Source organism: Sardina pilchardus, chromosome 6 (assembly GCF_963854185.1).
Source record: "Sardina pilchardus chromosome 6, fSarPil1.1, whole genome shotgun sequence".
Lineage (NCBI taxonomy): Eukaryota > Metazoa > Chordata > Actinopteri > Clupeiformes > Clupeidae > Sardina > Sardina pilchardus.
In genome coordinates this window covers 12238881-12346380 of record NC_084999.1, presented here as the reverse complement: position 1 = coordinate 12346380, position 107500 = coordinate 12238881, and the positions used below count along the sequence as shown (strand labels likewise).

The 107500-nt window shown below is 43.2% G+C and overlaps 6 protein-coding genes across 8 annotated transcripts; 4 read left to right on the top strand and 2 right to left on the bottom strand.

The window, feature by feature from the left end:
- The first annotated feature begins 23566 nt into the window (after positions 1-23566).
- gbp (glycogen synthase kinase binding protein) lies at positions 23567-25091 on the top strand. The gene has a single exon (XM_062538481.1). The coding sequence runs from the start codon at positions 23643-23645 to the stop codon at positions 24126-24128; it is 486 nt and encodes a 161-aa protein (XP_062394465.1). The 5' UTR covers positions 23567-23642; the 3' UTR covers positions 24129-25091.
- An 11071-nt stretch (positions 25092-36162) lies between these two features.
- Positions 36163-43101, bottom strand: kcnv1 (potassium voltage-gated channel modifier subfamily V member 1). Its single transcript, XM_062537970.1, has 2 exons — positions 42159-43101; positions 36163-36680 (listed from the first exon to the last, which is right to left on the bottom strand). Exons 1-2 carry the CDS (start codon positions 43099-43101, stop codon positions 36169-36171), a joined length of 1455 nt encoding a protein of 484 aa, XP_062393954.1. The 3' UTR covers positions 36163-36168.
- Positions 43102-45546: 2445 nt separating this feature from the next.
- dek (DEK proto-oncogene) lies at positions 45547-50266 on the top strand. The gene is made up of 12 exons (XM_062538480.1): positions 45547-45607; positions 46357-46468; positions 46570-46674; positions 46802-46911; positions 47005-47099; positions 47194-47314; positions 47521-47835; positions 47926-48123; positions 48215-48323; positions 48458-48603; positions 48851-48919; positions 49921-50266. Exons 2-12 carry the CDS (start codon positions 46360-46362, stop codon positions 49930-49932), a joined length of 1389 nt encoding a protein of 462 aa, XP_062394464.1. The 5' UTR covers positions 45547-45607; positions 46357-46359; the 3' UTR covers positions 49933-50266.
- Positions 50267-51074: 808 nt separating this feature from the next.
- On the top strand, positions 51075-58625 carry aldh5a1 (aldehyde dehydrogenase 5 family, member A1 (succinate-semialdehyde dehydrogenase)). Its single transcript, XM_062538479.1, has 10 exons — positions 51075-51497; positions 52143-52226; positions 52856-53026; positions 54202-54318; positions 54417-54560; positions 54955-55098; positions 55743-55901; positions 56198-56361; positions 56790-56848; positions 57097-58625. The coding sequence occupies exons 1-10, from the start codon at positions 51210-51212 to the stop codon at positions 57306-57308; spliced, it is 1542 nt and encodes a 513-aa protein (XP_062394463.1). The 5' UTR covers positions 51075-51209; the 3' UTR covers positions 57309-58625.
- A 115-nt stretch (positions 58626-58740) lies between these two features.
- On the bottom strand, positions 58741-72697 carry kiaa0319 (KIAA0319 ortholog). Of its 2 annotated transcripts, XM_062537682.1 has the most exons (21): positions 72542-72693; positions 71245-71366; positions 69730-70526; positions 68884-69055; positions 68573-68671; positions 68196-68293; positions 67399-67486; positions 67223-67312; positions 66712-66847; positions 65993-66224; positions 65158-65281; positions 64630-64759; positions 64266-64414; positions 63834-63985; positions 63119-63257; positions 62030-62189; positions 61351-61487; positions 61084-61206; positions 60732-60822; positions 60523-60614; positions 58741-59757 (listed from the first exon to the last, which is right to left on the bottom strand). In XM_062537682.1, exons 2-21 carry the CDS (start codon positions 71294-71296, stop codon positions 59585-59587), a joined length of 3234 nt encoding a protein of 1077 aa, XP_062393666.1. In that variant the 5' UTR covers positions 71297-71366; positions 72542-72693; the 3' UTR covers positions 58741-59584. The 2 variants fall into 2 exon arrangements, 1 of the variants encoding a protein (XP_062393666.1); XR_009939552.1 differs by lacking the exons at positions 58741-59757; positions 60523-60614 and having other exon boundaries at positions 60737-60822; positions 61351-61482; positions 72542-72697.
- Positions 72698-74739: 2042 nt separating this feature from the next.
- LOC134082045 (tyrosyl-DNA phosphodiesterase 2) lies at positions 74740-79112 on the top strand. 2 transcript variants are annotated; one of them, XM_062537680.1, is made up of 7 exons: positions 74740-74847; positions 75937-75980; positions 76076-76576; positions 76695-76786; positions 76970-77088; positions 77376-77546; positions 77984-79112. In XM_062537680.1, the coding sequence occupies exons 2-7, from the start codon at positions 75949-75951 to the stop codon at positions 78272-78274; spliced, it is 1206 nt and encodes a 401-aa protein (XP_062393664.1). In that variant the 5' UTR covers positions 74740-74847; positions 75937-75948; the 3' UTR covers positions 78275-79112. The 2 variants fall into 2 exon arrangements, with proteins under 2 accessions (XP_062393664.1, XP_062393665.1); XM_062537681.1 differs by having other exon boundaries at positions 74748-74847; positions 76081-76576.
- Positions 79113-107500: the final 28388 nt, after the last annotated feature.

Below are 107500 nucleotides of genomic sequence, written 5' to 3'. Positions count from 1 at the left end.
GTCTGTCTCTCTCTCTCTGTCTCCCATTCTCTCTCTCCTTCTTTCCCCCTCTCTCTCTCTATCCCGCTCTTTCCCTCTCTCTCTCCCATTCTCTCTCTTTTTCTCTTTCCCTCTCTTTCCCCCGCTCTCTCCCATTCTCTCACTCTTTCTCTCCCTCTTTTTGCCCGGCCATGTCGTCCAGTTCAGCTGTGCAAGTTGCCATGGCCGCTTGTGTAGGTTACCATGGCCGCTTGTGTGTGTGTGTGTGTGTGTGTGTGTGTGTGTGTGTGTGTGTGTGTGTGTGATTGTTTTTAGTTGATGCAGTACATCCCTTCCTAGATAGATGATCATGACACAAAGGCCTTCTAGGGGCGTACTCACACTATGCTGTCCGTATCACACCCGAGTACGTTTGGACCCCAGGGTCCGTTTTGTTTACAGTTTTTCACAGTTGCTCAAACACTAAACCCCATTCTCTGAATCAAATTCTCAAATGCCTGAACACATTTGTTAAATTACTCCCTTTTTTGGCAAAACCATAGACTACTTTCACCCACTTTCACCCATTTTACCAAACTCATTAACCCTTTTTGCAAAACTGTGAACACATTGTGCATTCTGATGCACTTCTTAATTATATTGATAACCAAACAACGCAGAAGTTGAACACAATTAGTGCACAGTTGTCTCCATTTGAACACTACCACTCAAAATTGCCACTTCTGTCTAATGATGTGACAACCAATATAAGTCAGTTCAGAGTTGACAGAGACGCAGGGGACAACAAGTGTGTGTTACAGTAGAAGTGGGGTACAAGGAAGAGGAGGGTGCAGGTAGGAGGAAGAGGATGAAGAGAAAGAGAGAGTCCCAAGAGTTGCAATACTGTAAATGATGATATTTGGGCAACAATCATTGACCATGTTCTGGTTCATGGAATGCCAATGAGAGAAGCAGGACTTCATGGTCCAACCCAACATCAGTGGTTTCTCTGTGGCGTCAATAATCCAAAGATTCAGACTACAGAAGAGAAATAGCGTAAATGTCCAATACAGTACAGTAATCACTGAACATCCACTGTTACACACTTACTACCCTTTGAGCTCAACTCTGAGTGAGTGTGAGTGAAAGAGCTGAGCTATCAGTATGTCCAAGTAAGTCTAAATGTAGGCACAATACAATATTACAGTATTGCATACTTACAGTACTATCAGAGTCTGTGGCATCACAGTACAAATCATATTCAGTACAGTATTGGCCTGTCTTTCTGTTCACTTACAAAACTATTGATTTATATATAGGCTAGAGGATATGAGTAGAGAGAAGTCCTTATTCTTTATTTTCATTGTGATATTTTATTTTTCAAATTAGAATGAATACAATTCCTCCAGGAGCCATAAACCCTGCCCTGAAAACTGTGTCTTCCATTGTTTGGTGTATTGTCTTATCGCTGCTCTGCAGGAGTGTAATTTTGCCTGATGTGTTCAATGATTTGAGACCATTAGTTAGTTTTGAGCAAAGTTAAAAGTGTTTTGAGGTGATTGTTCAGTTTTGCAACAAGATTGAAGGGTTTCAAGAATGTAGTTTGAGAAATGAGTTTTGTGTTCACAGTTTTGAGAAAAAGGTAAAGAGTTCTGAAAAAGGTGTTCTAGCAATTGTGAAAAACTGTAATCGGTGTGATCACTCCGCACAGCCCGCATGAGGAGGTGGATTCGGCCACGGTACGGTTTGGCCCATGATCGCGCCTACGCAGAGATTTTAGAGCACAGCAGCTCAACCACCTGGGTATAGTTTGATAGTATGCACGGTGAGCACGGACCGAAAACGGAAGAGAACCACACTCCAGCACAGTATACAAGTCAACCATGCCCAGTGTGAATAATAGGCCCTTACAAGCGAGTTACACATATCTCTCTGTCACTCACAAATCTGCTGTTGCTTGTGTCACAATTCCCACTCGTCTGAAGCGACACTTTGTGACAACACAAAAGTCAGATGTCTCACTGATGAAAACGAATGACAATACACTCCATCTCTTTAAATGCTACAGCTTCTAATGACCGTGTGACGTTGTTGTTGTTGTTGTGTAACGAACCGACGCTCTCTCTGTAAACAAAGTGACCCGGTGTTGCACATTGTAAACTGCTCTAAAAGAACGAAACAAAGTTGCGTGGCATCAACTTGGCAAAGCTGATCAAAGACAAACGCGTTGTTTTGAAATCTGATGGAGCACAACACAATAGCAAGAGAGGCGGAACACCAAAAGGACCGAGAGAGCGAGAGGCAGACAGGTGGGGGGGGGGGGTGATGGTGGGGGGGGGGGGAGCGGTTTAATAATGCATCTACAATCGCGACGTCTCAAAGTTATGCCAGAGTCATCCTGAAATGTCCAATTAGTATAAAATATTCAAGCGAGCGCCCGCAAGCGCAAGCGCACTGCACTGCCAAACTGAGCAGCCATGAAGCCAGGGCAAGTGTGTGTGTGTGTGTGTGTGTGTGTGTGTTTTGATTGTGGAGGTGGCAGTCTCCATCAGGGTTGGTTACACCATACAAGTGCTCAGACATCCCTCAGGAGAATGATCATGAAAGCAAAAGCAGTTTGGAGATCTGTGCTGGCGTGTGTGTGTATGTGTGTGTGTGTGTGTGTGTGTGTGTGTGTGTGAGAGAGAGAGAGAGAGAGAGAGAGAGAGAGCGAGAGAGTGTGTGTGTGTGTGTGTCCATGTGAGTGTGTGTGTGTGTGTGTGTGTGCAATGCACGCGTGCATTGAGGGGTGGGCACTGATGGAGACCTGTGACAGATCCAGTGAGGGACATGACAAGACAGCTCACCCTCAGTGTCGGTCTCCAAGGACCATGTTCAAAGTGGTGCCAGATGAGCTTGCTCTCACATGACAAGCTCAAAGACACATTTTTCATGACACCATACTTTGCCTGACCTAGATCCAATGGAGAGGGCTTTCATCTGTAGATATTTGCATTGACCTATTGAGTTTATTGACTGTAGTTTCCTTTATGGCTTTACGGACATTTTACCAGCACAGTTGGAACATTCTACTGCACGGATCATTTTAAAGATTTCACAGCTAACTTTTTTTTAAAGCGCAAACACAGAAGTGTCAGCCAGACGACCAGGAGAAGCAATTTCTCTTAATTTCACGACAAGCGTGTATGGTATGGGATTAGTATCACTGGCTGAACCACTGACCCATGATGGTTTAGTACACATCTTAAACTCCATAATAGGGTTCGGGATCATGATGTGAAAACTTCACGGGCACAGCCATATTGGCAGCCTCACTCCTTAGTTTACTATGGATTACTATGGATTTACTCCCACCTATTAGTGTGTTCCTGTTACAGTTTTTGCCTTCTTGGTCGTATGTTGCTGTGTAGTGGGTTGTAACAGCAGAACCCATGATCGCCAGAGGAAAAGAATCGCTAATACTTTATTTCTGCTTCTTGTCTTCTGCATCTGAATGAATGGATATTACGTTCGGTGCGCTACCAACATGGCGGCAACATTCCTAGAATGCAAGGCGTGTGCCTTGCAGTTGTGCATTAAACTGCATTAACATGCTGTTCTCATAACAGAACAAACCATGGTGTTTGTCTTACATTTTGCACTGTACATATTTATTGCTGGTCACTAGAATGTAATCTTGCACTGTTGCACTGTTGGATTTACTTTGCTTACATTTTGTACTGTACATATTTATTGCTGGTCACTAGAATTTAATCTTGCACTGTTGCATTGTTGGATTTATTTGCACTACCAACTTGACACACACCTCATACTGTATCACAGTACCAATCCTCAGTACATTCGTGCACATCTTATCTATAGTATTTTACTGCTCCTATAGTCATGTTGATTTGTTGATTTGGTTTGTATTTTCCTGTTTACATTGTATTGTATGTTGTGTGTGGTGTCTTAAGCTGCTGGGACCTTGAATTTCCCCTTGGGGATCAATAAAGTATCTATCTATCTATCTAGTTTCTTCCTGTTTCTACAAAGAGCCACATATGCTAACAAAATGTTCAGTTTACCCTTTAAATTCTTTGAACTTCTGAAAGTGGCTGAAGCGAAAGTTGAAGGCTGAAACTCTGAAGGCATCTTCCATGGCAACGGCACCCTTCTATTCTAAAGAGCGCTCTCATAGCTAACTTTTCAAAATGGCACATAGGCCTACAGACGAGAGCACCTTGAGGTCCCCAGAGTTCAGACTGCTTTGAATCACACTCTTTATTCACAGCTAGTTCACCAGTATGCCTTTCTAGATGACAACCTTTTTACTCAGTGAATGCAGCACATTCTCCAGTGAGTGTCTTCCTTCCAAGGTCAGGGTTTTACAAACTCCCCGGTGAATCAAGTGCAACAGACCTGGGAGGCCGGAGGAGTGGCATGTCCTGATACTGCCTTCATGCCGCTCGTAAACTCAGAGGACCCGCCTTTAAAAAAAGTCTCTCGACCTCCGAAAAAAGTGTGTTCATGACATCAGTTCGAAAAATACATTTAGGAAACGCATTAATACGTTATTAGAACTGCTTACTATGGTTGAACAAGAGGGAAAATGTCTCAGGCGAGTTTTTCTATCTGTGTTGCTAATTTAGTGACAAATTACCTTGCCTATTTGTAATAACAGTGAAATTCACCTCTTGTGTTGTTGCAAGGGAGGCCGTCATGGTTGGAGAAGATGATGGTGACGTCAAGTCAGACACCTCAGGACACAAAACTTCCGCACGAGTCTTCAAGCAAAAGCTCCAACCCGACTTTGCGTTCAAGTCATTTTTCCGCTATCGGAGGTCAGAATTTCCGAAGGTCTGATGTGGCATGAAGGCACTATGAGAGCAGAGATGTGCCCAGATGAGGCCTACCATGAAGCATTAAATGCTGGAGCGTGTGTGTGTGTGTGTGTGTGTGTGTGTGTGTGGGTCTGTTATAGCAGAAGCAGAAACAGGATGTAGACTGAATGTGTTGAACTTTTTGTGCCCAAAAGCTTTTTTGATGCGTGTTGTGTGTGCAGACTTTTACTCGTTCTTAAATTACCTGCAAGAACAGCTTGTACATCAGAAGCCGAACCAATATGTGGAATTTCAAGAACCACTGATGTGAGCCGTTTTCTCCCCCCTTTGTGCTGTGGCCTGGGTCAAATCTTGTTGGAAGTCATGTTGTAGACGTTCTCATCTGTGCAACTACCACCCCATAATGCACCTGTGCCTGTAAACATCGTCGCCCATGATTACAATAGCTTTTTTTCTGAACCGAGACTTACCAGCACTGAGAGAGAGAAAGAGAGAGAGAGAAATAGAGAGAGAGAGAGAGAGAGTGAACGTGTGGGAAAGAGAAAACAGGCAATGAGAGAAAGAGGGGATGGAGAAAGGGGAGGAAAAGATGAAGAAATGGAGGGAAGGAGGGAGGGAAGGAGAGAGGGAGGGAGATCAGCATTCTGCTCACCCCACACGATTCACCGCGTTGGCCACGTCTGCTGGCAGTGACAAATTTTCTGCTGCTCGAGCAGAGCCAGTTCATTTTCTCCCGCTTGTTTCTCCCGTGCTCCCACCGAATTGTTTTTGAACCTCGACAGCAGAGTGCAGTGCGGAATATACATTTTCACACTCTATTGGCCCCCCCACAAACAGAGGTGAGCACCCGGCTCGTGAGGACACACCAGGGGGAGATGGTGGCGTATGCGTGCATGTGTGTGTGTGTGTGTGTGTGTGTGTGTGTGTGTGTGTGTGTGATATAGAAAGTGGGTGAATGTAGAGTGTTAAGAACTTGTGAAAGTTATGGGGAAATATGAGAAATTCAAGGAATGAAATAAAGCACATGAAAAAAAACCACACAGTAGGTGTGGAGAGGAGGCTTGATATGCATCCCTGTATGTGTGTCGTATGACATGCAGTAAGATGATTGAAGAGTCTTTTTCGAGAGGGGTTTTCTCTCAAGCTTCGGTGGAGGAAAGCTTCATCTGATGTGACTTATTTTTCCATAACCTCCCTCGCCTGAGATACGGGTTGTCAGGTGTGTTAAAAAGCTGTCACAGTGAATGGGAACTCGCTATCAGATGGAGCCGAGCACACAGCACACAGTCCCCGAGTTCCCTGCGCCTTTCCCCTTCCCTCCAAAAATTCTTTGGCTGCTGTTGACTGAATGATGTCACCCCCACTCAACTTCGCCCAAACCCTCCTCCCTTCACCCCCCCACCCCCAGACAGACCAGACCAGGCGCCCAGGACACGCTTCGCTCACTTTGATGGCCTCGGCGCTGGACGAGGACCCCCATCATTTCTGAGCAGGCATTTTAATGGCCCGAAATGTGCGTCACTCATTACCGGACGTGAGAGCCTGTTTGGCTCGCCCCGGCTCCTCTGCATCCCAGACCCCTCGAGCCAGACTGAGCTCACTAAGGCGTGACAGGTGCCGGCCCATCCCTCCCTCCCTCCATCTCTCCCTCCATCCCTCCCTTTACCCCCGGCTGGGCCACCGCACACCCCCCTTCCCTTATCCATCCACTTGTCTGCACCACCCCGTAATGTTCCCAAGCAGAAAGCCTTTTTGCGGGAACAGAAAAACAAAAACAAGGCATTAATTCTCCGTGGGGATATTCAGCATATTGTGCGTGAGGTTAAGCAGGGGCATTATCCCCCCTGCGCTCCAGACTGTAGTGCTGGTGTGGTGTGGTGTGGTGTGGTGTGGTGTGGTGTGTGTGTGTGTGTGTGTGTGTGTGTGTGTGTGTGTGTGTGTGTGTGTGTGGGGGGCCTTCAAGGTAAAGTGCTGACGTCCTCCTGCCGAGGCGCGAGCGCTCCCCGGGTTCCTGCTGTGTCATCAGGAAAAAACGGCGACCCAAATCTGCTCCGCTGTACAAACAGGGACCCGCCGGCTCACCTGCAGCCCCGCCGCGCCCCGCCGCCGCACAGCACCGCACCGTATCGCGCCGTGCCGCGAGGCACTGAGCAGCGGCCGACGAGCGAACGAACGAACAGGCGAACGAACGCTCGGCTGCAGGGGCACTCAGCTCAGGGCAGCCACCGCAGCAGTCACAGCAAAGTCACGGAGCACCACACCTCCAGAGACACACTCTGTGTGTGTGTGTGTGTGTGTGTGTGTGTGAGAGAGAGAGAGGCAGAGAGAATGTGTGTATGAGAGAGAGTGTGTGTGTGTGTGTGTGTGTGTGAGAGAGAGAGAGGCAGAGAGAATGTGTGTATGAGAGAGAGAGTGTGTGTGTGTGTGTGTGGGAGAGAGTTGTACCTAAGAGTGTATAGAGGAGGGGTTGGAGGTGATTTGGCATGAAGCTAGCCAAGGTCTGTGTTTGCTGATATTTGAGTGTATGTATCTATGATATACTATTCATGGTACTGCAGTCTGCAGTGTGTGTGTGTGTGTGTGTGTGTATACATGTGTGTGTTTGTGTGTGTTTGTGTGTATATTTGCTTGTGTGAGTGAGAGAGAGAGAAATAGGTAGAGAGAGAGAAAGAGAGAGAGAGAGTAGGTACTGACAGGCTAGAGGTGGCACAAAAGTCTGTTTATGTCTGTGTGTGTGCGTGTGTTGGGTGTGCTATGCTAGAGCAGATTAAGCTGTGCCATTAGGAGAGGTGAGCGCTAATGCAAGACGGGAACAGCTTCACCAGCGTAGCATCACAGCACAGCGCAGCGCAGCGCAGCAAGAAAGCCCAACCTGAGAGGATGATGAAAATCCCACCAATCTGACATGGGGAATTACCAGCGCCTCGCCAGCCTTGCTGAGAACGCCAAAATACAACTTCGCCACCAAGGAAATGTATGAGCTGCGCCTCAATGAGGTCGGCATACATTGGACTGTGTGTGTGTGTGTTTGTGTGTGTGTGTGTGTGTGTGCTTTTATTCATTGTACGGTAATAATGTAAGGTGATGTTTACATGTGTAATGGTGGCTAAGTACTTGCTATGTATTTTTCCTTGTGTTTTTGGTGAGTTTGTGAGTTTGTGAGAGAGAGAGAGCCTGCTTGTGTGTGTACTGTAGATTAGTAAATGTCAGAGAGTGTGTGCATGCATGCTTGTGTGTGTGTGTGTGTGTGTGTGTGTGTTGTGTGTGGGTGCAATGTAATCGCGTGTGTGCACGCTCTCCCCGCTCCCTGCCCTGGGCAAGGCGGATGGGGTGGCCACTCTGCAACACGAATCTGTAATTACAGAGAAAGAGAGCGCAGGGGGACGGTGGGGCGCGGCGGGAAAGGCACTGAGGAGGACAAGCAGGAGAGAGAGGGAGAGAGAGAGAAAGAGAGAGGGAGAGAGAGAGAGAAAGAGCGACAGAGAGAGAGAGAGACGGAGAGAGAGAGAGAGAAAGAAAGAGAGAGGATGAGAGGGTAGATGTCAGAAGACAGGGGACAGTGTGAGCGCCGGGTCTCGCCGTGGGACAAACACCCGGCAGCACGAGCCTCTGACTCCCCCTGCTGGTCGCACCGGTATCACCGCATCGCACGCTCTCGGTGCCCGACGGCTCCATAGCTCGACTGCGTGCGCCAGCAGCCTGCCTCAGCTCCTGTGGGACTACGCTGTCTCTGTGCAGGTGTGTGTTTACAGCCCTGGCGCTGAAAAATGGATGTAATTATTTTCCTCAAGGGTTTGCACTGGTGGGTTTTTTTTTTTCCGCTATTGTTTTTTTTGCTTTCCAAATGGTCAGGCGCTACATGATCCCACAGGCTGGTGCTTGTGCTGGGGCTGGGGCTGGGGTGTGGGCGGGAGCCAGCTGTGGAGGACTGGGGTCTGACTTTGAGGTGTCTGCCTTATTGACTGTAATGTGCTCATCAGTTTCCATCCCCCTAGGTTGAAGCCAAACGGTTTGTGTGTGTGTGTGTGTGTGTCTCTCTCTCTCTGTGTGTGTGTGTGTGTGTGTGTGTGTGTGTGTGTGTGGTTTGCATCCCTTACGGAAAAACCTGACCTTCGCTCCCCATTCTAGGTGGCCAATCACTGCAGGCCAATCACTCCTGGTGCATGACGCGTCCGCTTGGCCCCCGCCATGCTCCGGGGCGGATTGCTTGCCATCGTTTTATGGAGGCATAATTCACAGCTCCCCAGTCCCCTGCACAGGTTGGGCCGTGCTTATGGGATGTTTGCTTGGATGGGGTGAATGAGGCCGGCGTGGCTCTCGCCCAAATGATACAGACATTCAATGCAGCAGACACGGTTCAATATGGTGGAAATGGCAGATGGATGACTTTGGGATGGGAGAAAATATGGTGCGAATCTCATAGCTTTAGTGTGTTAATGACTTAGACCCTCGTCTGCACACGTCACTGGCCTATCACCTTCAGCCCATTTGAAGACATAAACACATTCAGCTGCTGATTCTCAAAGTTGTTTCGCGAAAAGAGTTAGAGTTGCCAGCCAGACTGAAATCGTCGGCATATTGGTCCTCCCAGAACTCCAGAAGTCTGAGCCAGGAAAACAGGTGCAGGACACACAACCCAGGAGACAGACGAAAACACCTTTAACTATGCAACCCCAAACTAGGGGGAAAAAAAACACCGTTTCCTCACAAATTGACAGTTTGGGACTCGGGACTCTTGGGGTTTTTTTCTCGTGCCGCATCAACCTTTCTCCAGCTCAGCCATACTCCTCTGTCAGACCTACTCCACACTGAACCCTCATTATTTCTGGAAAGTGTCATTTGAAAAACAACCGTCATTCTAATAGAGGGAAATAGAACACCCAAAGAACCCAGCAGGGCTTGGCTGAAGGCACTGAAAATACAGGCCCTGTAATGTAGCTAAATGTTTCAAAAATGGGCTGCGAGCACAAGCTCTTCTCAAGGGAGCGGGAAAGAGAGGGATGTGAGGAAGGGGAGGAGAAACAGAGTGAGAGAGAGAGGTGCTGCATATCCTGAGAGAGAAAGAGAGAGAGAGAAGAGTGCCCAGGGAGAAACTGATGTATGAGAGAAATGATGAAGAGAAAAAAGAAAGGATGGAGATAGAGATAGATCACATTTTCTAATGTCCTGAGAGAGAGAGAGAAAGAGGGAGAAATAGGTAGAGACAGAGAGAGAGAGAAAGGAGTAGAGAGAGGGAGAGATAGGTAAAGAGAGAGAGAGAGAGAAAGGCACAGGGAGGGAGGAGATTATGAGGGAATGAGAGGAAGAGGAGAAAAGAAAAAAGAGGGTAGGAGAAACAAAGAGGGAGGGATGGAGAGCACTGTTGAATATCCTGAGAGAGCGGTCAGGGGGGAGGAGGAGGGGTGAGCGCTCGGTGAGCGCAGGAACAGAGGAGAGAAGATCCACTTGATGTCAAGCTTTTACCCTGGGGCCTAACTGCTCCCACAAGAGATGATTGAGGGAAAATGAGGGAGAGAGAGAGAAGAGACGGTGTGTGTGTGTGTGTGTGTGTGAGAGAGAGAGAGAGAGAGAGAGAGAAAGAGGGGAGAGAGAGAGATAGAGAGAGAGAGAGCAAGAGGGAAGGGGGGAGAAAGTGGGTAAAAGAGGAGGAAATAACTAGAGAAAGTGGGTGTGCGAAGGAGACAATAGACAAGAGAAACGGAGAGTGTGTGAGAGGGGAAAAGTATTGACAGACAGAGTAAAACAAGCTGATGCCAAAGCAGACAGGAGCAGATACTGAGGATGAGGTGATGAAATGTTGAGCAGAAAAACAAGTGATGGAATAAAGGAGGAGAGAGAGAGAGAGATGATGATGGACTGAAAAACAGATTAAAGGAAGAGGTGAGGAAATGTACAACAGATCTACACTCTTGTACTCTGATTGAAGTTGTTGGGCTCCTCACACTTCACCATGTCACACTGAAACACACCAAAGCGCTGCAGGTTGGAGTGGCTGAAAAGTCAGCTACTGGACATATTGCAAGTTGCCACCTTTCCACATGTAAACTCAATGTACAGCGGAGCTACAAAGTGAACCCTCCGGAAATGTCTAAGAAATGGAGATCTGATCTGCTCTCAAGTGGGAAACTGTGTGAATGTATATGAACCCTGTCCTTCAAATGGGTACCACCTCTGTGGCAGCAATGACATCAACCAAATGAGTGATGTTTGCAGACTTAGACTCTCCACTTCGGGTCCTAAATACACCTCTAAGATTAAACTGAAATTACTGATTTTCTTAACCACTCTTTGGTATGTTTGATTATTGCATTCTCTTGTAGAAAATGCCGGTACCCAGTTTAATAGTTCCTTCAATCATGGCAATCATTCCCGGGCTGAGGAATCGAAACAATCCCCAGACCATGATACCAGTTGGGATGAGGTTTTTATGTCGGAAGGTAGGGTTTGATTTTTGCCAAGCTTTTTAACACATCATGTCCAGATAGGGGCACACATCGCTTTTGTTATACTCTTGCAGTCTTACAATAAATGTGTTTAAAATAGCACCACTTATGTTGTTTTGTTTTAACACATATCTATGTCACACAAAACACATAGGTTTTAAGACTATTTCCATCACTAAAATAATAATCTGGCATTATCTTAGACCATATGTGGTTATTTAGAAGTGTCTAATTCACCTGCATACTGTACCTGATGTGCTACTACCAAAAAGCTAAACAATACCATCCACACAACCTGAGGACCACTGCATGAGTTCATAACATTCCTGAAAAATCCGCAGATCTCAGGGCACTTGAGAACTTCACAAAAAATCAGCCGACAATCCCGGATACCGACGCAAGCCAGAGGAGCGTAAAGGCCAGGCGGGCAGGCAGGAGAGAGGGAGAGAAGGAGACAACGCCACTGCAGCGAGCGAAATTAATTTAGGATCTGCAAGAATAAAGAGGGCTCTGGAGAGATGACTCCCAGCTTTGATGCCATTGTGTACGGCATCTGCGCTCGCTATAAATAGGCCGGGTGTTTTCTTTTTTCTTTTTTTTTCGCGCGCGGGGCAGGCATTTGTGCTGGCGCTGCACCACCTCGGGGCAACAGCGGTCCACACAGGGATAACGAGGGGGTGAGATAACGAGGAGCATGGGCGGGGGGGGGGGGGGGGGGGGGGGGTGTAATGAGGGGACACCAATTACAGCTCACTGTGCCTGAGAGGGACACAGGTTGCACAGGCTCACAAGAGAGGATGAGAGGAGAAAGAGGGAAAAAAGGGGGATAAAGACACAAGAGTGAAAGAGGATGAGAGGGAGAGGCAGAAGGCGGAAGGGAAACAGCGAGTGAGAAGCCGCACGTCAGGAAAAAGTTAGTTTGTTTTTCTTCGATATGCCACGACTGCTTTGCTGTTTTCACGAAACAAAGAACAACATAAAGAAAGAGGCAAAGAACAGAGGAGCTGATAACAGATGGGGGTTGAATAGGTGAAATTGAAGCATGTTCGCTCCTAATTTGATGATTGGAGGTTTACATTACATGTCATTAAGTTACACTAAATACAATACAGGAATCAGAAATACCCTGAAGAACAAAGAGCTTGTTCAAAAACCTCTAGAGGTTTGTTGCATTCGAGTAAAGAAGTCACAAAATTGTTGACTATGAGCTCTTCTCAACCCTCTCTGCTCGGTCCTCGAGCCCGTTCCCACTGATCTATAAAGAACACTGGATAGACTATCCCATTGTTGCCGCCCCATCACTCTTTATAGATCAGTGGGAACGAGGACCGAGGATCGAGGACCGAGGAGAGAGGGTTGAGAAGAGCCCTATGAATGAAAAGACAAAATCTTTGCAAAGGCAACACAGAGGTCAGCTTCTTTCGCTGTATTACCTTGTGATGTCTGAAATCTTGATCTTTACTTGTTTAGCAAGTATCCCCGGAAAGAGCAAAAAACTGAGATACTTCACAACATTGAACAAGTTATACATGTTTTGCCCCTTTACGCCACACTTGAACAATGCCTTCAGAGAGCACACCACTGTATATTTCAAACCACCTCATTTGCGACACTGCTATCTACCCTGCAAGCTTGTTGATGATAGTTACATGGAGAATGATTATATATTTAATATTAAGCCAGCTCTAAGGTCCAGGTAAAACACGTTTTAGCCACGTCTCTTGGCTAAATTAGTATTTCATTCATTTCGCATTTTTAGTTGGCGAAATATATTGCTATTAAATAGCTTATTTAAGAGTTTTTTCCATTCCTTTTACAAACATTAGGCTATGAGACACATCACAGAAAAATGTTGATAATGATTTGTGTAGGTATCGGCATGTGGTTTATTATGTGAAAATCTGTTTTCTCATATAAATGTTCAGGACCAAAAGGAAGGCCTACTTCAACCTGATGGTTTTGTGTAACCTCATGTAGACTATCGGATTTTCCCCTTGAGTGAGTAGCTGCTTTACAGCTCTTCTTATTGTAAATTTCCCCTCTCGCCACACACACACACACACACCCTGAGGAGGGCACACAGACCTTGTTCAAGACATGTTGGTTAGGATTGCTGGACTTATGGGCTGGCCCTGCTCTGTTTGTTTGGATTACAGACGGTCCTGATTGAAGCGGCCCGCTCGGCTACGTTGTCGGAGATGAGCGGGAGTTATTTATGCTCATGTGTGCGACAGCTATTTGCCAAACGGGAGCCAGGGACAGAACCGTAAAGCACCCCGGTCAGACGCAAGGCCCCTGTGAAGAATGCACATAAACAGAGCTCCGCTTTATGCACACACACACACACACACACACACACACACGCACACACACACACACACACTTTCAGAGTAAATAGACGAACACAGATAAGCATAGTCCCTATACACTCATCCTGTTTCATTTTGACAAGCACAACCTGTTATATGTTGTGTACACAAATACACACACACACACACACACACACACGTGCATTCACAAAGAAAGGTAAAAGGACACTCACAAATACGCACACACACAAACACACAAACACATCAACTTACGAAACATTGAGGACACATTCACAAATCACTGACAAGCACTTCGGCCTCGGACATGGCAGCGATCCATTGTGCCAGAGGTGCTATGGCTGTACAGGACGTGCACACACTGCATACACAGCTAGTGGGTGCATGTCGATACTTCACCAGTATCTGGAGCTGAGTGAGATAACAGCATTCTGATGCTGCGTTATGAAACCAAACCATGGCCTCTCTGCCCTTCTGCCCAGGCTGCTCTGAGAGACAGAATTTTCCTGAACAGTGGAAAGAGAAAGAGAGAGAGAGAGAGAGAGAGAGAGAAGGAGAAGGAAAGAAAGACTTACTCTATTAACAAAAGTTTTGACAGCATTTATTCAAGGCTAATAATGCAACTTTGAATTTGAGACAGACAGACAGACAGACAGATAGATAGATAGATAGATAGATGGTAGTCAGTCAGGTATGTCTGTCATATTATAGTCTGTAAACCTTGTGTTAGAGACAGAGAAAGAAAGTGAGAGAGAGAGAGAGAGAGCAATAAAACCCTCCGTCCGCAGGGTTCAGATGGAGCCCATGCCGAACAGCACATCTGATTCCAGTGCAGATGGCTGGGCAGGAGATGGGTTACATTGACATTTAGCGCAGTCACGTGGCACTGACACAGTAGAGGGCTCCGCTCCGCTCCACTCAGCACGCTGCCACAACTGCTCATGCCGGCCCTCGTCTCCAGAGTACAGAACTCGAGAGATACTCACAACAAGAGTGTGGACGAAATAAATGACACACACACACATGTGCACACACAGACAGGCATGCATATATATATATATATATATATATAGGCTGTTAGTGTCCAATTCTTTTCTTCAGTGAGCCTGCACAGTACACACCCTCTCAGATTATTTGCGAGGCCAACAAACAAACCCTTTTTCAGGGCAACAACATCAAACATACTGAGTGTTTTTAGGGACCTGTCATCAAAGCTGTGAGCTCTCTCTGCTCATTCGCCACCTAAGGGAGTAGCAGCACAACACCCATTTGCACGCAGTCGTCCCAAAGACATGGAGCACCAATCACTTAATGGCACATTTTGCTCGCATCTTCTCAACAAACTTCGTTCCACCTTCCTATGTCACGGAACAACCGGCACATCACTTTGCTTCGAGTGAGAGTACGAGGTATCCACAGGAGACTTTGGCTCCCTTTTTTTCTAGGGTTATAGAAATACATGGAAAGCTACTGCAAAGTACAGGAAAATCCACTCAGTGAGAACAACAGTTACACTTTGCGGTCTGTTTCACGCCTGGATTAAGACACAATGACATTGTTCTGCCTGCCATTTTGTCTCATCCTTCTTCAGTACTCATTCACTCACAGAATACGAAAGGTTATGATTTACTTGCCGGTTATCTGTCTGAAAACAGTTTATTTTCTACACAGTATGTGCTGCATAAAGTCATGAATATTGTATTCTTTGTATGTACTGCCCTCTAGTGGTTGTACACGGTCATGTATCGCGCACCCACGTTTATAGGTCACATTTGTTCATAATTATTATTTGACCCATGTGTGGTGAAGGGAAATGAACAAACAGCTGTGACCACTCTATAGACTAATAATATGTAAACATATTATGATCAGTGCTATAGAGTTATGCATTATATGTCTGTATTGTTTCCACATACAGTACATGCAGTGGATTTCCATGTTACACATACTGTACCTTACCCAGCCAATCTGAACGCTAGGGAGCACTCAAGCAGGACAGGACAGGACAGAGTGATAAAAGGAAAAAAAGAAAGAAAAGCGGGAAGGTTGACCTCAGTTCCCTTTCAGCACATGCTTTCTCTGTTTACTCAAACAAATGAACCAATCAGGTGAATCTTTTAAAGAAATCACCCAACCGCCATACAGTTTGTTGTATGGTGGTGAGTAGGCTAAGGGTGGAATTTATGTGATGCTTATACTGCTTTCTTGGCCTGGTGACAGAACACATACCAAGGTGCTGGGGCGTTGCCTCATAGCGAAGGACCTTGAGGGTGATCATGAGTATAAAAACAACTCTCATAGCTGTGTGGAGAGAGGGAGGGAGAGAGGGAGGGAGCAGTATTTTTCCTTGTTTAACCACTGATGTCATATTATCATTTCAATGTTTTCAATCACATAGCTTTCACAGAGTTGCAACACAGTGCATAAACAAAGGCGTTGGGACTCATACAATGCACACCCACTTCCCATTGCTTGAAGGCTTTAGTGTGCTTTTAATCACTGGGGCCAAATGTTTGTTTTGCCTACACTGTTGAAACATGTTCTTCAAAAGGTATGAAACTCCTGCCAGAACACTCTCGTTCGCAGCTTTCAAAGAATGCAGCATCTGCACAGTCTCAATCTCCATAGTGTCCATGGTGCCTTATCGAGAGGACCCAGCGGCCTTTTCTGATGAGTGAAAAAATTGTAAATCTCTCTCAAATATTGATTAAACAAATAGTTACTTTCTTTTCATAGTTGGACTTGGACAGTTTACAAGTCAGGTGGTACAATCAATATGCAATAAGAAATCATTATTTTAATATGAAACTCTTTATTGTATTGGAAGATTGAATGGATGAACTTCCTACAAAAGTCAAAAGGTTAAATAGGTGTCAGAGAAGTTGCTTGTATAATTCTTAAGTTACATTTCAGAAGTTACTTTTAATATCAAGGTCAACTACAAGTAAACACAGTCTTCCCACTTCAAAAAAAAAGCATTCGGTCCATTTCAAAAGATTATTTTGAAAACACATTTTTCAAAGCCTTATTTGTCAATGACCCGTGCCGTCCGTGTGTGTGTGTGTGTGTGTGTGTGTGAGAGAGAGAGAGAGAGAGAGAGAGAGAGAGAGAGAGAGAGAGAGTGTGTGTGTGTGTGTGTGTGTGTTTATCTGAGTGGGGTGTGGTATCAACAGACTGTAAAGGGTCACAGCGGCCAAAGGCAGATAAACAACTCAGGCAGTTGAACAACAGCTGTCTCTCTCCCTCTCCCCCTCTCTCTCTCTCTCTTTCTCTCTTTCTGTACAAGTGTCCACTTAAGTCTTGTTGATGGTTGGATGGTTGGTTATGAGTCTGTGCATGCAGATATACAGTACGTGCGTTTGTGTGTGTGCACACGTGTCGTGTTCTTCGATCACTTCAGCCATACTCCCAGTTCGAGGAACTTCGAGGACATACCAGTCATAGTGTACATTTCTGCATTGTGAGTGCTGTGTAACATTCTCTGCCTCACAGATGTATATGACCTCCCCCCCACCCACACACACACACACATACCATCTGCTTTGTGACTGCCCATGCTATGAAAGCTTCCCCCTGAAGTTAACCCATGCGCCATATGTCTTGGTGCATACCTCTGTCTTGTACAGTCTACAGGGTCCTCTCTGATAGACCTGGGTCCTGGGTTGCAGATGCCTACAATTTACTTAGTTATTCATTTGGCTGACACAACTTATTATGTCAATTATTACCAGGGCCAGTCTCCCTTGAGCAACTCGGAGTTCAGCTAAGCTCAAGGGCACAACTTTCTGACTAGCACATGTTAGCCTAGCTCTATGCAAATCTGCTGTTGAGGACAAAGTGTCCATATTCTTCACCAACAAGGGAGGGCTTGAGTCAAGAGGTATGAATCTGTTCATATCCAAATCGTCATCTGCACCCCTTCTGGTTTTAGGAATTGGTTTTGCAAATGTTTCCATCCCCCCAATCTCCCCCTGATGGGGCATATCTGTATATAATTTGTATATATAAATAAAATATATTTGACCTGCAAATAGTCCTTGCCTTTCACATATTCACTCTCCAGTTTGACATTGCATTCTTTATCCAAACGTATCCAAATTCACTTCAACCTTGGACAGTATCAACATCTTTGTTCAACATCTTAACACGATCAGGCCTCATGATGAAAACTTGTCGGTTAAACACATGCTCAACAGGAACAAAGGCTACAGGCAATGACTGAGCTTTAGAAGGAACAGGCCTGCATATCAAAAACTAGTTCTGACTCTCAGGTTTAGGGTCAAGATGTCTTGTGTCCATAGTCAAGACCTCAACAACATATTCTTAAAGATTTACCTTATATGGACACCCCTTCATAATGTACTGGGACTATATCAACCTGACTTCAGAGGAGGACATGCAATCCGTAGTCTACAATCTGTGCAAAAGGTGTCCTAAACATAACCATGAACACAACAATAGCACAACAGTACACAGAGGCCGTTAATGTATTTATTGTCCGAGCAATGATTGACAAAGCCACTATTTGCCAGATCCTGTCCCTCTCTCTCTCTTCCACTCCCAAGTAGACTTATCAGAGATACACACAACCACAAACACACACACACACACACACACACACACACACACACACACACACACACACACACACACACACACACACACACACACACACACACACACACACACACACACACACACACACACACACACACACACACACACACACACACACTCAGAGCAGCTGTGTACCCATCCTATTATTAGTGAAAAATAGACAGCACCAAAAATAGCTGGTGAGGTAGTCCATTTCAAAACAAGACTGCTCAAACATTGATTGAATTACCCGCGCGGCCAATGCCATTTCAACCTTTCACATCAGGCCTAAGTCTGGCAAGCTTGGGTCACACCAGGTGTGTGTGTGCGGGCATGTGAGACTGAGTGTGTTGCTTCGGCAGATCAGCACATGAACATCAGCAGAAGCCTGCTGACTACTGTATTTCTTACAGGGGTTGTACCCAACCTCTAGTCTTTAGACTCACAGCTGGCCAGGGATTGGACTAGACTTGGAGGTGACACAGGAGAAGGAGGAGTGAGTGTGTGAGTGTGTGAGTGTGTGAGTGTGTGTGTGTGTGTGTGTGTCTGTGTCTGTGTGTGTGTGTGTGTGTATGTGTGTGTGAGTGTGTGAGTGTGTGTGCGCGTGTGTATCTGTGTGTGTAGGATCTAACGTAAACACCGCCACTTGGAGCATGAGTTGGCACAGGCTGAGTAACAGGGGGCAGCCGGTGCAGAGCAGGAACACGTGCTACTGCTGGCCACAACACCAACCTGGCCTGTACTCAAGTGGAGGGGGGAGGGGGAGAGAACGTATGTGTGAGAGAGAGAGAGAGAGAGAGAGAGAGCGAGAGAGAGAGAGAGAGAGTAAGGGAGGGACAGCCGGCAAGAAAAGGCCCTGGCTTCTGAGAAATGGTAGCAGCCTGTAAGAAATATGGCCTGGCCCAAAACAAACACGTTTGCCTCACCTTAGATAATATGTCCATGCGCAAACGTGTGTGCACATGTGCACATATATGTCTGTGTGCATTATGTTCTGATCATGAAGTCGTTTATCAGCGAACCCTTTCAACTTTCTTTAGGAGTAATGGTTAAATGCTTCCTTGTGTCTCGAATGTAAAAACTTGTATTGCATGCCGCTATTCAATATACTATGTTCTGTTAGTTTAGCACATCACACTACTGCAGAAGTACTACTACTTTGTTATTTTTAATACCTTTTTCTCTTTTATGTGTTACATAACATAACAGTCATTGTATAAAGAGAGAGAGAGAGAGAGACTCCGACTGTGCACTACACTGGAGACACTACACTGGTTTGTCAGTAAACCTATCATATGGTCTCAGCCGCTAAAGTTAGGCTGAATGGGATTTAGTGAGGAAAAGGCAATTCTACAGACAGCCCAGCTATAATCCCCACTCCCCTCCCTCCACGAGGAGATGACACTACGGAGGCAGAGTAACACATTGCTGATAGGAGATCATTGTAGGATACTTTACTGCCACCTCCCCCATAGTCATCCCACTGACACATCAAAACAAACAAGTCAAATCCCTCTTCTGCTCAGTCGTCACAGAGGTTTTCAGATAAACAAAAGCACACCCTCCCTTACTACCATTTATCTTGTAGCCTATTTCTCCACATTATTTTACAGGGTGTTCCTATTTTCACTACATTAATTGTATTGTATGTCTTACCATGCTCCAGATGTAAAGCACTTTGAGCTGCATTCAGTGTATGAAAAGATGCAATACAAATACAGCTTATTATTGTTACTATTATTAATATTATTACCATCTACCCATACAAAAGTCATCCTTTACTGATCTTTTCTTGGTATAGCCACCTCACAGACTACACTGGCTCACTCACCCTGCATATTATCTCTTTGTTACTGAGCGCCGGGTCAGAAATGCAGTCCTTTTGTGGCCGTCCCCCTTCATGATCCAAACAGCTGTGTGCCCCTCATCTCCGCTGCCAACATCTGTCAGGGTGCAAATTATAGGGGACGTCAGTGACATCAGTGGTTGGAAGGGCAAGCAGGTTCCAATGATAGCATCGCTGCTGGTCAGTCTGTGCCAGTGGACTCCAGGATACACAGCTAACCCCTCAGTTTGTCATGTCATCGCCCTCTGTAAGCAGACGAAAGTGAACTGGCTTTTTCTTAGAGTAAACCTCTGTGGATATGAATGTGTGTTTTATCTTCAGCCCATCGCTAAATTTAAGCATGTCCTCTTTACTTATTGAACATGGAACTTAATCTTAAGTGTCAGCAGTTTTGCAATGGACTGATGGAGCACAGTAACTTTGTATATCTGTTGGTTTCAGCTCAGAGTTGTGAGCCTGTGTAATGTAAATGGTTTGCTGGGCCATTGCTGCCAGAGAAAGTGAATAGCTCCATTAATCTCCTGCAGCCTACTTTAAAAAGGATAGGACAAAACAAATTGGCATGCTGAGGAACTGCTTTTCTCCCACTCTGTTTACACAACTAGCGTATGGATTATCTCCTTGGTTACGTGGTCGTAAATGCCTTTTGTGTTTTGACGATAATGACAGAAAACACTCTCTGCCAGGGGCAGCTTATAAGGACACTGAAGAAACTCCAGTAGCAGCATGTGAATGTTAAACTCCAAATCCCCTTGCAGGACAACTGGAACATCTTGACACATACTTATCTTATTAGGTTCTGATCCAGCTCACCTAACCTGATAACTCATAACTCAGATCTTAGTCATTTAGTGTGGGCTGTCCGTCCACTGTGTTCTTTAGAAATTGATATGCTATCTCATAACTTCCGTTATCGGAGATAACAGGAAGGCAGGTTTCACTTCCTTCTAGTTTCAGAATGCAATAGGGAGTGGCTTCTTTGTAACACTGAAATATATTCTGAACAGTTTGATAATGTCAGTAGAGAGTAATTATATATACATATTATGTACAATCAAGTCGACTGAGTTGCAGAAAGGAAAGCACACATGCAGACCACAGGAGCGACTGACTGAGAAAGACACACCCCGCCACCCTTCAGCCTGGTTTCTGAGAAACTTCTGAGAAATGGGCTCCAATGGGAACACAGCTGCTGAAAAAGCCACGAAGCAACAGTATGCGGCTACAAAAACCCTCTTCACAGCTTGCCAGGGGCACAGACAAGCAACCAACTAGTGGATTGTGCCCTATAGCCTACCTCTGCTTCTCTGTCCACAAAGTCTATAGGTCAACCTCTGCCTTCCAGAGCTAAAAATGTCTGTTGTTGAAAATGGCTGAGCCCCCTCTCTTTGTTTCCATAAGCAAAAGAGAAAGTATTTGTAGGTGCTGACTGAACTGACATATCAGCAGTTCTACATCTGATAGAGCAAAGGTTTTATAATTGCTGTAGTAGGCTACACCATCATAAATTATGATTGATATTTAACTTCCTGCCTCCCTACTACAACATCCATATCTGATACATTCCTTTCTACTGTTGTACAGTATTATGTAACGGGCCTTGTTGACAATGAGATTGAGGAACATTCAAGTAAGTAATGTGATAGGGCAGGGTTGTGATTTTTGGTATCAACCAATGGAATCAGTCTCACGCAGTTGCAGAGTTTTCATTGGTCACATTAATCTTGCTGAGGGTCTCCCCAAGTCGCAATGCTGCAGGAACACTGCTGATCATGCAGTCTCACACATGTTGCAACCATTAGGCTAGTAGTAGGCAATGCAAGCAATGAGCAATAGCCTACACGTTCACTAGACTCACTGAAATACTTAAGCTTATAAAAATAGCATGTAGGCTGTATCATTTCAAAGCATCAGGCCTTCAAAGATGTTTATGATTTCTGAGAAGAAAAAGACACAAGATTGCATGTAGCCTAGGCCTATCACAGGGAGATCTTTTTTTTTTTCTTACAGATGTAAAAATGAAAATTAATGCAAATACCCTGAATTCTTTCACTGTCGGTTTCAGAGTAAAGACCAGTTCTCTGTAGACTCTGTTTTTCTCCGAAATGAAAAGGAAGTGGTGAATGTGGCGTCCATTCACTCAGACACAACATTTTGAGGCAAGTTTTTCAAATGACTCATAGAGTGTGAACAAAGAAACAGAATGTGCATTTATGATCCAAGAGATGTGTTTTATCCATAGGCTATTTCTGCAGATTTTTTCAAACTATTTTAATATTAGCCATGGTCCTTTTTTGGAAAGTGTCAGGCAACAATGAACTCTTTGCACTCCCTTTGGCAGAACTCCAACTCATATCAAAGTTTATAGAAAGGAGCAGCACGTCCCCATTTCATATAGCCTAGCCCACGCCTCTTCCTAGAGCAAGAAAGACACGTTGCTTAGGCTACATAGTAGTACCATACATTGACTAGTCTATTTCAATCTAATGTCGATACACATAGGCTATATTTTACAGAACATGATAGCCTAACGGTGGAAAACTGACGTTTGCAAAGAGGAAATAATTGAAAACAAATAAACATGGACAGACCACTTACTAATACACTATGAATAGCGCATACTGGCAAGAACAGTGCCTCTAAATAATAGCCATACCGTCAGTACAGACTTCAATGTGTAAACAAGCAGGGGCTGTCGTTTCCCCATCTCATAGGGCGATGTGGCGTCGCCATTACAGAGCGCAGCTACTGAACCACGTGTACATGTTTGGATACCTTATATGGCGAATGAGGTCGTCTCATGGCTTTGATTTGACTACTTGGTGATTTCAAGAAATAATGTCCTTCAAGGACGTATACGCCTATAGCATATCAGCATCAATCAAGTGTCTATTGCAAGACAAAAAACCCATCGCATTTGAAACAGACTATGATTATGATGTGCAAGAAATGTAAAAAATGTGACAGTGGTAGCCTATTATAGACGCATTATAACATTTAGAACAATAAAATGGCGACAACGAACACATTGGCTGGAATGCATATGGTTTTATGCATTTATTTCGGCTAGACCTACCTAAATGCACTGCCTTCTTGTTTGTTTTTACTTTACAGCTTGCATGCCATATATTAAACCAAGTTAGATAGCCTACTATCAAGTGCAAATAATCTATAACCTGAACGAAAGATCTCCCACATTTCATCGTGCTTGTTCCGATTTTTTTATTTATTTATTTTTTCTATTCTCGAAAGAACATTTTCAGTTACAATTATGTAATGTTTTCTTGGCCCCCAGCCATTGGGTCACTACCATTATTATCCAAACAGGGGTATTCTTATTTATTATTGTGAAAATAAGAATGAAAATAACTATGACCTGTGTTTCCACGTGTTGAATTATAGATATTAAAAGCAAACTAAGTGATTTGCATTGAATTCTAAATATATAGATAACGTGAGTGAATGGTGTTTGATCTTTTAGCTAAAGTGTATCACCTCCCGCATTGGTAGATTCCGGAACCTGCGTCACCTATTGTTTACAAATCAAGCTGAAGGGTTGTTCTTTGCTGGGCAGCGTGGCGAGAAGGGGAAACCGGTTGTACGCTCTCTCATTCATTTGCGAAATTCGCCTAAAACACAGACACAACATACAATGCCTTGTCGAAAAGAAAACTACATTCTGCTGGAGCAGTCTGTTACAGTGGATTCGAAAGAGGTGGATGCTTTGGTTACAAAAATCGGCGAAGTTTTGCAGCTACATAACAATAGCGCAAACCAAAAGACGATGTCATGTCTCCACGGTCTCACCAGCAACGGCAGTAGCAACGTCAAACAGACCAACAACAACACTGGGGCCCAACCACGGCGCACCGGGTGCTGCATTCGATTTCGCAGTCGAGGAGTACGTAGCAGAGCTAGCCCATACAACATCCCTGGATCAAGTGATCAAGAATGGGACAATTTCAAAACTTGGAATCGAAAGCGGACTGATGTCACACGTGCTGACGATAATCCTCATCAATTACTACAAGAATTAATATTGTCTGGCAATTTGATTAAAGAGGCCGTCAGGCGACTCCAGTTTTCTCCATCGGAACGTGGCGAACGTGCAAAAACAATTGACAATGCTAGTTTGTGACCACCAAACGGCAAACGTGAACCTTTGCAATCAAATTAATGGTTACGTTCATGGTGATGAGTAACATTGTCGAGGTCAACGTTGTCTAAGGACATTAAAAACAGCATATCAAGCTGGCCTGTGAAAACGTGTCAGCTAGCAAATGAATCGGACGGCTAACGAACGACGTCCTGTTAATGCCAGCTCATTTGTTTCCCTTGTAAAATGTGGGGGTGGTTCCCAGTCGAGAGTTTGAATATTATCGTTTTTTATGGATTAACTTCTATGTCTATGTCCGATGTTTTGTCATGAAATGGGCTTTATTTTTCTGAAAACTGCCTGGACACTCTTGCTAGCTAGGTAGCTAAAGTTACAATGTTTGTTGTCTTGGCTATTCCTAGCTAGTTACCTCGCTGTCTAACATTTTAAATACATGTGGTCGTGGTGGCGTGTGAGAGCAGCAGGAAGAAAAGTGAACCTGAACTGCAAACGGGTCACTCCACCATGATCCTGTTTACACACCATACTACAAGACGCCTGGCGAAGTCCTGTCAGCTCTGGCATTTAACGTTGGCCTTACCACGTTGATACCTGTCCTGTGGATTTTGGCTGTTGGAAGAAAGCGCCCAACTGAAAAGATTGACCAGGATGAATGATGAAAATGATTTGTGTTAAAGGTTCATTTGAAGACTTAATAGGTTACAACTTAACGGATGTATTTTGTTTTTGTCCCCCTTTTTTACGTGAATAGCAGTAGCCTAAATTGAAATGAGAATGGACTAAGATAACGTTTACTCTGGTTTGAACAAGGGGATCTCACCAATACAACAGACACGGGTGCTTTTTCTTCGGATTCCAACTGGAACTCGTTTGTCATTTTTTCTTTTCCTTCACATCAAGTATGTATGCTTCGCAACGAAGTATTTTGTATTCCTGGTTATTCAGGGATTTTGGTGTCTTTAATAAACACGGTGTTTTTGCAAACCTTTGCTTTGTGCAGTGGTCTTTCAGCATCTCATGACTGACTTGAAAATCTGGGTAATTTAATTATGTGCAGACTATTTTTGGTAGCATAGTATAAATGTAAATGCTGACCATGGCCCTTGTCACGACCTTCGGCATGTTTATTTTTAAACCAAGCCCCATGTCGCGATTGAACAAAACCCATTATTTGTTCTTGACCGCCCCCTTGTGTTAGAATGCTTTTTGCTTTCGTCACTTTCCTTTATGGCAGCCTCGTGTTGTAAGGAAATACACCCCAACACCTTGGGCTATATCCTTTCTTTTAGGTCTATGGCTATATCTAGCATCAAGTCATATGTGGACATTTTTATTCTTGCAGTGGAATGAGCACAGATGTAGAGCTTACAATACCAGTGGAATGTATAGTTTATAGACCAGGAAGACTTCCCTGGGTTATGTGTAAAGCCTACTTTCACAGCAGAGGGCAGTAGCCTATGGCTTCAAAATGCACACCTGAGACAATCATGAGTTAATTGGCACAACACGTCAAACACTGTTTTACAAGTTTATGCATAGCACATATAACCTGACTTTCGCCAGATCCTGTAGTTCGCTGTCTGAGCTCAGCGAAACGCCTCTGGTGGAGTATGGCGGAACTACAAGGGTCTGGCGAGAGTCAGGCTATGGCACATAGGCTACCCCAGTTTAAATCAGAGCAGGAAGTGTATTTATCGCTGTAACCTAGGCTACCTTAAGAAACAGATTTACACCAAATCAAACAGATTTACACTCAATCAAACAGACTGATCCACAACCCCATAGACTACCCTAGTGGTTAACACCTGTCATGAGACAGTGTAGGCAAAGATTCTAGAGCGGTCAGTTCGAAGATGTCTGTAAAGAAAGAAAGAAATAACTCATGTGCCAGTACTTCACACAGTTATTCTGATAAAAAAAAAAGGTCATGCAAGGTCTTAGCTTTCTAAGGTTGTCAAAAATAGTGCCCTCTGAAGTAGGCACAGTGCAATGTCGAAGGGGAAAGCCTAATGGAATAATCCAGATAAATTGTATTTTTTTCCCACTGTTAAGACACTAAATCTTTGCTTGTCATACAATATTCTAAACATGTCTCACCATAACCATACACCAATTCTCAGTATATTAGTTTTCAATATCCTACAACACAATTTGCTAAACACAATGTTCTGACACACAATCACACAATCAGGAAGTAATTTGATTTAGCTTTTCAAATACAACCTATCAAATGCCACTTTAATCCCAGCTTCACTCTCTCTCTCTCTCTTCACACATGTAAACAGCTTTAGCCTGGCTCTGCCCCCCTACATACTTCCGCTCAATTGTCATTTCCCTTCAGCGCATGAATATACAAGAGTTTGGCAGGCTATCATGACTTTATGAATACCATCCATATGCCATTGTCATATACTCTAGATAAAGGTAGACCCTTTCAATTTGCTCCAAGAAGATTTCCGGTTGAAATGTTTAGTGAAACTTTAGTCTAATGTTCTGTCTAATGTGTTTATTTATTTATTTGATTTTATTTATATATATATATATATATATATATATATTTTTTTTTTTTTTTAAAACTGTATTTTTGTTTGTCCCCAAGTTACCATTGGGTAAATATGTGTTTCTGTTCCTGGAAGGCTTAGTGTTACGACCCAACTTTAAGCCGTAACAAGAGGGAGTCGGGACAGGGATGAGTCATCTGATATGACATTATACCAGTATTTATTTAAAAGTAATTAAAAGCAATAAATAACCATTACCAAAAGATGTCTAGGGGAAAGTATGCAAGTGTTCATGTGGGAAAATGATAGAAAAATAGGATGTCAGTGGGAGAGGGCTAACCCAAAGGTGCCTAGAATGTGCCAAACCGAAAGTGCCCAAGTCAAGAGAGAGAGCAACCCCTTACCTGCACCCCTGCAGGTGTGCATGACTAGCTTCGACCATCTGGGCCGGCATTGCCCATGCACTGGCCATGCTAGGCCTGAGGAGGCACAGAGTGTCGTAACACTTAGGAATGTTGTTGGTTTCTGCAGATGAAAGGCTATAGGCCTATGAACAGAAATTGTCATGATATGTTAATAATGTAAGTATAATGCAGCTGTTCGTCATTTTGATTTTGACGAAATTTTGAATGTTGTGTGTCATTTTGCTGAAGATTTGAGGCATTTTGCATTTTGTGTGAGCTTCAGTTTGCAGATACCTTACATATTGTTATACTTTGCATGTTCCCAAATGTTATGTCTATTTCATCAGCATCTCATAACAGTCAGTCCCGCCACTCAACCCCCCCCCCCCCCCCCCCCCCCAACTCATCAATTACATCTCTAGTCTCATTTGGTGAGCTGTTACCTTTCATGGCCTATGCATAGTGTTTCAGAATGTGATTTATATTTATATAAACCTGAAGTGGATTTGTGCCTTCACATTCATAATGTTGATAACCTATTTCAACCATCAGAAAAAACACAAACCTCTCTCTCTCTCTCTCTCTCTCTCTCTCTCTCTCTCTCTCTCTCTCTCTCTCTCTCTCTCTCTCAAATCCTAAACCTAAAACGCAAGAGACCTGATGACTCACTTGAGGCGTATTTGGGGTTGATATTTCTGAGCTATCAGGAAACCCTTCTGCCAAGTGCTGTGTCGTACAAGATTACCAATTAGTGTCAACCATGGTTTGAGAGGCTTATCCCTGCAGTATTTGGTTTGTATGTTTTTAGAGACTGCCTGCCGCATGCCCAATTGTTTATGTATAATTCTATTACACATATTGAAATATTAAATTCATGAATAAATTATTTTGTCTTTTAATGGTCAACTGAAGATTTTTTTTTTTATTATTATTTTCAACATTTTTGTGTGTGAGAGATTAAAAGAGGAAGAGAGAGCCATTTTAGTCAGGTCTGCTATATGCTTATCACAAATTATAGGCCACAGAGTAAAATAAGAAATCCTACTATAATTCAGTGTTTCGTTATTGTTGTTTTAAAATGTCCACCCATACACTCCAGCATTTATGTTATACAACTGAGTCTCTCTCAAGCGTTGACTGGATCTACAGTGATTTCTCATCTGTCGATGCAACTTGATGGAAAGATTAAAGAGCGGATGGTGAGAGGAAAGCTCACAGAGCTCTCCATCTTGCTCTCACAGAAAAAAAAGTCCATCAGGGACTTTGACTTTATATAATTAGACAACAAATAATCTGCATCAATGATTAAAAGAAGAACAACAACTGTATACCCATCATAAATAAATGAAAATGAGTGACTGCATCCGAACGGTACCCTTGGTGGGCCCAGAGTGCCATACTAATTAAATCCCTTTGGGCACCTAATGGATGTGAGTAGATTAGGTGAATAAAGTGTTTGAGAGTAATTAACCCCATTGCTTTAAGACATGAACAGTAGCTTGTGGCTAATTGAAACATTTCCCCTGGTCATTACTGTACATAAAACCGAGAATATGGACACCTACAGTACAAAGGACGAACAATTATTCTTCTTCAAGACAACTCAGTGTCAAATTCCCTGTGAATGAGATTTATTCTGGCCCCGGACCTGCTAATGTAACATATGAAGCGTTACAGTGAAAAAGCATTCACTGCCCTTGGATATTTCCACTTTTACTGCTTTTACGAACAGAATCAATTTACTTCAGCTTTTTTACAAATATTTACATATCCTCACTTTAATTTGAAAGTGAATGCAGATTTCTACAAAGTAATGTTAATTAATTTAAAAATACATAATGCAAAATAAGTGATAGCACAAATATTCACCCCTTCAAGTCAGTGCTGATGCATGTTTGGCAGCATGGTCTCACATCATCACATGCCCTTTACCATATCTCACGATTGGCATGAGGTACTTTTCATAAGGTCTTTCAGTGCAAATCATACTGGCAAACTGAAATAGAATCATGGCAGTCTCTAGACATGGTGAAGGGTATGTGATGGTGTGGGGCTATTTTAATACCAAATGGCATGGGAACTTTATCAGGATGCATGTATCCTGCTAAATAACTGGCATTTAGAATAAAAATCTGCCTACCGTATAGTTTAGGGGTAGCTCCTATATGGAAGAACATTTATTTATTTATGATACATTATTCATTCACAAAGAAAATTGGTGTCCTGAAAGGTTGTTTTTATTAAGGCATTCATTTTAGTCAACTTAAGTACATATGTACAGGGTATGCAAACTGTAGGCTATATTACTAAAGTATATAGGCCTAAACATTCACTGCACTCAGACGATCTCCATTTCACTAGACTACTGAACCACTGTTGATTTAGGCCAGTCCTCTGAAGGAGGGTGAATATTTAGCTTATTTTTGCGTTATGTATTTAATTAATTAACATTACTTTGTAGAAATGTGCTTAAAGAGGGGAATTCTGTCAATTACTGTGTAAAAGCCAAATTAAATTGACAAAGATTCCATTTATTGAAGCCATAAAAGTGAAATAGATGTGAATATTTTTTTTGGCACCACCATTTCTTTCATCTGCGTCCAGAACAATTAGAGACAGTCTACTTTTTGTCTCTTTTCATATACCTTTGTTTGACACTGGATGACAATTCAATAGATAACTCTCAAATATTAACTTAAAAACTGACTCATTCTTAGCTCTATATCCAATAAATTAACCAGTGACAGGGTGCATGTAAGGAAAGGCAGTTATTCCATGGAGTTTTCCAAAAAGGGAACATTTCCTTGTGGACTCTCACGGTTTAATGAGCGAATGTTTGAAGTGTCAGATGAAAGGAATTTGTACAGAGTCTAAGCAACAGGGGAGAGCTGTTTTTTTAAGACATGACGTCACATTTACAGAGACTAGGTAATGTGAACAAGATCAGCTAGGTCACCGTGCCCGCATGAATTAGAGTGACGGCCCTTTGCCCAATCTGACACGGGCTTTTTGAGCTTAGGAGTCGTATCAAACATGCACTCATGCTCATAACAGCCATTAGTATGAAAGATCTGACCTGTGTTGTTAACTCATGCATGTCATAGCCAATTTGTACTGTATGTTTCTGCTACACATTGTAAAGTAAATGTGGAAAATTTGGAACGAAACATGCTGCCAAGAGACTGGCAAGAGACAAAATTGAAATGAGATTTGTGAACCAAACCTTGTGTGAATAAAACATGAGAAAGACACCCAAGCACAAGGAATGGTCAAGGTCAAATATGTTTGGAATGTAATCATATTTTGAAATGTAAACATGTGCAGAGTTTGTTCATGTTTTAAAATGGAATTTGTTCTGTGATCGTATCGGTAGTGGTGCAGGTGACTACCAACACCCAACAACAACCCAATTTTTTCTTGTGGGCCTAAAATCAAATCTCTATGGAATAGTCTTGATTCTTGTGTGTAGAAAATGGCTATTTTCCAGAGTTTAGATGTCTGGGAAGAGGGGTAAGTGTTACTCTCATAAGAGTGTTTTCCTTCTTATGTTTGACAGAAAAGGGAGGTCTTATTACGTGAGGGCTTTGGTTGTGATGCGACACGTTGGCTTGGATGTTAGTGACTGAAAGAGTGCCCCTTGACCTTTTGGTGGAAGCCAATAGGAAATGTTACAACATGCAGCTTCACTCTCTCATATAGCGAGCTATCTATTGATCTTTTTCCATGATGGCTCCCCTCTTCAGTTTTCCTGTTTGGGTGACACAGGTGGACACAGCTGTTTTTATGTTTTGTTTTGTTGTTGAATTCCATTCAATTTATTTCCATTATTTCACTGGACATTGATTTTTCTGCATGTTTGCCCATGTGGTAAAACACTGGTCCATACAATATATCACTGACATGAATATAATTTGTCATTTTCTCTCAGAATATGTAGCTATTCATTAAATGGTCAATCAATTATTATATAGTGCAGCATTTACCCAAAACACATTACACATTTAAAAGAAAATACATAAGACAAACATAAACAACCACTAAGTGAAATGTGAAAGACAAAATGAGCAATGTGAAGGAGTTTTCACAGTGCCAGCTGTGCTGATTTGTCATAACATGCCAGTTGCTTTTCAACCGGGCTGGCTTGTACCCATGTGAAGTGGTTTTAAAGATATTCTTGCATGTTCTCCACCATATTGTCTGTCTTCAACTTGCATTGTACTTATACCTTATATATTTTTATCTAGTTGAAATCCATCTATTCATTCTGTCTCAGTCGTGCTTGGCATAGTATGTCTTCCCTTTCCTTATCTTAAGGGCAGTCATAGATGATTCCTGATTAGTCTGTTGACAGATCTCCTATCAAGCTGAACATTGCCTCAGGCCTCAAATCTGTTGCGGTGTGTTAAAAATGTAGACACTTTCAGTTTATTTGGGAAATGTCTCTGTTTGATTTTCACAGCTCCCATTTTATGACCTCTACTGTCCATGGCAGCTAGGGTGATACTGTGAAGAAACACAGGCTCTGCCAGTTCCTATTGCAAAACCTAACAGCTACCTATACGGCCATTTCACAAAGATCACACCAGGGTTTTCTCATTGAATGTGTTTGTTCGTCTTTTTTTTACAGGGAACTTAGTTTACAAGCGCTTTTGCACACCTTTTTTTGTGGGGACAGGTGCGTTGGAATAGGTTAACCAGTAATACTTAAAAGAGAGAATCCCGCACGCTGTCCATTATGCATGCAACATTTATTCACATTCACAACGTTTCGGTCAGACCTTCCTCAGGTGAATTTACAGGGAACCTATACCATGAATAATCCCAATTAGCCTACCATGGGGCATGTACAAAAAATATGGAAAGGGCTCATCTGTATGAGTATAATATTTCATAAAGACCCAAGGAATCACACCTATCACAACAATAATAAACCTAACAAGTGCATTGTCTTGCTTATACTCACCAGCGACCATTGCTTCCTATATCCCACTCTCTGTTCCCTATATACCCCCTACTCATATTCCCACTTTTTCCCTTGGAGGTGGACCCCACTATACCTGCCCCATACCACCTTGACCTATTAGTGAGAGCCATCCACATTTCACAGGTCATCCCTACTCCCATTTTTCTTTTTCACACATGCACTCATGGGAAATGAGAATACAGCTCAACTGATGCCCTTCATGTACCCATGAACCTTCTCTTGATTATCTTGCCAAAGGATATGTCAACCATATGCCGCCCTTTTTTCCCTGGAAATCTTAAATTCACACTGGGATGAAGGTAAAATGCCATAGAAAACGTTCATTATCTCCCATTTATAACCACATTTTCATATTTTATTTTAATCTTTATTATGACCATATAGCTGTTTTCAGAGTTTAGCTAAAGGCGCACGTTATTCTAATAACCTTTGGTCCACGTGCTGTGATGATAACAGTGTGACATTCTTCTGAGATCTCCTGCCGAAGCCTGCCAGTGTTTTAAGCAAAGCTGTTGCTGTGCTAGACACAGTAAACACAGCCTCTGGATGTGCAACTCTGAACACACGTTATCCACTGGGATAAAGAGCATTGGCCCAGTAAATTATGATTCCACCATGAAGCAGCAGGACTGTCTTCCACCTGGGATAAAGAGGATTGGCCTAGTAAATTATGCTTCAGCCTGAAGCAGCAGGGCTGTCTTCTAACCTTGCCAATTTGTCAAGCAAATGTGCGCAGTATAATAGCTCCCTTGCAATCATTCAATTAAAAACTGTAAGAAACTGCTAACATAAATATTTTTAAAATATGTATACAGCCCTGTGATTGCTACTATACCACCACTACTACACTACTACCACTACTAATATATTACTAGAGGTGTACAAGTCTGGCTTCAGAGAGCAAAAGTCCTGCCACATTTTGGTTCCAACCATTCATTTTATCAGCTAATTCTAATTAGCAAAATTCTAAAGCCAGGTGAGCTAATCAGTCATTTTGATATGTGTTTCCTAGCGCCCATAACTGTTTGAGGAAGAGCAGGCTGGCTGAGAAATGGACAAACTCATCATCACTCTTTATCTCACATACAGTACATCATTAAATCTGCTGGTGAACTTGCAGTGTGGTAGCTTAATTCTCATTGTTTTGTATTTGTGTTAAAAATAAATAAAGGGGATAAATGATTTAGCACATTTGGTTGTAGGCAGAATAATTAGAGAAAGCCTTTTCATTCACGAAATACTGTACACAATAATGAGCCGCTGAAATAATGTACTGGGTCATTCAGATGCCATCTTACTACATACCACTTTGCAGACAAAAATAGGCATTCAGAGGTGAAGGAGAAATGTGGAACAGGCTGTTCCTGAAATGAGCTCAAAGCCATGGTTTTGCTTTAACAAACACACACTGAAAATAACACAGTGAATTGGTGTGCCTATATGGCTATGAAGAATCAAATTAAATCTGTAAACAATTTCAGTAATCCTCATTTTGTAATCCTCACTTTCTTTTTTGATCACTTGAATTGACCATTTCTTTTATGCGACCTTGTATGACATATAACCAGCTTTCTTTGATATTATCTGACTATAACATGTACGTTTTGGATGCTTACCACTGTAGGCATACCTCTGGTTTACTCCCAGAATATCATCCAGAGGGAGTCCAACATTGAGGAACCTTCAGACCACATAAGCCAGGACACAGATAAGAGAGACTGCCAAGAAGCCATTTAAGGAGATCTAAAACACGATGGTGTCAGGAGAGGTGGGGATGCAGATGTCCTGGAAGTCTTTGGGAACATGATCTTAGAGGTTTGAAAGTGGGTTACTTTGATCCAGTGGGTTTTAGCACTGAGAGAGCTCTGCATGTTTCCCAGTTCTGGTGCATGAACTAGATTGCAGGAAAACAGTATGCTTCTTTTCCTCTCATCGAAAGTCCGGATATCAAAATCAAAAGGAAGTGCAATTTCAGTTGCTTGCCTTCAGAGTAACTGCTTTTAAAAACACACATGAAAGAAAGTTATAATTTCATCGAGTGGATATTTATGAATAAAGGTCTGTTTTGAGTCACTGGGAACCGCTCATTCGAAAGGATGCTAATTTCACTACACCACCCCTTCACAAACACAATCTCAGAGCTATTTCTGACATATTCAGCGCAGTCCTTGAGCGATGAGTTGAGGAAGACAGCTCAGCTCAGCTCCCCCCCTCCCCACCCTCCCCCATCTGTCTTCTATTTAGCATGAAATGTTTATGCTGTCCCAATTCTCTGCAGTAGCAGATACCCTAGAAGGAGACAGCATAAGCAAGTGTTTTGGCGTATGTCAAAAAATTCTCCACTTCACATGGATGCATAGGGATGTTGCTGCATATTTCAAATAGTTTGGGAATGTTTATTATCCTCTCCTGAAATTCCTTGAATCTCATCATGACTCCTGGTTGTCCGTAAATTTCAAATAGAAGATGTTTAATTCCGTGCACAATACCTTTAGTATACCGCAGCCAGCACATTCTGAAATAGTTCATCCCTGTTTCTCCCATACTAAATAACACAGCAAGCAATTGGAGAGGAGGTCCCTGGTGGAACTAAGAAGCGAAAATGTATCCTGGAAACACCTGAATTGCTTTTACTTCTAGTGGCCCCCACTTCCCCCACTGGGAAGTTACATGTGATATGCTGTATTCCCCACTCCTGGCCATGGATAATGATCCTCTCCATAACTGGAGTGCCAGTCATCCCCACTGCTCAAGGCCAGTCCCTACACACACACACACACACACACACAAGAGACACACAAACACACATACGCATCTCACTTTATATAACTTATCTCAGAGGTGCTGCATATGCTGAGACAAACTGGCACTGCGTGGTGCTGTTGCCTTGACAAGGCGTTAGCTAAATTAACTCCCGCAGTCTCTCCAGCAGCTCTGTGAGCTGATGCCTGACATGCAGGTTGCCTTGACCTCTCAGGAGCTAGGTGCGGCATTGCAGAAGAGCGCACACTCCCACGGGATACAGAATGGGGACAAAGAGGCTGGTTTATTATGCAACTGGCTTGCGGGAGACATATTTTTACACACTTAACCACGCCGGACCACAAAGAATTAGAGCCTACCCGTTTGAGAAGAACACACAAGAATTACAGTATGTAAAATGGTAAGTTAACAATCACAAGTTGAAGTTAATCACATGGTATACAATTATATGATATTTGTATGTATTTTGTCATTTTGTCAGTGTTTGTTTTTTTCTTTGTCGTTTGAATAAACTGTTCAACAAAGTCAATTTTTTGTATTTTTTGTGTGTGTCTGTAAATGTGTCTGCTGACCAAGAATATCCCGATTTCCAGTGATGTTATATATTCTTTTCAGGTCACCACTGGAGCTCACTCTTAGTAGTGTCCATTTGGAGCCGAGGTGTTAAATAGGCCTCACACACCTTGCTTCAGTTTCAATCCCCCAACAGATACCTGTGTCTATGTTTGAGTGTATATGTATGAGCTTGTTTATGAATGACATATGTTTCCTTTTGCCTGCCTACTGAGTTGTTTGTGTGTCTGTGTGTATGTATGACAGTCTATATTCGTTTTGTAAGTAAATGTCTTGGTTAATGTATTTTTTCGTTTACTTACAGTATGTATATTCTCTCCATTTCTCTCCCAATCTTTAATCCTGCTTGCTTTATTCATGTGTCTATGAATATTGTACACTGTATAAGTTCATGGCCTATATACACTAATATGTTATAATAACTGCCTATATCCCTGTATACAAAAATAATGTCTAAACATACTGTGGATATGTTTGTGCTTATAATAATAATAATAATAATAATAATAATAATACATTTGATTTATAATGCACATTTCATCAGCGATCTCAGTGATCTCAAAGTGCTAAATGTTTATATGTTTATTGTGTGTATACGTTTTGTGTGTGTGTGTGTGTGTGTGTGTGTGTGTGTGTGTGTGTTTGTGTGTACATGCCCTCTGTACTGCTTGTCCATGTGTGTGTGTGTGTGTGTACGTGTGTGTGTGTACATGTGTGTTTGTGTGTGTGTGTGTGCGTGTGTGTGTGTACATGTGTGTGTGTGTGTGTGCATGTGTGTGTGTGTGCATGTGTGTGCTCTGCACTGCATGTCCACACGTGCGCGTCGCTGGCCTTCATCACCAGGGGTCATCGGCGGCACTGCTGCGCGTGCTCGCCCTCTCCCTCCCCTGGAGGCGGAGCATCTCCATGACGCTGTGGGCGTAGGCGTCGCGCAGGTTGACCCCGAGCGCCGCGCCGTCGGAGGTGGACCCGCGCGCCAGCCGCCGCAGCGCCTCGCTGTGCCGCAGCGCCGCCTCCTTCACCTTGAGCGTGAAGTAGCACGCCGAGAAGCGGTCGTTGATGATGGCGATGGGCAGCGCCAGGATGAGGATGCCCGAGAGGATGCAGAGGAAGGCCACCACCTTGCCCACGGCCGTGTCAGGCCGGATGTCGCCGTAGCCCACCGTGGTCATGGAGGTGGTGGCCCACCACCAGGCGCTGGGCACGTTGATGAAGGTGGTGTCGGGCACGTCGTGCTCGATGGCGTACTCGACCGTGGCAAAGATGGAGATGCCCACCGACAGGAAGAGCATCAGCAGACCCACTTCCTGGTAGCACTGGGTGATCGTCATGCCCAGGGACTTTAGACCTGCGGAAGAGAGAACAAACACACGCATGTCTTTATCAATATACACCACACACACTGTGTTGAGAGTATATACTGTGGCATGTATGACTCATCCTCTCTCAGGTTACAGATTGCAGGATACGCTTACATATGCACCACACTGTGTGGACCAGTGAAGACGTATATCAAGTATGTCACTGAGGAGTATAATATCAAACATGCAGGCAAACAAGATACACACTGTGCACTAACAGATACAGGACTAATCATCACACTGTGCACTAACAGATTCAGGACCAATCATTCTCAACAATCTTCTACAGATGACCAGTATTTATTAAATCTTTACTGAATCTGTCCAGAAGTCCATTATCACACTGAAGCATAAAACAATTAGCCTAAACTGTCTGTTAAGACGTGTGAACTGGAAACCGAAAACTAGGGCGGTATATGCACAACCTGTTTTTTACAAATGTCCCCCCCCCCCCCCTTTCATACACCCAAGACGAAATGTGTCCTGTTATAGTGTGACTGTGAAAGCTCTTTGCCTTGCCAGCATCTTTGATCCCCTGCAATGCATAATACATTTTCTCAGGGGGTTGAGGAATAGAACCCCACAGAGCTGTGGCAGATTGAGACTCGCTGGCGTGATGGAAGACGGAGGGGCCGCACCGGGAGGGAATCTTCCTCTTAGTGTTGCACATCAGCTCTCCTCCGTGGGAGCAGCTGTCAATGAGAGATGCTATCTGGATGCGGACGTGCAGGCTAGCCTACTGTGCTCCTAATGCAGCCTGTTTTAGCAGCTGTCTGTCAATAACTTGTCATTGCTTTTGAGAAAGAAAAAAAACGACACTGACGAGTTGACCAGGTGGTAGGTACAAAGGCTTATAGTCCGTGAGCCAGAGGGGTTGGTCGTTACCGAAAAAGTGGCAAAGGCTACCATACCTTTTCTGATAGCCTGGGATCTCAGCTTTTCAATGATGTATGATGGCCATCTGACAAAAGTAGCTGTTTTGAGTTATGATGCATAATGTAAACTAAGGTTGAAGAAATAATGCGTATAAATCAAGCAGAACACTGAAATATTTTATTTTGTTATGTTTGGTATCATTTTAAAGGGGAGACTCTGAGCTTTTGGATAAGTACAGCCAACCCTGGAGCTGAACATTTTGGATAAGTACAGCCAACCCTGGAGCTCTTCAAACCTTTAATCACACACATTTTCCTGCCATTTCCCTGCCATCTTTTGTCTTTTAATCCTGTGGCACCTGGGAGCATCAGAGAAACAAAATTCAAACACTGAAATACTGGCATATGGATTCAGAAAATGTATCATTTACCCATATTATCTGATTTGGAGGGGATGATTTTCCGTCTTATATCAGACATGGCGTTTTTTCAAAGACATAAACAGTAGTGTACTATTACACTTAAGGTTAATTTGTTGATATGTCGAGTTGAAAGTCTGAGGTAAATATATTTGAAATAATAATTATTGATACAGATCATTTTGAAAAAGTTGTTATACAGTGCAACACACTGACATGAGGAGTGACACAGTCCCTCTTGCATGAGCAGGACAGAAACTCAAGTACTGCTTGTGGACCAATGGAGACATTGAACCAGTCTATGGAGAGCTGTAAGTCACCATCTTGGTCCAGTCTAGACCACCCATGCTCAACTGGGGAAGGAACTTCAGGGTTGTTCTCGAGGCATCTTCTCCAGATAGCACCTTGATAGTTAGCTCTGAGACCGTGCTTCCTGAGAGAATCCGAGCATGGAGTTAACTGCCAGGATTCTACGCCTTTCTTTGCACAAAAAAAGTGCATACTTCATTTCATTGATGTTGGTGATTCTGGACTTGGAGCTGTACATTTGACATGTGAACTCCTTTAAGGCTGCATACAACTCAGGTGACATTGCCCAGTCTGCCCCAACCTTCTGAAAGGTCTCACAGAAGTTTTCATTCTTCTGAAAATGTTTTAGGGCTGACACTTTACCATGGCCTGCAAATGCACTTACAGTATTGCAGCCTGTGTATACGTGTATTTTCTTGCCTGAGAACAAGGCATTCATTTTTTTTATGTAGGCTAAATTCAAAGAAAGTGGGGACCTGATATAAATGATATTTAGTGGATATGTATTAAGGACCTTTTTAACTATCTAAAAATGCTGATAATGCTGAATAACAACTTTTTCAAAATTATCTGTATCAATAATTATTATCTAAAATATATTTACCTCAGACTTTCAACTCGACTTATCAACAAATTAGCCAAGGGTAATAGTACACTACTGTTTATGTCTTTGAAAAAACGCCATCTCTGATACAAGACTGTAAATCACCCCCTCCAAATCAGATAATATAAATGATACAGTTCCTGAATCCTTAGGGTCATGCCAGTATTTCAGTGTTTGGATTTTGTTTCTCTGATGCTCCCAGGTGCCACAGGATTAAAAGACAAAAAATGGTAGGGAAATGTGTGTGATTAAAGGTTTGAAGAGCTCCAGGGTTGGCTGTACTTATCCAAAATGTTCACAAAAGGATTTAAATGAAAGCTCAGAGTCTCCCCTTTAAAATGATACCAAACATAACAAAATAAAATATTCCAGTGTTCTGCTTGATTTATACACATTATTTCTTTGACCTTAGTTTACATTATGTGTCATAACTCAAAACAGCTACTCTTGTCAGATGGCCATCATACATCATTGAAAAGCTGAGATTCCAGGCTTTCAGAAAAGGTATGGTAGCCTTTGCCACCTTTTCGGTAACGGTTTCCATAATTTGAGGCCCTGGCTCACGGTCTATTATGGTCAAAACACAATCTGCATACAGAATTGTTTGGCGTCTGAGCGACTTTGGATCTAATTCTGAATTATGTAGCACAAGTAGCAATACTCATTCAGGTTCATTCAATAATACTTTATAATACAACTTAACTCCAATGGAATAATTTCCCCTTCCTAATTGAGTGCGCACTGACAAGTAGTATTTGTCGAGAGAGATAGAGAGAGAGAGAGAGAGAGCGGTCCGATTTAAACAAATTGTATCACTAACACTCACTGCATCATGACTTCGGGAGTGTTATACCAGATATCTGAGTGCCACTTGAAAAGATATACTTAGAACTTTTTGAACATTGAAATGCAGTGTGGCAGAACATTTATAGATTTGCCTCTCAGCATCACCTGTCTTTCATCCCAGCTTTTAACAGAAGGTGTGAGAAACAGATCTTAGTATACACCAAAACTTCACGCTTACAAGCTCCTGTGAGGCGTGAAAGACATGTCTGCCATTTGACAAACCTATTTGTTCATGATCTCAATGTGAAAAACGTACATTAGCGCTCAACAGGAGGGGAACTCGCAGCTTGAAAACACATTTTATTTAGTCAATATGTCACTCTGAAGAGCCTTGCTTCAGTTTCAAGTACATGCAGCAGCCTCACGGATGAAACATTATGATCAGATATTCATGAACATGAAAAAAAGAATTCAGATGATACAACACATGACAACATTGTGTTAACCTGCAGCTTTCCTACTACTTGCATCATGGAGATGGGTCTTTTGTCACTTTGGTTTCAGTATTAATCTAATGAGAACAGACAGGTTTATTTTTATTCTTTGGATTCATGCGGCTGAAATCATATGCTGTTGTTTTATGTTACACAACCTTAGCATACCGCTGTCCAATGTTGCGGGCGCGTCTCATCATTTAATAAAATTATAGCTTTGACAGAAGAGGGCCTTGATGAAATATGAACGTTAGTGCCGATAAGTGAGAACAACATCATTAAACTTTGATGGAAATGCAGTCTGGATGTCTGGAGAAGGAATTGTCTACATCATGTTTCTTTGGCTGATGAAAGAGAATCGCACACACACAAACTACAAATGGAAATTGACAAAATTATCTTGTAAATTAGACTTAAATAACAGCCCATTAAAATGAATGACAGTCACCCCACCCAATTGTTGTTCTTCTCTCAGAAATAAATGTCAATTAAGCTTTACTGCGATGAAAACAATCAAGGAGTGTCTGGGAAGTCAAGGATCAAGTGTCTGAACCGATTGGAGCATTTCATCAAGGCAAACTACTTTCAACATCTATCAGTTATGAGGGAGACATTATAACGGCACTGTTCTTGTTTATATATATTCATTTCCAAGAGCTGATGTGCTGTGCACAGTCCCAGCCTGATCTGGCCCTGTTGCCTCTCTGACATCATTTCTGTTCATTATTCATGGCTCAGGATGCATCTCAAAGTGAAATCCTTGCACTCAAAAAAAAAAAAGATCAAAGCAAGTCATACAAAGCTCTGGAACATTTTTTTTTCTTTCAGCGTCTGTGGGTCTGACTCGTTGGAATCTCTAAGGGAAATTGTCAAAATGTGAATGAATAAATGTATGCTCTCTCTCTCTCTCTCTCTCTCTCTCTCTCTCTCTCTCTCTCACTCTCCCCCTGAAAAGTAGCTCAGACAGAATCCAGTGTACGTTATGATCTCGACTAAGTCATCAGCGGTTTCACCACAGTGCACACATGGCTGCGGATCCTCTTAACAAACCAACATGACATATTATTCACCATTATTCTCACCGATATGTGCATAGTATACCTCAGTGCCCTGATGCCATGACATGTACTGTACTGTCAGACATGACAGCCTCCTTTTTTTACTCAACAGTCTATTCCTGCTTCTTTTATGATTTTGAAATGCCTGTATGCCTTGACCCCAACATAACCCTTTTATGAACAACAATGTTTTTAACACCATTAAATCCTTAAAACCAGTATCAGTGACTTTTCTCAGCCAGCAAAGCTTCTAGGTTTCTACCAAGAAAAAAGTCAAAGGGCATGGGACTGTGCAGGCTAACTGAAACAAGCTCCCCCATCCAGTGATCTGAGATGGTCTGACCAACACACATTTTTCATGTTTTATGTTTCTTACCTCACATTGTATTATTTAGGCTATGACGTATATTAACCACCTATAAGGTGTACGGTGCCATTTAAGAGATTGTCAACTTGTGACTTCAACCTGACTAGGTTAGTTGATTGACAGACCCGGCATCAACTAGACGCAGTCTATTTAAGGGCGTTTCACCCCTTGTACTGTTTGTACTGATGATGGTCTATATGGGACTGAAAATGTTATGCACTAGGGTAGCACCTTACACTCCTCACTAGTTGGATTAAACTTTGCATCGGCAACATTGGAGTTCTCTTTTTTTTTTTAAAGTATATTTTTTTTGGCCTTTTTATGCCTTTAATTGGACAGGACAGTAGAGATACAGACAGGAAGTGAGTGGGAGAGAGAATTGGGGTGGGTTCAATCGAACCGGTGTCGCCAGTGTGCCGTGCAGGTGCCCCAGCCAGTCGTGCCATGGCTGGGGCCACGGCTGGGGCCACGGCTGGGGCCACGGCTGGGGCCTGCGAGTTCTCTTTTTGACTGAAGGACTGACCAACACACAAACACAGATACTGTACGTCACCTGTGGAATGGCGGCCCAGCTTGAGCATCCTGAGTGACCTCAGCAGTCTGAGCACCTGCACCACGCGGCCCATGTTCTCCAGCTCCGAGGAGCCGCCGTGCAGGCTCTCCACCACCAGCGTGACGTAGAACGGCAGGATGGCGAGCAGGTCGATGATGTTCACCACGCTCCTGCTGAACCTGCACTTGTCCCGCACGCACATGTAGCGCAGCACGAGCTCGCCCGTGAACCAGATGATGCACACGTACTCCAGGGCGTCCAGAAACGGCTGGCCCAGCACGGTGAAGTCCAGCGATATCAGCGCCATGTTCACGATGGAGACCACCACGAAGAACATGGACAGGGTACCAAATGTCTTTGCAGCCGGGGACGAGTCTGGCTTCTCCATGAGGTCCCATAATCTCTGTCTCAAGTCCTGGCACATCACCCCTGTGAAGTCCTCCTCCTCAGTGTCCACCACATCCACGTCCCTCCTGATATCCAGGCATTCCTTCATCTCCTTCCGACGGTAATACTTATCCCGGCAGCAAGAATCAATGCGCAGCTCGTCGATCCCCCAGTACTCGATCTCCTGGAGGAAGGAGACAACGCACAGTTCCTCACGCACATGCAAGTGACCCGTCTTGTAGAAGTTCATGATGTACTGGAAAGTCTGTGAGTTGCGGTCAAAGAAGAACTCGTTCTCCAGGAGGTCTGCGTCGTCACAGAGGTCCATGGCGCCATCACGGGTTGACAGGGCCAGCTTGCCGAGCCTAGTCTCAGGGTAAGACGCCAAGAGCTCATGGGAAAGGATGTAGCGACTTCCACCGACATTGATGATGAAGAAGTCTAACGTGTCATCGGTTGTTGGAGGTGCTTCGCTGTAGAAAACACTGGACTCCAGGGACAATAAAGAGGCACTGTCCCCGTAGAACTGTGCAGGACTGGAGGTTCCACTGGCCATACTGGAATGGACAGTGGAGAACCTGAATGGGTATTAGAATGATTTAATTCAATGAATTCATGTCCTTTACTTGTCATTAATTGATTTAGCTTCTGTGAACAAGGAGTTGAATACTCTGAAGAATCTTACATTTTACATCAAATTAGTCACAGAATTCAATTTAAGTGTTTTAGATGTCAAACAAATGCATGGAATAACCTGGTCTGCATTTGAATGCACCGCAACATTATTTAAATTCTTGGACTATATCCCTCAATTACCTGTCAAGAGAGCCTGATTAGATGAAGGTATAAAGAAAAGCCAAGAAAGCCGATGGCTGTGTCCTACTTTCTCAAAGCTTGTCATCAAGATTTTAATATTTTAGCTGGCATGCCTAATTAATTGTACTAATGATACTATTCTTGAAATCATTAATTCACTTTGGTAAAACCCACTCTGTTATGATGACAGGATGGCTCAGTGCACAATGGCTGGATTTGAAATATCTTATGATGGACCAATAGGAATAGGGCCGTATTTCATAGAGGACCAAGATTATTAATGTTTATGTAAGATGGAACAATAGAAAAGAGTGAATAGTGAAAGGCAAAATTAAATTACATTGCACAAAGATTAAGGCTACTTCCCAGATTAAGTTCCCCATTAGCATGGAAACTTTATAGAAGAGTGTGCCTTTATAATGGACATAAGTAACAACTGTCATGCTTTGGTCCAGGAGAAAATATAGTGTCTTTTTGCAATTGGTTAATCATAGCTAAGCCATTCAGCATTTGATATTTCTAACATAGGCCTAATATAAACCATGCAAATGATCAAATTATTATAAAATCAGTAGGCTGATGACTGCTGTCAGGTTATCAGTTCGCATCCGCACACATCCTATACTTCTAATTACATTTGACAAATATTGGCTTACTCCGAGGTGGTTTCCCAACAAACGCAAGTTCTTCACACAGCCGTACTGAAATCTTGCAATCAAGTAAAGACATCAGATATAGGGTAGCCTACTTACCTTTGCCTCACAATAAGCTATTCCACATCTGAAAGACACATTTTCGTTCTCAAGAAATTGCATCTAAGGTAAAATTATTTTTTGAACGACGCAGATTTGTATTCTCAAAATCAGATGCATTTTGTGAGACGTCCAATGCTCAATTAATTCCGGCGTTATAAGTTATTCCATGAAAAAAGATGGTTAGAATTCAACCTTCCACAGTTTCCACAGTTGTGCTATTCAGGTGCGCAGATGCGCGCCTTAAAAGCGCAAGAGCGAGCGAGACCGAGCCAAGGGCGAATCATAGACTGTGGGGCGAATGAGACTGGGACGTGCTGCTAGGCAACAAACTCGTGTTTTCTTCAATGTAGCCTACTGTGCATGTTAGACGATTTCTCTTTATAAAACAAGGCCACAAATTGCAAATGCGGCATTTCGTTTATACTTGAACTTCAGGAACGTTTAGCTACGAAGCCTGCCAGTTACCATCATAGACCTTGTCCAAAAGTTCCATTCTCACGCTGAAGATGTAGGCTACGGTGTCCCAGTGAGATGAAAGTCCTGCAAGAGGAGTTGCAGTCACAAACATTATTTGATTTCATATATATATATCTGGTAGCCTACATCAGATATAATTTTAGCTCAGTTTATAATAGGCAGGTACAGCACATTCGGAAAAATCGGTTTAGTCTGCAGTTTCAAAAGGTAGGCTATCCTCATGCTCAACGTATGGCAATTTACGTCCGTATTTTGTACGCACGTTCTATCCGGTGGTGTATTCATACCTCCGTCCGTATTTTACGTGTGAATGCATAGCGCCCCCACTTTTTCGTGTGATATTCCTGTGGTAGTGTTCGGTATTGCAACGTTTCATCCGTTTCATCCGTAATCGTAAGCTCCTCAATTTCATGTCAAAGTACGGACGAAATCAACGGAAAGAACGTGTGAAACACTCCACACGTATCCGTATTCGTATTTTACGTTGAGCATGAATGGGCCTTAACTTGTTTCAGTCCACTTGTTCTTTATCTTTTTGGTAGTGCTGCCACCTGGTGTCTAATGATATGACTACAGGTTTATGTCTGAAGAGTCACAACTGGTCGCAACCAAGTCCACTGACCATTTTTAATAGAATAGATGTATTACTAGATTATTTTCCCCAAAGACTGGTCTATAGGCCTAGTAGGCCTACTACTTTATCTTAGGCTACTCTGTAAAACTATAATTGATCACAGGCTATACAAGAAATATATTTCTCATCTGTCACATCTGGCTTTATGGTGTTTCTTTTCGCGGCCCGATCTCGACCTGTCTTCTGAATGGCGTAGGCAACTAATTACTTAATTAACAAACTAAGAGTTTTATTCTAAAATGTGTATTATGTCAAAATATATTTAAGTGAGATCATTGGCTAGGCTATTATGGTGACGTCATGCAAAACCCAGCCTCCAATTTTCAAACCGCCATTTTGAAACTATTCAGATTGCAAACTAACCTTACGTGGATGGAGAGGTAAATTACAGCTAGCAAGCTAATTGTTTTTAGTCTGCGGTTTTACATGCATTTGTGGTACTGTGTATTTTGGCCATTTGTGATTAACTGGACAAGAATTGTGCACAGAATGTGTCTTAAAAAATATGATTTACGTGTGGGCGGGACGGGGTACGCCATCCCTAGCCACATTAGCTAGGATAACGTTATCGTCAATGCTTTCTTCACCAAGGCAGCTCTCTTAATGAAGTGTTTGTTATAGCAGATCACTTTGTGACCTGACGCTGTTACTCACAAGCTGTGTCAATTTCCCATCTCTGTTGTAACGCTATCTGACAAGTGACAACTCACTCCTCATTAGCTTGCAAGCTAGCTGGCCACCCAGTTCCATAGAACGTCATTCGTGAAGCATTGCATGAGGTTGTAAACACAGCAGCGCGCCAAATTTGTCCCAACTTAAAGTTTGAACTATTTTGAATGAATATGTTCACCTTCATTTTGGCTTGGTGCATATATTTCACTAAATACAAATGCATATTTTTAGAAATGTTTAGAAGAAAGGGTAATTTATTATCGGATAAGTCAGCTCGTGTTGAGTACTAGCTATGGCAATCCATTAACTTGACGTTCTGTTGACAACATTACAATGAACGATATCAAACTTGGCCATCTGACTTTTGTCAGCTCTGTGTTTGTACTGTTTTGTCCTAATGACGTCTTTATAACAATATATACTTACTAGTCTTTTACGCGTCTGTTCATATGTTAAGGACATGCAGACCGATGCAACACAAGATTGCGAGATGGGTGAAGACGGTGCACCATTGAGTGACGTGGAGGACAACGAAGGGGAGCCACAGGTGGAAAAGTCAAAAGGATTCAGTAAGTCTTTCTTTAAAGTAAATCAGTTATTACGGGTGGGGGGGACGTTGTGGCGTGTATGTTTACAGCAAGTTACACAAGTGCATCAAACTTTTGTGTAGATGTCGGGGAAATTATTGAGGGGAAAAGAGAGAAGAAGAAGGTGGAAAGGCTGGTGCAATCTGCGCAGTTGGTAAAATATAAAGAACGCCTGAAGGTTGAAAGTGGTGAGTATCTCAAGAATATAACTGTTTGTTGATCATGTATTATATTATGAATGATGAAAATTGATCCAGAAAATTTGACCGATGGATTTTTGATATTGTGGTGACCATGTCTTTGATGGAAATCAAGGTGATGGCGATAAACTGGGTGAAATTGCACGAATCAACCACAACATTGGAAAGACTAAAGCTCCCCTCCTGAAACCTCTTCATAAGGTCCTTTATGATCGACCTGGAGCTGTGAGTATTTTATGACATTAACACACTGCATACATACATAATATTGATCATTTCCCTGTTTAATTTACATTGTTTGTCCTCATGTGAAATAAGGCAACTTCAATGAAGAAGAACCTACGATTGTTCCATGGCTTCTCCTTCAGAGAGGAAAGTGATCTCTACTTCAAAAAGATGAAGACGTTGTCAAAGTAATATTTTTTTCTTACAAAACAATAATAATTCATTTTTACACAGCCCAGTGGACTTTTTCTTTGACATGATGCTTATCTTTTCCAACTACAGATACACCAACACCATGTTGAAAACTATCTGTCAAGTTCTAGACATTGAGAGGACTGGGAAGCAGTCTGTCCTAATTGAAAGAATCATGGCATTTCTCATGCACCCTGTCAACACTGGAAAGGTACACAATTTTATTTTATGAATATATACAATATACATATGTTCATATACACATACATACAGTACATACATACATACGCATTTGTGTGTGTGTGTGTGTGTGTGTGTGTAAGAAACAGAATAATGAAACAGATTAACCTACGTAATACGTGGAAGTTAATTTGCTATAGTTAACCGATTGGATGCAAATCGATGGTTTCTTGGCAGCCAGTTCCCATCAAAAAGAAGAAAAAGAAGAAGAGGAAGAACACTGCAACGGAAGCCAAGAAAAAGACGAGCAAAGTGTCCAAGAGTCCCACAAAGTCCAAGAAGATGGAGAGTAAGTCCAAAGCCATCGTCACAGATTCAAGCAGTGACGACGACGACGACGACGATGATGACAAACGTGAAAGTAAAGAGACCAAGACGTCATCAGCCCTAGAAAGCCGAAAGAAGGACGACACGGATGACTCCTCAGAAGAGGAAGTAGAAGACGAAGAAGATGATGACAAAGATGATGATGATGATGATGAGGAGGAGGAGGTTAGTGAGGGAGACAACTCCAACTTTTAAATAACATGTCACAATTATCTGAGTATTGCTGTAATACTTGTGTGTATACTTTGTTGCTAGACACCTAAATCAAAATCCCCGGCGAAGAAGAAACCTGCTACCCCAAAAAAGACAGCTTCCAGCAAAAAGACAACAAAGTCAACACCTGTGAAAAAGAAACCAGCAGCTAAGAAGATGGCAAAGGAAGATGATTCTGATGCATCTGACGAGTCCAAGTCTGATGACAGTGACAATCAAAACGACAGTGACTTTGAGAAGGTGGGTTGGATTGGGTTGATGCCTCTGTGATTCAGTTGTACAATTACTCGTGCAGTTGATTGGTGTTCATTATCTCATGTATGTTATATAGTCAAAAAAGAAAACAGCAGCAAAGAAGAAACCAGCCAAACCTGCCCCCAAGACTAAGAAAGCAGACAGCAGCAGCAACAAGACTGCCAAAAAACGCCAAGTCCTACTGGGTAATGTCACCAATGTTACAATTATTTGTAAGAGATCCAGTATTGAGGTCATTGCATTTTGCATTGAATTTTGCTGACAAAACATCTAATGATTTGAGATTAATTGTGTACACAAATTTGTTTTGCTAAAATAGACTCAGATGACAGTTCTGATGACGATAAGCCCTTAATCAAGATGATCAAGAAGCCGCCCACAGATGACCAGATCAAGACCACCGTAAAGGATCTCCTGAAAGATGCCAACTTGGAGGAGGTGACCATGAAGCAGCTCTGTCAGAAAGTAAGTTAACAAAATGCTTCTTTGTAAACTACACACACACACACAACAGTAATAGCAGATATGCTTTTATCTGCTATTACTGTTTGGTTTTTGTTTATGTAAAGCACATTGAATGACCTCTGTGTATGAAATGCACTATATAAATAAACTTGACTTGACACACACACACACACACACACACACACACACAATGTACATTAAATATACTCTCATTTGTAATCCTTACTTTTTTTTTTTTTTGCTATAGGTATATGACTCATACCCTGAATTTGATTTGACTAGCCGAAAGGACTACATCAAGCAGACAGTGAAAAGTGTAAGTATTAACTACATCTTAACTCATGATGTCTGTTTTCATCATGCGTTAGAGGTGCCTCTGGCTTTATCACAATTCAGTTATTTTAACTCAAAATGATTTCTTCTAACCCATTGAAACTATAGCCATCTGTCGATACCAATGCACACCTGAAAGGATAACACCCTTTCTTCAGTCCAACTATTTTGATGATTGATTAATCAGTTTGTCATTTTTTAAGGGAAATTCCTCAAAATTCTCTGATTGAAGCCTCTTAAACTTGACTATGTTCAGCTTAACTTTAATCCTGTACGACAGTGAACAACTTTGGTTAAATTTGGGAAGCAAAAACTACCAATTAATTTGTAAAATAGAAATGATCAACTTTTTAAAATATACTGTATATTTATCATAGTGGTTTTCTAGCAATTAAGCACCTCTTTAGTGGTCACATACTGTAACACATTTTTACACTGAAGAGATTTGAAAATGATGATGCAAACTTAGTTGTGATGCTCCTAGTGCTCCCCTAGCTTGTATGAACACCCTCCAGGGGGGTTGAAGCATTGATCAACTTAAAGGAGTATTCAAGTGATTTATACGTAGATTTCTGTTTCTTGAGGTCACCCAATACTGTCGGTATGGAACATAACAAAAACAGTTCTACCTAGCTGGAGTTGTTACAGCCAAATGCTAGAGCTGACCGGCAGCTACAGTGCTACACTCTGGGAGCATGTACACAAACCCACATGTTTAGGCCCCAAGAGTGTTACTAGTTGGCTGCAGCAAGTCGAGCAAGGTGGAACTTTTTTGTTTGTTTGTTTGTTTGTTTGTTTGTTTTTTACTTTGTGATTTCGAGAAACGGAGACCTATTAGAAAAATTGCCAGAATTCTCCTTAAATGTCTGTTGTGCCGTTTAGACTTTGTAGCTAAAAGTGTGTTCTTTGTTAATAGTTAATGTCTCATGCTATCATATTACCTCATGATACTCGACACTGATTCTTCTCAATGTTTCTTTACAGTTGATCTCCTAGGAAGGGGCAGTGAAGTTTTTGCCTTTCAAAGCCATTTCTTGAAGAGAGGATTTCTTGTCAATATTTAAATGCCTACGAAGTCTAATAGAGTGTATGTATGAATGTACGTAGTTACTTTGTCATTACTGCCCAAAGTGTTTTTCTGTAGTGGATGGCTCTTTTGTCATTTGTGTTTTTGGTTTGTTTTGCTTAGTTTTTTTTTTGGTTTTTTTAACTTTTTTATATACGGGTTTTGTACGTCTATTGTTTCTCTGATTGTAAGCACGCTTATGAAAACACACAGGATGTATATATCACTGGCTGTGAATAAAATGCTCCTTTTTTATTGAAATGATTTTATAAAGGAATCAAAAAGTATTTTTAACAAGATCTGCAGTCAAATACCATTGACCTAGTTATCTACTTTGAAACCACTTGACAAATATGCTTGGTATGTTTGAGTTGTTAGGAAGAATAACAGGATTTTTTGCTCTAAAAAAAATAGATTTTGTTTTAATCACGCAAGGTCCTTTCAAAAGTTTGCAATTTGCCAGAAGAAAAAGTAACTTACCGTAATTCATATTATGAATCTCATATCTCAAGAACCACATATCTCAGCAATTGTGGTTTCATTTTCCACTTAATGCTCTGTGTACCATTTAATTAGAATAAAATATGGTCTTTCCTATGAAAAAAAAGAGCAAGTGTGCCTTCCCATTCATTCTGCTTCCATATATTCTTTACTAACAGCAACAACTATGAAGCATGTGTGAACTTTGTACAGTTCATTCTCTCAATGTTTATAACGTTGTTAACGTTGTTAATATGTGTTGCTCCATTAGTTTTCCCCTCATCATTTTGGCCCTTGAACCGTAGGGCCGTGTGCTTTTCGTCCATTGGAAGCTTGAGCCGAATTCGAAGCAGGTCCGTGTTGGCTAGCTTTCAAGCAAATTCAGAGATGGAGAATAAAGAAGCCGTAAGGTTTTCCTTGCTATTCTAAGCTGTATGTAATTATTAATCTAGTAAATTATATTGTTGCAATAGTGGAACGATTATCATTGTACACTTCAAAATATGGGTAATTTGATTGCCAGATCATAAACGGCACTGTGACTGTTAGTGAAGCGGTGAATAATGAGATCACGTGTTTCTGCGACCGCCTCCAAGACCGGTTCTATCTTGACTGAAGACTAGACTTCCTTTATTAATGCACTGTTGTCATTTGCCAGACTACAGCTGGCTTGAACTACGGACGATTTCCCACTCGTTTACAGTCAGGCGTGCGCTACACTCATGCAATGGGTACATTCTGCTTGGTAAGAAGTGGTTGTTTTCTCCGTCAGGTTGTAACAGGCCTACCCACTGTACTGCACCGCCAGTACAGCCTCGATGTTTCTGCAGCTCTCCTCCGCACTCAAGGCTATATCGATGGACGCTGGGTGTCTGCACCGTCGACATTCCCAGTGCTAGACCCAGCAACGGGAAAGGAGCTGGCCAAGGTAGCTGACTGTGGACCTCGGGAAGCACAGGACGCTGTCAATGCAGCCTACAAGGCATTTTATTCATGGAAGCGTCACACTGCAAAGGTAGTCACAGAGCTTGTTGTCGAACTTTAAGAAATCATTGCCCTGCTTGACTGTCATGATAAGGACGTTTCAAACGAGTAAATTTCTGCGGTGTAGATCAACAGCCTCTAATTTACTGAGCAGATAGCTAGCTAGCCTTATGTTGTTCAGTGCACAGCATGAGTTCAATGCAGTGCATGTGAAGTTATATTGAAAGGAGCGATGTATGTCTCAATATGTTCAGCTAATTATTGCCATGGTATTGTTATGTCTGTGTTAAGAGTTTGATCGTTTGAATTTGGAGATGTATGCATAATGCTTATTAGTAGCCTAACCTTGCAGGCACACAGACATGAACTGGATAAAAACCTGCACTCTTTTAGTCCAGCCTTGCATAAACTGGATCTCAATGCCTCTGACCTGTGCACACTAATGATAAACTCACTTCCATGTAATATGTCACCTAATGAAACATGTGTGAATCCAGCGGATTCGGGATCTAGTTTTATCCAGTTTAACCAGTTGCTCTTGTCCTTATGTGTGTGTGTGTGTGTGTGTGTGTGTTTGTGTGTGTGTGTGTTGGGGTGATGTTAACCATAAAAAGTGTAGCTGGCCTCTTTTGATCTTTAATTGGGTAACCTCACAATATTTCCTAATACATTTCAGGAAAGGAGTGTCCTCCTTAGGAAATGGTTCGATCTCTTAACCCTACACAAGGAAGATCTTGCAAAGATAATCACTGCAGAATGTGTGAGTAAATGAATTTATCTTGTACTTTTACGTAACTTTTCACTCTACAGTACATTCATGGTTCTGGCCTAGATTCCTTTGATAATTGATTACACTGTTTTACCTGTACAATATAGTAGTAATGCCTGCAAGATTATGTAGGCTATGTACTTATGTCGTATTTGACATGTGTTTCCTCCACCGAGGAAAGGACCAGAAAGAGACCAGTCCACATACAACCCCAGTCAAATATTTAGTTTCTCATGGTCTTGTTTTGCATACATGCGTTTCTGTCCAAGACCGTATGGCAATCTCTCCCTCAGGCTCTCCTCCACAGCAATGCTGGCTCTAAGCCTTTTAAAAGAGAATACTGATGTGTGATAAACTGAACGAGAAAGCCAGATTGTTATGAACTAATGAAAGGATGGTTCTGAGCTATGTTTAGAATTAAATGTTTTTTTATTGCCAATTAGTGTTGGAGTCCTCAAAATGCCTGAGATAATGCCTTTTATTCTGTAGTTATGTGAATACCAGGATTTATCTGTTGTGTGTGCTGACATCTCAATTTTAGCCTTAGTCTGCTGCTTGCTACTGGAAAGTCAAGCAAGTGTTCAATGTAAACTGTTGCTATAATCTACTGTCTCTTTTAGGGCAAACCCATGAAGGAGTCGCTGGGGGAGATTGCCTACGCAGCCTCTTTCCTGGAGTGGTTCTCTGAAGAGGCACGGCGCACGTATGGAGACTTCGTCCCGTCCGCAGCCAAAGACCGCAAGATCCTGCTGCTCAAGCAGCCAGTGGGGGTGGCTGCCATCATCACCCCGGTGAGTGTCATGGTGACCATTCAGGGGCATTCCACTCGGGGTGGGTGGCTGACAACGGTCAACATTAAAGTGAATTTGAAAGAGTTTGGTTTTTGTCACTCTTTGCCTTGTTCTGCAGCTAACTGCCAACTGGCATCGTTAAAGGAATAGTACGGAATTTTGGACATAGGATCTCATTTCCAACTTAGCCAGTGTGATATAGGTCGGTGGACACATCCAGTCTTACAGAGTTCGCCGGTGCTAAGCAAGCGCATGCTGGATGTTACCGTTGACTTGCGCTAGTTTAGCACCGCCAAACTCTGTAACTAGTAGGACTGGATGAAATATGCTGAAAACGGTCTCCACCATCTATATCACACTGGCTGGAAATGGAATTTGGAAATGAGGTCCCACAGTATGTCCAAAATTCCTTTGAGGTTAAAACCGTAGTATTCTGTGCAAGTTATAACATTATGACCATTAAGCAATAAACTCCTAGGGCCCCGAAGGTCCTAGAACCTTTTATTATGGCATCACATCCTGTTCAACCTCCTTCCCTCGGGGAGATGATTCAGGGCACTGCCAAAACCAAACGTCACAAAGACAGTTTCTTCCCTCAAGCTGTCACTGTTCACTTTTGAACATATAGAAATAGCACCCACCCTTACAACAAACAAAGTCGATCAACCTGTTCTGCTCATCTACCCCTCCGGACAATTCCATTACCCTATCCCACCCATTGCATCTATTTATTTTTAAATTTGCATACAATGTATTCAGCAGTGGCGCAGCACTGGATTTTCAGCACCACTGCAAGATCTTCACATGATCAGTAATGTCACCACAATTAGGCCTACTTCCACATTCTAAAAGCACGACAGTCAACATCATTGTTGAAATTGGGGTACTTGACAGACCTTAGAAAAATTCTAGGGGAAACACTGCATATTGTATTTATTTTTATTCTTATTCTTACTCTTATACATAGCCTTACTGCCCTTATTCTATTTTTACTGTTTTTTTTAAATGTTATTGTTGAGTGTTGTACTTGAGAGCAAAGATTTGAGAGCAAAGAGTCAAATTCTTTATATGTTAACGCAAACCTGGCCAATAAAGCTGATGCTGATTCTGATTCTGATTATGTTAGTTCTGATTAGTTCAGAGCTGAATTTACTAAATGTGAATTTATTTTATAGTGGAACTTCCCTAGTGCCATGATCACCAGGAAGGTGGGTGCTGCTTTGGCTGCAGGTTGCACTGTTGTGGTGAAGCCTGCTGAAGATACACCTCTGTCTGCGCTGGCTTTGGCTGAGGTCAGTACTCTCCGCATATCATTAGGATAGGAAGGATTCAAGGTTTCCTCATGTCAGCTCATAGATGTAAAGGTCCTCCTTACTGTCTTCCCCTGTAGCTGGCAGAGCAGGCAGGCATCCCTGCTGGAGTGTTTAACGTGGTTCCCTGCTCACGGGAGAAGACCCCCTCTGTAGGAGAGCTTATCTGCACCGACCCGCTCGTTGGGAAGGTTTCCTTCACCGGCTCTACAGCCACTGGCAAGGTAAGGGCCTGTTATTTTTGAACAATCACAGTAACTTGTGCGTGCATGTAGCACAAATATCGAGATTGCACATCCACAAAAATAGCCACCTAGATGAGAGTACACTGAACTAATGTTTGTTTTAAAAGACCAAAAAGGTTGTTAATATTTGAACTCAACAGGCAATGAAGTTATTCTCCTTCCTTCCCATGTTGATTGGCTGGTTAATGGCTCTGTCTGATGTTTGTTTCCCTTTTACTGGCTCTGTGTACGAAATGAAGGTGTTTTATCATACATACAAGGTCTTTTTAATGAGTATAAAAACGAAATCAAAGATATTACGTAGTCTTTATTATTAACACATGGATTTCCTCTGGCATATCCAGTTACCCCCTGTGTTCCTCTGTGCTCTCAGATCCTGTTGAAGCATGCCGCGGGCACAGTAAAGAGGGTGTCCATGGAGCTTGGGGGACACGCGCCTTTCATCGTGTTCAACAGTGCCGACGTGGACCAGGCTGTGGCGGGAGCAATGGGATCCAAGTTCAGGAACTCCGGGCAGGTCAGTAGTGGCTCTCGGGATCTTTTACTTTTCCTCAAAAACTGGTGGGCTCCAAGCTGCAGTTGCATGCGCTTCAAGAGCACAATGAACATATTAACGTATCGTGTCATTTTTGTCATATACTTCTGACGATGGTATAGATGTTCACTAGTCTGGCTATCACCATACTAAGCTCAATCTTTTAAGGAGGCTGCTGGGGAGGCTGCGCTTTGTTTCTACTGCATCAATGGGCATCGTTCAAATGACTCCGAACCCACTTGGATAGTCCTTCAACCAATCAGACCAACGATCCGGTGCGTCTTTTGGATAAGCTAGTTTCTGATTGGAGCCAAAGGTTCTGGCAGGGAACAGAGGAGATAGATGTACAGGTTTCTGTTTTCACTGGTGGGCAAAATCCAGATTCGCAGATTGGAGCCAAAGGTTCTGGCAGGGATCAGAGGAGATACTGCAGATATGCAGGTTTCTGTTTTCGCTGCTGGGCAAAATCCAAATTCGCCGGATGTTCAGGCAGGGTTCACCCAGCTTAGATGTTCACCTCAATCGTTGTAATACTATAGAGGGCTAGATTCTGGGCGTGACACTGTTGGCCAGCATTGAGTTTTCCTATCTACACTTACATTAATGCCACTCTTCTGTCCCTTCAGACGTGCGTGTGCTCCAACCGTTTCCTGGTGCAGAGTCGGATCCACGATGAGTTTGTGGAGAAGCTGGGGAAAGCCATGGACGCTGAGCTGAGGATTGGACATGGCTCCGACCCCAACACCACCCAGGGACCCCTCATCAACGCCCGCGCCGCAGAAAAGGTGCTTTATACGATGCTAGGACTTGCTTGTGTATATATGAAGTATGAAGCCTTTATAGTCTGTTTTAGGGTTAGATTTGGATTAAGATTTTTTAGGATTAGATTTGGATTCCCAGTTGTACTGCAACAAGAATGAGACTATGGATTTACATTAATACGTGTGTGTGTTTTAGCACTTCCGACCTAATCTACTGTATTAGGTTTTAGAGTAAAAGTCAAAACTATTTCAGTGTTGAATGTCGATACAGTTTCTGGAATACTCGCACTCTTGGTAAAGCCTAATGCTCTCCATGCCAGGTGGAGCATCAGGTGAAGGATGCCGTGTCCCATGGGGCGGTCGTCTTGAGGGGAGGCAAACGTCTGGAAGGTTCCTTCATGGAACCAACCCTATTGGCTAATGTTACTACTGACATGCTCTGCACCAAAGAAGAAACCTTTGGGCCCTTGGTTCCTGTCCTCAAGTGAGTAGGCATTAGGCAATGGACAAAATGAAGGCAATGGGAAAGAGTACTTACTGCTCTGTATTTTTATTCTTTTTGTGTTAGTGTTGAGTGTTGTATTTTGAGAGCAAAGATTAACTTGAGATTAACTGAATTCCTTGTTCGTTTACACATACCTGGCCAATAAAGCTGAATCTGATTCTGAATGGTGAAAAATGTTAACATGCATAGCATTGGTATCGGTATTGTTTTTTTTGTTTTTTGTTTTTACCATAGATATTGATTACAAGTGAATAATGGCATAGTTTTGTGTCATTTGTAGAATACAGTAGGATGAAATGACTTGAGTATAGGGATTAATGTTGGGAAGTTTTTATTATTTAAATGTTGTTTTTTGTTTGTTGCTATTTCTACACAGGCAATAGTGTAATTATGTATATTTTTTACAGGTTCAACACAGAGGAGGAAGCTCTTGCCATTGCTAATGCAAGCCATGTGGGCCTGGCAGGTCTGTTGATGAACTTAATGATTTACTCTCTCTAGTTGATATCTGTCCTAAAGGCTATAAAATGAAGCTGGGTTATTGGCTTACCTAGGTTACTTGTCACTTTTGAAACAAAAGATGCTTGATGCAGTGTTCCTTTAAAGATCAACGGTTACTCACAGAGTTACGCGGATAAACCAGAAACATGGCTTCCTAGTAAGTACTCCCCTCTGACGTAGAGTCTCATGGTCCTTTTCTTTATTTTCCTGTAGGTTACTTCTTTTCACAGGACCTCAGTCAGATCTGGCGGGTTGCAGAGCACCTGGAGACCGGCATGGTAGGGGTCAACGAGGGTCTGCTCTCCACCCCCGAGGCCTCCTTCGGCGGGGTGAAGCAGTCCGGACTGGGCCGAGAAGGCTCCAAGTATGGCATTGAGGAGTACTTGGATGTGAAGTACATGTGCTTCGGAGGCCTTACTCCTTGAGCGCCTGCGTCTGTGTGTAGCGATTGCAGGGTCCAGGGAGGCATCTTCAGACTATACACCTCCAGACGATGCATCTCTTAACAGTATATATCGTACAGTCCCTAGAAATAGACAATCATCAAATAATGACATAAAGATGACACTGTGAATTCAGCTTGTGAATCCGCACTACGCTTCATGCAAACTACATCCTGTTTAAAACACAAACATTCTGTAAAAAGAGTAGGTCCATTATGTTAAGCATGCTCTGTCCAACCAGTAAACGGGGAAAATAAATCTAAAAAAGCACAATTCTATGTTATTACCCTATAACAGAAAATATGTACTAAAGATGCTAGTTTCTCTTGCAGTTTGAGGCTGTTAATAAGTCATTGATGAACTCACTGAAGAAAAGAAGTAGCGAGTAAATAATCTAATACTGAGTAACAGTGCTGTAAATGACTAAGGAACGCACAACATTACACGGCTGTCTTCAGTGTTAGATTGTGATGCACTATCCTCCATCTAATGACAGTGCTATGCCACTGATGCGTGTTTCTGTGTGATATACGTGACATGATCCAGAAAACCTCTTAGTTGTATGAACTGCAATATTTTTGTAAGTGAATTTGACTTGCAACGTCAACGTATTTCTGAAAGTTTGTAAATGTAATGTTGTCTCAATTGGTTTTATTTCTTAGGTGAGCCTATATTTGATATTGTCTGTTATTCCTGTGATGCTGCTAAAAGTTAACATTTTGAAAAAGAGTTCCAGTGTACCGCACGCACATACAAAAGCGATGAAAACTGGGTGCTGGACAGAGAAGGGTATGTCAGGAAAAAGAACAAGAAGTCCGCACACCAGAATATGCTCCTCAGTGATTTTTAATGGTAACTCACATGTAACTTTTCGGGCCCTAGCCCTTCATAGGACAAAAAGTTAACATGTTGCCCACCTTATAAAAATGCATTAGATCTTATGACCTGCTGTACTTAATTAGACTGCAATTTACTTTTTTATCTATACATGCATCGTTTGGGGTTAGAGTTGATTGGTTGCATGTTATATGTGCTTGAATAAGATGTCCAAAGTATTGTGAATTACCTTGGTACATTGTCAGGCCAATTAATTTAATGTAGACTAGACATAGATATATGAATCCACCCCGAAACATTTTATAATACCTTGACATTGTGTTTTTAAGATTTTGTTGCCATTGTTCCTAAAGTGCCATCTAAAATGTGATTCAGCATGTTTTTTCCATCGTGTCCTTAATGTACATTTCTAACTTTTGTAAATAGTGATTACAGTTAATTATTAAAAAAAAAAGATTGACTTTATTCTGTATTGATTGTCACATTTGATTTCTGACTAGTACTGGAGTAGACTATAAAACCTTGCTAAAAGAATGCCTGTTTATTTGAATGCTTTGCAAAAAGAATTGGCAAGACCAGCAGTTATAGCTTTTATTTGGAACAGCATCCAAAATAAAAATGATCAAACTTAAGACAGTGCATAAACACAGGCATACAAGTTAAATCAATACCTGGGTATGACTAAAAACGGATGCAATACTTTTTCCTTTTGCCTTTGAAACTTGTAAGCATGTTTTATTGGTCAATGTAGTTTCATGTTAACGAGGAGACATGCTTAAGTCCTTATGAGATCAGCATGGCGTTGCTGCACAGAACTTTTTAATTCTTACTTTTCCTGAAGTACATAGTATACCAACCTCAACTATGCTGTGGAAACCACTTGACATAGTGAGGGCTTGCAGCATAACTCGTGACTAATACAGATCGACAAAGAAATATTATCATCATATTAGAGGTACAGAGTTAAAGGGGGTCCCAAGAGAGCTGCAACAGTGATTCACAGGATTTGGTAATTTTAAAGTGCTTAAAATAAATCGAGAACTTCATATCATTTTCCATGAGAGACATTGCATTTCTTATTTTGTTTGCATTGTGCAGATCACTGACTGCACATTTGACAAAGTTAATCAACTATAATGATTGTAAAGAAACATCTCAGCCCTCAAATCAAGAAGTAAATATGCAATTCACAATAGACAAAGAGTTTGTAGCATATCAAGTTAGCAGTCAATGTCCTATGCACAAGGGGCCATCCTATTTACATTCACCAGTCTGTCCCTTTCATAGTCTTCAGCAGGTGAAGTCCATACATTCACAGGCTGTGTGAGCCTGTCTACTGGGTAGTCTGAGGTGGCCCAAGTGGTGTTATCCTCTAGTTCTTTGTGCGCGATTTGTGGAGCAACAGGGCAGCTGGCCAGCGCTCAGCCATCCACTGGCCGGAAGCTGAACGCATCCCCATTCCTGGTGGCACCATTGGAGCGGTTCCGCGGCCGGTCAGACCTCTCATGGCTGAAGATGGTGTCCTGCTCGCTGTCGAACTCCGACTCGGACATCATCAGGCTGGAGTTGTGCTCTGTGCTCCTGTGTTTGATGTCTAGGGGAACCAGAGACAAATGGTTTCTTACGAGTGGCCGTTTGTTTTACCAATACCATGAAAAAAAGATACTTTTCAGATCTGTCGACTAGTAAAATAATGACAACACAAAAGAGAAAATTGTATGTGCTAGTCATGTTACTTGACCAGAGTTATGGAGTGTGTGCCTTATGAGTGCAAGTGGGTGGTGGTAGCATAGTGGTTAAGGAGCTAGGCTAGCATGCAGTACAGTAGCCAGAAGAGTTGTGGGTTCCATTTCAATAGAGCAAGGCACAATGTAACCCTAGCGGGGACTGTAAATGTTACATTTAGTGTCACATTTCAATTTAACAATGCCCTTGCAATATAATTAACATATGTAAGTCGCTATGGAAAAGGCATCTGTTTAATGTCATAAGGAGCCATTTGATGCTACTGTAGTCATGTGACTAACGAATCTCATCCTCATGAGACTGTCCTCATTCCAGAAAGAAATAACTGCAATTACATTTCTAAAGATTGATTCTACATGTCCACTGTAGAAGCCCCATTTTACTCATTTGACTGGGCCGGTGGTAGTGTAGTCCTTGAGCAAGGCACTAAACCCCAAGTTGCTCCAGGGACAATGTACAGTAATAACAATGTAATCCCTTGTCATTTACAGTAGTTGACATACTGTATGTATTAGTCACTTTGGATGAATAAATGAAAATGAAAAGTCTGCTAAATGAAATTAAATTAAATGAAATGTAATGTACTCTGGGGGGGGGTCCACTCAAATCTTACGGTATTTTGGCCTCAGCTCCATCCTCTCCTGTTCGTCCATGTTGTCCAGAATGGTGTACTTCGTTTTCTTCCTCACTTTAGTGCGTCTGCTCCTTCAAAGGCAAAATAACAACCAATAAACAAGACGTGAGAAAGAGCCAGAGTCAGAGAACTGTCTGACGGTGTTGGTGGTCAGTGTCTGTGAGGTCATATGCAGGTGACCGTCGTACCTTTTACAGCAGCAGAAGCAGGTCCAGCTGACCGAGAGGATGAGGACGGAACCCAGAAACAAGGACAGAACCACATAGAGCACGTTCCACTCTGGTCAGCAAGAGAGAGCAAGAAGAGGCTTGTTACTTTGACATGTTGTTTCTTCACAGAGGTGTAGTGTTGTGGTCTACAAGGTCCTTCTCCTATGATGACAGGACTTACTGGGGAACATGACTGAGCTGTGGTCGCCATGCTGTCTTGTTACCCTGATGACTGTTTGAAATGAGTGATTGTGTGTTTGTGTTTGTGTGTGTGTGTGTGTGTGTGTGTGTATGCGTGTGAGCGTGCGTGCGTGTGTGCGTGCATGCTCACCGCAGTTGCTCTCTCCATCCTCCAGGAGGCGCTGGAAGGGGTTCTCCATCCAGAGGGGGTCGCAGGCACATGCCTTAGAGACGGGGTCACACTGACCTCTCCCAGAGCAGTGTAGCAGGCACACTGAAAACAACACACAACACACAACACACAACACTTAACGAATCACAGTAAACATCCACGAAATCCATCCAGCTACAGTTCACAGGTGTTTTAGGTGAAGATTCTTGTTTACCCGGATCAAACAAAATGTTTTTGTGTACTCACTGACGGTGTCGACTCTGAGCACTTTGAAGAGCAGGAAGTCTGTCTTTTCTCGCAGTAGCTGATTCCGCAGCATCTTGGCAAGCTGAGGTCCCGGTATTGTTCCATCTGATCCTTGGACTGAGAACCTCATCACTGTGCTGGTTCCATACACACACACACATACAATCACACACAACCACACACACACACACAAATGAAAATGAACTGTTATGATACATAGTGCTAGACCCTTTCAAGTAGCTAGTAGCAGTATTGGTCATTGGTAAATGGTAAATGGACTGCATTTATACAGCCCATTTCTACTCCGCAAAGTGCTTGACAACTTCATGTCTCATATTCAACTATTTCCTCTCTCACATACACACACACACACACACTCAAAGGCCACTGTATATGTTTGGTGAAAGTGGTGCAACTATTCTGTATAACTTAACTGACCATTACATGGGTCCATGCATTAAGGCTGGAGTTGTCTGTTATGCCTCTGGGGCTGACATCGTATAGACCTACTTGTTCCTGAAGTCGAGTCAATCTGGGCGACCCATTGAACACTTATGATCAGATTGTGAATCTTTAATCTACCAGAAACCTGACACCTGATTGGCTCCTCACATATTACCTGATGTCTGATTGGCTCCTCACATATTACCTGATGTCTGATTGGCTCCTCACATATTACCTGATGTCTGATTGGCCGTGCAGGCCTTTGAAGGCGATGTCAGCGTCCAACACGTGCAGCAGAGCCGCCAGTTGTCGGAGCACCGTGTTCCGCTGCTGCTGGCTCACCTGGGCCACGCCCACCTGCAGCTCAAGCTCCACCTCCTCCCTCTCGCGTGGGTCTGAGAGGATTGGGCCAAGAGAAACAGATACATAACTCTGAGGTCTCTACCATCCAGCACACATACCGTAATTTACAAACTACTAGCCACGGCTTACACATTGATTTTGCAAAATTTCTCCAGCTGTGAGGTTAATATTCAGGTGGAGCTAATTTGGTATCAATATGGTACTGTTTCTTTTAACTTGCATAAAACACTGTACTGTGGCTTACACAATGCCGCTAATACACAGGAAATGACTGTAAACAATACACAGTTGTTTCCTGGTTGCTGTTTGAGAAGTGCATTATTGTTTGCCTTAGGCGCTGCCGGCCTCATTTACATCAAACAACTACAGTATCTTGCACTTAACCAGTGACATATTGAGCTTAAGACTCGACTCTGGACTCAGAGCTGCCGTCATGAACCCTTCGATTACTGCCTTGGTGGCTGCATCGGTCACAACACATTATGCAATTCATACAAACTGTAACATAACATTCATAATCGTTAGGGAGGCAATAGTGTAAGTACAACACCAGAGCCATATAAAGAAATATTATAATATGACTCTGCGCAATATGTGATAGTACATGAGAATGCAAGACAAGCTTTATTACTGTAACAACCCTGGGTCTGAATTGTGTGGTCTGCGTAGCACCTAGTTTAGTACTGAAGCAAGGCTGTGCAATGCAGCCAGTTGTGTATGCAAACTGTTGCGAATGCTTAGTTGAAAAGCAAATATATCCTAGGCCTAAGTGTGAATGTGTTCCGTATTGATTTAGCCAATCCTGTGTAAATTAAAATCAACAATGTAATTCATTATGGTTTGGTGCATTTGCTAAAACAGGGCGCTGCTCTAATTTGTGTCTATCAGGGATGAAGACAGTCAAGGCCAGAGGCAGATCAGTCAGAATGTGGGCGTGGTCTGGATGAGCGACAGGTCCTACCGGAACGCACTTCCACAGTGGCGGTGGCTGTGCTGGATCTTCCCAGGGTGTCGCTCACACGCAGCTGGAACAGGTAGGTGCCCTCCACCAGGTTGGCCAGGTACAGAGAGGACATCCGGTCGGAGCCGTACAGGATGTCCTGCCATCAGTGGACAAACAGGGTGACTTTACATCATGATTAGATGGTGTCTGCTTCTTTTTACGCTATATAGCAACCTATGAATCTCCCTTAAATAAATTATATCTGTCTGTGGTGTCATAGAAAGGTAGCCTAGAAATCTAGACACCCTTAGCGGCAGCAAATCTAATTGTGCTAGTCTAGCTACTCTCCATTCACTTGGGAGCTTGCCATTTTCAATGAGGGCCGGACCAATCACATTGTGTACAGAGTTGGTAGGCGGGCTTAACATAATGACAACTGACCTGCGACCAGAACTTGCGACTGTTAAGCATCCTGCTACTTGAAAACAGGAAGATGATTAGTTTAGCACTATATTGCATGGAGAGGGAATTTGAAAGACAACAATTTATTCCACCCCTCCGATTGAGTGAGTTTCTAGACCCTACATCTCAATGTGGATCTAGCTCGTTAGGCTAATAGAAAGGTTGAATGGGGAAGAAAGTGCCACAGGTTTATGTAATAATTGTTTTCTTCTCTCGCGGTGTTGAATGATGGTTTGGATGATGTGTGCAATTGCATTAAAGCTTCACTCACCCCTGCGGCCGGGCTCTGCTCATCTCTGACCCACAGGAACGAGACGTTTACTGGGCCAGCGTTGGACACGGAGCCGCACAGCACCAGGGAGTTGTTGGGCAGGGTCAGCGTGTGACTGCCGCTGGCGTGGGCCACTAGGGGCAGACTTCTGACTGTGGGGAGTGATGGAGGAAACATCAGACTGGCCATCAATTAGTGTGCTGCTGCTGCAGCTGTTGCTGTTGTTGCTGCTGCCCATAATGCACTTTCTGCTTCAAAACACACTGAACATGCGGAGTGACTCATACAAACAAATGCAATGCCAAGGCACACAAGTTATCCTGAATGGGAAACGGAAGTTTGTGAAACTGTGGTGGAAACTCAAATTACTGTGTTAATTAAACACGTGTACAGATGTAACCGGAGGACTTCAGAGTGGACCTGTATTCCTACCTTCTTTGACAGTGACAGTAAAGGCAGAGGTGTCTGTCGCCCCCTGCTGGTCTTTCACAGTAAGCAGGAACTTGTGGCTTCCTGCTCTAAGGCCTGTTGCGGTGGTTACTGCCTTGTTTGCATCCCGGATTTTTGATCCAGGCGGACCACTGCAAAATGACAAGAGTAATTACTACTAATAATAATACTGCCATTTCCCGACTATTAGCCGCACCTTACACACTGATGTTGCAAAACCTCTTCGGCTATGAGGTTAATGGACGGGGACAGTTAATATGGTATTAACATGGTTTTGTTTCTTTTAACTTGCATAAAACACTGTCCTGCGGCTTAAAAACAATGCAAAACAGGCCAGTTGGGGTACCTGACAGTGTCCCAGTGAAAGCTGGCAATGCCCTGGTCATCTGTGCTGCTGCTGCCGTCCAGAGTAACACTGTTGGCAGGGAGGATCAGCTGCCTGTCAGGGCCCGCCACTGCCACCGGGGCAGTGTTCTCTTCAACACACACACACACACACACACACACACACACACACACACACACACACACACACACACACACACACACACACACACACACACACACACACACACACACTTCAATATACTGACAGCAACTTGGTGTTACTGTTTTTGTTACAATGCATATCAATGTAACTCGCTATCCAAACATATTTTACTGTTGTCGAATTTCCACCACTCAAAACATAGCAACATAACTCAATATCTCTAAAAATCATTACTCAACTGAAAATAGCGCAACATAAGCAGGTACACTGTATATCTAACACTAAAAATCCTTAACTAGTCTAGTTTTATTCAATGCATATGTGCTTTTGAATGAGTGCATGATGACTATAAAGTATTTGTGAGGCGCTGGCGTTGGCGTTTACCGGGCAGTACGGTGACAGTGGCAGTGCTGGAGTCCTCCTGTCCAGAGGAGTCTGTGACGGTCAGCTGGAATGTGTACCGGCCCTCCTGAAGCCCAGAGAGCAGTAGGAACGGCTCCTGGACTCCCTATTGCAAACACACACACACACACACGCACGCACACACACACACACACACACACACACACACACACACACACACACACACACACACACACACACACACACACACATACATACACACACACATACATACATACATACATACACACACACACACACGCGCGCGCGCACACACACACACACACACGCACACACACACACACACACACACACGAGTAATTAATACAATGACTATTACTATTATTCATCCCTCGGTTGTTCTTCCTCTCTCTTTATGCATGTACACATGTACTGTATAAAGCATTAATGGTAGAAAAGACTGCACCACACTGAGGGCTAGTAGAATAAGGGAGGTTCACATCAACACTCAAGATGTAATGCCAAAGAGCTTCACATCATCATTGTCCATTTCTTATATTACATCTTATATATAGGAAACTAACATGGTCATAATATGGTATTGCTCTGTGCTATGGTACTGTGCTGCATTGCTTGACTGACTAAAGGTTACATTTACATGTAGCACACACTCTCATCCACAACGTTATGTCAACTAAGGGGCCATTGTACCCAGAGCAACTTAGGGTAAGAACCTTGCTGAAAGGCACAACAGTGGAAGCTGGGATTTGAACCCACAACTTTCTGGCTACTGCATGCTAGCCAAGCTCCTTAACCGCAACACCACCACTGGTTAGCACATGAGAGCCCATGGTACCTGCATGGTGACCACTCTGCTCTGGCTGCTGGGGTGGAGGACCCACAGGTAGCTGGTGACTCGCTGGTCGTCGCTACTCTGGTTCCCCCGGAGGACCAGGTGGTCCAGGGGCAAGGTGATGACCTCGTCGGGGCCTGCGTTAGCCACCGGGGGGCGGTCCTGTGGCTGACTGGCCACGCTTACCGAGGCGGTGGCACTGTCAGCCAATCCCTGAGCGTCTGTCACCGTCAGCCTGCGTAGGTAAAACCGGAACGAAGTCGCACCTTAATTAGGTCAGGTCAAATCGACACATCCCCACCAGGGGAGGGAATCCAACCCCAGAAGGCAAGTGACAATTTAACCCATGGATGAGTTCCTCAAACTAGGCGAAGCACCAGAAAGTGTCTACCACTGCTTACAGACTAAACCCTTTGAGCTCTGGTAACATATTACTCGCCGAATTATCATTAACAGAGATTCTCTGCGGCTGCAAAAACAGCAGCATGGAGCTTGTCCTCACATCACTTCAACGGTTCAGTTACCACCACGTCAGCACTTCTATCCAAGAATGCACAGGGGGCATTTTTGCGCCCACGCTTTTTGCGCCCACTTCAGGCGTATTTGTTTCACAACGTGCAGGGTTGGCCATGGCACTGATAACGCTCACGTTCACAAATGCACGTAGACCTGGCACTGAGTGTCGTGGAGATACCGGACGCCCACCGGGGTGATTTTCTTACTTGAAGGTGTACTGTCCAGGCTCCAGGTTGTGCAGAAGGAGAACGGGAGTATCTGCAGAGCTCCCGTTAGCCAGCGAGGGGCCGGCCACCTGCTCCCAGTGGTAGGTGACCATGTCCCCGTCATCATCCGTGCTCTCTGGGAGAGACAAAGTTGCACAACACAAAAGGACAGCTCTCATGTACTGTAGACAAGGTTATACAGTAAAACCAAGAGCGCCTGCTGGTGCCATCAAAGGGAGATTTAATAGGGTGGTTCAGTGAATTTAAACAACTGTGTTGCTCATTAGTACTATTAGGGACAATGTTGGCAATAGAATAGCTAAATGTGAATTGAATAATGAGTAGTATACATTTAATATAGGAATTCAATGATGCAAGTATGGTTGCATCTAGATTACCGCAACAGTAAACCTGAAAGGACAGCACATTTCACTGGGCAATACCAGCACCAATGTCCAACATATAAAAGCACAAGGACAACGGCGACAAGAAAAAAACCCCGAAGACTCACCACTGCCATTGATGATGACCAGATCCACTGGAAAGGTCAGGTCCTGTGCTGGTGGGTGGACAATGGCTTTCGGAGAGTTGTTCACTTCCTCTGGGGAAGAAACTGAATGTGAGTGGACACTTCTGATTGGTCATGCCGACACCACCAGTGGAACAAGTGAGACGGATCAGCCGTACCTGAGTGCACTGTGATGTTGACCCCACTCTCCCCATAGAGATGCTCTCCACTCACAGCCACCTTCACTGCGTACAGGCCTGCAGAGAGCTGTCCAGAACACAACAGGACAGAGAAAAACGTTCATTGGCCGCTTTTCCCAGATTCGTTAAGAAGCTCTTAAGTGCTAAGAACTTCTTAGGGGTGCTCTAAGAACGTTTTAATAATGCTCCTAATAAGAAGTTCTCAGCACTTAAGAGCTTCTTAACGAATCTGGGAAAAACTTTCATTTACAGTATACTCCTCTGTCCAGCTTCTCCTCAAGTCTCAACTACCCAAATATAAAACACATCACTGTGTGAGTCTAGATTATGACAGGGTTGTTATTAGTTTAAGAGTAAATGCTGAAACCTAATCAAAAGAGCTTTCATTCAATCTACCTCTGAGAGACTCTGTATAGTGTCATGCATTTAAGAAGTTGTGGTGCACTGGAATGAAACTAGTAAGCAGTTCGGGACTACTTCAAGAATCTCTGTTCACTGAGGTTTTTTTTAGTCTTTGTAATTATTTACTTTAATTATTTTTTATACACTTACACATAATTGCCCTTTTATACCTTTATGTACTATTTATTACCTTGTGTGTTCTATGTTTTCTTTCTTATTCTTTACTTTTTAAACTATTATTTGATTATTGCTCTTACATACTTTTATTAGCTATTCCAGTTTGCTTTTATTTATGTGGAGCACGTTGAATGTGTATGAAATGTGCTATGTAAATGAACTTGACTTGACTAGTAGTAATGTAATATGGCTTTTACCCCACTGATCTTTACACGCTCGCTGTACTCCCCTTCCATCTCCTCAGTGTGGCCTTCAGGCAAGCTAACCCAGCTCCATCGGTAGGAGAGAGAGCTCTCTACACAGAAGAGACAAGAACCGTGATCAGCATGGCACTGGGGGAGAAAGCAAGTTCTTCATCTCTCACAGACATTCATGGACTAAAAGTGAGCAATTATCTGTTATAACGTTTCAAATCATCTTTAAGCTCTCTGATTACGACATTTCATACGTATAAAATGAAATACTAAATATCATATCTGCAATCATAATGGTAACCTAACCACTGCTGCATTTGTATGTACTATTATGCATATTGTGCGAGTTGTCTATTAAGTTTCTTCTTTTGAGCTTGTACCTGTTTGAGGTGCTGGGGAGACTGAGGCTATCAGCTCCACAGTGTTGATAGGGAGTGTAATCTCCACAGGAGCTTCAATTGACACCAGCAGGGCTCTTACTGCGTAAGACAAATAGATGTTAATGTTTATGAAAGGGATTACAAGAATAATAATAATTTAAAAAAACAGAAAGAAAAACTGGGGTACTACTGTGGCCTACAAAGAAAGAGAGAAACTTGTAGGGAGAATGAGACTGACATCAAAGGCAGTCAAAGCAAAGACACGGAGCACATTAACTTTGAAATATAGTCAGTGTGGCGTATTGCAGTACCAGGGTCCACAAGCATTGCCTGAGGTGTAGTGCTGGGCGCAGTTAGCAGATTGTGAGTAGGAGACGGTGTCCTCGTTTGACTCGACAGCTGGGCCAGATATGCGCTGAAGTTCTGCGACAAGGCAGTCGGCTCGGTGTTGGTGGAGGAAATGTTGGGTAGATGTTCAACCTCCTGCAATAGGCAGAGAATTTAAAAACAGCAGCTGTTTGTGTTCCTATCTAACTACATTATATAGTGTAGCTCCCTGCATTGTGTAGCTGTAGGCTATAACTGCAGACAGATACTTGGTCTACACAGCTTGTATCACTTACTTACTTCTCAGCCATGAAAATAAACGTTCTTTGAATCCACACAGAACATTCTGTTTAAATCATCCCTCACAATCCTCCACAATCGCGAGTGATGGTGCCAGATTGATTCTTTTTATTTGCCTCAGAGATGACACATAGGGCAGGCAGTGAGTGGGATTGACTAGAGCAAAAGCAGCTTGGAAGAGAGCAAGACAATAACAAGCTCAGGCTGCCATTATCCCTCCCAGTCTGTCGGCTTGTTCATGAAAGAAACCGCATCTGTCTAACAAAGGGGAATTATGTAACACTTTCTTTCTTAAGTGTGTCTTTATTGTGTAACTATTCATTTGGATGCAAAATGCTTTGACGCCACCTGACCCAGAAGCATCAATTATACGCAGCCTGTTCTTCCAAGAGATGCGGTGCAACCCTGTTTCACATTCTCCGTGTATCAAAGAAATTTCCCGGCCCCCCCCAGTGATCTAGTGAAGCGTATAACATCAGTGCAATTCCGTACTGCCTCGCAAGACTAAGGTCGTCTGAACTGACACTTACACTCACGCTCACATTCAGGTCTGCTGGAGCAGACACAGAGGGCCTCGGGGTGGGCGGTGTGTCACTCGGAGACGGCCCACTTCCATTGCTCATCGCCGAGGAGGCGCTGGGCTGGACGAGGCTACTGCTGCTGCTGCTGCTGCTTCCTTGCGGATCCGGCGGAGTGCTCCGCGGCTCCTCCTTGCCGTCTTCGATGTCGGAGAGGTTCAGGGCCTCTCTCGAGCCCTGGATGTCCGGCCAGTCCAGGAGCCCCACCAGCCCTCCCTTTAAGCTGTCCGCGTCCGCGTCCGCATCCACATTCACGTCCCCGTCCAACTCCTCCTCCTCCACCCCCCTGTAGGTGTCCGGGTACTCCAGCTCGGGGCCCTCGAAGCCTCGCTCGCCCTGCAGCAGTGCCAGGTCCTTCAGCGAGTCCTGGAGGGCGCGGTGGCGCGCCGGCAGCTGGTGCCAGCGGCCGCCGGCGGGGAAGGGCTCGGCTCCAGCTCCGGCCCCGGCGCGCACCAGCGACTGCAGCACCAGCGTCTGCGGCGGCGGGCGGCGCTGCAGGAAGGCCAGGTAGGAGTCGGCGCCGGGGCGCTGCTTGGGCGCGCAGTCGTCCTGCCGCCGGCAGCTCAGCACGTAGCAGCGGCGCTCGAACAGCCACGCCAGGTCGCAGCCGGGCAGCTCGCAGCAGGCTCCCGCGCACTGTGCCAACGTGGCGGCCTTGGGCACGCGCAGAATGCTGCTGCTCTTCAGGTCAGGGGAGATGATGGACTCAGAGAAGGTGGCTGCTTGCCAACACTGGCTGGCCAGTACACCTGTTGGGCAATGTTACAGAAAAGCACCATGCCATGCAATTTACTGATTTTGGTGGCAAGTCACTCAGTGTTAGCTTGTTAGTGTCTCAATATGATTCTATCTGCTTCTTTCTGTTCATCTATCTTCTTCTCTTTAGTTGATCACTCTGTGTACTCTTTTCAACATACAAATAGAAGTGAGTAATAAAAAACAAAGGGACTAATGTGTAAAACTGTGTACAGTCTAGACCAGCATAGTTTTCTCTGACACAGCACTTTGACACGACACTACACCGCTCATTAGTAAAAAGCTATTTTCTATTTACCACCTCAGCCTCAAGACTCCACACTCAAGGACACGTGTAAAAATGGCAACTTTGACGCTGCATTCATTTGCAGCCAATGAGCTAGATATATCCCACTCTGAGCTGGTGCTGATGCTCTCACAAACTAGCATGCTAGCCTGCAGCCAGCTGCTCTGCCATGAGTCAAACAGTTACACAGATGGCAGCGTCGTGGAAAGGAACAAAATAAACTCATTAAGAATAGCATGTGATGTGCTTTCACATCAGTACTCTATTCACATTATATGCTACTCATCATCATGTATACAAAACACCTATATATTTGGAGTGGAATATATGTATACACAGTTTGACCATATTTCAAGGACGTGAAGGTGAGAGAGATCCAAAGTACGAGGATATTGATATGCTGAGATGAGTAGGAGCAGAATTACCTTTCATGACATGCAGGACTGGACAGAGGAACAGGAAAAGTCCAACTTTCATGGTGCTGGGGGACCTGTTCTTTGCTTCGCACAGCCAAGCTTCATGGACCACTAGCGCTGTTCTCTGTACACTGGAGAAAGACAAAGAGACCACTGTGATGTTCACCCTCTTGATCCCTCTGCAAAACAACAGATCAAAACGCCATTGCACTTCTCTGCGAACTTTGGGATGAACCCATGTGCCGAATCATGTGCCCTCAAGTACCCCTGTAACAAGAGAGAGATGTGTGTGTGTGTGTGTGTGTGTGTGTGTGTGTGTGTGTGTGTGTGTGTGTGTGTGTGTGTGTGTGTGTGTGTGAGAATTCAGCCTGACTTATAAAATGGTCGCTGTATGACCCAATTTACTGCCACCCTGGCACAGATGACACCACACGTCTTTGTCTGCCAACAAGGGTGATGGGCTGGGGCAGCTGTGTAGTGTGAAAGGGTATGAGAACAATTAATCCTCCTCTCACCCTTAGAGTTCTTACTGTAAGACATGATAAACATAAAGGTAAATATGGAAATATCCACTGGTTTTAATCTATTACCAATAATTGGTTAAATGTCAAAATCACTGTAAATACTGAGGGCTCAAGAGAGTGTCCTAGATTTGGGGGTTAAAAGCAAACAAAAAAACCCAAACTAAAGCTCTTCCTCTGTACCACTGTACATGAAACACATTCTACCTCAGATATACAGGAGATTCATAGTTTGTGTGGCTTTTAGGCCTACTATCAGTATAACGCCCAGCATGGTTGCCGGGAGATATGCCCCTATCTGAAGATGGGTTTTAAGGGTAATATACGACTGAGGTTACATGAGGACAGTAATGACACCAAAGGCCTACCACTCACACCAACATCAGCACCAGCTCATCTAATTGCATTATGGCATACAGGTGCATACAGTAAACAAATGGTGAGTAAACGGACATGATCACACGGGATCTCGTTGTTGACCAGTATACTAGATATACAGTATATAGACCCCTGTCTATAGACCAACTGTAGTTCAGAAAATGACTGGGCATTTGACTGTGATAAGCGCTCGTTTAGAAATACATTTGTATCGGCTGTAACAACAGGTAAGCCTGGGAGGCTATAGAAAACGTGCCGTGAAAACAGAAACAAATAGCCAATGGGTAGATAGTTAGTCTAAATACAACTATAATTTGATATATTAACGTTTCTGTTCAGCGCACTGTAGCCTACTGTAATAGCCAAGGTTTAACAATGTACAGTCAGCGCATCATGTCTTAGCTTACCTCAAAGATGTCCTGGATGTTGCGAAATGCTAAACCAGCATCTCTCCCCGTCGTGTTGCCTTAAGTCCAGTTACGGACTATTGTATCTACCGATGATTAAAACGAAATAAAATCACGGAATGGCATGTTTTCGATTGGGATGAAGAACTGCCGCTGTTCTGTGGTCTAAGGATGGAAATAAGGGAGTGTCTATCGCGAGCAGTAAGGGAGGGTTAGACACGTGGCTACTGATGTATGATGCGGTAGCCCAGCCATTAGGTGCATCTGTCATCCAGTCTCATCCCATATGATTTTCGCTGAATGTAAGCATGCAGGGCCAGGCCTACATAAGCCCTGTCCAAAGCATTTTGGACAAGCTAGCTACTATGTTTCTGGCTACAATTTCAAAATGTAATTAAAGTAAAATCAGATTCAAAATCCTTCTTTTTGTATTTCATTTTGGTGACATATTAGGACATGTGAGTGTATTATTATTATTATTGTTATTATTATTATTTTAATCTGTCTTCATAAATGAAACCCCATATGTTCTAGAAGTATCATTTACTTTCCATGCTATACAAATCATAAGAAATCCTATTATATAGCCTAGTAAACTAGAAATGCTAGTGTTTGTAAGTAAGTAAGGCTATGTGTTAAGTATGTAAGTGTTAAGTGTTAAGTAGCCTATGTACTGTAAGTGTTAGTGAGTGGAGATTTGAATCAGAGTGAAAATGGTAATAGTTTCTTTGTCCAAAATGAAAAACAAAAAAGAAGAGTTTTGAACCACTTTCTCCATTGGCAAGGTCTCTATACTTCAATATTTCAGTAGATGATGCTCATTTATAGGCAAACATTTTAGAAAAGTTGCAAAACAAAAAAAAATATTACCTTCATGTAAATAATCGGCTGTGGACGTTTTGTGGGGTTATCTGTTAAACATACCTATCCACCTGTAAGATCTCTATTGACATACAATGGACATACAAAGGCTGATAAAACCCAAATGTCTACCCCAAATGCAATGGTATCGTATAATATTCTAATTCTAGATTGTTGAACCTAATCAAAAATCACTATGAGACGTATTCCCCTTGAATGGTACCAACTGACCAAACTTAGGGTCTAGGCTACTATACTTCTGGTAATGGGTCACATGTGGTCCAGGGACCCAGCCAACTTTCAGCCAACACTCTGTCAGATCACTTTTACAGTGTGTGGGCCAGCTCAGGCCCAGGGGTCCAGCCACTCTGAGTTCTATCAGTTAGTGTCGGCCAAATCTGGGCCAACAGACACCTGAGTAATTTCACCGTGTGTGGGCCAGACCTGGGCCAACAGAAACAATGAGACTCATTTCACCATGAGGCCATTTCAGGCGTCCTGAAGCCGGGGTAAACGAGGACGGATCAAGCTATTCCAGACGGAGTACTGTAGGGAAAAGAAATTGAGCAGAATGTAGACAGGCAGGCTAGTCTTATCCATACAGAAAAATAACATATCCACATTTGCAGCTTGAACATATTTAGAGAGGTAGGCTATGTTAAATATGTTGAATAAATATTTTACATTTATATACATGCATTTATCAATATAGGCTATTTCAAAATATGAGTAAATATTAAATATGGGACACTTTCTTATATTTTCTGCATATAATTAAATATTCAGCTTGGACTTAGATATAGATAGCCTACTGCATATTTTGCTCCACATATACAGTACTTGCACTGTATGTCTTAATTAAATATATTGTAGCCATCTATTAAAATATAACATTAAATATATTGTAGCCATCTATTAAAATATAACATGGATGCAGCTGCATTATTCAATATTTTTGTCCCTTGATTTTCTGTATGGATAGGCCTATAGTGGAAGTTCTCATTCTGCTTCACTTGAAAATATGTTCTTTCGTTTTGCAAAGCCTACCTACCAAAAGGCTTCGTGTTTTACAAGAACTTCAGTTATGTAGGCCTACTAGGCTAGGCCTACTCCATATGTAAAATTGCTTGTTTTTTAATTATTATACAATAATTGGTTTGGTCTCCAATAAGGCATATTTGGTATGAAATCTAAGGTTTAATATTGTTTTATTTGATGTGCTTCCCCTCTCGAGTCTGTGCCCCAATTTGCTTCTCATAGTTTTTTGTCCCTATCGCCTAGACTTTCGATTCTTGAGTAGCCTCAGAATAGAAACCTGGAAGACGTCACCTAGCTGTGACAGCTGTTCAAGGCACTACCAGAGAGGGAAAGCGGAGAGAAGGATATTTGGCACTTCAGCTGTACAGTATGATACGCTCGCAGCGTTGCCCTGCTTTTCCATAACCGTAAGTAGAGTTGGATTCGCGTTACAAGTATTTTCCTGCGTAGTGAGAACACTGATGATATCGATCAAGGCCACAGCTGGAAACATCTTTTTCAAAAGCTTCAAAATATGAGGTGGCGTTCACAGGGACTTCTGACCATAAACCCAATTATTCCCAGACCCCAAGAACTTAGCCTGTCAGAAGTCCTCAGAACGATTTTCATTTTACTTGTTGTCTCGTTTCATTACGTTTTACATCGAGGTTAGAGAGTTAAGTGGATAGATAAAGAAATAGGCTAGGCCTACTACAAACATGCGAACGCTGTCCGGAGTCCTGCTTCGACCGCGGAAGTGTCGGCAGCTTTGTTTGGTTTGTCATAAGTTGCCTCTGGTAGTCTATCATAGGCTACACAAATAAGCTTTCTCCGTCTTGTGTACCCTGTCAGGTCCAAATGAAAGCAAAGCCTATTATAACGAATGTAGGCTTTTTTTTTAAAAAAAAAATTGGCTTTTTAATGTGATATGATATGCCTTCTTTGAATACTACATTGCGTTTTACCATATTACAGACATTAAGAATGCATGCGTTAGCCGACACAGGCTAAGGTGGTGTTGTTTTTCTGGTGTAATTTCACAGATAGCCTGACTCGGCCAGCACTTGCATGACGTGAATAGGCGGGGCTAGACTATCCTGTCAGAGCTCATTATTAGACATTCTCTGATCCTGTTTACAAAATAGTATACAGACGTATGATAATGAAAGTTTCAGTAACACATAACTACCATTCTGTATTTTTTTTATCATTTTTTTTATCTGAAAAATAAACTGCAAGGGTTTAGTATGCTAGGCTTCACCTGATAGATAGATAGATAGATAGATAGATAGATAGATAGATAGATAGATAGATAGATAGATACTGTAGATACTTTATTGATCCCCAAGGGACCTGCATTTATGGCAACACAGCTGGGTATGCAGACAGGACTTACCAGTGCGCCCTTATTGCTTTATTGTTCTCCCTTTGTTTGGAAAAGGAAAGGAGTAGCCTACCCTTATCAGAACTTTTTTGAAAAGTGTTCACAGAGTGACTTGTTTTATTTTCCTTCCAAGGTATTAATAAAAATGGATGACACTCTTAATTCAGCAACACAGAGGTCAGTAAACTCAAAAGATTTGCCAGTCTGAAAACACATTTAACATCAGGAGGTCGTGTGAATTCATTTGCTATCCTTGTCAACTTTTATTGCAGAGCAGAACCAGGTGATTCTCTGGAGAATGTGACTGCTCCAGGAACCTCTGTCCCCAAGAAAAAGAAGGGGAAGAGGAGGGGAAAAGCAAGGAAAGCTGAGGATGTCCCAACGAGTCAGCCGTCCACCAGCCATGTCACCCAGTCGCCCCAACACCAGCGAACCGAGGCCAATCAGAAGAGCGCAGCGACTATTGGAACACAGACCAAGTCAACGGCAACACGGGACCAGTCCACGCAGACCCCCGGTGCTCGCTTTGCCAGAGAGACAGTTCCAGCCACAGCCCCAGCTCCTGTCCAGCCTCCCTCAGATCAACTCCCCCAAGATCAGTCACTTCCAAGTCAGCCACATTCACCTGAGCTACCCCTGGACAACTCCGATCAAGCCAACACTACCAGTAAGAGAAGCGCAAATGAACTCTTTGTACTGACATGGAATATCGATGGCCTTGATCAGGAAGATATGGATGAACGGTTCCCTGGATTGCTGAAGAGCCTTGCCAAGTGGGTCATGTGTTCAAAAAACTCCTGAACGGTTAATGTAGAGGGTATTTCTATTTATGATTATAGTACGGATGACAGTTGTGTGTATTGATGCACTTATCCAGTTTTATGTTGGTAGGATCCGTCCAGATATAGTTCTGTTGCAAGAACTTATATCACCCATTGCAGAAGCCCTTGATGAAATCATGAAAGACTATGAGTTTATTATGGGTAAGAGACGTTGACCAATCAAGCAGTGTTAATCACACTTAATCACATTTTCACCAATAAAAGCCAAACCAATAACATGTTACATGTAGTTATGTGCTTGGTTACGGTATGTTTAAACCAGTGGGTAGCTACTGTATTTTCCCCGGCTATGTTTTCCTCTTCTAATGGACAATTCCATGATAGGCAACACCAGCGGGTACTTCACTGGGATAGCACTGCGTAAGTCCAGGGTGAAGTTCCTCCAGAGCAACGTTGTGAACTACCCCACCACTGAGCAGGGCAGGAATCTCCTAATGACACAGGTGAGTTCCTTGATGACTGTGAACATGACTGTGCAACACAAAGGGATATAATGGTAGTGTCTTACAAGAATTGCAATAGGAATTGCACAAAAAAAACTGTAAAACTGGCAGTAGAGTAGGAAATGTATATTTAAAAATGAAATTTTCTATGCCATTAAAACATTTTTGTCCATCTGTAGGATTGAGCATTCTGTTCCTGAATGAAAAAATATTTTCCATCAGCCATTAAAAATAACATTCTTACATTAACTGTAGACCTGCTCTTGCCTGTTGCTACGCACGCTCAGTTGAGTTTCTCAGGTCACCCTCTGTGGCTGATGACCTCTCACCTGGAGAGCTGCAAGGATAACTCCCAGGAGCGGATGAACCAGCTCCGTCGGGTGTGGAAGAGGATGAGGGAGGCTCCTGATGACCACACTGTCATATTTGGAGGTGACACCAACCTCAGAGACAGGGAGGTCAGTGATGTCCACAGTGTCCACAGTGTCCACAGTGTCTCTTTGGTCTCTCGATTGAGGTGTTCAGATGTTTGCAGACGGGACTTGACTTAAATTAACCTTCTCAAAATGTACATTTGACAGATAATTGAGATAACCTCAAGTGAGTATTAGTATTGCACAGATATAGCTCATTTTTGTATTATTATTATTATTATGTATGCTGTTTAGGTGTCTGTGATCTTGGCCTTGTTTGGTGGTGCCTTGCTCAACCAGTTGAACTACAGACAAAAACATTACACATTTAAAAACATTAAAAACGTTATCACTACCATGTGTCTTTGCAAAAGCACAGATTGAGGCTCAGCTGGAAAAGTTGATCCGGTATAACTGGTCATGTAGAATTGGCAAAGTTGAGACATTTTCCCCAACCAGCAAACTTTCCTCTGTGTTGGCAGATTAAGTGGCTTGGTGGTCTGCCTGAAGGCATCTCTGATGTCTGGGAGGTTCTCGGACAACCCGAAGACTGTCGGTACACCTGGGATACGGTCAACAACAACAATAAGGACCTCCCCTTCCCAGCACGACTGCGCTTTGACCGCGTCTACATAAGGCCTAGCAAGGAGGGGGCAAAGGTCAACCCAGTCAGCATGAGGCTTATAGGCCAGGAACGTCTGAAATGCGGCCGCTTCACGAGCGACCACTGGGGTATCCTCTGCAAGTTTTCCACAGACTCAGTATTAAGCTGAATTCAGCTTCAGGATAGAATTGATTAATCTATCTCGCAATCAAACTACGTCTGAAATTGTGCAGCCGTCAGTGCTTTCTATTTAGTCTGGTTTTCACCATACTAAACTCAATCTTTTAAGATTGATCATTAGTCTGGGGAAGATGCACTTTGATTCTACTGCAAAAGAGGTGTGATCAATGTGCAGTGAATGGCTTGTTTTCAAATGGATTTCTTATGCATGTTGAAAATATTAGTGCCTAATAACTTGAACAAAGCCATACGATTTCTAATCTTAATTGTATTGAGTTTAATGTGTTTATTTTGTTGGTGGTCCGTTCGAGTGTAATATTTTACCTCCGCCAAGGAGGTATATGTTTTCATCGGGGACCGGCGTTTGTCTGTTTGTTTGTCTGTCTGTCTGTTTGTCTGTTTGTTAGCAAGATAACTCAAAAAGTAATGAATGGATTTCGATGAGATTTTCAGGAAAGGTCAGACATGACCCAAGGAAGAAACTATTACATTTCCGTAACACGTGCTGGCGATCTGAATAGTTTCGGTTCAAATGTATGACAACCTAGGAAGAACAATGCAGGCGGAGGTAGCTGCGCTTTCGGAGTGCTTTTCTAGTTATTATTGTGATATAAACTCATCTGCCAGTGCTGTCCATCTCTCCATCTCTGGTCTCAGAAGTGGAACAGTTAAATATTCATAGGCCTCTTAACTGGTGGGAACTCTGAAGCCCTTCTGGCTCCGGCTTCATATCTTGCTGGATCACTGCCTAGCATGTTTTGATTTTACTGTATTGATTTTTGTTTTAAATTCAAATGATTTCATAAAGTGCTCTCACAACCTCACTACAACAACCAAACTTGCATTTACCTGCCTCCTGTTCTGAACAGCACCATCACTGTCCACTAGATGGAGCTCTAAGCATATCATGGATATACAGTACCTATTGTAGATTGAAAGTGATCTTGAATTGTGCACTCGTAACATTATTTGTGGCCCTCCCTCATATAAGAATGGTCTGATGAAAGTAATTTTTCAGGTGTGTTATTTTGTAGTATTTTGCATTTCATATTTTAAGTTACAGTCAGTGTGTGATGAGCTTTTGTTTTCATTTACTGTCATACTTTCCAGTGCAGGTGGAGAGGAAAGCGGTATCTTGTTGTGCGGCATGTCTGCGAGACAGAGGTTAGAAATGCAAGATGTGAAATGCTTTCATATATGAATTCACTGAATGATGATAGTGTAGCCATTTAGATATGTGCCTATTCCATTATTTGAATTGGAACATAAAGTATGCCTGTGTGTGGGTGTGCGTGTGTGTGAGTGTGTGTGTGTGTGTGTGTGTGTGTGTGAGAGAGAGAGAGAGAGAGATAGAGATGGAGAGAGAGAGAGTCTGTCTGTGTGTCTATCCATGTATATCTTTTTCTCACATTTCAGCGCTGGGGTGGTATGTGTTAGCTGTCTTTGCTGGGAGCTGTGAGCAATCTCGTAGAGATAGATGGATGGTAATATCCTCTTTGGGGAAAAGAATTTGAAAACAGGCTCTTGTGTTTTCATTTGGAAAATTGATTCAGGGTTTCATTTTCTCAGCTGTTTAATCCAAGCAGAATTGAAATATGTCAGTAGAGTCAGATGGAAATTAGGAAAGATGGCAAGCTGTCAGCAAGAATAATTATTTGTCATTGCCTTAGTCACCACATTCAGGTTAATGTAAGAGTACATAAATGTGCCATCCATCTGGGCGACTTGGTGATATATTAGGTGTGATATATGCTGGGAAAAACAATATTGAGTGTTCTTACATTTAGCTTTTTAGTTACAGGGATCTATTTCTTCAGTAATGTATGCACGACACCTCTTTATCTCTATCTATGGGGTTCCTCTTTACTCAATTTCATATTCTACCTAGCACCTACAGTAGACACATAGGTCATTCACTTAACATCTCAGTCAGATGTTTCACAAGGCCATACAAACTGATGCATTTAAAAATCATTCTAACATCTGTCAAACAAGACAATACAAGTGAGCAATGTATCTGTCAAATTCAGAAAATGTTCATTCTCTACATACTGTATAACATTAACTAGGAACTGGAATGCCATTGTTGTATTATAGCATCATACATTGCAACTTTATACTTTTGAGTTGACCTGTGCCTGTGCTGTTTACCAGCCAATAGGGGGCACACCAGTGTCTTACTCTTTACTTGAGCAAAGCTCCCTAACTACCAATGTCACTGAGAGTTCAACATATTTTAATCTCTACCATCTGTTCTCCGAATGAGGTACAGCGTTTCCAGTAGCTTTAGGTATGATTATACCAGTGATGTAAAGTTATAAAGATATTAGAGGAACTATGACACACAGTATATATAGCCAACCAATCTACTGCATTGATTTTTTTCATACTAAACATACTAGACATTTAGAATGTGCTTTGTAATTCTCTGCATGACCCTACAACACCCTTTTCGCTCTTTTTCGGCAGCCCTTTGCATAATCAATCGCCCTCTTCGCTCTGCAAATGCAGTTTTTCCATACTGTCCTGTCCAAGTGGCTTTATTTATAAAGAACCTGAATCAGCGCTTCCAGTGTTCTCTGGCTGCCGTCATGACATAACCTTCCCGAGGGGTGAGGGTTATTAAGATGGGAAGCTTTGGACGCGTGGTCTCAATGGGAATATTACCTTTCCTTTACTGCTGTGGGTCGTGAGCATATTCGGGACATTAGTGTACATATTTGCATTGGACCCAATGGCTCAATAGCCGCTGATGTATTCATAGAAGTGACATTGCATCTCTCAGGCGCCGCTTGTGTCTGTAAACTGCTGACATAAGAAAGCTTGTGCCCCCGTCTCTCGTCATAAACATATTCTAAATAAAAACAGAAAGAGGCGAGAGGTGTGTGTTTACACACGGAAGATGATGCAGTTTGCATGATAAGATTTATCCAATCAGTGGTTATTACTCTGGGTAATGGATTTGGCTGCGTCATTTGTATTGATTACTAGTTGTAAACATTGCAGGCTCCCAAGCTCATTCATGCAGTTTCTTCCATGGCTAGAATTTCACCCTCCAACCATCATATTTAACTAGGCTGATATGCTATGTGCGTGTATTGAGTAGTTGGGGAAATTGAATTGAGCGATTTGGTCTTTAGGGGTTGTTCAGGCTGTGCTGGGAGATTTACTGACAGCCTTCCCTGATTGAGCTCTCTGCATTTCACATGCTGCGTGACAAGAACCCCCCGAGAACGCTACATCTGTTTTTGGAAGCGCACTGATATGTTTGCATAAACTCAAAAGTGTTGTGTTAGGGAAAAATGCACACACACGCACACATCTCTATTCCATCTCTTGTTTCCCTTTTTTCCCTCTGAGACTAAAGCCTGCTCGATAACCTGGGGCTGGTTGGCCATCAGTCCTCAGCTGTTTATAGACATTAGTGAGGTCAACTGTTGGGTCTGTTTAAGTGCTTGTTGTGCCTGGCAGTGGCGTGTGTGTGTGTGTGTTTGAGGGGAACTTGCATGAGCAGTGTACCAGATTCCCCCTCTCTAGGTTCATTACCTCATGCTTGCCTTGCTGTTGCAGTAGCTGCGGCACATTGCAGTCATCTCATTGCCACCACACACCCCCCCCCCCCCATCTTCCTCCAAGAAAAATGAGCCGTCATGTGCCTATTGACACGGAGAAATGAGAAAAATTTACATCGCTGGACTTTTTATGGTGGTGCGGAATGACAGGGCCAAAAAGCTCATTGTGCTCGCTCGCGCCAGCGGCAGCAATTAAATTGATTTGATGCGGCGATGACAGCACGGGCCCTAAGTCTCCTGTAAGGCTCCTGTTGGGCTGCCTCCTGGTGTGGCCAGGCTGTCTCTGGTTAATTACATCCTAACGCAACCAGCACCAACAAACGCTGAGCCGGGTCGGGCGTCTTCTCCGCAGACGACTACTGCTGGCATATGTTCCAGCGCTTCACACTGTTTTTTTTGTTTTTTTTAGACATCTGCAGTTAAGTTGAGGGTACAGACTGTCAGGAGCATATGCCACTTTGTTGTTTTGACCCCTAGTCGTTCTGCTGGCAAGTTTGCTGGATGCAAATGCAGTGTTTATCCTCACTTGATTGTGCTGAAGATCACAACTTCTGTGACACGCAAACTATGACGCCATCCTTTTTTTTTAAGGCACATGGAGCTTTTTATTCCAAAGGGATTGCTTTAGAGATATAAAAAGCATGCATATCCAAACATTGTTTTCTCTGAAATTAGTTGGAAGTTCTTGATGCTTAACTTTTTCAAGGAAACATTTTGAAAAAAAGGGATCAACCGCACAGCTCAGAGGAGACTCCCCTCTCTAATCTTCTTTAAACTACTCCCGATGATAACAAAGGTTTGTGTGAAGTTCCTTATCATCTAATCTTGATCTGAGGCTCCTCACATAGTGTAGATTACACGGAGTAGGAACATGCTGGACATCACTCCTAGCCATGACACAACGTGACTGGACGAAGTGACTGGAGGGGGAGAGACAGACTGAGAGAGAGAGAAAGAACAAGAGCACTATCCCACCTTGCAATCCACTCAAGCAGGTGGTGAATGTACTCTCCCCGTTTCCATGGAGATAAAACGATGATGTCATGGCACTGACAGGTCCACCTGTGCCAGGGTAGATGAGCAGCAGAGATAATTCCGGCTGAAAGTTGAGTTTTTTTCCCCCCTAATCTTCCACCAGACATATTTGTGATTTGATAAGGCAGAGCTGTCAATAAGGATCAGGAAAGGACGACAGATAAGGTGCTGAGAGAGAGAGGGGGGGGGGAAGGGATGCCGAAAGAGAGGAATCTCAGCTCAGAAGCAGCTTGGGAAGATGTGAGCCGGTGAAGAAAATGAACCTAATTTAGGAAGGATTTCAACAAATCTGCGAGGGGAGAAAGTGTGGTTTAGGTCTAAAGGCACTTTGCCATCTGCAGAACTGCACTGATTCCAAGGCTCTTTGTGCTCCCTCTCAATAGGCTCCTGTTCTTGCTGTGTTTCAAATGAAAGTCCAATGCACCATACTACAGTAGCATACTTTACCTCTCAAATGGCATGGTTATCAATACCATCAAATTAATTTAACTAACAAATTAAACTTGCTCAAAAAGTGAGGTTTTTGGCATTACTGCATTTGCTCTAGATTCTAGACAGCCTAGTCCATTTTGGTTGTGTGACAGATAAATAGTGGCGTATTGTTGGATGATGAATACTTGGCACTTCAGGGGTGAAGGGATATGTCAACAGCATTTGGTCCACATTAAACAAGCAGTGAAAATGAGATCAGTGGGAGATTGCTGAGATTTATTGGCTTTTAGTCGGATGGGAGCAGAGCAGGCAGACTGAGCTGTTGATGATTCATCTTCAAAAGCATTACATTGTTTTCTCTTTGGTCCTAACTACATTGGGCAGCGCTTTTAAAATGGCTCCACTTATTTTGGCATTTATCTGCAGAAGGACAGATCTTTTTTTTTTTACAACAATCAGAAACTGTTAGTCAGAGGGTCAGAATTTTAGAGCAGATTGAGTTCTGAAAAAAAACTTGAAAATGTTACCCAGACACACATTGTAGATTGAATATTAGCAAGCATTAAATGAATGGCATATACTGCATATATAATTTCCTACTCAAAAATATGTGATCCAAATCAGCTAATGGATGGTATATTTGTGTGTGTGTGTGTGTGTGTGTGTGTGTGTGTGTGTGTGTGTGTGTGTGTGTGTGTGTGTGTGTGTGTATGTGTATGTGTATGTGTATGTGTATGTGTCTGTGTGTGTGTGTGTGCGTGTGCGTGTGCGTGTGCGTGTGCGTGTGTGTTCCCCCTCCACGCCCTGTTGTAAGTTCAGCACCATGGATAGCGTCTGAAAGTCAAAACTCAGATACGTACCTCACAATAGTGCTTTATTGACTGATTCCTCCAACAAGTCAATGAAGGACATACAAGTTTCTAAGCTTTTGGAAACTAGAAGTAGTATTCAGACTAAAAGATTTTCTGATTCTCTCTTTCGATCTTTGATCGATATGATACACAAACTCAACTGAGTGAACACGCCCAGATGCATTGCAGATATCCCAATGTATCATATGTCCTTCAGTTTAACCCAGAGAGAGAGAGAGAGAGGGGGGGGTGGGGTCAAGACTCATGAGATGGTCAATGAAAGAAAACTGCTGATTATCTGAGGCTGACATCTTAGAACACCTAACCTTTTCCACAAATCACAATCACCTCAGGACAGAAAACATTCTCCAAGCTTGTCATTCTCCAGCTCGTCAGTTTTCTTAAAACGAGTGCAATTTACACTCAGACTCCTTGCACATCACATGAGGTCCTTGTGGATAATGCTCTTGATTCAGACCTGAGTTTGTGCTCTTGACTGTTCTCTGCTGATTATGTGCATTCAGGGGTGAGTGAGAGAGACCTTTTTTTGGCAATCATGACACCACCACACTCAGAGCAGTCGCTAGTTCTTCTCCCAGCAATCAAAGCTCTTTGGTTATCTATGGCTTCCAGAGGGAGTCTGCCAGAGACCTGCTGGCTCACTGAGACACGGGAGCAGAGAGAATGTGTGTGATTTACTGTCCTCTCTGGCATGTTTTTTTTCTGTGATACATGTGTGATCTGTAATCTCTGAATTGCTTTGAGATTCTTGCCAAGCATGCATCCTTATTCATGTCAACCAGGAGAAGAGCCGGTGCTTGCAGGCCTGTAGGGTTCAGGATGCTTCTGTGCGGGGCGATAATCTATTGTCATGCATGTGGACTCGATATCATAACAGTATCAAAAGGAGATTTCCTGCAAGGGCTCAGTGTTGCCCTTGTGATTGAAAATTATGTGATGGGAGCATTGTGGTTCTTCCCCTGCTTATGTTTAAAGAATGTTTAAATAATGCTTGTGACTTTTGTTGAAAAGGGGGCCAGGTGAGGGCGTTTTCTTCGCTCTCTATCTCTGTCTCCAGTGACTACATTGGGAAATTATTACTGAGGCTTTTACTCATAATATTGTGTCTCATCAAATATTTTCTGATAAGCAATGAATTGAGCCACCCTAACACATCCTTTTAGATGCTACAGCCGCCGGCGTTCATTTTGTTAAGTCATTGCTGTCACGATCACTTTTAAAAGGAAAGGCACTTGTGATTGCCATCATCTTATGATTTATCATTAGTCAGAGAAACCTGCTGGTGATTGAGAAGATTTGGGATGGAGTTTGTCGGCTGAGTAATCTGTTGATGTGCACAAAGCCAAGCACACACAGACACATACTCACACAGACACACACACACACACACACACACACACACACACACACACACACACACACAGACACACACACACACACACACACGAGTTCACACACACCGAGGTGCCAGAGGAGACAGGCTCATTGATTGCAAGCATCTCAACTCGATCTTTTATAATTACATCAGAGCACTTGTCGCTTCTTCCAGCGTATTGTGAATGAAGGCAACAATGCTGCACGACTCTCTGTGAGAAACAGAGACGATTGGCACCACGTTGCCTCTGCTCTCGCTTGCACACTGCAGAAGAGCCGGAGACCTTTAGACCTCCAAACAGTGAATACTGTCAGAAGATGGAGCTGGCTGTGGTTTTGCTCCAGTACTATTTTTGGAGCAGTCTAGTGCTTCTCTGAGGTGGGGTTGCCATGAACACCGTTGCTGCGGTGCCTGACAAGACAGACCCCAGTGACTGCCACCCCCCACCCCCCCTACACACACACACACACACACACACACAGAGCCAACGGAGAGAGAGGATACAGTGTCTCATCTTTCAGGGGTGCTGCGGCTGGCTGGCAGGGGCATGACTTGTAACATTTACCGCCTGCCCTCAATGCCCTGCCCACAGCCATGGGCTGTCTGACTGGCCGCCTGACTGAAAGCTCATGATGGAGAACAGACCCATCAAGCACCTGTCTCCTCCACATTACACAGGTAATTCAGTGATATGGATATGCTTGTCTGCGGATTAGCTTGTTCCTTTATCTGTAAGAAAGTATAACAATGAAGTAACACATCCTAGGTGTCCACCATTGATAATTTCTCACTTGTGTGAGTGGGGGATTATTCACACAGTCTTCACAGAGTTGAGAAGAGACATTTCATGCAGTCTTAACTTTACATTGTGGTATAAATGTCAGAGTGACATTATGAGACAACAACAAACAACACTGATATCATAATAGTCTTCTGTGCATCTGTTCCCATCACAGAGTACTGTATGTCAGCCCAAAGGCACGATCATAAACAGAAGGCTGTGGTTTGAGCTGTTGTCTTAATTCACTATTCATGATCCTCCCCTCTACCAAAAAAAAAACAGAGCGGAGCACCTCTGTATATTTTTGTAACCTGCTGAAGAATGAGCCCATGCGAACGATTATCATCATCATTATCCCAATCTATTTCCAGAAACAGTTATCTTCTCCCCCCAAAAAATCTGTACGAAATTGCATCCATGCTCATTGAGTCTGTGATTAGGAGCCACGGGGAAAAACAACACTGATTTGATGGTTTGGCTTTCTAAAGAGACCTCATGATGTTCTCCATTTCCTGCAGAGAATAACGTATGCTTGACAAATCAAATGCAGTGGAACCTGACACACTGTTTTATTCAATCCGATCCAGTTGGTAATGATGAAATGTAATCACTTTCCATTACGGAAAAAAAAATCTGATCTTTCAATAACTGACATTATCTGTCATTTCTTTTTTTTTTGCCACGATCTAGGAACATAACATTTGCTTGCAATATGATTGTAAGGACAACACATTATTTGTTTTTAAATGAGCAATAAAAGGAATAACATTTTCTCTAAATATGCGCTTTTGCAGAAGGGGCCTAAATCGGAGAGGATACCTCTGGGCTGAAATGAACTTTTCCACCATGGTCATGGTAGGTTATGCCTCGGACCATAAATTGTTTTTTTCCCCACCAGTCATGTTAGGTTATGCCTGCAGCAAATTAGGCAAGGTTTGGCTGGGTTCTCCCTGGCTAGTAAGGTTATGTCTGGGTGGTACATTGAATTTTCCGCAAAGGCGTGGCGACATACTCTTCTTTGACTAGGAATATTTGAATGTGCCTATGATTCATTCATCTGGTAAAGAAATATCAACCAATTGAGAAGCACTTCAACTTTACGGGGACTTATTTCTGTATTAGCAAGGAAGAGTGAAGCTGTATCGTGAGTTAATGCAACTAATCTCAGAAGTACTTTGTAGTTTATAAACTTGAATTAATGTAATTGTTGGTAACTGCAGAGGCGGTACATTTTATCCCTTGAAAACACATTGAGACCCACAACAATATTGACATTTAAAAGGCTGAAATCTAAAAGGGGGAATAAAACCTTGAATTTCCCTATGGGGATCAATAACGTATCTATCTATCGTAATCTATCTATCTGAAATCTTGTCTGAAGCATTCAATAGATTTTACATCATTTATTTATTTATTGATTGATTTAGCAGACACTTAATCAAAATTGACTTATTATGTCAATTGTATGGCAAGGGCTATGCTCTCCAACTGGTGCCTTGCATTGACGCCCCAGCAACTTTGCATGCTACCACCAACACACCACCTTCAGTTTAAAGGTATTGCACGACGATATTAATTGACCAACGTAATTTGTTGGCTTTTACCAAACCTAATTAACTAATCAACAATTAACTAATTACTGTAACTAACACTAATTAACATCAGCCTTACAATCAACAATCACACCTTACCACTTGCTTTCCTGCACACACAACACTGCGTGTGCACTCCCATTATTGCCATGAGATTCTGCTCTCTTAAACTCAGCCCCCAAAAAAAACCTACTGTAACATGGTGGACTCCCCTTCACAATCAGCTTACATCTGCAACAACACAGACACATCACTAGTGTGTTGGCCATGGCAGAAGCCCTCTAAAACAATCCCTGTGCACATTCTCTCTCTCTCTCTCTATCTCTCTATCTCTCTCTCTCTCTCCTCTTCTCTCTCTGTCCGTCATTCCTCTCAGGTAACTGGCAGCCCTTTGACAGAGGGGGGAATTGAAAAGAGAGGCTTTGACAGGTAACAGGCAAGGTGATTTACGGCACCGGTATAGTCAAGGACTCGTGAATAAATGACATGTCCAGTTCCTGGCAACACATCTCTTTACCTTTAATTAGTGTGGCTGCATATCAATCAAAGCTCAAATCAATCAAAAAGAGATGTTTCCGTGTATTGAACATGTCTCATCAATGTGAAGTGAAATATTGCCTTTGTGAGAAAGTGTATTGATCCCATGTATGCATGTTTTTATGAATATATGAGTGTGCAACCGTGCGGGCACACGAGCACACTCACATGTGTGTGTGTGTGTGTGTGTGTGTGTGTGCGTGTGTGTGTGCGTGCATGTGTCTATGTGCCATTTGGCTGGGTTCATCTTTTTTTGTGTGTTGAGTGGTATATATGGTTGTATGCATTTCTGTCCATCTGACTTCTCTCAATGAGTCTCTGGATAAATTACCAGCAGAAGGTGAGTCATGACATTATTCAGCTCCTGTAAATATGAAGACTGACGATGATGTTTTTCATCAAAGTGCACCACATTCATTTGAAATCTGTGTCATATGCTTTATGTGTTGTATGTGTGGACTCATTACTCTTGTTCACACAGGTCCATCTCCTGGTGGGGGTGCTGTGTCCAACGGTTACGTGTGTGTGTGTGTGTGTGTGTGTGTGTGTGTGTGTGTGTGTGTGTGTGTGCGTGCGCGCGCAAGTGTGTGTGTTTACTGTATGTTTGTCTCTGTTACTCTCTTTCTTTCTTTATGTTTGTGTATGTGTGTGTATGTGTGTGTGTGTGTGTGTGTGTGTGTGTGTGTGCGTATATGTACATATGCATGTGTCTGTGCATGTGTGTTTGTGCATGCATGCATGTACAGTATGTGCGTATATATATACATTAATACATAGGCGCACAGAATGTGTGTAAACAGCATCTCCATTCATCATGACAAAAGAGGGCAGTGATTACCACTGCAGGCCACCAAACACACACACACACACACACACACACACACACACACACACACACAAACACATCCATGCAACCGTTGGACACGCCACCCCTCCCCAGCCGTCATTCAAGATGACGGACAGCTGAGCAGACCTGTCAGAGCTGAGCAGGCCCCTTTGTCCCCGGGCTCTCTGTCAGCTGCCACAGCAGAGGCCAATGCAGAGTGACATTGGGGGGGTGGGGGCGGCGGCTCCGACCGCCTCAGCTGTGTGAGGGGTGACGCGGGCGGAGGCAAGTGCCAACACAGAGATGGATCACAACAGTAGAAACAGGTATGGTGTAGATGTGGAAACACACATACACACACACACGCGCATACACACAGACATACGCACACACACACACACACACACACACACACACACACACACACACACACACACACAAACACACACAAACAGAGGGCGGAGGCAAGTACCAATACAGAGATGGTGTAGATGTGGAAACACACACACACACACACACACACACACACACACACACAAACAACCATACACATACACACACACACACATACACACAGAAATGAATATTTTCTACACACACAAACACATTGCACAATTCAAGTAATGAAATGCATACTTCTCTCTAATCTCTACATACTCTCTCGCTCTCTCTCTCTCTCTCTTTGTGGACACACACACAAACTCACCCTTTAACTAAGTTCAGATTTGGTCTGCTCCTTGGTGACAAGTGGGTGTGTGTCACCGTTTGTAGTGAGAAAGACTGACAGTCGGTGACTGAGCCCTGACCCCAACCCCCTCACACACACACACACACACACACACACACACACACACACACACACACACACACACACACGTGACGCTGACAGAAAGCGCTGAAGCTTGCTGCTGCTGTCGAAAGCAGCACAGTGATGTAATACCATCACTCACACTCTTGAACGAGTACAATCATCAGTTCTTGCTGTTGTTGTTGTAAATGTCTCTGCGTCTCCGTGAGATACTGTGTGTGCGTGCATGCATGAGTGTATGCCAGAGATGGAGACTGATTGAACGTATATGACCACTATACTTCTCAGTCTACGTCTGCATGGACGAATATGTGTGAGAATGTAGCTCTCTTTGAAGTTGTGTGTGCATGCATGCATGCATTTGTGTATGTTTGTGTAATTGTATGTCAGCTCGTGTGGCTTGTTTACTAACATCTCTCTCTCTCTCTCTCTCTCCTCTTCATGTTTCCCAGCACACAGATTAGACTACAGTATCTCTCCCTCTGGCCCACAACCCCTTGCAGCAAACCATTGCTATCAAAATAAAGAGCCCCTGTGTTTGGGGCAAGGGCATGTGTGTGTGTGTGTGTGTGTGTGTGTGTGTGTGTGTGTGTGTGTGTGTGTGTGTGTGTGTGTGTATCGTCATTTACACCATGCCTGTTTCTACTGTTGTGATCCATTTCCGTGTTGGCATTCGCCTCTGCCCTCTGTGTGTGTGTGTGTGTGTGTGTGTGTGTATGTGTGTGTGTGTGTGTGTGTGTGTGTGTGTGTGTGTGTGTGTGTGTGTGTGTGTGTGTGTGTGTGTGTGTGTGTGTGTGTGTGTGTGTGTGTGTGTGTGTGTGTGTGTGTGTGTGTGTGTGTGTGTGTGTGTGTGTGTATGTGTGTGTGTGTGTGTGTGCGTGCGTGCGTGCGTGTGTGTGTGTGTGTGTGTGTGTGTGTGTGTTGGTAGTGTGTGTGTGTGTGTGTGTGTGTGTGTGTGTGTGTGTGTGTGTGTGTGTTGGTAGTGTGTGTGTGTTGGGGGGGTGAATATATTTTCTATGAGATCAGCTCGCGTCTGTGCGCCACAGGGCACAAAGCTCTAAGGCCCCTGCTTCTGTAACCGATAACGGAATGAAAGCCCCAACAAAATCAGCCACTCCATAACCCCCGACACACACACACTCACACACACACACACACACACACACATACAGTGCTCAAGGCCTCCACGAGATGGCCGCTCCATGAGACGGACACACACACACACACACACACACACACACACACACACACACACACACACATACACAGTGCTCAAGGCCTCCTCGAGACGGCTGCTGCTTTCAGTGGCCTTTGTGCTGTCCTGTCAGTGATGTGTGTTTGCGTTGTTCACACACTCACAGAGCACGCTTGAGTTGCCGTGAGGTCGTCAACACACAAAGGGCAGGTGAACAACAGAGTGTACACTCACCTTTGATTTTAAATTTCCTGTTAAAAAACTCCACAGAAATGACTACATCCAACCACTACGGCACAGTGTTCAGAGGTCTGGAACAGTAGTTAGATTGTGAGTTATGGATTGGAGCTGAAGATTTAGCCAGATGGATCTGATTAATGTTGTCTGAGAAAAGGATTATGTAAATGCCAGCAGCACCAGTAGTTTGACCAGAAAACATATATACACTGTATATAATCATATACGTATATGGTCCAAGCAATGTGGGAGCAGCTCTCTGATTGAGGATGTTGCTCTTGTGTAAAGGGAGCCGGCATTCTGTCAACCAGATAAAGATTAGAAAAGACAATAGAAAACAAACAGACAATGCTGAATGGCTGGCTCAGGATTCCTGTCCTCTCTCCCTCTCCCTCCTTCTACGACTGCCGTGTTAGGTTCCTCGACAGAGGAATAATTACACTCTAACACTGCCCGCGAAGTTACCATAAATCTAGCCCGGCCATTATTCGTCTAAGATCCTAAATAATCAGCTTGCCAACAGCGAGCACTTATCACTTCCATCAGCACGCTCCTTCTGTAGTCTCTGGCCCTCATTAACTGCCTATTGACTGGCCTATTGACATGCTATGGGATGCCTTTTATTCCAGACTATCTGCCTTTCTCAGCTTTAACAATGAGCGAGCAAATGGAAGGCGAAGTTGAAACTGAAATTATTTATGCCTCTGGAAAAAATAGGGGAGCCCTGCTGGCAAAGAGGAAGGTAATTACACAGTCTCATTTTCACTTTTCTGTTGCTCCGGCTTTTTGTGTCAACTGTTTTCATTACGCCGTTCAATGGCGGTTCAGTTCAGGAGTGAGAAAGTGGCAGAAGGAGAAGAGGACAGAGAGAGAGAGAGAGAGAGAGAGAATGAATATCCTGTTCTTCATTTGTATGCATGTACAAATGCTTTGTAAAAAAAAAAAAGACATCCTAAACGTGGTGAAGATTCACATTTATCTTAACTCCTCTTGACAGTGCTGCGTGTCTCCCAGGTATAGCGGCACGTCTTCGACAGATATAGTGGTAAGTGTGAGCTTTTAGGGAGTGGTAATAAAACGTTCCTCCACCCTGCTACGAGGGGCAGTCGGCCATGGAGACGGGCGGTATTGGAGACGAGTGTCACACACTGCCGTGCGCAGCAGCAATGTCCTTTTCTCTGCAGCAGTGGGGGAACTGAGGAGGCATTAGAGCACAGCACACAGTCCACAGAACATGGATGGCTGTTGTCCAATGGTGTGCTGCAGGAAAAGGGGGGTAGAAAGACATTTTGGTCAATTCAGACAGCGACTCAACAATATGTTAGCACAAATTGGACTCTGTGGTCTCTGTGGTGGCAGTTCCTCTGGCAGGTCCTCTATTGGCAATGTGGTGGCACTTCCTCTGGCAGGTCCTCTATTCTGAACAATTCTGGATGTAGGTCTTTCAGATGTGAGATGAGTTCTGACAACTTTCTCTACCTAAGTATATAACCACTTAAAAAGGGTTATTACTGACATAACCGGTTGTCTTACTAGGATGCTGAACTTCTTTTTCTATTTGTCTAAGGGACAATAGAACAATTGGTTTAGCCCTTTGAAACAAACGTGAACATAGTGCTCTGCACTTTGACTCTAACCTTTGTTAGCATCTAACTATTATAAGGATTAATTTATGAGAAACTGTTCGACATGCGAAAATGTCTCTTGTTCAAACTACTCACAAACTGTCCATACTGCCCTCATTAGCAATAACACATGATGACCCATGTTGCTCCTTTTATTCATGGGTTTCATCAGGTCCCTTTCCAGGTGTATTAATCAAGCGCCATGCAATCTGCATTGATAATCAAAAATGCTTGATTTTATGCACCTGTGGAAAGGGACCTGATGAAACCCATGCACACCCAGCACGCAAAGTAGAACTCAACACAGACCCCAGGTCAGGTACGGGGTCTCTCCACCTGTGCTGACCCATATCATCGTCCTGGGTGAGGAGCATCAGGGCAAACAAAGGAACGCCATCACTGTCTTGTCAAAAGTTCTATTCAAAAGTACGCGAGCAAAAGAGACAGTCAGAGTCCCTGGACTGCACGAGAATGTTTTCCTCCAAAGCAATTTGGTGGCCTCTTTTCAAGGCCCGACGTGTCAGGGTAATTGATGTGTTATTGTCTGTGCTTTTCTCACCGCCCCCGTCTCTTTTAATATGAATACGTTTTCCATCAGCCACTGCGCAAATACTGTCCTAAAAGTAATAGCTCAGGAAGCTGATAAATATCAAAGCGTTTGACAAGGAGGGTAATAGCCTCAATGCCGGTGCCATCTCTGTGACCCACGGTGGTAATTTAGAGAAAGTGCTGCCCCTTAGTCGCCAGAGACCATGAAAAAGCGCACAACAAGCCAGTGAAACAAAAGCCGACAGTAGTGTTTCATCACCGTGTGGCATAAATGGGCTTCACTATGACTGTGATATAGAAACAGAATGGGCGCTCTATTTCTGTGCTCGTTTCTGTTGATAGCGGCGGCATAGTTTACGTACACACTGGAGAAGGGGGGTTCTTTAACAGGGCTTTATATTTCAGAGAACACTGGCACACGTTGAGCTTGGACTGGAGGCTAGATGTCAGCACACTGGTGTTTACTGTTGTGGGGTTCAACGCTTCTTAGAGAGTGTTTGTGTGTGTGTGTGTGTGTGTGTGTGTGTGTGTGTGAGTGAGAGAGCGAGAGAGAGAGTGTGTGTGAGACACAGAGATAGAGAGAGTGTGTGTGTGTGTGTGTGTGTGTGTGTGTGTGTGAGTGAGAGAGAGAGAGAGAGAGTATGTGGGTGTGTATGAGTGTGTGTGTTTGTGTGTGGGGGGGACTATGCAGTGTGGCCAGTTAGCGGGCCCGGGTGGACAGCATGGTTGCCAGTCGGCCGTCTGGAGCGTGTGGCTGACCATGCGTGAAATTACAACACCGGGGAGTGAATGCTGCAACGAGGGGCACGAAACACACACACACACACACGCACACACATGGCTGTTCCTCTCACCGGCTCCCTGTGTGACAGCAGCGTGAAGGGACGTTAGCCCCCTTCCCCCCACCCATCTTGTCCCATCCAATCCCATCCATCCCCCTGGCAGGACAGAAGAACCGTTCCTCAGCCACACTCCCAGCATGTCAACACAGAACACGCTCACTGTGAGAAGACAGTGGCAGCTTAGTTCCGGAATGTGCTTCCTGGTGCACTATAAAAACAACAGCGGAACGTTAGAAAGCCCTAACACCGAAACACTGACAAAGAGAAAATCTAAAATGGCGAAAGATACATCCCCATTGTCATGTTGGGATGAGATTTTGAGATATACAGTGCACACTTTCGTACCCACATATTCAGAGAAACTGGTTGGGATTTGGATCCAGCGGAAGGAATGTAATCATACCTCTGAAGAAAAGCAGCTGTAGCAAGGATTACCTCCAGTGTGAAAATCTCTGGGTACTGTAGGTTTGGTCCATTCAGCACTTTCCCTCTCAATCTCTTTACTGGGCGTCTGGAAGACCTGCCGATGTCACGCTGAAGTCCCTGGATTTGATCGCCATAGTACTGGAGAAAGAGACCGGAAATTGTCTGAGTTTGGCATAAAAAAAAAAAAGAGATAATAATAAACAAAAATAAATGAAAACAATCGGTTACTTAGTTCGATTTACATGTTCAGGCATCTACAAAGCTACTCTGTGAGGGCATGTACGTGAGCTCCCATGTTCTTCAGTGACCTGGAGAGATCTACTGTATGTTAAATAAATGTAAATAATTGCTGACTAGGCACATCTGTAGGATAATCTAACGATGTAATCATAATAGCTAATGGGGATGCCATGAAGGCAGGAGATGATTTTATCTATTAGATATTCTGGATTTGACAGTGACTCATTGAACATTTTTTGAAACACCAATGATGGAATATCACATTGTTGGCTTCATTAAAGATCTTATCAGTGGTGTATCGGAAGCTGTAACATTTTTTCCTCCATTTCGTTTCTGCTAGTGGCAACAGTTCAAAGGCATGTGTTCTCCTTGCTTGACATGCCTATTATACGGGCCAATGTGTAGATGACACACACGTGTCATGGCTGGAAATAGATGGAGGCTGGTTTCAAACATCTGCTTCATATGAGATGGAAAAAAAAACTTCCTTCTCATTCCCTCTCGGATGGCAGTTGATTCAAATGTATTTCTCAAATGCAATGATGCAAAGACAAGGCATAGACATCATTTTAATAAGCTCCCCGGGCGGTATACTCATATCATGATAATATCTGCAATAATAATAAAGAAACGATCGCATCGCTGGGCATAATGGAATAGTTACTATTTTTGCACAAAACGAAGCCGCTGTGAATGTATACTGTGAGCCCTTCGTTCTTTTGGATTGAGACGATACTCGAGTGCGGCATGTTGCTCTGATTCATATGCGTTCAGAGGCCACTGGGTGGGCTTGACCTGCCACCATCTCAGACGGAGGTCAGCCACCTTGACTGGCTTTTATTAATCCGTCGCTCTGAGCCGGCTGGCATACAGTCGGGGAGCGGAATTGGCAGTGAAGGGGGGCAGTCAGGCTCAGACCCAGGTGGCCGTAAAGGGAAACGAGATGGGATTTCAAGCTTGTCAAAATAAGACATTTCTCACTCTTCCTCCCCCTCCCTATTTCTCCCTCTCTCTCTCTCTCTCTCTCTCTCTCTCTCTATCTTGCTCAGTCTTTCTGTCTTTCCTCTCAAATAATGTGTGCCTGTTGTGGTGTCCACGACCATGGCAACCCTGACATGGACAGCAGGGGGGCGGACATTCTGCCCCTCAACGGCCCCCTCTCCCTGGACAATGGCACACATTTACATTTATATTTATATTTCATTTACATTACTGTTAACCATATACCACTGTTTTAACCATACACTACTGTGTACACTGTCTTATAGAGTACTATATTGCTTCTCATCATCCTGTTTACATTGTAGTGTGTTGTGTGTGGTGTCTTACTATAAGATGATGGGACCTTGAATTTGCCCTTGGAGATCAATGAAGTATCCATCTATCTACAGTATCTATCTATCTATCTATCTATCTTATACTGTTTATACTGCACCACCTGTCTATATTATGTATATATGATACATTGCAGTTTTCTGCTTTTTTGCACTTCTGTTAGGATGCAAACGGCGTTTCGTTGCTGTGTACAAGTGTTCTACACAATGACAATAAAGTTGAATCTAGACTAATCTAATCTAATCTAATCTAATCTAATCATGCAACACATCCATCCTCAAGAAATGATCTTTGTCCGGTCTTCTCGGGAAATTATGGATTGTGGAGAGACTTGTCCCATTGGTTTCCAATATGTTGAATTCAGTGTCGGCTGAACTTGTTAGCTTGCACGGTAACACTTTACATTACAGATCGGTAATAAGTGGGTAATGTTATGGTAATATATATGGAATTTCATAGTAATAATATTTTTAAACCACATATTACAAATAATTAATGTGTAATTTCTAGACAATTACTGTGCAATTACCATACAACAACAATGCAATGCTCATTGTTTGATTTTTACTCATTTTTTGAATTAAAGGGATATTCCGCCATTTTTGGAAATACGCTAATTTTCCACCTTCCCTCGAGCAAAACAATCGATATTTACCTTGTTCCCGTTCATCCAGCCATTCTGTGAGTCTGGCGATACAACTTTTAGCTTCAGCCTAGCATAGATCATTGAATCGGATTAGACCATTAGCTTCTCGCCTGCTAGCTTCATGTTTAAAAGTGACTAATATTTCTGGTAATTTTCCCATTTAAAACGTGTGTCCTCTCAAGTTAGAAAGTGCAATAAGACCAACTGAAAATGAACCCTGCCGTTTTTCTAGGCTGATTTGACATGGAACTACATTCTCATCTGGCGTAATAATCAAGGCAACTTGCAGCTACTGGCACTACTACTGCTTGATGTCTATGGGGACTATTTTCAGATGCTGCGTACGATATCACTGCGCCTATGGTACGTTTGCAAGTTGCCTTGATTATTACGCCAGATGAGAGTGTAGTTCCATGTCGAATCAGCCTAGAAAAACGCCAGGTTTCATTTTCAGTTGGTCTTATTGCACTTTCTAACTTGAGAGGAGACGCGTTTTAAATGGGAAAATTATCAGAAATCTTAGTCACTTTTAAACATGAAGCTAGCAGGCGAGAAGCTAATGGTCTAATCCGATTCAGTGATCTATGCTAGGCTGAAGCTAAAAGTTGTATCGCCAGACTCACAGAATGGCTGGATGAACGGGAACAAGGTAAATATCGATTGTTTTGCTCGAGGGGAGGTGGAAAATGAGCGTATTTCCAAAAATGGCGGAATATCCCTTTAAGGCATTAAGATCAATTGTCAAATGATGATTTTATATTCCTGTTTTAGCATGGTATCAAATACATGTGCTCCACACTGTACATATTTATAAATTGCAAGCGTGGTTCTTCTGGTTCCTTACACGTTTCAGACTTCCAGATGTAAACAAGGAGTGATCGCCTCCTAGACAAGTTGCAAGGCTGCAAAAGCGGATAGGGATACTGGGGTCGGGAGGAAATATGACTGTTTTCGATAAAACTGGTCAGTCAAGCAAAACAATGATTTTATGACTATGAAAAAGTTGCATAGGGTCTCTTTAAATCCAAGTTATTTGCATTGTTGTCGTATGGTAATTGCACAGTAATTGTCTAGAAATGACACATTAATTATTTGTAATATGTGGTTTAAAAATATTGTTACCATTAAATTGCATATATATTACCATAACATTACCCACTTATTACCGATCTGTAATGTAAAGTGTTACCGCTTGCACAATTAGGTTTCTGTGAACACATGTTGCCTGACCAGCTATTACAAAATGTCTATTCTTCATATATACATATAATCTTAATAGAGTACTATATGATTCTCCACTCTCATAGCATTATGTATTTGAGAGGTCTACTCCTGTGCCTTTAAATAAAGTGTAAAAGTAATCAATATTAACCCAAGGCCGGTGGATTTTTATTTAATAAAACCTCAAGCTATTTCACACAGTGACTTTGATTCTCCCCGATGATGAAGTGGTTCATTATGAACGATTTGGTCCGATGACATCACTTTCCCAGGGGTCTCGGTTCACATTTCTGTTCAGCAGAATATCCCAGGCGAGCGCACCTCAGCCAACCGCCCGCCGTGGCCACCGAGGACAGGGCAGCAGCAGGCATGGCAGAGGCTGACAGGCCAGAGAGAGGTATTAGCCTAATGAATTCCTCTGTTTTGCCACGTAATTTCCTTGTCATGCAGTGAAAGGCGTCTGGAGAATTCTCGAGTGTGTCCCCGTGTGATCTCGCCTCGCGTCCGTGACGTGACAGAGCAGTTTTAATTTGGGCCACTGACCCCCCTCGCCAAAAACCGACTGCTCTCTGCCACGGCAGCGTTTTAAGTGTCTGGCATTTGGAGAACAAAAGAGGCTCCTGCGCTCTCCAAACTGGCTTGATGTGACTACTTCCAAGAATCCCTTCTGCTAATGGGTTCGAATTCATTCAAATGTATGCAAAGCCATGTGTGAGCTCCTGTTCAGGAGAGCAAGGAACACAATGAGTAATAGTCTGAGATGCTCCACATTAACCTCTCTCCCGGTGTCAACCAACCAGGCTATGCAACCTGCCACATATCTTAACATTCACAATCAATGTCCTTTTTCATAGCCTACTTGAGGTGTGCATAAACCATGAAATATATTCGGATATCCAACAGTGTCCATGAACAGTTATACAGCTATTTGTGTGGCTACAGTAATGTAAGGTAGAGGTCCTACTAGAGGACATATCGGGAAAGCAATAAAATATTTTCTTGTGGGTGTACTGTATAGTGATTTTCTCTACAAATACAAAATCTGCTCTAACAGGGGAGCTACTGAAGCGTTCCGTTCGTGACGCGTAAAATCCATTTTGGAGGACTGGTCTATCTTTTCCGAGTGTACGCCCCACTGTCGCGTCTGGTGTAGCTACTTCCATTGATTATAGTGATTATTAGCTGCTGCAACATACGCGTCGCGAACGGAACGCTTCAGTTACCCGCCTGGTGTAGCTCCCCTGTTAGAGTACCAGTATGCAGACCATTTCCACAAATTACTGTAACATTATGCGTTCACCTCCATTTGCTAAACTGACCCATGTTTTTATTCTTATTAACTTTGCATGATTCTGTATATGTGTAAATACATAATAATCAACTGTGCCAATATTCATTTTATCCGTTCGACCTCTCAATGTATGCAGATGCTATTCAAGGCCTAGTTGAGGCCTAGTGATTGAACATGGCACCCGCATGACCCCCACCACAACTCATATAGAATGAATATGTATGCAAACAATGTTGCATAGAAAGCACATGAATGCGTGGCTATCTAAAATCAGATCAGAACCTATCGGCATGTGAAAATATTTACATATGTCTCTCCTTTGGCGACGCTCCCTCTTTGTGCATTAACATTCTCAGAACCCGACTGTTCTCTTTAGATATGATCCATTCCCTTGCTGGAGCAACTGCCATCCCTCAGCACGCGCGGAGGCTCCGAGGCAGCTGCCCGCCCCCTCATGATCTCCTGTCAGATCAGATCCCCCACGCGTTATTTGCCCCTCGTCTTTTTATTTTCTCATTTTCTGATACAACCACAGCTGGGAGGATACAGTGTCAAACAGACACACACCCCTACCGACCCCCCCTACCCCCACCCCCCCCAACCCCCGCGAGCTGATTTCACGCCTGTGGAAATCCCCCATGAAGGAAAGTAGTGGTGGTGGTGATGATGGCGGCGGCGGCGGCGGTGGTGGTATCACACCTTCGGGGAGCTCTGGCTCCCCCTGATCAGTGTCACCCCCCACCTCCACTTCAATCTCTCAGCAGATATCCTGGACTGCCATCTGACCGGAGGACTGTAAGTTAGTGTGTGTGTGTGTGTGTGTGTGTGTGTGTGTGTGTGTGTGTGTGTGTGTGTGTGTGTGTGTGTGTGTGTGCGTGCGTGTGCGTGTGCGCGTGCGTCTGTGTGTGTGTGTGTGTGTGTGTGTGTGTGTGTGTGTGTGTGTGTGTGTCCGTGTGTGTGTGTGTGCGGAGGGGGAAGGGAGAGGGAGTGCCAAGCGTTCCTCCCCCAGTCCCAACACTGTGTTGCCACCTATACAGAGAGAGACATCCAACTGTCATGGCTAATCTCGCGCAGCTCATCGCTGATAGCTGACTCGCGTTTGGTGGTGCGACGAGAGATCAGCCATCCTGCCGCCTCCCCCATGGCATCAGAGGCCTCCGAACGTGCAACACCGTAACGCGCCTGTGTCAAAGCAGTTGTGTCAAAGCAGTCTGACAAATACCTGCTGATGGAAAACTACAAACCTCTGCAGAGCTGTTGACAGCCAATAGCGCCACCCAACCACTCCGCGCCACTTTCTTCAAACAACGGTGGAACCTGCATTGTGTTTCAGCTACACTACACCGGTCAGCCCTGCACTTGCCCAAATTTGAAAATACAACACCTGCAGCACCTGTTGTAGGAGCCATAAAAGAAATTCATGTAAATTCATGTCAAATAATTTAGTTAATATCTATGTTATTATTTAGTTTAGAAAAGAAAGACTGTTGTATATTTGTAACAGTATATTATGTTGCATCAGTGTATTACATTGTAATTTTATTGACGTCATTACCTACAGCGGTAGAATGTTCACTGTTAGATTAGAATTAGAGCGCAACAGTCTTTGACCGTGACTACACGGAAATCTGAATGTGTTGGAATATATGTAATGTTACCCACCTTTTTACATTACTAAAAGAACTTGATTGATAAAGAAGTTTCGCGTCATTGACTTAAACGCAGAAAGAAACGAAGAAAATAAGAAACTAAGAAATTGCCCCTACACCTGTGATTTTTCACATAAATCTCTGTGTCTCAAGAGTACTCCCTGTACAAGAATAAAAATAATTGGTTCTATCTAGCTCGAGTTGCTGCATCCAACAGCTAGAGCTGTCAGGCAAAGACAGAGATGTTCATGCCCTCAGGGTGTAGCACTGTAGCTACCTGTAAAGCAAGTTGTTTTGCTTGACTGACCAGTTTTATCGAAAACAGTAATATTTCCTCCCGCCCCCAGTGTCCCTATCCGCTATTGCGACCTTGCAGTTTGTTCAGGAGGTGATCGCTCCTTGTTTACATCTGGAAGGCTGAGACGCGTAAGGAACAAGAAGAACCATGCTTGCAATTTATATATTTACTGTATATATAGCCTATATATGTATAAATATACACGCTAAAGCTGCCGGGGAAGCTCTGCAGAGAAATATGCAAGCATAAAACGAGCAAAAACCGAAACCGAAAACCGAAACTGGAGATGAAATCGCCAATCCTGCATAGTTTCTCTTTAAGGCACCAGGAGGGAATCTCACATACTTAGTGCACAGCTACTGTACCCGCTGATAACGCTACAATGTCAATGTCACTGACCCCCACCTCTGTTGGATCACAAGTCACCGTGGCGATTTCCCTCTCCTCGAGCATCGCCGCGTTTCAGATTAGCGACATAAATGTGGAAGCACTTCAGACAGCATGCCATTACTGCTGAGATGCCGAAATTAGGGGCATTTATCAAATCTCACTTGATTGTTTGTGTCGGGGCACGGAGTCGCCTGAGAGGCGAGGGCGCTGATTAAAAATGCAGATCCCATTTGGAAGTCCTCAGCGGCGTTCCCCCCCGACTTAAATACAAGAGTTGCGGCGCTAATGTCTCATGGGATGAAATATTGCTGCCTGTGCTCCAGTGGTTCACAATGTCACACAATTAACACCAGCAATGTTCTCTCTCTCCATCTCTCTCTCCATCTCTCTCTCCATCTCTCTCTCCTTCCCTTGCTCCCTCTCTCATTACAGAGACACTCTTATACTCATACTGAAAGAGGCACATATTAACAGAGATAAAAATGCCTATATGCTTCCTTCCTTCACAGCATGACCCTCTCTTCAGGACCAACCTTCAGCAGCTCTTTGTGTTCAGATGCTCTCTTGAGAAATGCAGTCTGATTCATCCAACGAGCAGACACTCACCACTGATGCAATTCTGAATGAATCTGCTCTCATTTAATTTTTTGATGTGGACACGTTTACGGATGTGGACACATTTACTGCCCTTGTATCAAGACAGGATTTATGCAGGCCAAACACCTGCAGAGGATAAACACTAGGGGCGGGCATATCGATCCGAAGACGATACAAACATTGGTATTGGTATTGGTATTGGTAATGGTATTGGCATTGTTATTGGTATCAGATCGATACCAGTTTGCCGTATCGCACACCATAAGGGTACGTTCAGACTAAGCGTCTTTTTCTGACAAAAGAAATTGTGCAGACCGTTTTCTCATCTTGAAAAAAAAATCTGCCAGCGTTTTTATTCCAAAAGCAGCCGGATTGTTGCGATAGGCAAAGTGACTAACGTACGTGTGGACATAAAATATTGCGAAAGAGAAAAATGGGGGTTGACTATTGCTTTTAGTATGTTATGGCAAAGTTGTGAAGTCATGTCAAACATTTCCCAAAAGCTCAGACACCTAAAACGAGTTCCTCAACCGATGTTCTGTCACCTTCACCATTTTTCACCTGTTGTCATGGGAAACCACCGGTCTTGTTAATTCGCTTGTGATTGGTCAGTTGTAAAAAAGACAGCATGACGTAAGGCGTTTTTCCGCCAAAAGTTGAACATTTCTCAACTTCGAGCTGCAGAAAAAAGACGGTTGCCGTCGCATTTTAAAAGAAGCCGGCAACTTTTTTGAAAACACGGTCTACTCCACAGGGTTATAATGTAAAACAGACGCCGGCAGCTGAGAAAAAGAGGCTTAGTCTGAACGTACCCTAATAAACGCTAATAGAATGATAAGAAACGAGAGAGAAAAGAGCGGTTGACATCTTTGACATCTCCACCCATTGGACGCCTGGGGATTGAGTGGGGTTAGCCAATCTAACACAGATGATTTTCTGCCCCCTTGACCTTGAAGGGCACCTGCTCAGCTTTGACTCATCAGCACAGCGCTCTGAATCATCTCCTGGTAATTTCAGACAAGGAACGAATGATGGAGGAGGGTTGTTGTTGAGATCAACTGCTTTTGCTCACTGAATATCTCCCAGATGATGGATTTGGTATAACGTTGACTTCAGTAAAATAGGCGAATGCTTTCTGAGGCAATTTATCATATTTGGAATAGGATGTTGAGGGGAAATTGTATGCTCATCCAATTTGGTAAATCTTAATATATATATTTCAGGATTGCTTGCATAATGTAAACAGATGAGAGCCAAGCTCTGTACTGCATCATAAAACAAGGTATGGGGCACCCAAGCCCCCCTTGCTCATTGGAATACAGCCACCAAGGCAGAAAGGAAAGAAGTGTCTACCTCTTGTTGAGAAAAACATAATTTGTTATATTAAACAAACCAGTGCAAAACACTTCCTCATAAACAACAAACATATACCAACATAACTTTAAAGGAAGGAGAGCCAGATATCCCAAGTGATGAAGGGAAGTGATAAATTAAGGTAGAATGGGGTTCTTCGGAGCATGAAATGATACCTCACTGTAAGTCTCCATGCAATGCAATGCAGCTAAATACTGGAGTGAAATCACTGAGGCCTGAAGCAAGGACGGTTGCATGTCCTCAACAGGTAATTATTGCGGCGTTATATGGCGCTCATAAGGGAATAAAATCCAATCGACTGAATAAGGTAAAGTTATTGCTTTGGCTTGATTCAGTGACTGAGCCGATGCATCATGAACTATATGGGCAAATGAAACAGGTGTCTCTACACGGCACCCGGCCAACGGCCTCAGCGGTGCCAGGAGCGCATGTATAATCTCTCCGCTCGATAGTACAGAGCGGGTATTCTCCAGCCCCTATCCAAATGTCACGCCGTTGATCCACGACGAATCCTTGTGAGTGTATCCCATGATCCTCTGCTTGCCCCAGGATTAGTCGCTAACGAGACCAGTTTTTCCCCCCGCCGCCATGTAGAGGCGTCGTCACATGCCTTGGCGCGCCATCAGTCAGCGCGTGCTCTGGGGCGGACACTGCTGAGTGTTTCTAATTAGCCCCCGCGAAGCGTTCGGCCTTGGCCCTATCACGCAAGCCGCTAACTGTTGCAGATCTGGACGGATGTGACCAGGGCTCGTGTGCTAGTCCTCATTAACTATTTCCTCCGGACATTGCACCAATATCCCTTAGAGATGATGAGAGGCCACAGACAGATCTCATGCAAGGTCCAGACCCCCTGGTCTTTCAAACATTAGGACAATACATGCTTCTTCTGATGTTTCTTCTTTCATTTGACGCATCTTGAAGAGTCTGCTTGACACTTACTGTCTAGGTATTGTAATTTTGTGATTTTGTAACCAAAACGGAATGAATGGCCCAAATGTCTTAGGTAGTGACTGGGTTCAGAAACTGTAGTGCTGTGAGCCACTGCTTTGGCTGAGGAGGCTGCGGCATCAGTGTGCTTCCACTCCCCCTCCCCCACCACCACCTCCTCTTCCTCCTCCTCCTCCTCCTCCTCCTCAAGCTCCTCAAGCTCCTCAGAGTTTTTCTCGGAACACCAAAATACCAAACACTGCCAATCACGGCTGCTTGCCCCTCTGAGGTGGCAGGCGCTGGCGTGCTGGCTCACCATGGTGGCCTCATTACAGAGTGGAAGATTTCAGATGGTCTGAGGAGATGTGGGGGACTGTTGCTTCCCCCCACCTCTCTCTCCCTCTTTCTCTACCTCTCTCTCCCTCCTCCCCCCTCTCTGTCCCCTCTCTCCATCCCTCTTTCTCTCCCCTCTCTCTCTCCCTCTTTCTCTCCCTCTCTCTCCCCCTCTCTCTCTCGTCTACCAATACTGTTATCATTTTTTCTTATTCCATTCTTCTTTCACACCAGCAATATATTTTGTGGTTTGTATTTTTTTCTCACTTTATCTCTGGTATCTATTTGTCTCTTTGTATCCCCCTTCCCCCTCCCAATCCTACCTGCGTCTCTGCCTTACGCAGGCCAGGTTGCCGAGGCAGACTCAACCCACACCAAGCGGGGGTAAATAATAACATTGGGGATCAGACATGGTGACTCACCGCAGTCTGAATGACAAGTCAAAGCCCCCGGCGACATCATGAATTTTCATTACCCTCCCTCTCACACCCAGACAAAGGAGACAATCAGGCTCATTTAAATATCGCCAAGGCTCCTCTCAGACAGGAAAGTCGACAGAGCGCTACAATATTAACCTCTCAACTAGCGGCTAGCTAATAATTTCAGTAATGAGGCATAGCATATGGCGTGACACACTTGGCAGAGGGTCACCGTTTGTTTTCCACCAGCCAGTGGGATGAGCTTGCCGATGACGGTGGACTAGGTGGTTCGGTTGGTGATGATGCCCACATTGTTTCTGTTCAAATGTGACATTTGTGACACAAAAGTGAATTGTTCTTCAAGAATTCTAATGCATGTACTCTGTAATTCTCATGCATGTACTCTGTATTAATTTTGCTGTCTCTTATACGTCTTCTTCTTCTTCTTCTTTTTCTTCTCCTCCATATAAAAGATGTCCCAGATGTTTGCTTGAGAGACGTAACCAGAGGTGGAAAACTCCAGCTTCAGAAAGTAAAAGTCCAATCATGTTTTGATTCTACCTGTGCACTTAACACAGGTGATCTCATCAATTAGCTGCATGCCCCAGCTGAAGAGTTGTGCTAATTAGAATCAGTTGATTTAAATGAATGGTTGGTACAGATTATGTGGTAGGACTTTTACTTACTGAAGCTGTACTTCTCCACCTCTGGACGTAACTATGAGGGTTTCTGGGTTTGTACCACTGCTGTGTTGCCTTGACATGAGTGATGTAGCAACAATCAATGCACACCAACACTCTAAAAACAGATTAGTTGAAATAACCATGAAAAGAGTCAAATTTAACCAATGTGATTGTGTAAATAATACATTACATTGTACATTAACTCATCATGAACTAATTAAGACCATTTTCAGAGAATATCGAAGAATCCACATCGTTCAAATATAGGCATGTCCTCATTAGCTAAGCATTATCTTTTCATTAGTTAATCATGTCTGTGGCCCCTCAGATAAAGTGATGAACAGGTGGTGCTTTAAATGCATGAAGCATGAAGTCATGCAAAAATGGTCAATTTACATTAATTAATGATGAATTACTCATGAGTTCATCATGTTTGTGGCCCCTCACCTAAAGTGGCAAATGGACCCTTCTTTATCACTGACGAAAGAAGTGGATTCTTTGATATTCTCTGAAAATGGTCTTAATTAGTTCATGATGAGTTAATGTATAGTTTACTTACCCCTTGGAGCACATTTCAAAAACCTAGAAATCACCATGATCATGTGTAATTGATCATTATTCATAATGATTTACCTACTGTACCTAATGCTCAAGATGAATTTGTTGTCCATACCTGATGTCATTAATGACATACTATTAATTCATGTTTATTAATGAGATTTTCATGTATAATTAATGCATTAGTTAATGAATTAACTCATTATAGTTCATGACATTTAGTTAACATGAATTCATGTGTAATTACTTTTCTTTTTTCTCCATGACGGTGATGTCCAAAATTTTGTCTGACAAAAAGTCATCATGATCATGCTTAATTAATCATGATTCATGATGATGTGCCAACCGTACTTAATGATTAAGATGATGAGTTATTTATGTATTAATTAATTAATGACAATCAGTGAATTCATGTTAAGTCATAATGATTCATGATATATTAATGGATTAACTAATGTGTAATTCATGCATTAATTCATGCATTAGTTCATGAGAATTCATGTACCCTTATTGTAAAGTGTTACCGGTTGTTTTAACCATTAGATCGTGT

Excerpts from the sequence above, each read along its gene's own strand:
- LOC134082045 (XM_062537680.1), top strand. The coding sequence starts at position 75,949 with ATGGATGACACTCTTAATTCAGCAACACAGAG. Across the intron at positions 76,787-76,969 it reads AGACTATGAGTTTATTATGG|GCAACACCAGCGGGTACTTC; the intron begins GTAAGAGACGTT and ends ATTCCATGATAG. Across the intron at positions 77,547-77,983 it reads CCAACCTCAGAGACAGGGAG|ATTAAGTGGCTTGGTGGTCT; the intron begins GTCAGTGATGTC and ends CTGTGTTGGCAG.
- kiaa0319 (XM_062537682.1), bottom strand. The coding sequence starts at position 71,296 with ATGAAAGTTGGACTTTTCCTGTTCCTCTGTCCAGTCCTGCATGTCATG. Across the intron at positions 68,672-68,883 it reads GGCAATGCTTGTGGACCCTG|TAAGAGCCCTGCTGGTGTCA; the intron begins GTACTGCAATAC and ends TGTCTTACGCAG. Across the intron at positions 66,848-67,222 it reads GGTCATCATCAATGGCAGTG|AGAGCACGGATGATGACGGG; the intron begins GTGAGTCTTCGG and ends TGTCTCTCCCAG.
- gbp (XM_062538481.1), top strand. The coding sequence starts at position 23,643 with ATGCCTTGTCGAAAAGAAAACTACATTCTGCTGGAGCAGTCTGTTACA.
- kcnv1 (XM_062537970.1), bottom strand. The coding sequence starts at position 43,101 with ATGGCCAGTGGAACCTCCAGTCCTGCACAGTTCTACGGGGACAGTGCC. Across the intron at positions 36,681-42,158 it reads GCTGGGCCGCCATTCCACAG|GTCTAAAGTCCCTGGGCATG; the intron begins GTGACGTACAGT and ends TCTCTTCCGCAG.
- aldh5a1 (XM_062538479.1), top strand. The coding sequence starts at position 51,210 with ATGGGTACATTCTGCTTGGTAAGAAGTGGTTGTTTTCTCCGTCAGGTT. Across the intron at positions 53,027-54,201 it reads TGGCTGCCATCATCACCCCG|TGGAACTTCCCTAGTGCCAT; the intron begins GTGAGTGTCATG and ends TTTATTTTATAG. Across the intron at positions 54,561-54,954 it reads GCTCTACAGCCACTGGCAAG|ATCCTGTTGAAGCATGCCGC; the intron begins GTAAGGGCCTGT and ends CTGTGCTCTCAG.
- dek (XM_062538480.1), top strand. The coding sequence starts at position 46,360 with ATGCAGACCGATGCAACACAAGATTGCGAGATGGGTGAAGACGGTGCA. Across the intron at positions 47,315-47,520 it reads ACCCTGTCAACACTGGAAAG|CCAGTTCCCATCAAAAAGAA; the intron begins GTACACAATTTT and ends GTTTCTTGGCAG. Across the intron at positions 48,604-48,850 it reads TGAAGCAGCTCTGTCAGAAA|GTATATGACTCATACCCTGA; the intron begins GTAAGTTAACAA and ends TTTTTGCTATAG.